The sequence below is a fragment of the Caretta caretta genome, chromosome 23, assembly GCF_965140235.1.
Source record: "Caretta caretta isolate rCarCar2 chromosome 23, rCarCar1.hap1, whole genome shotgun sequence".
Classification (NCBI taxonomy): domain Eukaryota; kingdom Metazoa; phylum Chordata; order Testudines; family Cheloniidae; genus Caretta; species Caretta caretta.
The window spans coordinates 1,938,037-2,071,267 of record NC_134228.1 but is presented as its reverse complement, the minus strand read 5'-3'; the positions used below and the strand labels follow the sequence as shown (position 1 = coordinate 2,071,267).

The 133,231-nt window shown below is 63.8% G+C and overlaps 9 protein-coding genes across 16 annotated transcripts in view; 7 read left to right on the top strand and 2 right to left on the bottom strand.

Moving 5' to 3' along the window:
* The window catches only part of CRX (cone-rod homeobox), a 19,257-nt gene extending 8,979 nt beyond the window's left edge, over positions 1-10,278 (top strand). Inside the window, exons 3-5 of the mRNA XM_048832798.2 lie at positions 2,345-2,541; positions 6,576-6,727; positions 8,512-10,278. Of these exons, the coding sequence (XP_048688755.1) occupies positions 2,445-2,541; positions 6,576-6,727; positions 8,512-9,135 (873 nt within the window). The 5' untranslated portion in view covers positions 2,345-2,444 and the 3' untranslated portion in view covers positions 9,136-10,278. The remainder of the gene's footprint in view (positions 1-2,344; positions 2,542-6,575; positions 6,728-8,511) is intronic.
* A 13,263-nt stretch (positions 10,279-23,541) lies between these two features.
* On the top strand, positions 23,542-32,122 carry PRSS16 (serine protease 16). The gene is made up of 12 exons (XM_048832799.2): positions 23,542-23,847; positions 25,556-25,734; positions 25,971-26,070; positions 26,712-26,841; positions 27,242-27,365; positions 27,941-28,018; positions 28,488-28,535; positions 29,094-29,366; positions 30,162-30,303; positions 30,694-30,873; positions 30,987-31,132; positions 31,701-32,122. The coding sequence occupies exons 1-12, from the start codon at positions 23,784-23,786 to the stop codon at positions 31,761-31,763; spliced, it is 1,527 nt and encodes a 508-aa protein (XP_048688756.2). The 5' UTR covers positions 23,542-23,783; the 3' UTR covers positions 31,764-32,122.
* A 3,367-nt stretch (positions 32,123-35,489) lies between these two features.
* Positions 35,490-50,087, top strand: DMAC2 (distal membrane arm assembly component 2). The gene is made up of 6 exons (XM_048832805.2): positions 35,490-35,561; positions 40,032-40,213; positions 41,717-41,797; positions 41,949-42,088; positions 47,704-47,866; positions 49,653-50,087. The coding sequence occupies exons 1-6, from the start codon at positions 35,544-35,546 to the stop codon at positions 49,849-49,851; spliced, it is 783 nt and encodes a 260-aa protein (XP_048688762.2). The 5' UTR covers positions 35,490-35,543; the 3' UTR covers positions 49,852-50,087.
* Positions 50,088-50,203: 116 nt separating this feature from the next.
* Positions 50,204-62,791, top strand: B3GNT8 (UDP-GlcNAc:betaGal beta-1,3-N-acetylglucosaminyltransferase 8). 4 transcript variants are annotated; one of them, XM_048832803.2, is made up of 4 exons: positions 50,204-52,467; positions 52,921-53,042; positions 56,441-56,730; positions 61,258-62,791. In XM_048832803.2, the coding sequence occupies exon 4, from the start codon at positions 61,279-61,281 to the stop codon at positions 62,488-62,490; it is 1,212 nt and encodes a 403-aa protein (XP_048688760.1). In that variant the 5' UTR covers positions 50,204-52,467; positions 52,921-53,042; positions 56,441-56,730; positions 61,258-61,278; the 3' UTR covers positions 62,491-62,791. The 4 variants fall into 4 exon arrangements, with proteins under 4 accessions (XP_048688760.1, XP_048688761.1, XP_048688757.1 ...); XM_048832804.2 differs by lacking the exon at positions 52,921-53,042; XM_048832800.2 differs by having other exon boundaries at positions 50,204-53,042.
* Positions 62,792-64,221: 1,430 nt separating this feature from the next.
* On the bottom strand, positions 64,222-74,667 carry BCKDHA (branched chain keto acid dehydrogenase E1 subunit alpha). Its single transcript, XM_075122634.1, has 9 exons — positions 74,560-74,667; positions 72,079-72,258; positions 71,015-71,101; positions 70,291-70,399; positions 69,735-69,896; positions 68,665-68,871; positions 67,447-67,588; positions 67,198-67,369; positions 64,222-65,075 (listed from the first exon to the last, which is right to left on the bottom strand). The coding sequence occupies exons 1-9, from the start codon at positions 74,641-74,643 to the stop codon at positions 64,905-64,907; spliced, it is 1,314 nt and encodes a 437-aa protein (XP_074978735.1). The 5' UTR covers positions 74,644-74,667; the 3' UTR covers positions 64,222-64,904.
* Positions 74,668-74,946: 279 nt separating this feature from the next.
* On the top strand, positions 74,947-87,481 carry EXOSC5 (exosome component 5). The gene is made up of 6 exons (XM_048832807.2): positions 74,947-75,093; positions 76,855-76,968; positions 78,789-78,910; positions 81,139-81,279; positions 82,043-82,132; positions 87,186-87,481. The coding sequence occupies exons 1-6, from the start codon at positions 75,000-75,002 to the stop codon at positions 87,276-87,278; spliced, it is 654 nt and encodes a 217-aa protein (XP_048688764.1). The 5' UTR covers positions 74,947-74,999; the 3' UTR covers positions 87,279-87,481.
* Positions 87,482-90,738: 3,257 nt separating this feature from the next.
* On the bottom strand, positions 90,739-101,725 carry TMEM91 (transmembrane protein 91). The gene is given in 6 exon segments (XM_075122657.1): positions 90,739-92,444; positions 92,990-93,127; positions 94,182-94,577; positions 94,579-94,663; positions 97,101-97,344; positions 101,719-101,725. Coding segments are annotated over 6 exon segments (1,029 nt in total). The 3' UTR covers positions 90,739-92,285.
* B9D2 (B9 domain containing 2) lies at positions 100,744-105,640 on the top strand. Of its 5 annotated transcripts, none has more exons than XM_048832811.2 (4): positions 100,744-100,865; positions 103,490-103,581; positions 103,869-103,994; positions 104,536-105,640. In XM_048832811.2, exons 2-4 carry the CDS (start codon positions 103,494-103,496, stop codon positions 104,847-104,849), a joined length of 528 nt encoding a protein of 175 aa, XP_048688768.2. In that variant the 5' UTR covers positions 100,744-100,865; positions 103,490-103,493; the 3' UTR covers positions 104,850-105,640. The 5 variants fall into 5 exon arrangements, with proteins under 5 accessions (XP_048688768.2, XP_048688770.2, XP_048688766.2 ...); XM_048832813.2 differs by lacking the exon at positions 100,744-100,865 and adding an exon at positions 101,860-101,962; XM_048832809.2 differs by lacking the exon at positions 100,744-100,865 and adding an exon at positions 101,991-102,071.
* A 3,964-nt stretch (positions 105,641-109,604) lies between these two features.
* On the top strand, positions 109,605-119,254 carry TGFB1 (transforming growth factor beta 1). Its single transcript, XM_048832808.2, has 7 exons — positions 109,605-110,351; positions 115,990-116,147; positions 116,471-116,588; positions 117,080-117,157; positions 117,528-117,678; positions 118,119-118,272; positions 118,863-119,254. Exons 1-7 carry the CDS (start codon positions 109,994-109,996, stop codon positions 119,019-119,021), a joined length of 1,176 nt encoding a protein of 391 aa, XP_048688765.1. The 5' UTR covers positions 109,605-109,993; the 3' UTR covers positions 119,022-119,254.
* The last annotated feature ends 13,977 nt before the right edge of the window (positions 119,255-133,231 follow it).

Sequence of the window (133,231 nt, the reverse complement as noted above, 5' to 3'; positions counted from 1 at the left end):
AGAAGGGAAAATCTGGGATGTGTTTTGACTTTTCAAGTCCAGCTGAGCTCTGGACCCTGATTGAGCCGAATCCACAAAATGTAGGAAGCTGGAAGGAGAAAGGGGGTGGATCCTGTTAAATGGCTCCCCTCCTATGGAAACTTCCCAGCAGGCAAACTCAAGGGGAACCTCCCCGCCTGGTGAAGGCAGCCTCGCCAGGGCTAATTTTGTTTTATTTCATTTGGTTTTGCCTGTTGAAACCCATTTATCTGGGCTCTAGTTCTAGACCCGGCCAAGAAAAGGTGTTGAATTCGTTCGTGATTTATGAGCGTTTTCTGGGCCGTGCTCGTCACCAGCCCTGTTATTAACCGGAATGAACGCAATACAATGTGGCTTGGCCTGGCACGAATTCTCGTGTTCCCCTGGAGGGAGTTGGAATGGCACAGACAGAGGAGGTGGCAGGGGTGGCACGGTTTTCCTCTCCTTTCCTGAATCCGTCTGGGTATGGAATGGCTCAGACGACAGCAGCTAGTTAAGGCAAAAGGAAACAAGAAAGCAAGTTCTCGTCTACACTAGCAAAACAGCCTCCTCGTTTTCAGCCGCTGGTCAGTGCTCAAACAATCGTGAGCCGTTTGCACTAAGTGCTCGCACCCTCACGCTGTGTCCGTGACAGTGATGGGTAAGGAATTAGACCAAAACCGCCTACACAGCATTGCTGTGATCAGATCTGCTCCGAGCAGATGACTCTAAAATGCTCAGCCCCACGAGGTCTCCCAAAGTTGTTACCTCTTGGGGGGAAATTAACGTGGGGTGGGCCAGGATGGGATATATTGGCTATATTTTCTAAGGGAAGGCCAGCGATAGTGGGGCCTTGTCTATAGCCTGGCAACAGCTGCCTTTCAGGGAGAGCTCTTCTTAGATTGATTGCCCGAGGGTTTTCTGGCATGGAACTGATTTATTTGTATTATGCTGGCCCCTAAAAGGCCCAGACCAAGATCAGGGCCCTGTCGTGCCAGGCGCTGCCCAGACCGCGACCAAGATCAGGGCCCCGTCGTGTCGGGCGCTGCCCAGACCCCAAGCGAAATCAGCGCCCCGTCATGCAGGTTACTGCACAAAGAGTGATAGACAATCCCTGCCCCAAAAAGCTGACAATCGCAATAGACAAGGAGTGGGAGGGGAAACTGAGGCACTAACTGGGGCAGTGACTTACACATCAGTTCACTGGCAGAGCTGGGACTAGAACCAGGTTTTCAGCATCTCCATCCAGGGCCCTGTCCCCTAGAGAACTGGTCCCATCCCACAGGGTCTTGGTCCGGTCAGCTGACCACATTAAATTATTCCGTTAGCAAAACCCTGGTCTTCTGACTTTGTACATTTCTTCACTAGCCTGTGCTCTGGAGGCCCTGATGATCCTGGGTCCAGACACACAGCTGGCATAAATCGGAACAGCTGCATCCCCATTCTAGACCCTCAGCTGGTGTTAACGAGCGAATCTCACACCAGCTGAGGATCCGGCCTGGTACAAATAGCCAAAACCCCAATCTGCCCCCATGCTTCCCCCCACACTTCGTCAGCAGATCTGTGCTTTACACCTCCCAGGAACTGGACTGTACAGAAGTTCCCACCCTACTGTAATGGAAACTGACCGGAGAGCTTCTTTCTTATAGGGGTCGACTTAACTGGTGCGGTATGGACTGATGTTGCAATGGGGCAGGGAGGCCTCTTCCCGCGCCTTTCCGGGGACGCTGCTTTGTATCTCTAGCCCGGGGTAGGCAACCTATGGCACGCGTGCCAAAGGCGTCACTCACACTGCCCGGGTCCTGGCCACCAGTCCGGGGGGCTCTGCATTTTAATATAATTTTAAATGAAGCTTCTTAAACATTTTTAAAAACCTTATTTACTTTACATACAACAATAGTTTAGATCTATATTAAAGACTTATAGAAAGAGACCTTCTAAAAACGTTAAAATGTATGACTGGCACGCAAAACCTTAAATTAGAGTGAATAAATGAAGACTTGGCCCACCGCTTCTGAAAGGTTGCCGACCCCTGCTCTAGCCCGTAGCCAGCCCCTTCTCCTGCCCCATGCCCTGAGCTGGGTGTGTGTCTGCTATCCATGCAGAGGAACAACGCAACAGCGTGGGGGAGGGCAGGGAGGTTTGCTGGGCTTGATTGAGTTAATTGGAAGGGAAGTGTGGATTAAAGGGTTAACCAGTCTCCTTCAACCCTGGTCCCCTGAAGGTGTGAAGTCCCGGTGCTGTCTTCTCACCATTGGAGGAGCCCTTACCTCAGCTCCCCCTGGCCACTTTTAGAGGAGGGTGCCCACAATTTCTGGGTGTGTCTTTTCCTCTCTCCACTCTGCAGCGAGCCTGGGCAGCTGAGCGGATTGGAATAACCTAGCGTCCCAGTCCTCCGGGGTGGGTGAGACGAGAAGGAGCCCCTTCGGGATCGCCAGTTCCTGAGCATGATGTCCTATATGAAGCAGCCTCATTATGCAGTCAATGGGTTAACCCTAGCGGGACCGGGCATGGACCTGCTCCACTCCGCCGTGGGATACCCAAGTAAGTGCCTTTCCGCGATTCCTCCATGGGCGCTCGGAGACTAGGGTCATGGAGGCCACAGAAGAACCTACTGTCAATTTCAGAGCTGTCAATTTCTGTGGAGTGGGTTGTGGGTTAGGGTGAGCAGAGAGCAGTGTGAAAAATTGGTGGGGAGTCATAGAATCCTATACAAGACAAAGTCCCAAATATCGGGACATCCGGTCACCCTGTTGTGGTTGCTGGGGAAAAGAAACTAATTATTGTAGAGAGAGTGAAATAAGTTAAAAGAACGAGGAGTACTTGTGGCACCTTAGAGACTAACAAATTTATTTGATCATAAGCTTTCATGGGCCAAAACCCACTTCATTGCATGCATGCAGTATATAGATATCTATATCTTCCTACTGTATTTTCCACTCCATGCATCCGATGAAGTGGGTTTTAGCCCATGAAAGCTTAGGCTCAAATACATTGGTTAGTCTCTAAGGTCCCACAAGTCCTCCTTTTCTTTTTGCAAATACAGACTAACACGGCTGTTACTCTGAAACCTGAAATAAGTTAGTTACCATTACATAGCGAGCAAGTGACCTTGGTTCTTATCGTACAGAGCTGAAGACACCAGTTTCTGTTCAATTGAGTGAGTGAAATACGCCAGTTACAATTACTTCACACATCAAAGAAATCCATGATCCTCAGTGAGATGTTAGCATTGTCCTGAGCTTTATCCTGAGCGTGTGCAGTAGACTAGTTATTCTCTAGGCACTGGAAAAAGCAAACAGGTGGTGTAATAATTCTAGAGGAAGAAAGCAAAATCAGTTGGTTATTATTGTAAATACAGCTAAATAAACCAGTTACCATGACGCTGAACGAGTCAGCCAGCCCGGTTATTCTACAGCGACTGAGATCAGCCAGCTATTCTAGAGACAGGTTTCAGAGTAGCAGCCGGGTTAGTCTGTATTCGCAAAAAGAACAGGAGTACTTGTGGCACCTTAGAGACTAACCAATTTATTTGAGCATAAGCTTGATTATCACTACAAAAGGTCCCGCCCCCCACTCTCTTGCTGGTAATAGCTCACCTTAAGTGATCACTCTCCTTACAGTGTGTAGGGTAACACCCATTGTTTCATGTTCTCTGTGTATATAAATCTCCCCCCTGTATTTTCCACTGAATGCATCCGATGAAGTGAGCTGTAGCTCACGAAAGCTCATGCTCTAATAAATTGGTTAGTCTCTAAGGTGCCACAAGTCCTCCTGTTCTATTCTAGAGAGTGAGTGAAATAAACCAATTATTATAGAGTGAGCAAAGCAAATGAGTTAGGCTTATTTCACCCACTCTCTGTGATTCATTTATTTTACCTTATCATTATGACTATTAAAGTGAGCGGAATAAACCAGTTGTCAGAGTGAAATAGTCACCTAGAAGAGACTGGGGTTTGAGTCATAGAATATCATTCAGAGATACTTTGAGAGAGGTCACCTAAGAGCCCGAGGGTTGCTTGTGGGAATTTGCAATCAGTGGGTTTCTGCTCTCCCTGCAGTCATGTCCCCCTCATTGAAACTCAGAACGCTGGCCTGCAAAGTAGCACCCCCACCCCTCTCTGTTGCTCCTGGATGCACCACCTTGGTGTTGGTCGCTGGGGCCCCCTGGAGTCATGTGGGGCACAAGGCTGGAAAATCAGGCAGCCAGTGAGTTCCCCACCTTCCCAGGGGCAGTGGGGCTCAGCTTGGGGGCGACAGGCTCTGGCTGCGGGGCTTCGGGCTCCGGCACTGGCTGGCTGTCAGCAGGCCCCGAGGTCCGGCCATATGGCTTCGGGCTCCATTCTCGGGCCCCATTCTCGGGCCCCATCCTCCAGCTACGGGACTTTGGGCTCTGGCCCCAGGCTTCAGGCTCCAGCCCTCGCTGCCTCCTCCCCTGCACTGCACCCCCATCTCCCCTGGCCCTCCCCCAGGGCTTACTTTGTCCCCAGGCCTGGTAGGGCTGAGTAAGTCTGCTGTGACAAGAGGTACTTGTATGTTTGTTAATATCACTTGTCACAGCAGACTCACTAGCTAGCAATAAATAAATTGTAATGATTTGGACGTGTCTATGTGCATAGTTATTTGGTTTCCCTAACGCTATTATAATTTGGCCTGAGAACCCCTTAGAGGCTAAACCGCTGGCGAGAGACAAGCCAGCTTCGCCATTCCCAGGCCCCTTGTCCACAGACCTTTACACTCGTGCGATGTGGGTGCAAATGGCTCTCATTCTAGCTCATTACACTCAGCGGTGCCCAGGTGCAGAGGACGGCACAAGTCGCAAACTGAGAAGCTGACTGCGTTTCTCAGAGATGGAGCTGACGAGAAAGTTGAGATCCAAGCTCAGCCCAACATTGCGGGGGATTTCTGGGTTCCTGGCTTTGAGCCGGACCCCGCTGTAGGATCCCCCAGCTCTAAGCACAGACGCAGGAGAAATGCTGAGCAAACGTGTGACCTAGTGCAGGGTTCCTCTAATCTCGACCACGCGTCCCCAATGCACACGCACCCCGAGCAGTCTGGGTGTGCGTCACGTGCGATGCGTGGCCACACAGTCATGAGTTTCAAAAGTGACTTGGGATTGGACGGCCCATACCTGAGGCTCCTCAAAGAGATCTGATTTTCACACAGTGCTAATCACCCCCACCCCCGTCCGCCCCGAAGGGCAGGTGGAGACTCAAAATGAGGAGGGGTCTAAAGTCACTAGTCATTAAAACCCCATGGTCTCACTCTCCACGGGCTCTGACTCTCCACTGCAACGGGTGTGAATCAGGTGTAGCTGCACTAAAGGGTCTCATTCCCCTGTGCATTGCCCCTTACACACCCACGTGCCCCAGTGCAATGAGGGTGACCCTGTCGTGGTGGCATTTTGCCCTCACTTTGCCCTGGTGCAAACGGCCACATGGCAACTTGTGCAAACGAAAGCCGAATGGCCAATTTAAATCACCTCCCCGGCTGCCAGGGTCCCTCTGGCATCTCCACAGCCCCCTGCTTGCACCCTCTGGCCCCGCTCTCCATGCAGCCAGGCCAACGACTGCACCGGAAAGGGCTGACCTGCAGGCCAGAGCTGCGGGAAAGGCTGCTGGGGCCTTCACACTGACAGACATGGGCAGCTCTGCCCGGCTCCTCTCACCCCCCTCGGAGCATCCGAACCCCTCGCAGTCTGTAATCCAACCCGGCCAAGCCCTAGAGGGCCTGTTCCGTAAATCACACACTGGGTTTTCTGGGGAGGATTTTCGAGACCCACCCACCCCACATAATGCTGAAACAAACGCACCAAAATAACAGCCCGCCCTCCTCCTGCCATGCTATGGGCGGAGCCCTCCTCTCCACTGGGCGGGTGGGAAACCGAGGCACACAGCGACAACGGCCCAGTTCCTCCAAGGTCACTGATCCTGAGCCTGGTGGTCTGACCACTAGACTCTCCTGCCTTCTGAGCTACAAATGCCTTTGCCTTAGCCAAGATCTCTTTCTCTGGTAACAAATTGCTCGGAGCTGTGGAGTGGCCCAGACACCCAGGGCTGAATGATTATGATTATTTGGCTGGTGTATTATGGTAGCGCCTTGGCGCCCCAGTTGTGGGCCAGGCCCCCTGGCGCTAGATGCTGTACGTTATTTATTAGGTGTATTACGGTAATGCAAAAAGAAAAGGAGTACTTGTGGCACCTTAGAGACTAACCAATTTATTTGAGCATGAGCTTTCGTGAGCTACAGCTCACTTCTGATGAAGTGAGCTGTAGCTCACGAAAGCTCATGCTCAAATAAATTGGTTAGTCTCTAAGGTGCCACAAGTACTCCTTTTCTTTTTGCGAATACAGACTAACACGGCTGTTCCTCTGAAACCTACGGTAATGCAGTGGAACAAGCCGCTTGCCCCCCACCGTGCCCTGGAGGGGGGTCACCGAAGGGCAGGGAGAAGCAGATGCCTGGGGGACAGCCCTGATTGCTGCTCCCGCAGCTCCCCACTCCGGGGACAACCCCCCCCCGGCTTGTCCGTCCCACCCTGAGAGCAGCAGCCGTAACCATCTCCTCTCCCCCCACAGCCACCCCACGGAAGCAGCGGCGCGAGCGGACGACCTTCACGCGGGCCCAGCTGGACATTCTGGAGGCGCTCTTCGCTAAGACCCGCTACCCCGACATCTTCATGCGGGAGGAGGTAGCGCTCAAGATCAACCTGCCGGAGTCCCGGGTGCAGGTGAGGATGGGAGCCTGGACTGACCCCTGGCCAGACGGTTGTGTGTGTGTACACATGCGTGTGTGTATGTACTGCTGCCTCCTGCTGGAAAGTGTGTATGTGTGAGCACACATGGCTGGCCGCTGCCCTCTGCTGAGTGGAATTGGAACTGCTCACCTTGGTGTCATAAGCCCTATACTGCTGACAGCCGATGGGGATTCTCCTTTAGCAGCGTGCTGGGGTTTGGGAGCAGGTTTGAGTTCTGTGTGCAGCTCCCAGCAGCCTCTGGGGAAATCCTAGCTTGCAATGGAGGTGGAACAGGATTTTACATCCCCTGTGGGACCCCACAAATGTAACCCAATGCATGTGATATCAAGAGCGGGTGTTTGCCCAGCCCAGAAAGGCGGCCACCTCTGGAGAGGAGCCAGGGGGCTGTGCTGTGAACCTTGCAGGGCTGGGTAGGAGCTAAAGTCCAGGGAAGCTGCCAGGGGCTTTGGGAGGATGAATGTGGTTATCCCAGCTGGGCGCCTGAGTAAACAGCTGGACTCTTTGCAACGTGGCCTCGGGAGGCCGGGCTGCAGCGTTTGTCTCTGCTGGAAGATGGCATTGGGGCCAGACCAGCCTGGGAGGGGAGAGCGCCCCCTCCTGACCCCCCACCCCACTCCCTGCAGCACAGCGCCCCCTAGTGCTGCGCTGGGGCATTGGTGCCAGCACTGACTGCCTGGAAGAGCGACCCCTGTTGTGCCCCCCGCCCACTCCCTGCCAACAGCCCCTGTGGGGTGCAATACGCTTGACTGACAGAAGCTACAAAGTGGGTGACCCCCAGCTTAAGACGCTTTCATCCCAGTGAAACTGCCTCCACACGAGGGGTCGGACTGGTACAACTATATCGGTCAAATAGCGCCCCCGGCAGACTCGGTTGTACTGGAGCGTGCGCCCTGCCTTTGGCGTTGGGTTAAATAAACCGGTTTAGGCTCAGTCGGTTTTGCTTTCCCATGTAGACAGAGCCTAGCTGCCCGGAGCTCAGAGCCAGCTCAACAGCTGCCCAGCACGTCCTACCACATCGCCAACCCTGAGTGTTAACAAATCCCGAGAGTTGGCTTAGAAATCATGCCATTTTTAAAAGTTAGAAATCAGTAAAATTTGGACTCTTTTTAAATTTGCCATGCGAGATCTCCCGATAATTGGCCGCCCTCCGTCTGCGTCCTGCAGGAAACGGTCCGGGTTTCTCGGGAGATGTTCATGGGGCAAGTTCACCCCCCGAAATGACGGCAAAGGGCTAAGAACAGGAGAGAGACATCACCAGGTCGGGGGGAGGACAAATTCGAGGCTGGGTGTAAGGCAGTGAGCTGTGCGCGCACGTGTGTGTGTGTGTGTCTCTTTTGGATGAGGAGCAGCTGAGTTCTACCCTGCTCCTGCCAGGAAATCCCCCGTGCTCGACACTCTCAGAGGTCCCGATATTATGGGATTATTCTAGAGGCTCCCCCTGCAGCCTCAGTTTCCCTATCTGCTCTGGGGATAATACTAACAACAGCTGGCTCTGTTCTGCCCTAGTTCTGGGGCTTTGAGATCCTCCGAGAGAAGGGGCAGGATAATCACCCCCCCCCTCCGAGTACAGTCATCCGGGGGGCTCAATGGCTAGAGACCAGCCCTAGGAGGGGAGGGCGAGACGGGCGCTTTGCGACCCCCCCGATCCAGCGGGAGGGGGCGGAGATGGACGCCAGCGGCTGTTGCAGCCGGGCCACGGCCAGGGGAAACGGACCCCCCTGGGCGCTGTGGCTCATCCCTCCCCCCCCCCCCGGCAGGTTTGGTTCAAGAACCGACGGGCCAAATGCCGCCAGCAACAGCAGCAGAGCAGTGGCCAGGCCAAGGCGCGCCCGGCCAAGAAGAAGAGCTCGCCGGCCCGGGAGACCAGCTCGGAAACCAGCACCAACGGCCAGTACAGCCCCCCACCCGCCGGCGCTTCGGGCACCCCCAGTTCCACGGCCAGCGCCACCGTCTCCATCTGGAGCCCGGCCTCCATCTCCCCCATCCCCGACCCCCTGGCCTCCTCGGCCACCCCATGCATGCAGCGCTCCGCCGCCTACCCCATGACCTACACCCAGGCCACCGGCTACCCCCAGAGCTACGCCGGCTCCTCCGCCTACTTCCCCGGCCTGGACTGCGGCTCCTACCTCTCGCCCATGCACCCGCAGCTCTCCGCCCCCGGCGCTGCCCTGAGCCCCATCGCCGCCCCGGCCATGGGCAGCCACCTCAGCCAGTCTCCGGCCTCCCTGTCCAGCCAGGGCTACGGCACGGCCGGGCTCAGCTTTGGCTCGGTGGATTGCTTAGACTACAAGGATCAGACGGCCTCTTGGAAACTCAATTTCAACGCCGCGGACTGCTTGGATTACAAAGATCAGAGCTCCTGGAAGTTCCAGGTCTTGTGAAGTGGCAGGAGGCAGCCAGGGAGACACTCCCTGTCCATGCTTCCCCCCCCACCCCGAAGGCCCATCTCTCCCCTCCCCGCTGCCACCTTCTCGAGCCGCCTGGCCTCCGACCCACGTCCGTCGCCAGACTGAGATTGCAACCAGCATCGGGGATCTGACTGAGGGGGGACTCCCCCTTGCCCGGCATCACGGGGGGTTTGCCCTTCCTTGGAAACTTGCCCTGCTTGGTTGTTCGGGGGCTGAGGACCCCACCCGGCGTGGCCACATGGGCCCCTCGCGCCGGGCGGTGCCTCGGGTTTTTTTTCCGCCTGAGCCCCGGACACGAAATCTGTCGAGGAATCTCAGCCGGGATCCCGCCCTGCTGATTTCCTTGGGGCGGGGGCTGGCGGGCGTGGCAGCCCCCACAGTCTGTGCCACCCCCACCACGTGGCACCCGGATCTGTAGGGGTGGAGCTGGGAAGTGGCACGGCTGGTTCTGGGTGGGAAGTAGCCCCCCGCCCCTGGCAGGTTTCTCCCTAGCCCTGGCCTGATCCTTCAAAGGGGGCGGGTGGGGGGGTCTGAGCAAAGGAAGTGAAGGGTGGAAAGAAATAGGGTGTGAGGTGGAGGAGTTAGGTCCAGGCATGTGCTGCCAGGACTCCTGGGTTCTTTTTCCGGTGTTGGGAGGGGAGCGAGGTTTAGAGAAGTGGGGACCGGGAGTCAGTTCTCCTCAGCTTTATTTCCAGCTCAGCCAATGATTGGGTGTCAGATGTTCCACCCCGTGCCTCGGTTTCCCCTTCTGTCGTGCCCTCCATTTGCATGGGGCCATGGGATCTGTGGATGGACAGCTCTGTGCTTGGCAAAGCTGAGGGCCAGGGCGAAGGGCGTGTGCCAAGGTCACAGCCCAGCGAGGACGGCTTAGGGAGCGTCGGGATTGAACCGGCTCCAGGTTCAGCTGCCCACAGTCCAGTCATCCGGAACTGAGGTCCCGTCTCCTCTGGGTGGAGACCTCGCCGGCCACATCCTGCCAGAGAGAGGGTCTGCCCAGCTGGGGCGCCCGCAGCTGAGCTCTGGCCCAGAGGTGGCTGCGTTTCAGCGGCGGGTTCGGGATGGGAGCCTTTAATGCTGGAAGCTGAGACGTTGCTGGGTCAAAGGAACAATGCAGAGCACCAGTAAAAATATATGCGGGGGGGGGGGGGGGGAAATGAGGCCTCCTGGCTGTGGGGGGTGGGAATTGAGAATTTAGAGAGCATTTGTCTAGACCCACTCCCTCCATGTAAATCCTGAGTCTTCAGGCTCCCTCTGCTATGTGGAGCCAGGATTGGAGTGGCGTGGCCGTACCGGGGGCTCTCGGTAGAGGCGTCTGGACACAAACTCTCCCTGGGGTCCCCCTCCAGCACCTCAACCCGTGTCGCAGAGCTGCTGGGCTGACCCACCCCGGAATGGGTCCGTGGCCAGGCCACACCCCTGTCTCAAGCAAGCAACCCGGGGCATGAAGCGGGGCAAGGGACCTGGTCGCACTTAGCGAGTTGGAGGGGAGAGATCTATGCTGAGAGGCCAGCGGCGCGAGCCAGGGTCAAGGCCTGCCTGGCTGTTTGCAGGGTGGTGTTTTATTCTAACCTCCATTTCCTCTCCCCCCTGGATATTTTGGGTGCAAAACCCATTATTTGGGGAGGGGGTTAACTTGAAAGTGACGACAAATGCTTATGCTTTGAGGGCTCCCCTGCCTCGCGCTCTCCCAGGAGACTGACCGGTGTATGGCCTGGGCCAAACGCTCAGCAAACTGCCCTGGCTGTTCCGGGCTCCGACCTGGGGGGCATTTTTTCTGTTTATTGTTCATCTGTTCGACCCCCCAAAATCCCCCAGAACATGCTGATTTCGAATGCTGCGGCCTCGGTGCCGCCCGTCGCAAGCGACCAGGCCTTTGGGCTCTTTGCAGGGCTGGAAAAATCGCTCTTCCATGGGAGTTAGGTGCTGAAATACCTTGGGGGGTCTGAGGCAACATCCAGGCACAAAGCACAACTTCCCACCCAATGGGGGCCCCGATCCTGAAAGCCATTCGCACAGGCCCCATGGGCTTGTCGGCTTGGGGCCAGAAAGGGATGCAGTCAAACTGGGTTCGGCTCCTGCTGCTCTCGCACCCCGGTGGCAAAACTCCCCGGGATGGGGACAGGATCGGGTCCTCTGGCTTGTGCAGGGAGGAGAGCTGAGATGGTGACTAGCCAGGAGGTGGGGAAACTCGGCACGGATCCCAGCTGTCGAATGTTCAGCCGCTTTCCCTGAATCATCCTGGTTTCCAGCCCAGTTGTGGGGCAGGGGTCAGAGCCCGGCAGCTCAGAATGGAATTGCAGGGTGGACCACCTGAGGTCCTGACGCCGTTGCATTCACATGGAGCTTCCCCCTGCCCCCCACCTTTGGCTGTGTTTAAAAGTGTGTTGGGGGAGAAGGGAGAATTGGTGATGCTTTGAGGCCCAGTTTCCCCATTGCCTTGCACACGCATTTACACTAGTGTGGAAGAGGCATGAAACCGGATCGGAAGGATTCTCGTCCACACCTGTTCCGCACTAGTGGGTGCAAGACTATGGAGAACCCAGCTTTTTCTTTTCTAACCAGACCCCTTTGACTGCTCCCCTTTTCCAAAGCTGGCTGCATAGAAACTCCCCCAAAGATGTAGCGGATTCGGGTTCAGCTCCGTCTCTGTCTGAGGCAGCGCCACTGAGATCCAGCTGGTGTCGGCTCCTAGAGATCTGAACTGGAGTGGCCGTTTGCTCTGGGGACGGTTCTAACATCAGAAGCCACCTCGCCTTGCACGTCTGCTGCCCCAGATTGATTCTCCTTGCCAGGGGTTTGCATTGAAACCAGCCACCTTACAGCTCACTGTGGGGCCCGAACGTCTCCATGCAATCATTTTCACCCATGCAAAACGCTCCGGCTCTGGTCGCACTTTGCAGCGGGGAATCGGACTAGACAAGAGTCGGGGCGCTGTGGAACTGCACGGCCGCATTTAGAATTTTGGCATGTAAATAAACCCCGACAGGTTGTGAGTTTCGTTTCGGGCAATTCTGTAGTTCTTTGTTTTCCCGCGAGCCGCCACGACGAGCCCCGTTTCCACCTTCACAGACAAAGGCTGTTTTAATTTATTTTTTGGCTGAATACCTCATTTCTGCCACTCTTCCCTTTGCAAAGGAGCAACGAATGGCCTAGCTGCTAACGTTGCCACATCCCTCGGCATTAGGAGGTCACGTCTCCACCGCCTACGACTAGCTGGTTTTATTTTCACGCCTCTATCTGTGGAAATGTTTTATTTTTTGCTTTTTTCTAGCCATAGGTTTGCTCCAGTCGTTTTGTTTTTAAAGAAACGGGGGCAAAAAACATTAAAAAGAAAAGAAAAGCAAAGCAAGCCGAGACAATAAATATCTGCAAAGAGTTTGATTGTTTTTTGTGTGCACTAAAGTACTGGCTTAAAAACAAAAAAGCTATTTTGTAACTTGACGTAGAGGGGGGTTTTAGACTAGTTTTGTTAGGTGTCAAACTCCAGTGTCTGTAGGAGAAACAGAATTTCAATGCGAACTATTTTTGAGGACTTGATATTTATTCTTGATTTAGCGAGAGGCTGGTTCCTGTACCAGCCCCCAGTTTTTGGTGGTTTAAAGATTTAAAAAATAAAAAAAGTGCAAAGAACCCGGAGTTCTGGGCTGGCTTTTTTGGTTCTTGCCGTTGCTAATTTTAGCCCCGAGCCTGCAAAATGCTCACGCAGCTGGGTCACTTCACTCAGGTGAGGGCTCTAATAGAGGTAAGGGGGTAGGGCAGGATTGAGAGGCACCGGCAGAGCTGCTGGGGAGCCCAGGGCCGGGCTGGCAGGGGCCTGCGGTCGGGAGCGAGGGGCACCGACAGAGCTAGGGGCGGGGGGGAGCCCAGGGCTGGGCTGGCAGGGGGCTGCGGGTCGGGAGTGAGGGGCACCGGCAGAGCTGAGGGGGCCCCCCAGGGCTGGGCTAGCAGGGGCTGCGGGTTGGGAGTGAGGGGCACTGGCAGAGCTGAGGGGGCCCCAGGGTTGGGCTGGCAGGGGGCTGTGGGTCGGGAGTGAGGGGCACTGGCAGGGCTGGGGGGTCCCCCAGGGCTGGGCTGGGCTGGCAGGGGGCTGCGGGTTGAGAGTGAGGGGCACCGACAGAGCTGGGGGCGGGAGGGAGCCCAGGGCTGGGCTGGCAGGGGGCTGTGGGTCGGGAGTGAGGGGCACCGGCAGGGCTGGGGGGGCCCAGGGCTGGGGTAGCAGGGGCTGCGGGTCGGGAGTGAGGGGCACCGGCAGGGCTGGGGGGGCCCAGGGCTGGGCTAGCAGGGGCTGCGGGTTGGGAGTGAGGGGCACCGACAGAGCTGGGGGCAGGGGGCTGCGGGTCGGGAGTGAGAGGCACTGGCAGGGCTGGGGGGGCCCAGGGCTGGGGTAGCAGGGGCTGTGGGTTGGGAGTGAGGGGCACCGGCAGGGATGGGGGGGCCCAGGGCTGGGCTAGCAGGGGCTGCGGGTTGGGAGTGAGGGGCACCGACAGAGCTGGGGGCAGGGGGCTGCGGGTCGGGAGTGAGAGGCACTGGCAGGGCTGGGGGGGCCCAGGGCTGGGGTAGCAGGGGCTGCGGGTTGGGAGTGAGGGGCACCGACAGAGCTGGGGGCTGGAGGGAGCCCAGGGCTGGGCTGGCAGGGGGCTGCGGGTCGGGAGTGAGGGGCACCGGCAGGGCTGGGGGGGCCCAGGGCTGGGGTAGCAGGGGCTGTGGGTTGGGAGTGAGGGGCACCGGCAGAGCTGAGGGGGCCCCCCAGGGCTGGGCTAGCAGGGGCTGCGGGTTGGGAGTGAGGGGCACCGACAGGGCTGGGGGGGCCAAGGGCTGGGCTAGCAGGGGCTGCGGGTTGGGAGTGAGGGGCACCGACAGAGCTGGGAGCGGGGGGGAGCCCAGGGCTGGGCTGGTAGGGGGCTGTGGGTCGGGAGTGAGGGGCACCGGCAGAGCTGAGGGGGCCCCCAGGGCTGGGCTGGCAGGGGGCTGCGGGTTGGGAGTGAGGGGCACCGACAGAGCTGGGGGCGGGAGGGAGCCCAGGGCTGGGCTGGCAGGGGGCTGTGGGTCGGGAGTGAGGGGCACCGGCAGAGCTGAGGGGGCCCCCAGGGCTGGGCTGGCAGGGGGCTGCGGGTTGGGAGTGAGGGGCACCGACAGAGCTGGGGGCGGGAGGGAGCCCAGGGCTGGGCTGGCAGGGGCTGTGGGTTGGGAGTGAGGGGCACCGGCAGAGCTGAGGGGGCCCCCAGGGCTGGGCTGGCAGGGGGCTGCGGGTCGGGAGTGAGGGGCACCGGCAGAGCTGAGGGGGCCCCCAGAGCTGGGCTGGTAGGGGGCTGTGGGTCGGGAGTGAGGGGCACCGGCAGAGCTGAGGGGGCCCCCAGGGCTGGGCTAGCAGGGGCTGCGGGTTGGGAGTGAGGGGCACCGACAGAGCTGGGGGCGGGGGGGAGCCCAGGGCTGGGCTGGCAGGGGGCTGTGGGTTGGGAGTGAGGGGCACCGGCAGAGCTGAGGGGGCCCCCAGGGCTGGGCTGGCAGGGGGCTGCGGGTCGGGAGTGAGGGGCACCGGCAGGGCTGGGAAGTGGGGAGCCTGGGCTGGGCTGACAGTGGTGGCTCCTGGTCAGGGCTGAGGGTCTTCGGTCAAATAAGCTCGGGGAACATCTCCTGGTTGCTCCAGGGGCCCGTGGGGACGCCCTGAGGCAGGGGAGCAGATGGGCCGTGGTGGGAACCCGCTGAGGGCTGAGGGGGGCTGGCGGGGACGGGGGGTACCTGCCCTTGGTGAGCGCTCTGCACCAACGCCCATCTCCTCAGCTCTGCCTGGAGCCCCCCGTTCCTGCTGATTTGGGGGGCAGGCACCAGAGGTCTCAGCAACAGGCAGCCGCGTCTGCTCATGAGGTAATCCCGCCCTTAGCCACAGAAACCGCTTGGCCCGGCCCCCAGGGCCCAGCTGTGAGTGAACCTGGAGTCACTCGTGTCACGAAATCACTGGCCTTTGCTCAGGGCGCCCTGCCCCCAATCTCAATGGGGCCACAACATCACCCTCAGTGTCGCCCTCCCCATCGCCCCTCCAGGAGCTTGACCCCCTTGCCCCTCCCCAATTGCCTTCAATGCACTGTGGAAACTGAGGCAGGCCCAGTGGCTGTGGGCATGTGGAAGGAGGAAATGGGAGCTGATTCTGAGCCAATGGCCAAACTCTCATGAGAGCAGGGCCGAGCCCCGAGCTCAGGCTGGGGTTTCCAGGGGACCCACTGGAATTTGGGGGGCTGAAGTTCCTCAGAAAATCCCTGGCCTCTGTTGTGGGCTTTTCCCTCCTTCCCGTTGCTCTCACGGCCTGTCCCTTGTCAGGCCATAACTCTGAGCCCCATGTCCCAGACACGCCCCCCCCAGTGGGGTTCTGTGTTGGGGGGTTCCCCCATTGCAGGGCAGGGCCCAGGCTGCATCCACCCCAGACGGCCCAGGGCCTCCCACAGAACCCAGGAGTCCTGGCTCCCAGCCTCCCCTCCCCCCTCCCCATGCCTCTAACCACTAGACCCCATGCCCATCCCAGAGCTGGGGAGAGAACCCAGGAGTCCTGGCTCCCAGCCCCGCCTCCCCCCCCCGCTCTAACCACTAGACCCCCCTCCCTTCCCAGAACTGGGGAGAGAACCCAAGAATCCCGGCCCCCACTCCCCGCTAGCTGGCTGGCCAGGCCATCGGGCTGGGTTCAGGCCTGTAACGGGGCTGACTGGGGTCGGGGCGGGGGGGGGTCGCTGAGGGTCCATCCTGTCCCTCCTGCTCACTGCCCGGGCTCAGGGGTGGCAGAAGAAGCCAGGCCCGGCAGGGTGGGGGGAGCAGGGGCTAGCTGGCCTGATGGGGGGCTGCAGTGGCTCTCCAGGGCCGGGGCATGAGGCAGGGCTGGAGGGGCCGTACCAGGCAGCGTGGCCTAGCGGCTAAGGCTCCGGGCGGGAGTCACCTTCTCGCCAGGCCTCTGTGAAACGGAGCCAATTGTCCTTCATCCATCTGGGAGCTCAGCAGGGCCGGGAGCGTCTCCCCCGCTGCGCCTGCCATGGCGGGGGGCCTGAGTGTGGGGAGGGCAGGAGGAGAAACTGAGGCACAGAGAGGGGGAAGTGACTTGCCTAAGTCCCCCCAGCTCTGGGTGGGAGGGGCTGGGAGCCAGGCTACCTCGGTCCTATTCCTGGCTCTGAGAAGGGGCTGGGGCTTTAGTGCTTAGAGCAGGGTGGGCTGGGTGCCAGGACTCCTGGGTTCTCTCCCAGCTGTGGGAGGACAGCAGGGTCCTGACCCCCGGTCTAACACTGTACACTTGGGGGATCCACCCAGCGCTGTCTGAGCCTCCCGATCTCACACCCACTGAGGATGGGGCCTAACTTGCTCCTGGAGACTCCGGTCGGGCTGGCCCAGCCGCTCCCCGCTGGGATCGCGTCACCTTTCCCGCCTCGGCCCCCCTCTTCCGTCTCCCCACTGCAGGGCCCTGCGCCCCGCGGGCCTGCTGCACACACACACAATTTGTTATTTTTACTGATCTCATTTAGCAAATGTCCCAATCGGCTTAGGGCCGCTGCCCCCTCCCTGGCTGGGTAACTGAATTAGAGGGGATTAGGGAGCCCGGGAGAGATGACAAATTGGTTCCACGATGTTGGCTGACAGCTGCCACCGGTGGCCGGGCGCAGGGCACCCTGGGGAACCGGCTTTAATTAAAGAGAGACCGGCCCACGGGGGCCAAGGCGGGAAAGGTGACACGATCCCGGCAGGCAGCGGCTGGGCCAGCCCGACTGGAGTCTGCAGGGAGTCAGTGGTGGAACCAGGAACAGAACCCAGGAGTCCGGGGGCTACCAGCCCCCCTGCTCTAAGCACCAGACCCCACTCCCCTCCCAGGCCAGGGACAGAATCCAGGAGTCCGGGCTACCAGCTCCCCTGCTCTAACCACCAGACCCCCATCCCTGGGATAGAACCCAGGAGTCCTGCTCCCAGAGGATTGTGGTTACGGCTGCCCTGGGTCTCAGGAGATCTGGGTTAAATACCCAGCTCTGTAACAGGCTCCTTGGGCAAGTCATTGCCCAGCTCTGGGCCTCAGTTTCCTCATCCATAATATGGGGAGAATGATCCTCTCTTCATCTATTAGAACTGTGAGCTATTTGGAGCAGGGTCAGTCTTCTTCAGTGTCCATGCAGCACCCGGCGCAACGGGGCCCTGATCTTGGTTGGGGTCTGGGCAGCACCCGGCGCGACGGGGCCCTGATCTCAGTTGGGGTCTGGGCAGCGCCCGGCGCGACGGGGCCCTGATCTCGGTCTGGGCCTCCAGGCTCTGCTGGCAAAAAAATTATTCCATGTTTGGCAGCGGCTCTGTAGGTCCCAACGGAGAAAGGCGCATTGCCGGCTAACGTTACAGGAGCCTGAGCTCCTTGACTGAGGGCGGGGTGGTGGTGGAGGGATTCGGTCCTTTGGCTTCTGGGGGGGTGAACACGGACAAGACCTTACAAATCCAGCTGTCTGCATTGATGTGAATTATCCCCTCGGGAGTGGGGCAAAACACCAACTCTCCCTCTCACAAATGCTGTGGGTCCTTAATCAGCTGCGGTGCCCCACCCCAGAGATGGCTGCATCTCAGGGCTGGGCGAGGGGTCCCTGTATGTACAGCCCCCGTGCCGCACCCCAGAGGGCCCGCGTCTCATTGCTGGGCGAGGGGCCCCTGGCTCCTGTGCTCTAACCCAGAACAGGAGAACAGAAGAGCGGCCAGCCCGGGTCAGAGCAAAGGTCCGTCCGGCCCAGTGTCCTGTCTGCCCACAGCGGCCAGGGCCAGGTGCCCCAGAGGGAATGAACAGAACAGGGCAGTTATCGAGTGATCCATCCCCTGTTGGCCATTCCCAGCATTCAGGAGTCCGGACCCCCAGCCCCTGCTCTACCCACTAGACCTCACTCCCCTCCCAGAGCTGCGGAGAGAACCCAGGAGTCCTGGCTCCCAGCCCCACTTCTGTGCTTGTGTAGCAGGAGCAGAAATTGCACACGGCCTCCCCCAAGCCAGGAGCCCCGGCCCCAGTAGCTGCCAGCCCGGGGCCCTGCATTGCAGTTGTCTGGGTGTGAAGGGGGCCGGGCGAGTGGGTGGGTGGCGTCGCCCCCTCACTTCCCCCCCATCCTGAGCTCCCTGCTCCACTCCCAGAGCATCTTTAATTCAGCCCCTGTAATGAATGTTGTGTTTTGAAAAAATCCATTTCCCTTTAACCCCTAAATCCGCCCTCAACCGACATCGCAAATCCACTCGGCTCTAAGCCGGTGATGCCAGCGCCCACGTGACCCACGCCAGGCCTGGGGGCGCTGGGGCAATGTGGGTCACACCTGGCAAATCCCCCGCGGATGTACCACAGCTGCCCTGGCCTGCCTCCTCCGGAGCCGCTCAGCCCCCCTACCCCCGAGAGCTGCACGGAGGGGTGTGAACCCCGGGACAGCTGCACCCCAACCTCCAGGAGACCTGCACATGGGGGTATCCCTCGGAAACCTGCATCCGGGGCATGTCACACTAGTCCCAAGCGGGGCTTGGAGGGAATTAACGGATGATGGGCTCCAGCAGGAAGCAGATTCAGATCCATTGTGCCGGGCGCTGGCCAGACCCCAGCCCAGATTGGGGCCCCGTTGTGCCTGGGGCTGCCCAGACCCCAGCCCAGATTGGGGCCCCATCGCGCCGGGCGCTGCCCAGACCCCAGCCGAGATCGGGGCTTCGTTGTGCCAGGTGCTGCCCAGACCCTGACCGAGATTGCGGCCCCGTCGCACCGGGCACTGCCCAGACCCCGGCCGAGATCGGGGCTGACGGGCAGGGGGTTTCTAGACTGGCAGCGGTTTGGAGCAGGGGCAGCGCTTGGGTTATTCGTACAGCACCTCGAACAAGCTGGGCCTGATCCCGGGTCGGGGCCCTGGATACGCCCCTGCTGCCCGCGAATAACAGCCGGTGGATTTCTGGGGTCTAGGTGGGATCGTGGGGGCCAAGCCCACGCATGTCACCGGAGCTCAGAGCGGGAGGCCGCTTGGCAGCTGTTCCCATGGATGGGGCTGGGTTACGCTGGGGTAGCTGGTCCGTGAATCCGTGAATTGTGAGTTGTGTGAATTGCCTCTGGGCCGTACGGACACTCCAGGGGCAGGCTGGGCCCCACGCAGCCAGGCCTGGCAGACGTCAGGCGGGCACCCCCCTGTGACTGCTATTAACTCCCGTCTTTCAGTTCCCCTGCGTGAAGCGAGTTTGACAGGTCTCAGCCCAGTTCCATGGCCCAGAAATGCCCAGCACCGTCGGCACCGATAGCTCCCCTCAGCGAGGCTGGGGGCTGGACAAGCTGAGCTGCGTTGAAGTGGGGGAGCGGTTGCTGGGGGGTGGAGAGCGAGGGTCAGGGACCCAGGGGCAGGTGTGTGTGTGTGGGTGTGAAGTTACATCCTTTGATGTCACAGGGTTGAACCCAGAGGGCTCACGTGCAAACCCACTAAGGCCAAACTCAGTGGCCAAGGGGGCGAGCGTGCTGTCTGCCCTGACTGGGGAAACTGAGTCAGTGCTGAGGGAGTCTGTAGCCAAAAAGTAAATCCTTCTGGGAGCAGAGATGCCTGGTGGAGCTAGGGGACACCGGGAGCCAGAACTCTGCTGGGAGCAGGGAAACCGAGGCACAGCCTGAACTGTGCTAAGAAAGGGAAACTGAGGCACAGCCAAACGGTGATGTGTGTTGGAGCTGCCTTGGAATGAGGATACACACACACACCCCCGGGGATGGACAGACAGACACATACACAGCGCCCCCCCCCCGGTCCCCTCCCTGCCAGGGCCCCGCACTCCCTGCAGTGGCATGGGTTCCTTAAAGCAACAGGGACCCCAGGGTGACCCAAAAGAAGTCACGTCCCCTCCCCCACCAGGTCCCACGCAGGTTCATCCCGCGACCCCGGGCGGGCGGAGGCCGGGGGTGGGGAGGGGAGGAGCACACAGAGGGGTGAGGGGGGGAGTTTGGTAAATTTAATCTCTGAACCTGTCAGCAGGTTTTAAAGCAGTGAACTAGACAGACAGATTGGATTCTAATCTGCCCTGATCCCCGGGCACAGATGGGAGGAGACGACACCCGAGCTGGAGACCTTGCAAAGGTGAACCAAGGAACGGCGCTCGGTTAATGGGCGGGGGGGGGGGGGGGCGGATGAGGGAAAGAAGGTTAAGCTTGGTTTAAAATTTCTAATGAAGGGGATAAGGCGGGTGAGTGAGCCATGGGTTGCCAGGCCTGGAAACAAAGGGGTCCCCCCTGCCGAGCCTGCGCTATGCGGGGTAGCAGGGGGCTGCGGGTCGGGAGTGAGGGGCATTGGCAGAACTGGGGGGGCGGGGACCAGGGCTGGGCTGGCAGGGGGCTGGGGGTCACTCTCAGCTGGGACCTCGAGGCCGAGCTGGGGACCCCTGGAGCTGGCCCCACTTGGGGCAGCTCTGATCCGGGGCCGGCGTCCGAGTTTGGATGAACGGGCCCCTGGGCATTTGGCGAGTCCATCTGGGTCGTCTGTGCGCTGCCCCTTTAAATCTCTTAAAGAGACAGGCCGCCCGTGTGCGTGCGGTTCGGCCCCGGCTCTGTTTCGGAAGAGACGGAGGGACAGACAGGCACAATCCGGGCTCTCCCTCCGGAAGCGTCGCCTTGCAGCCCTTGGCCCATCTGAGGCTGAGCTGCTTCTCAGCGGCCGCCCAGCTGCCTGCCTGAAGCGAAGAGGCGGTAAAGCAAAAATCCCGACGCACGTCCTGTTACCCAGCATGCTTTGCGCAGGAGCAGCCCTCGGATCCTTGCTGAGCAGAGGCGAAGGTGTATGTCACCCACAATGCTTTGCTGCAAAGCGAAGCCCAAAAGTGTGCAACGAGAGTGTAAATGCACCGTGTCCGCCCCCCGGCAAAGGGATCCCGATCGGCCGAGCTCCAGTCCCAGTCCCCATAACCCAGTGCAGGCCTGAGACCAGCCGCTAGACCAAGCCGGCGCAGGGGGTTGTATGCAGGTTTGTTATTGTAGGGTCTCCTAGGAGTACCGGGGGGGGGGAATTTGGAGACACTTAAAAATTAAATCGACCTAATCCCTGGTGTGGACACGGCCAGGGCAACAGAAGAATTCTTCCCTCCTCCCTGCTCTGAGAGAGACGGCTTAAGTGCATGGACGGAGAATTGCCACTGTTGCCTGGCCGTGGCCTGAGGCCAAGCAAACTCGTTTCACAGAGAGGCCGTCGGCTCGGAGCTGGGTTTTGGGTTTTTTTTGCCGATCTGGGCGGGATCAGCCCTTTGACCCAGCGAGGAAAAGCACCAGGTCCGGTTCTGGACACACACTCACTCCCTCTCGCCCCATAGTTGGGTGGCTGTCCCGAAGAGATCTGGTGACATCTACTGGCCGGCGCTCCCAGCTCCGCTTCCCCCTGGAGTGCCTTTAAAATCAAACCCAGCGCGTGTTTAAAGGACGCCAGGAAGTTTCTCAGGTTTCAGAGTAACAGCCGTGTTAGTCTGTATTCGCAAAAAGAAAAGGAGTACTTGTGGCACCTTAGAGACTAGCCAATTTATTTGAGCATGAGCTTTCGTGAGCTACAGCTCACTGCATCGGATGCATTCAGTGGAAAGTTTCTCAGCCTCCGTGGACACATGTCACCCACCAACGAAATGCAGCCCCCTCTGGGCTGGAAAACAGCTGCTGTTTCAAAGGGAAACTGTCAAGGTGACATTTGACCCCAAAACGTCGGAGGAGGGGGTGTTCCTAAAAAGCCACACTTATAAGCAATTCCAAAGGAGGCAATTTTAACCAAAGGTTGGGTTTGCAGGGGGCCCTCCCGGGGTCCAGTCCCCACCATAACAATGGCTCTTGCAGTGACACTGACTAGAAACCGACCTGAAATTGACGCAACCCAGCAAACAGCTGGATAAACCTGGCACCAGGGACACCCCGGGCGGGCGTGGAGAAGGTCTCCGGGGCTGGCTGCCCGTGCTGCTTCCCGAGGCCTGGCTCTGTCAATGAGGCCTGTGGACCCAAAAGCTGCCGAACCGCTCCTGTGAAATCTGGACATTCAGGCAGGTATTTGAGGTTACGGAGACCCCGCGCCCGTCCCAGCGGCTCCGGGTCTCCCTGGGTTTGTGTAAAACTTGGTGCTAGGGTTGACTGAGCAGTGAAAATATCAAGGAGGTGCCAGCCTCCAGTTCGGTTTTTGCATTTTAATATATTTAAGGGCAGAAGGGTCCCTGAGATCCTCTTGTTTGACCTCCTATCCAGACCAGAGAATTTCACCATCACCTCTGAGCCGAGTCCCAGACCTTGTGTCGGTCAGACGAAAGCGTCTGAAGACATGGCCAGATGGAAAATGCCATGGTAAATTGTTCCGATGGTAATCACCCCGCCCCGGTGAAACCTTGGGCCTTGGTCCTAAGTGAAATATTGTCCAGCTTTAATTTCCAGCCATTGGCACTTCCAGGAGGGATTTGCCCTCTGTGGTGTGTGTGGAAAGCTCAGTGAACCCCCGCCCACCCCCCGGCGGAGCATCCAGCAGTTCCTCTTTGGCTGCCGGCTGGATTATTTGGAGAATTCACAAAGAAATCGGGTCAGCAGTTTGCAGGTTACGACAGAGTCATTTGAAATGGGGCCCCTTACAAAATGTAGCCTCCCTGCCCGTCTTGCCTTGGGCGGAAGGATCTACGGGGCGGACTAATACGCGTTGCTCGAGCTTCCTGTGTGGGTAAAACTCATTAAAATCTCACGCACAGGCTGTGTGTGCTGATCACGAAGGGGAGCTATTAATGACTCAGAGCAAGTGACTGAGTGGTGTGAATATTTCAAGATGATTAATGATGTATCTAATTGTGTGGCTTACTCTGAAATCCCCAGTCACTGCTCCAGGGGCTAAGGGTTGATTTCTGCCTGGAGGTTACAACTTCCATTCAGCCTCTTTGGATGAGAAACGCAGCCCATCGGCCCCAAGAGCGTGCGCTTTCTGGGAATTCGTACCAAACCCATGACTAAGTGTATGAGCCAAGCTCCGTTAGAAGCGGGTGCGTGACGCAATTTAGCCTCTGGGTGCTTTGTCCTGAATGTCCTGTACGACGGGGAAAAAGCAGATTCCACAAACTTCCCATGTCAGTAAAATCCATTGAAATCCTGGGCCTGGGCTAAATCTGAAGAAACTCCTGGCTTTTATGCCCAGCTCAGGGCAGGGAGTAGGGTCTGGTGGTTACATCGGGGCTGGGGGAACGGGAGACAGGACTCCTGGGTTCTCTGCCCTGTTTCGTGAAGGGGAGGGGTCTCATGCCTCGGGCAGGGGGCTGGATTGGGGCAGCCCCTGCCCAGAGGTTGGACGGGTATCTTGGGGCTCTCAGATACAGAAGGGCCAGCCCTTACACCAGAGGGGGGCGGGCGCTGCTTTTCGATCATCTCAGACAGCAAAGTGAAAGTTCACACCCCCTTCCCCGGCCCCACCCCCTGAATGGCTGCAGCTGCAATTGGTCCAAAGAGGGCCAGGCCGGGGGCAAGGGCAGTGGATCATGTGAGGGGCCAGGGGAAGGAGGGAGTTAAGATGCTGTCGGGCTAGTTGGGGAAGGAATTAGGAAGCCAGTCTCTAGGCCAGCTCTGTGTGCGGGCCCCCGGCCTCCTGCAGGAAGTTTTCAGGCAACCAGGAAGCCGTCTGAGAGCTGGGCCGAAGATGGGGCGGCCGGTTCCCTGGGCCCTGGGTTTGCTCCTATCGCTGCTGATCCAAGCCGAGGCAGGTAAGGCGGTTAATGATCTGGATGGACGTAGCCCCCTGTGAGCTGTCAGGCACCACGGTGCTAGGTGCTGTACAGACACTGCAGGGAGAGCTGGCCCCGGCCCCCAGTGGTAGTGTTTATGGTCTGCCGGGTGGGATGGGAAAGCCGGGTCAGGGCTGCTCCGGCATGCAGGGCGGATGTCACCTCAGTGGCCTGCTTAGGGTAATGTTCTGCCTCCCTAAATTCATCCTGTGGGGTTCCTGTTTAACAGCCCCCCTGTACCCCAGCCCAGAGGTGCACCTCCGCACCAGGCAAGGGGTCCCTGTATAAACAACCCCCTCGCCCCACCCCAGAGGTGGCTGCATCCCAGCGCTGGGGGATCCCTGTCTAAGCAGCTGCTGCATCCTGGGCCCCCAGGAGCAGCTGCATGTCTGTGCCGAGTGAGGGGTCCCTGTTTAAACGGGGGGCCATGTTCCATCTCCGAGGGGGCTGATCTCCCTGCTAAGCAAGCGTGATCCCCATGTTAACATCCGCTGGGCCTCACCCCAGAGGTGGCTGCATTTTGGTGCTGAGCTAAGTGAAGTGAGTGCATGCATGATCTGTAAAGTGCCTTGGGATCCTTCGGGGAGAAATGCGTCTCTGCGAAGGGGGAGGGGGGCACAGTTTGGGGGGGACTCACAATGAGGCCAAGCAGACCCTGATGAGATCATCTGTTTAATGGTCCCATTAGTTTGGCTCTGGCATTCACACCCAATTGAGGTGAAGTGGTGCGCGGAGGGGCAGGTCAGATCTTGATTGTTTAGCAGCCTGGAGGCAAGATTTTGGAAACCCTGGATTCCTGTTTGGGCCTGTCCCTCCCTGCTGGGATCACAACCTGCACACGTGTTCCTGCTAGGGAGCGGGGGGCCTTGTGTTTAGAGCCGGGAGAGGCTGGGAGCCAGGACTCCTGGGTTCTATCCCCGGCTCTGGGAGGGGCGTGGGGCCTTGTGTTTAGAGCCGGGGGAGGCTGGGAGCCAGGACTCCTGGGTCCGGTTTCCAGCTCTGAAGGAGAGTGGGGTCTGTAGCCAGCGCGCTGTGGGACGCTTTCGCCTCCCACATTCTGCTGAGCCTGGCTTCTTGGAAGCAGTGGTGGGGGCAGGCTTCTCCCCGGGGCTGCATGTGACCCCCAGGAAGCAGCCCCGGGTGTGACCTGCCCTCCCCCACTTCTGCTGAGCGAAATGGTTTCACTTCTTCAAATGACAGGTTTCAGAGGAGCAGCCGAGTTCGTCTGTATTCGCAAAAAGAACAGGAGGACTTGTGGCACCTTATGCTCGGATACATTTGTTAGTCTCGAAGGTGCCATAAGTCCTCCTGTTCTTTTTACTTCTTCAACTGCAATTTTAGCCTGACAGACAGAGGGACGGAGACCCCTGGAGACTAGATCCCTTCGCCTGTGCCCAAGGAAAGGGGCTGGGCAAAGATCCCCCCTCCCCCAAAACACACATCTGGACCCCCCCCTGCAGTGCGCCTCCCCCCTGCCCTGCATAGACCCCGTTCTAGGGGGCAGCTCAGTGCCCCGGACCCATTCAGGGCTGGTCGAGTTTGCTCCTTTGACCCCCGGGGCCTGAGGCCCAGCGAACTCGTCTCGCCCCGACTCCCTGCCAGCCGGGGAGCGGTGCTGGGTCCACTCGGGGTGCGGGGGCCGGATCAGAACTGGCCCCCCCACCCCTGCCTCCCTTTGCCTCCCCAGGGCGCAACTTCCGGCTGCTGAGGCAGCGGGTGCTGTGGGCGCGCGAGGTGCAGGCCATGCAGGACACCTTCTCCCGGAGGCGGCTGCTGCGCCCGGCGCCCTGGCGTGCCCCCAGCGAGGGCGCCCTGCGCCAGCCCCTCGACCACTTCGATCGGCAGGAGGGGCGGGTCTTTAACCAGGTGAGACAGGCCGGCCGCTGTCACCGGCCTGGCGCGGTGACCCGCACGGATCCCCCCAGCCTTGCCAGGGCGGGACCGCCGGCCGGAGGGGCACAGGGGCACGCACGCCCACGTGAAACCAAGGCACCTGCCCTGGGCGGCTGCCGGGCCCCCTGCCCTCTGGGGCTCCCAGAGCCCCCGAGCTGCCCCGGGCCCCCGCCGCGTCGCACCCACTGGCCCCTCTTCTCCCCCCACAGAGGTTCTGGATCAATGAGGAGTTCTGGCACCGCCCAGCCGGGCCCGTCTTCCTCTACATTGGGGGCGAGAGCTCCCTGTCGCAGTTCGCGGTGCTGTCGGGTAAGCGGGGCCAGGGCGGGGACTGGCTGGCTCAGGGGGGCAGGGAATGGGGCAGGGGCCTGTCCCGTCTAGGGGGCTCTGGCTCCCATCTGGCCCCAGGGCAGGGACTGGCTGGCTCAGGGGGGCAGGGAATGGGGCAGGGGCCTGTCCCCTCTAGTGGGCTCTGGCTCCCATCCGGCCCCAGAGCAGGGACTGGCTGGCTCAGGGGGTCGGGGAATGGGGCAGGGGCCTGTCCCGTCTAGGGGGCTCTGGCTCCCATCTGGCCCCAGGGCAGGGACTGGCTGGCTCAGGGGGGCAGGGAATGGGGCAGGGGCCTGTCCCCTCTAGTGGGCTCTGGCTCCCATCCGGCCCCAGAGCAGGGACTGGCTGGCTCAGGGGGTCGGGGAATGGGGCAGGGGCCTGTCCCGTCTAGGGGGCTCTGGCTCCCATCCGGCCCCAGAGCAGGGACTGGCTGGCTCAGGGGGGCAGGGGCCTGTCCCCTCTAGTGGGCTCTGGCTCCCATCCGGCCCCAGAGCAGGGACTAGCTGCCCCAGGAGGGTGGGGAACGACCTAGGAGAGGTGCCCACAATGGGGTGACCGGGGGCGGGGGGCGGCTCATCATCTGCCAGGCTCCCGACCCCTAACCCCGGTGTTGGGGCCAGGGCACCACATGGAGATGGCTCGGAAATATGGGGCGCTGGCCGTGGCCCTGGAGCACCGCTTCTACGGCGCCAGCATCAACCCCGACGGCCTGTGGGAAGCCAGCCTCCGGTTCCTGTCCAGCCAGCAGGCGTGAGTCCCCGGGCGGGGCGGGGCCAGGACACGCTGCGCTCAGTGTCGGAGGGTGCCCAAGCGTGGGGGGTGGGGGGAAACCAGGATGCCTGGGTTCTATCCCCAGCTCTGGGAGGGGAGTGGGGCCTAGTGGGTTAGAGTGAGGGGGTCGGGGGCTGGGAGCCAGGACGCCTGGGTTCTATCCTGGCTCTGCCAATGGCTTGCTCTGTGACCTCAGGCAAGTCACGTCCCCACTCAGTGCCTCAGTTTCCCCTCTGTGAAATGGGGATGATTACACTGACTCCCTCCCTGGGGTCTGACAGCGAGTCACAGGGGGTGGGGGTACCCCGGCGTTCCAGCTCTGCGCTCAGCTCACCAGTGTGGGTTTTCTCTCGGTACCTCCCCCTCGGTCCCGTCGCAGCCTGGCTGACCTGGCCGCCTTCCACCTCTTCGTCACTCAGAAGTATAACCTGACACGGAACAACACCTGGATCTGCTTCGGAGGCTCCTACCCTGGCAACCTCGCCGCCTGGTTCAGGGTCAAGGTACCGGCCTGGGGGACACCGGGGGGGCTGTTGGTCTGTGGGGCTCTGCTGGGAGCCCCCCACCCTCACCAGCATCGAACCCATGACCTCGCGATCTGACCGGTGCCACTTCGCGGGCGTATAGCTGGGGGCTGGCCCACGAGAGTCGACACACGATCCAGCCACTCAAGGGGGACACAGAGCCAGACGGGGCTAGCCTGCGGTCTAGCGGCCAGAGCAGGGGTCTGGGAGCCAGGACTCCTGGGTTCTATTCCCAGCTCGGGGAGGGGACGGGAGGGGATCTAGTGGGCTAGACCTGGGGGGAGGAAAAGGGGTGGGGGCTGGGAATCCGGACTCCTGGGTTCTATTCCCAGCTGTGGCAGGGATGTGGGGTCTAGTTGGTTTGAGCAGGGAGGACTCAGTGGGGGGGACTGAGCCAGTCCTGGGGTCCACCCCAGAACCCTCTCACCCCGGGGAGCCCAGCCCCCACCCATGCCCCCCTGCTCCTATGGGGTCGTGGGAGGGGGCGGGGATGGATTTCCCGCCAGGCAGGTGGTGCGATGGTGGGGCCGGTTTCTCTCTCTCTCCTCCCCTAGTTCCCCCACCTGGTCTTTGCCGCTGTTGCGTCCTCTGCCCCGGTGCGGGCCCAGCTGGACTTCACCGGCTACAACCAGGTGAGTGGGCTGCGCCCATGGGGGGGGCTCCCAGACCCCCTTTTTCACCTGCGGGAGGGGGATGTCCTCGGAGCAGCTCTTCCTTTGGCCCCTCCTGCCCCAGACAGCTGTACCCGGCTGTGGGGTCCCGACTTTGGATCTGGGCAGGGAAGGGCATGGGGGAGCAGAAGCAGGGAGCGGTGTCTTTGGGGGTCCCCAGCTTGTGCTGCCCCCTGAATCCTGCCCTGAGCTGCGCCGTCATGGAAGGGACTGGGGGCTGCAGGACTAGCCCCTGGCCGCAGGGGGCACCCCCGGGCTCCCGTCACTCTAGGGAAGCCTCTTCCAGAGGGAGCTGGGGGCCGCAGAAGGGCCCCGGCACGGGGGGGCAAGGGTAGGGACCCGGTAACTCCTAGTTAACCTTTTCGGGGCCTTCCCAGCATGCAGCAGGCAGCTGCATTAACCCTACGCGGCGCTTCTGTCTTTCCTCCAGGTAGTGGCGGCGAGTCTGTCGGACCCAGTGGTGGGGGGCTCTGCTCAGGTGGGTGAATGGCTTGGGGCGGGTACCGGGGTCCCGCGGGGGGAAATCCCAGAGATTTGTGTGTCCCGTCCCCTCCCCACCACGGCATTGCATGGGATGCTCCGAGCCGGGCTTCAGAGAGATCTGGGCATGCGGGGGCCACCTCTGATGTCTAGGGCTCTCCGCCCCCCAGCTCTGACAGCTGGCTCCCCTTGGCCCCGTTCTGTGCCCACTCACACCAGTGTCCTTCCGTTGGCATGCAAGGAGCTGCTCCTGACTGGCACCAGTGTCAATGAGAGGAGAATTAGGCCCTGTACCCTCCCACAGCCAGGGAGAGAACCCAGGAGTCCTGACTCCCAGACCCCTCCCCCCCCACTCCCCTTCCAGAGCCAGGGAGAGAACCCAGGAGTCCGGGCTCCCAGCCCCCCGGCTTTAACCACTAGACCCCACTCCCCTCCCAGACCTGGGGATAGAACCCAGGCGTCCTGGCTCCCAGCCCCCACACACCTAACCCACCAGGCAAAATCCCCACAGCCGAGAACGCCTGGGTCTGCGAGTGCCTCTCCTTTCCCCCCGCAGTGTCGCAAGGCCGTGGCCCAGGCCTTCTCCGCCGTGGACCAGAGGCTGCAGGCCGGGCGGCTGGCCGAGCTGGCGAAGGATTTCCGCTCTTGCGGGCCCCTCACGGAGCCCGACGACTGCGGGGAGCTCGCCAGCAACCTGGCCGACATCTTCATGGGCGCCGTGCAGTACAACAACGAGGGATTCCAGGGTGGCAGCGTGGCCAAGCTCTGCGGCATCATGAACGCCGTGGGCCTGGGGTCCCCCTACCAGAGACTCATCGCTGTCAATAACGTAAGGTCGCAGCGGGGTCTGGCTCCAGCCCAGCTGAGACCCAGCGCGCTCGCTGCACACAGGAGCCAGGGAACGGGCCGTAGTTCAGGTGGCCTCCAGCTCCTGTTCTCCTCTGTGGGCTGGGTTTCCTGCTTGGACTACATCTCCCATGATGCACTGCGGCCTTGGGGGCAGAGAGGTGGTGGCTGCAGTGCATCATGGGAGATGAAGTCTGGCTGGTAAGGCTGGTCCATTGAGAAGCGTGGGGGCATGAGGCACTGGAATGACATTTCCCATGATGCACCACAATCTGGGAGAGGTGGTGCCTCATGGCAGTGGTCTTTGTGCATCATGGGAAATGAAGTTCAGCTGCGAAGTCCAGCCAATAGAGAACAAGGCACCAGAATCCCAAGGCACGACATCACCCATGATGCACTGCGGCCTTGGGGGGGAGGGGTGGGCAGGTGGTGGCTGCAGTGCATCATGGGTGATGAAGTCCAGCTGGGAAGCCTCGCCCATAGGGAATGAAGGATTGGAACTACATCTCCCATGATGCACCATGGTGGGGGGAATGGGACAGCCATGCCGAGGGGCTAAAGGAAGGGGGCAGCTCAGTTTCTCCCCTGTCAGCTACAAGCAGAGGGGTCCTGCCCCCTCGCCAGTGTGCTGCGGGCGCCCCTTCTGTCGATCTGTTGTAACAACAAAGGGGGGGCCCCGTCCCACGTGCCCCAGCCGCTGGAGCCGGAGCCAGACGGGCCCCTCCCGGGGCCGAGGGTGGCCCTGGCTGACCCTCCCGTGTGTCTCCTCCCGTGGCAGGGGTTCCTGGAGCGCATGGCGCTGCCCTGCGTGGACAACTCGCGCCAACGTGCCCTGGCCGAGCTGCGCAGCGCCAACCTGACGCTCAGCGGCGTGGGCGAACGGCAGTGGTATTTCCAGACCTGCACCGAGTTCGGATACTGTGAGCTGGCTGCGTGGCGGGGGGGCGAGGGAGGGGTCGGCCCCTGCCGCTGCCCCCCATGCAAACCCCCACCTCCAGACCCCTGCACTGTCCATGCATCCTCTACCCCCACCCCAGGGGGCCAGGGCAGAATATGGGGAGAACAAATGGGGCTTAAAGCCCCCCTCAGTCCCTGCCCCAAGACGGGGTGACTGGAAATGGGGGTGTCATGCTGTGGAGGTCGAGACACAGAGGTCTGGCAGAGAATCCCCTTCCCATTTGCCCCATCTCCCCCCCCCAGCCCTGGGGCACCCTCTCCCCCCGATCGCCCCGTTTCTTCGTCCGTCTCGGTGGGGGGGCACCCCAAAGAACCGCGGTGCTGACGTCTCCCCCCGTCCCGCCCTGCTCCAGACCAGACCTGCGAAGACGCCACCTGCCCCTTCTCCCGTCTCCTGACGCTGTCGGCCCAGCTCGACCTCTGCTCCCAGGTGTTCGGCATCGGGCCCGAGCGCGTGGGGGAGGCAGTGACCTTCACCAACGAGTACTACGGGGCCGACCACCCCAAGGCCAGCAGGATCCTCTTTGTGAATGGTACGGATGGGGGGCAGGCAGCTGGGGAGGGGGTGGTCGGTGAGATTGGACCCGCGGGCTGGGCCTGGCATTGCCTCCCCGTGCCACGCTGGAGCTAAGCGCTCTGTCCCCAGGCAACATCGACCCCTGGCATGCCCTGAGCGTCCTGAAGAACCAGTCGCGCTCAGAGCTGGCCATCCTCATCAATGGGACCTCCCACTGTGCCAACATGAACCCCTCCAAGCCCTCGGACCCCCTGCCCCTCGTCTTGGCCCGCGAGGTAAGAGCCCGGTGGGAAGCCTGGCCCAGTGGGAACAGAATCAGAACCGACCCAGACTCGAACCCGGGAACCTCTTGTTAAGTTCCAGTGACTCCACCCCAGCCCCAGGGCTGCTCAAACTCACGCTCCACCCTGTGAAGGACCCGGGGGGCAGGGAATAGCCATAGCCAGTGGGCTCTGGCCATGCCCCCGATCTGCCTCCTATGGGCCCTGGAGGCAGGGAACAGCCATAGCCAGTGTGCTCCGGCCATGCCCCCGATCTGTCCCCTATGCCAGGTGCTGGGAGCAGGGTGGGTACAGGGCCGTTATGCCAGCTGGGGCAGTCCTTGCGTTGGGGGTAGTGAGTTTCTCAGGGGGCTGGTCCCACACCTGAGCACGACTGAGGATCAGGCCCTTTGGGTGAAATGCCCCCCGATGTGCAGGGCAAGGGCTTACGTGCTGGCCAGGCTTTGGGCTGAATGTCACCTGAAGCCCCTGGGCAGCATGGGGGGCCCAGTGGGGTGGGAGCTCCATATCCTGGCGGGGTCCCTCCAGCTCTCTCCCTGTGTCCCCCTCCCCACTTCCGCAGCGGATCGACTACCAGGTTGGCGACTGGTTGAGATCAGCAAGGAAGGAGTCTTCGGCCCCCTGAGTCTCCGGGCCTGAAGCCATTCGCCCGCTGACGCTGTGTGGACTTCACCCGCAGAGGGATGCGGCAAAATCTTCCTTCTGGGAGGGATTTACTTTGATTGCCAGCTCGTCGGGGCAGGGGCCAGCTTTCTGCTTGGCATTCGTACAGCTCCTAGCATAACGGCTTCATGATGGGGGCTCCCAGCTGCTGCCACGACACACAACAAATCATGATCCGGGGGATGAAGTGCGGGTGCTGAGAAATCTGCTGCACTTGGCCCAGCCAAACCCCTGGGAATTTTCTGGGGACAGCTTTGTCCCCCTGCTGCGTTGGTTTGGATCCTTTAATTGTTTTATCCAATGAAAGATGGGTTTTTTAGATGTTTCTGCGAAGCCGTCGACTCCTTTGCGCCAGAGACCAAGGCGAACGAAGCAGGATCAGCCTGTTGCTGGGTCTGATTGTGTAAATCGTGTTGTCTGACGAGGCTCCAACCACCAGGATCAGGACCAGGTTGTGCAGAGCCCTTAGGGATACCCCGCAGGGCAGGTGCTCCCAATATTCTGGACCCTGCGTCAGTTACAGCAGTTTCTGCCCCGCTACGCTGCAAGAGGGGTGCAGAGGGGCCCAGGCGTGACCGAGAACCACACCCAGTTTCTCCTGGAGACATCCTCTCCCAGTGCTACCCCCCAACGCCCCTCTCTGCACCTACCTCTCTGTGGTGCAACGGCGGAGCTGGGGGCCGGGGGTTCTCCTTCTGAAACAGGTGGCCAGAGCTCACTCCAGAATCAGGTCTCCCCCCAGGAGGAAAGGGCTGTGCCCTCCCACATAGGGAGAGAGCGCATGCCCCTCCCCACTAGAAAATAATCTCTCTCTCCTCTGCCCCCTTTACACGGCAGGGCAACGCCCCGTGACCCACACTGATTTCTCTTCGCTGCGCCTGGCTCGTGAGGAAGACGACGGCAGAAACGCCCTGCGATTCTCTCTCGTCCTCTCAGTTGCCGTGGGGCAGAACGCGGGCGCCAAACTCTCCGAACAGATCGGCGGGGCCCAGTTCAGAGAAGCTGGGGCAAGAAGAAAAGCAGAGGACCAACTCCTTTTATTTTAACATGGCGGGGAGGGAACAAAACCCCCAGCCAGAGAACACGACAGGCTCCTTTGCCGTCTCCTCACAGCCGTCCATTTCCCCATCCAAAGTGGCCCAGATAGCTCATAACAGGCCCAGGATCTTCCACCCTACAGGTCCTCTCCATCCCGGCAATGCCCACTCCCTCGGCGGGCCCAGCCGGGATTATATAAAGGGCTTCCCTACCCAGAACCCTTTGCGGAGAAGGGAAGTCCCTCCCCTGCGTCTAGGCGATCGATGGTTCATCTAGCCAATCAGCTCTTTCACCTGCATGGTTTATAAGGCCTTCCCCTCCACCCCACCGCTCAGTGTCAAGGGGCAGAGATGCCAGTGGGAGGAGGGGGCTGGTCCCAGCAGCTCCCCTTCGGCAAAGAGCTCTTCCAGCTGCAGCTCCCGCAAGGCCTGGATCTCCTGGGCGATGGGGTCCAGTTGCCGGAGAAGCGCCAGGTCGGTCAGCTGCAGGCTGAGCTGGGACAGGGATGGGAGGAGAGGGAGTGAGTTACGACTGGTGGCTTTCAAGGGGCGGTGAGAGTTACCCATGAACCCTGGCCCAGGCCAGCCTGGAACTGACTGCTCTCCGCTGCTCGTCCTTAGCCGTTGGCGACGGGACTCTCCGTCACTTCCTGTCCTAAACGGGCTGCTGGCGTTGAAGGGAAAGGAAGGGTCTGTAATCAGGAGAGGTTGCTCCCCTCCGCGACCAGGAATCGCAGCTGCTCCTGTCGAGCCAGTCACTAGCAGTGAAACCTGCCGGCAAAGCAGGTGTCTCCATCCCCCTCTCGTGGCAGGCCCACAGAGAAGATAACGGCCTTCTACTGCAGCCAGTTACCCCTGCGGAGCCCCGACACCAGGGCCCGCCCGCCAGCACCGAACCCCTTCTGAAAAACCAGGCCGAACTCACCAGCTCCTTCCGCACCCAAGAGATCCTGGCCTGGAGGCTGGAGCCCGGAGCGCTGTCCCTTTGGCTGCTTGTCCCCTGCACTCCTAGGGCCTCCTGGTGCTCCCCTGCTGCCGGAGGGCCATGCATGGGGGGGGCACGGAGCACTTTGGGCAGCTGGGGCAGCCCCTTGAAAAGGGACCCCTCTTCCTCCATCCAGGGGCATTCAGCCATCGGGGTGCCTGGGGTGTCCGGGAAACCTCTGGTGGTGTCTCCCTGAAACAGGGTCATACGCCAAAGGGTCCTATCGCAGATGTGGACGATGGCTGGCACCCCTGGCCTTTCGCACAGAGGGTTGCTCCCCCCTCCCAGACGTTCCCCCCCCTCCGCCCCCCAGTTTTTCTCCTTTAATCCTGCCTGACCACCCCCTCCTTCTGGCCGAGGAGAATTGAGGTTGGTGGACACACGTCTTTCCATGCAGCACGTCTCTCACATGCTGCCGGGAGCTGGAGATGAGACAGGGAGGGAGATCCTGAGAATGGGGGGAGCGTGGCCAGGGCGAGAGGGAGAAACCAGGCGCCTGTTGCGTTTGGTAGGGGATTGCAAAGGAGAAGGCTCTTGCGACACCGATGGTGGGAAGGGCCGGAGAACTCCCCCCGGGAGAGGGAGGAGGGGACGGAAGGACAAGCCGGCGATCGAGCACCGTTCCCCAGCACCGACGGGGCAGTTGAAGGGACCCCCCCTTACCGAGCGAGCGGGAGGGCGCTACCGAGCGGTGCTCCCGCTCCCCCGAGCCAGCCGGAAAGCTGAAGCGCCGATTCCCTTCCCCTCCTGTCCCACGGAGCTGCTGAGCCCAGCCTGGGGCCTGCAGTGCAGGGAGCGGCTCTGGGCGCTGACTGGCAACGGGTCATAAACGCGCCAGGCTCCCAAGCGGGCAGCGGAGCTGGGGGGCTCAAAGTTCGCAGCCGAAGCAGCCCGTCCCCACGCCCCTTGGCACGCGGCCGCCCGGCTTGCCCCTTCCAGCGACTCCCTCAATCACCCGAGCGGAAATTCCCAGGGGAAAGGCCGCACGCCCTGGGCAGGAAACCCCATTGCCCGCTCCTGGGACCCCCGACCTGTACAAAGGGGGCACTCAACCTGCACCGTGCGCGTCTCAGAGAGCGCAGGGGGGGCTGCTGAGCCCGGCTTTGCTGGGGTTCGGGCAGGGGACGGCTGGGCCGCCCCCCCCGGCTCAGAGGAGCGCGACGCAGGCCCCTGCCCGCGCACGGCACCGGCTGGGGAGCTGGAGTCCGGCCGCGGGGGCCCACGCTGGGCCCCGGAGGGGAAACAGAGGCAGGGTTGCCCGGCGCGGCGCTGAGTGTCGCCCACGGCGCCCTACGCACCCTCCCCCCCCCGTGAGGGGGAGGGCTCAGCTGCGGGTCGGCGCGGGGGGGGCTCTCCCTGTTTGAGAGCAGGGCAGCGGGTCTGTTCCCCACCGGCCGGCCCGTGACTCGGCTGGGTGCCGCTGGGCTGCGGGGCAAGAGCCCGGAGCGCGTCCCCCAGGCAGGGGTGGGGGGAAACTGAGGCACGGAGTGGGGAAGCGAGGGGCTCAGGGGCGCACAAGGAGTAAGCGCTGCAAATAGCGCTCAGGATCCCCCCTCCCCCCGGCCAGGGCTGGAACCCAGGAGTCCTGGCCCCCGGACCCCCAGGTCACTGAGGGGGCGGGGCTAAACGGGAGGGCGGGGCTGTTCCGGCGGGGCGGGGCGGGGCGGGAAGGGTCCGGGCGCTCCGCGGGCGGGGCCGGGAGTCACGTGGCCGATCCAAGATGGCGGCGCCCAGGGCGGTAGGTCGGGCGGGGGGGCTCATGTCCGCGCGCCCCGGCCCCGCCCGCGCCAGAGCGTCCCCGGGGGGGGCAGGTTCCCGCCCGCTCCCCTAACGCCCCCCCCGGTCCTCTGCCCCCCTGGAGCCCCTGTAACGCCCCCCCCAGCTCCCGGGTCCCGCCCCTATAATCCCCCCCCCCGTCGGGGTCACCAGCGCCCGGGTCCCGGCCCCCCCCGCCCCCATAACCCCCCCCGCCGCCGGGGTCCCCAGCGCCCGGGTCCCGGCCTCCCCCGCCCCCATAACCCCCCCCCCCCGCTGGGGTCCCCAGCGCCCGGGTCCCGGCCCCCCCCTCCGGGGTCCCTAGCACCCTGGTCCCGGCCTCCCCCCCCTCCGGGGTCCCCAGCGCCCTGGTCCCGGGCCCCCCCCCCTCCGGGGTCCCCAGCGCCCGGGTCCCGGCCCCCCCCCTCCGGGGTCCCTAGCACCCTGGTCCCGGCCTCCCCCGCCCCCATAACCCCCCCCCCCCCCGCTGGGGTCCCCAGCGCCCGGGTCCCGGCCTCCCCCCATGGTGGGCCCCCCCGGGGTCCCCAGCCCTTGGGCCGGCTCCTCGGAGCGAACTGCTCTGTCTGAGCGAGTCCCCGGTCCGAGCATGCCGCAAACCCTGTGCCAGCCGGGCCGGCTCGTCGTCTGGGACCCTCTGGCTCTGCTGGGCCCTGGAAACGTCCTGGGGCTGTTTCCGCGTTGCCCGGGGGCGCGTGCTGCAGGGGGCCCAACCCTGCCTCGCTCATCGGTGGGCGACTGGCTGCGGTAGGGGGCCGCTCGGGCGCGAGGCTGCTCAAAACCATCCCCAGAGTCAGAGGGTGACCCCAGCGTTGGGGTCCGGTGAGCAGCACGAGGTCGTGAAAAGGACCCATGGTAGCATAGCGTAGAGAAGGCCCCAGATGCTGGATCTGGGACGGGACCGTGGTCCCTGCGATCTCAAATACCAGACCCGATGTCCAGGTGGCAGCTTTCGGGTCCACAGGCCTCACTGTCGGAGCCGGGCCTCGGGAAGCAGATCCCAGCGTTGGCAGCCAGCGACCTTCTCCACGCCCGCCTGGCATCAGTGTCATGTCGGTTTCTAGTCCGTGTCCCTGCAAGAGCCATTGTTGTTGGCTGGTCATGTTGCCTTGTTGTGTGGACTGTACCTGGAGGGCCCCCGGCAAACCCAACCTTTGTTTAAAATTGCCTCCTTTGGAATCGCTTATAAAAATGGCTTTTCAGGAGCTCTTCCCCCCCCCAAAATATTTTTGGGGCCAAATATCACCTTGACAGTTTCCCTTTGAAACAGTGGCTGTTTTCCAGTCCAGAGGGGGCTGCATTTTGTTGGTGAGTGACGTGCGTCCACGGAGGCTGAGAAACGTTCTGGCATCCTTTGCTGGGAAGGGTAGGCTCAGGGAGAAGGGTTTTAACGAATTGGATTTGAAATGTGAAATCCCTCCGGGGGAAGAGGGAGCTGAGAGCGCCGGCCAGTAGATGTCACTAGATCTCTTTGGGACAAGCTCAGGAGTGTCCCGGATCGGGACCTGGTGTTTTTCATCGCTGGGTCAAAGAGTTGAATTCAGCCCTGGTCGGTAGTGACCTAAAGCACTGATTTGATGGTCTCGGTGTTAAATTAGTTGTATGTGAAGACTTAATGTATGGGTGAGCTGTGTCTCCTTGCACTGATGGTAGCAAACAAGCCTTGATTGTGCTGTGAAGGACGTATCAGCCTTGACAAACCTCCTCATGACTTCAGGACCAAGCCCCTGTTCTTGTGACATTAACTTCCTCAGGTGAAGAAGTGGATTCTTGGCCAAAGTCTTTGCAGCCTGATTAATTTTTGCAGTTACTTATAAAACCTTAGCCTGCCAGGTGAAAAAGGCAAAGAATAAAGGAAAGGAGTTCTGTATTTGAGAACCACGTGGGATTCTCAGCAGTGCTAACCTCAAGCATTTAAAAAAAATCACAAGGCAAGCCCCCCAAAGATTGGGAGATTGGCTTAAGAAACATGGCATTTCAAATCATGAGTTTGGAGTTCCTCTGATTAGCCTGCTGGGTTTTTTTGAGTCTCTAGGGTATGCTCAGGCCAGAGGGGTTTCTTTTGAAAATGAAAGCCGAGATTTTCATGACTTCAGGAGTTGGGACATTAAGACAAACAGCACATATCGCAAATCGTCATAAAACCATGAGAGTTGGCCACACGGGGGGGTGGGTGTGCAAGGCTGGTGGCGGGGCAAAGGTGGAGCGTGTGGGGCCAGCTGCTCCTGCTGCTGGTCTGTCACCGCAGCCCCCGCTGCGTGCCGGCTCTTGGCCTGCAGGGCCCCCGGCCCGTTTCCGGCCGGCACGCTACGCGCTATGAACTGCAGTGGCTGGTGTGTCATCTCTGCTGCCCACCCATCGACCCTCCCCCCTTGCTGTCCTCTCCCTCCTTCGCCCCCCGCTGCTCGTCCATCTCCCTCCCCCAGCGGGCGCATCCCGCTCCCAGCGCTGTGGGGAGAACCAGCCCCTGGTCCGAGCGCTCAGCTCACCAACAGCCTGGCTGTCAGGCTCCTTCCTTCCCCCACTGCCTCTGGCTGGGCCGGTGCCCCGGGAAAGCCAAGACCCTCCGGCCTGGGGTGCTGGCCAGGAGGAGCCGAGCCCGGCATGTACCAGAGCCATGCACAGTGCTGGCACAGGGAAGCCTCCCTGCCCCTCAGCTGAGCTCTGGAGTTGGAGGGGGGAAGCGATTTCCAGCCTGTTCATGCCCCCCCATGCAGGCTCCACAGCTTCTCCCAAGGCAGGGGCTTAGCCCCTTCTTCACCCGCCTCCTCCCGCTGTGGGCCCTGTCCCAGGGAGCGCAGGGCTGCTCTGTTCCCTCAGCCCCCTCCCCTGCTGAGCCACCTCTCTGGCCCCCCTGCAGTCGGGTTCCCTGGCCCCAGGTGCACAATGCAGCCTTAGGGCTTAACCCCTTCCTGCCCACGCTGTCGCCAGGGGGCAGGAGGCGGCTGGGTTATGTCAGTGGCCAGCAGTTGTCTGGAGGTGTTAGCTGCCTTTCTGACACTGCGGGCAGGAAGGGACAAGCTGCTTCCAGTGGGGGGAGGGGGAGGGGGAGAAGAGATGGGTTCTGCAAAGACAGGGGCCAGGTGATGTGTGTGTGACACCCCTCCCCATGTGAACCCTAAAGCCTTAAGGTAAATAAAGACTCCAGCTACGCAGTATTTCTTTTTAACAGGGGTTCAGTCAACTTGGTGGTAGTTTGAACGTTTGTCCTGCGTAGTTCTGATTGCCACTGACCTCGCTTGAATACGAGTGATTTTACCAGGTGTCCCGTGTTCAGCACAGGGAAATATGGTCACCCCGCCCGTCAGACCCAATTTCCCAGCTGCCTGGGTGTATTTAAGCTCTTGGCTTTCCTTTTTTCCCCTCCACCCCTTCTTGCTAATCACGTTGCAAAACCGACCCCATGAGACCTTCCATTTGTGGTTCCAGCACAGGAGAGTCGCTCTGCTGGGGTGTGGTTAGGTGTTTCTCGGCAAGGGCCGGAACAAAGATCTCTTCGTGGTCACTTGCTTCCTCAACTCAGGCCAGCTGCTCAGATCTCACCCGAAGCATCTCCAGCGGGAGAGTTTAAGCTATTAAGCTATTAAGAGTTTATAGCTTTTGCTGTAGCTAGCACTGCTGTAATTGCTTCTCTCCTGTAGACAGATGCTTCAAGCTTAAGAAAACCTGTAAATGTAGCTTCTGGTTCTGCAGCTAATGAGTGAAGCTGTGAGGTGGATAAGTCTCCTTGTAGACACAGCCTGGGGAAGGGATTTGCTCCAGATTTGGCAGCAGTTGGCAATCCGCCTAGGGATAGGACTGAGCTCTCTTGACCCCCAGACTCATGATTATCCTCTTTATGCACAAGGGAAACTGAGGCACAGAGAGGGCAAAGTGGGAGAACTGGGAAAGCAACCCAGGAGTCCTCAATCCTAATCCCCCCTGGCTCTAACCGCTAGACAAACTCCTCTCCCAGAGTGGGGGCTAGAACCCAGGAGTCCTGGCTCCCACTCCCCCGGTAAAAAGCATTGTAAATGAGAAGCAGGTATAAAGCGGCTCCCCTGGACTGGGGAATCCAGCTGTTTCTGCCGGTGTGATACTGTGAGCAGCAATCCGAGGTGTGAAATCCAGTGTCCTGCCAGTGATCATACCGGATGTAGCCAGCAGACGGAGTCTCTTGTGTGGCTAGAGCGAAATCACCCTGGGAGAGGCTCCTGTGTGGCCTCCACCTGTCAGCGCGCGTGAGGCTCTGACCCCTTGGGAGCAGAGAGGCTACATTTAACCTCTAACCAGCAGAGCCCTCTCGGAGGCGGGGGTCGGGGAGGAATTGGGTTGCTTCCATTAGCAGAGGGTTCTCTCCGTCTTATGGCATTTGCATTGACAGCCCCCAACCCCCTGGCCTTAGAAATCTGATGGACTCTCTGGGAGTTCACCTGGTTAACCGTGTGTCTTGCAGCTCCAGGAATGCAGGGCTTTCCCCCGCCTTCTGGGCGCCCGTCGTCCGTACAGCAGTGCCCCCTGCCCAGACCCTCTAAAGGGTGGCATCCTTCGGTACCTCTGTAACCGGTTCTATGACATCGAATACCTCGTCGGCTGGTGCGCGAAGCTTCGCTACAGAAACCTGCGGAGGAAGAACGCGTACGTACAGCCCGCGTCTCCGGTGTTCCCCAGCTGAGAAAGGGGGGGCGGGGGGGCTGGAGAGGGATGGCTGGAACTTGACTTCCTGGAAAAGAGAAACCTCTGAGACTTTCCCTTCTGAGCAGCTGATGACTGTAAATGTGGTGGTTATGGAACTGCCGGGTACCTGCAGGGAGACCTGCACAACCAACCGCTCATGGGAAATCTAAAGCGGAGCTAGGCGGGAATTTTTAAATTTTTTGGGGGGTGAAAAATGCTGATTTTTCAAAACCGAAGCTGTGGACGGGAAAGGATCAGTTTTGATGAATTTCCCAGCAGGACAAAAATGCTGGAAAACCCTTTTGAAATCGCAAGTTTCATTTTTTTTCTTTTGTAAGCAATGTTTTGGTCTAGAAATGTAACTTAATTGCTACTAAAAGAAAAGTTAAAAGGGTCAAAATTGAAGCAAATGTCTCCGAAGTAAGAGAACGTTTCCACCAAGTCACAGTGCATTTTCTTGTTCAGTTTGCCTGCTCGCGAAAGTACAGGCGATTTTGCCCTTTTGTCGCGATTCTGTATGAGAAAATTTTTCCAGATCTTGAACTTCTCACCGGACCTGAAAACCGTTCCTGCCCGGCTCTACTGTAAAGAAGAGCACTTAGCCCTTCTGTGGCACCTCTCCTCAGGAGAGCTCCAACCTCAAAGGCGCAGCTGTCACGACCGGGTTGTGGGCAGTCAGACCTAGTAGTCGGAGCCAGCATCTGCAGTCACGAGTCAGGAACCAGGGTCAGAGGCAGGAGACAAACTGGAGGTTGGGAACTACAAGTCAGGCGCCAGGCGCTGAGCTGGGTCGGGACGCCAGGCAGGGGGAGGGTTGGAGTCTGGCTGCTTCCGTGAACCTTGTGGGCCTGGGTTCAAGACCCATGACGCAGGGGACTTGCATCGGAGCTGCAGAGCCTTTAAAATCTGGCTTCGCCTGCGCCCAAGGACTAGAAGCTGTTATCAGCTGATGGCGTGGTCAGTGGGTTTTCTGGGTCTCCGTCCGGTTCCTAGCAGCTCACAAGAGTCATTAAGTCTCAAGGTTGCTCTGGTCCTGGCATAGCGTGCGGGAGAGAAGCTGCCCTGGGTGTTGGGACTTTGTTCTCCAGTGGTTTTTAATTTCAGGATGGTTATTTGAGTCCAAACCGTATTGTTTGTTGTTACGGTAACACTGGGAGCCCAGTCGCGGATCAGGGCCCCACTGTGCCAGGCGCTGCACAAAAACAGAGCAAAAAAAGTGTCCATGCTCCTCTTATCCAATTTACACGCTCTAGCCCCGCACGGATGGAAACAAACAGGCTCCGGGTGTATATTTCTGGGCAAAATTTCTAGTAGATCGTAACCTCTTTGGAGCAGGGTCTGCGTGTGTACAGCTCCGAGCAGTCCAGGTCCAGGTCCGAGGTTAAATAATAATAATTAATAGTCCTTGACATGCACCGTTTTCATGTTGAAAAATGTTATGATCCTCCCCCCTCCTTTTGCCAGGTACTACGGTTACACCAAGGAGATCTACGGAGACAATGTCGCGGCAGCCTACTTCGTCCTGTCCAACAGGGGAAGAGTGAGGTATTGATGCTCTTGGCCAAGCCCTAGGGACGTGGGTCTGGCCGGGGAATCCCCTCGGCTACGTCCCAGTTCCCCGTGTGGGGTCTCCGTGGTGACTCGCCCTGACTCACCCCTGGCTCAGTTCTCCTAACGCTGGCGTTTCTCCTTCCAGGTTTCAAGGCCAGGAGACCTGGTTCTGTGTGGACTGGCGAGGGAAGTACAGCTCCGATTTCCTACAGCTCCGAGACGTGCCTGTGGTGGCCATCGACCTCTCTGGCTCCGTGTTGAACTACAACGGGCTGGATAACCTAGGTGAGAAATGGATGGATTTCTGCGGAGGACATTTGTCTGCGGGATCTTTGGCGCAGCTGGGGGCACTATGAAGCACAGAAACACTTGGGCTCACGAGTGGCTTTTCTTATGGAGGAGGCAGTGCAGCCTAGTGGATAGAGCCCCGGACTGGGACTCAGGAGAGTTCCCAGCTCTGCTGCTGTGCAGGCCCCACCTCTGTGCCTCCATTTCCCCATCTGTAAAATGGGAATCGTGATCCCAACCTCCTCTGTAAGGAGCTTTGAGATCGAAGGATGAAGCTAGGGGTGATAAATTTTGCTGATTTCCCTCATTCCTGAGCTCTTGAACATCCCCAGGAGTCCTCCAAGGAGTGAACGCTTCTCAGGCCACATACGCTTAACCTGTGGAACTCACTGCTGCAGGATATCATTGGAAGAACTAGATTAGTACATTTGAGAAAAGATAAGACATTTACTGTAACAGCAGTGGCCATGGTTTTCTCCTACGAGAAACCCAGGGCGCTATCATTATTAATTTGACAGTAGTGCCTGGGCACCCCTGCCGTGGCCCAGGGCCCCATGGTGCTAGGCGCTGTACAAATACAAAGATGGTCTCTGCCCCATAGAGCATACGGTCTAATTTGTAGAGTGCTTCGGGAGACGTGAATTGATAGGTGGAGGCAGAGATTGTCCCTTCTTGTCTTTACGGCTGGTGCTGTAAGGGGCACACAGCGCTGCTCAGACGGCTGCCGTGTGTCAGGGAAGCGATGGTACAAATACAAAGCAAGACAGGCCCGTTTCATACTAACTAATCCCAGGGGGCTGTGCTGACGCTGGGTGATTCGGGGATGTACCAATCTACTTATCTGCTGACGTGATGCCCAGCGTGACGCCGAGGCCACAAGGGCTAACGCAATCCTGGGCTGCATAAACTGGGGAATCTCCCGTCGGAGCAGAGAGGGTATTTCCCCTCTGTGTCTGGCCCTGGCGCGACCGCGGCTGGGATCTGGTGTCCAGTTCTGGTGCCCACCAGTCAGGAAGGAGGTAGATCGATGGGAGAGGGGTCAGCGAAGAGGCCAGGGATGGATTTTTCACAGGGAGGGTAATTTACTAAAGCAGTTTCCCAAGGGGGGGGGTGGATTCTGTAGCCCTGGTCATTTTGAAATCAAGGGGGTGTGTTTGTCTAACAGCTCTGCCGTTCTCTGGCTTGTGGCACACAGTCAGTCAGACCAGCTGATCACACGCTCTCCTACAATCTATTCGTCCATTTCAGCACGGCAATTTTTGAGCTGTTGAAATACACTTTGGCCTTTACCTTCCTGCTTCCTGTGCCTTTTAATATGTGATATCCTGCCCTGGCTGGGAGCCAGTCAGAGGCAGTAATGTAGCAGGCTCCTCTCCAGGCTCACAATGGAGAGATCGTGTTCTTAATGAACAAGATGAAGCCAAGGAAGGTGGAGGCCGAGGATCTGGGTAAAATCTCCTGCTGAGGGTTTATTAGGCTGAGAAATCGTCTCCCACGGGAAGTGGCTGTGACCTTCCAGCCGGAGTCGCTGGCCAAAATCCTGGAGAGCAAAGATGGGGGAGATGGGGAGAAAAACCCTTTTCTTGTCTCTAATTTCTGTAAAGCCACTCCTGCGTCTGGCTTGGAAATCTCCTGCTCTTACTGTTATACCAATAAAATAAAAACCAGCAGGATCTTATGAAAGAGGAAAAGGCAAAATACCACATTTATTGTGAATACAGAAAGAATCCTAGTAAGCAGTTAGTTATAGCTATAACATTCCATTCAATCTCATATTTAGTCACACATTCATTCATACAAACACACACACAGGTTCTGCAAGGTTGTTATCATAGTTACCAGCCTTAGAGTTGCTCATGCCAAGCCACTGGCCAGGTGGCCTGGACATGAGGAGGGAGCAGGGCCTTGTCAGATGCTCATCTGATGCTCCTGGAAGTTGGTTTGCAGAATCAGACCCCAAAGATCTCACTTTCTAGAGTCCATTTTTATAGGAATTTCTTCCTATGCCAGTCTATGGGAATTGCTTCATCATGCTGTTGCTGAATCAATCAGCAGATGGCACATTCCTGACGGCTCCGTGCTGCCAGATGTTATCTTGTTCTTTGGTTCTCCCATTCTTGAGGCTGTTGGGTGGATTCCAGTCTGCCCTCCGGGGGTCCTCTGGTTATTTCCACTTGACGCCTTCTTCAGCTGATGGACACTGGATTCTTAGGCTGGCACCTCCCTGATCATTCAGTTATTATCCACACCAAGCATCCATCCACATACATCCTCTATCTCTATTTTAATCACAATTGTTCATACAACAAAATGAATACAACAGAAGGGCGGGGAGTCTCTGGGTGCTGTTTCTGTTGTTAGAGTATTGCTCTGAGTCTCTCTCTCTGTGAATTGCTTTGAGAACAGACTCTGTCTTAGAATGTACTAACGCAATTAGCAGCTTGCAAGTTTCACACCTAGAGGGAGAGAAACAGTGCCAAAAACCAAGAGACCTCTTAATTAGTAATACCCTGGAATTTAAACTATGGGGAATCAAACTCATTTGTGATTTTAATACAGAACTTCTTTAATATGATCCAATATTACAGCTTGTGTGCTGTTCATTGTAATAGCTCCCCAAAGACCCGTTTTGTGGGCCAGCAATCTCTGTCCTGACTCATTTGTCTTATAATCTGGGTCCCCTGGTGTTTGCCTCCTACCACTCTTTTCCGTGAGTTGCTGGTGCCCTGAGCCCGTGGCTGGGTGCGCGTTGGTCCCGGCGTCTGCCTTGGTGGATCCAAACGCAGGGCTGGAGCCTTGGCAAGCGGCTGGGTGGCCCATTGCCCCATGCTTGGGCTAGCTTTAGTATAGATTGCAGGTGCTTTGGCCTCGCGGGCAGTTCCCGGTGGCTCTGCTGGAGGGTTGTGTACCTTGCTGTGAGATCCTTTGTAATGCCATCCTGGCTGCTTCTAATGCACGGCTGGAGGGATGGCGTGTCCATTTCCTAGCCGTCGGAAGCAGCTGCTATCTCAGGCAATGATTTGATGAACCTAATCCATATGTCTGCCTCAGTCTGAAATAATCAGATGTGTCCAAAGACCCACAGCTGCCATCTGTTGAGACCAGATCTCGGGTTACACAGAGATCTGTTGTCCAGTGTTTAGCTGTCACTTTGGGTCTGATCTTGTTGAGGACTCATTATTGCCAGCTCAGGATTTTAGTGCGAGTCTGGCCAGATTTGGTGTTGTCCTTAAAGCCCCAGCACCTGGAGTCCTGTGATTACATGAGCCCCTCAGGGTATGTCCACACTGCAAAGGAGAACCCGTGGTGCTGAATCTCAGAGCCTGGGCCGACTGACTCGGGCTCTCGCTGCGGGGCTAAAAACAGCACAGCAAACCTAGAAAACATGCCGTAGATCTGGGCTCCCGGCAACATGTCGGGTATTAAGCCAGACTGCCCTCTTTTTGAGAGGTTTGCCCCCTTGCCCACCCGGTATTGGGACAAAACCCAAAGTGGTTTTGGCCAGCATTGGCCGGGGGACTTGGTGTTAAAAGCATCCAGAGGGCAGGGTGAGTGGCTGTTCTGGACGCAGGGCAGAATGGCTGCGGGCCATAACTAGGGCCTCTCCTGGTTGCAATGGTGCTAAGCTGCCTGGTAACCAGCAGTTCGTCGTGTAGAGTAAAGGTCAGTGGCTCTTTGTTTCCCCGTCTGGAGTTAGACGAGCTGGTTCCCCTTGTAACGGAAAGCACAGCATGCTGGGCCGAAGTCAGCCCTGCGGTGACTTGCCAAGGCTTGAACCGGGGAGCAGTGTGACCCTTTGTCTGCAGTTATTTTCCTCGTTTTCTCCACCGTTAGGCAAAGGGGAGGCAGGATGAGGAGAGTGCCCCTTCTCCTTAGGCCGACGCAGCCCCTAATTTCTGGGGGTCGGTTCCTGACCTGGCTGCGAGTCTTTGATTATCAGAGCCAGGTTTGGGTGGTCTCTGGTTGCGGGAGGTTTGGGTCTTTTCTGGGGTTGGATTTTCTCCGCCCCTTGGCTCGCTTCTCATTCTCGCACGCGGCCGCCCGGCCTGATTCCCAGTCGCCCCGCGCCATGTGTAGCCGCAGGAGAATGGCGCCGAGGGGCGGCCTGTCACCCCGCTTTGTCCTGATGGCAGGTGATGGGGAACTTAGGTACATCACTGGCACCGTCTCTTAGCGTCCCTCAGCTGAGCTCAGGAATAGGCCAGTCCTTGCAGCCGTTGGCTCGTCTCATAGTCTTTGCATCACCGTTGCTGCGCGGTTCCACGCGTCTCACGTGACTAGACTCTGGGGAACTTGGGTTTTATTTTGTCATTTTGATGGAGAAGGTTGATCATTATTTTTAAGCATTTTTAATTTTTTTTAAATGGATGTAAATATTCCCTGTTGTGGGAAACTCTGGGGAGGTCAGACAAAGTGGGGCTCAGACGATGGTTACTGAATGGCAGGAGATGCTGAGATTCAAGTTAAAGCTTTATAACCATGAAGTCACAAATTGGCAGCATCACGTGTCAAAACAGACGAAGTAACTAGCCTTAAATCAAACGCTCGAGCAGCATTTTTCGTACTTAGTCTAGCTCTACATGTTGATCACCATTGCTGGAAATCAGCATTCACCGCCATGTACTAATCAAATCCAAGTTCCTCCGACACTAGATAGAACCCAGTCCCCCGGCTCACACCTCTCTGTGCCACTCCTAAAAACGAGGGTTTGGTATTTATTGCCCTGGAGCTTGTATTTCATCCGCCAGGTGAGGAGACCCTGCCTCTGACCGGAGTTGGGGGAGGAGAGAGAACGAGTCGGGGCTCTCCTCGTGGATGTTGAATCTCTGGCTACGTTGTAGCTGGCAGAGATTATTTTTCAGGTTGCCAGTAGCAGGCAGACGGATCTTTGAGCCTGTGTTGCTCGCGTGTGTCACGTCAAGTTACGATTCCCCACCTCCTCTGCCACCCTTGGCCAGCGTTTCTTCGCCTGGGTGCGTAGTAGGCGCATAGATACCAAGGCCAGAAGGGAGCATCCAGTCCAACCTTCTGCACATTGCAGGCCACAGACCTTCACCCACTCCTGCAACAGACCTGTAATCTCTGGCTGAGGAAGGGAAACCTGCCAGGGTCTCTGCCAAGCCAACCTGGTGGTGGTGGTGATTCCTTCCTGACCCCAAATGTGGAGATCAGTTAGACCTGGAGCATGTGGATGAGACCCACCAGCCAGACACCTGGGGAAGAATTCCCTGTAGTAGCTCAGAGCCCTCCCTGTCTAGTGCCCCGTCTCTGGCCGACGGAGATATTTGCAGCTAGGCACCAGAGCACACGTTCAGGCGACAGATAAAAGGGCCGGGTTTCCAGAGGGGCTGAGCACCTGCCGTTGCCGGAGATGTCATGTAGGTGTGGAAACAGCCTGGCACCCTCCTGAAGATGGGTGCCGGGCAAGAGGTAGCTTGGTAAGTGCCACCTCCTATGGGAGGAGGCAAAATTCAAGTTCCAGGGGGTCATCTCGGAAGCTGTCCCTCTGGGCAGGTAACGAGATTGGGGCCAACGGAGCGGGGAGGGCTGGCTGGCTGCCACCAGGTTTGGGGCCCACAGCTCCACCCTCCTTTCCCTTTCCGCACCTGCAGTGAAGCTGACAGCACTGAGGTCCCTGGACCTGAGCCGCTGCCCCCATGTTGACGACTGGACCCTAAGCCGGCTGCATGTCTTCAAGGACAGCCTGGAGGAGCTCTCGCTGGCTGGGTGCCCCCAGGTCACAGAGCGGGGGCTGGCTTGCCTCCACCAACTCGAGTGAGTGGAAACGCTGGGAAGCGCGGTGCAGTGGTCAGAGCGCGGGGTGGGGAATCGGGACACCTGGGTTCGGAAGCTGGCTTTAGGACGGAGTGGAGGTTTAGGGTTTAGAGCAGAGGGAATGGGAATCGGGTGGGGTCTATTTCCGTCTCCTGAAGGAGAGTGATGCCTAGTGGTTAGATTATTTTCTGACCTCTAGGAGGGGAGTGGGGTCTAGCGGTTAGTGCAGCAGGCTGAGACTCAGGACACCTGGGTTCTCTCCCCAGCTTTGGAAGGGAAGTGGGGCCTAGTGATTAAAGCGCGGGGAGGGAGGGTAGGGTGGCTGGGAGTCAGGACTCCTGGGTTCTCTCCCCAACTCTGGAAAGGGAGTGGAGCCTACTGGTTAGAGCGGGGGGGGAGGGGCTTGGTCTCCCTCAGCTCTAGGAAGGGAGTAGGATCTAGTGGTTAGAGGAGCCAGGACTCCTGGGTTCTGTTCTGGGCTCCAGGTCTAATGGTTAGAGCAGGGGAGAGTCAGAACTCCTGGGCGCTATCCCTCACTTTCACTATCGCTCTGTGCCTCAGTTTCTCCCTCTGTGAGTGAGGGCGTGTTAACATCTGCCTCCGGGGGCAGCTGTGCGGCCTGGCTAATCAGCCATACAGGGCTTTGAGCTGCTCGGGTGAGCGTGCTCGGGAAGAGCCCAGGAGCATGAGGGTTCATCTTGCTCCACCCCTCAGGCAGCGCCGCTGCGCCAGCCAGGGGATCCGCCCTGAGTCGCACTCATGGAAAAGCCCCTGGCGGCTCTCAACCACGAGCGTCACCAGGAACGCTGCCACGCAGGCCCATGCGGGAGAGACAAGGCCTCCGCTGGGGTGGATGAGTCACCGCAGGGCGTGGTGCGGGCAGATCCTTTCCTTCCTCCTTGGCAGGGCGGCAGGGGCCCCCTCTCGGGTGGGTGCTGCGAAGGTGGGTGGCTGCTCCCCGGGTGCCCCTGGCTGGGGAGAACGGTGTGTTCTGCCCACGTGGGCGCTAACGCGAGGTGCTGTTCCAGCGAGGGCCAGGCCGCGTTAATGGGGCTCGGGGAAACCTGCTCGGTCTTCACCAACGGGTGTGAAAACGCCGCGTGCCCCGGCTCCCCGTGGATTGTACCGGTGCCCACCCAAGACACCCTGTGCACGGGGTTCACTTCCACAGCGCCTCTCCTGCTGGGAGCGGCGCTTGTGCGGACACCGACCTTCGCCCCAAGAGATCAAAGCACTTTCCAAACCCCCGTCGGTCTCCCCGTCCCCCCAGCGGAGAAATTGAGGCACGGGCAGGGAGTAGCAAGTTGCTTGAGTCTGTGCTACCTGGGAGTAGAACCCAAGTGTCCGGGCCACATTTCTCCCTGCTCTAACCACTAGACCCAGCTCCTTTCCCTGCGGCCAAAGGACCAGGGCCAGGCTTTTAAAGGTGCACTGGTGCCTGTCTCCCAGGGGAGCGGATTCCCGTTGCATTTCCAGTGGGAGTGAGGAGCCGAAAGACTTTAAAAATCCAGCCCTGGACACTCTCTCTTCTATTGTTCTTTGAGGGGAGGCTGTGGGTTTATGGGCCGGTTGGAAGAGGGCCAGCGGGGCTTGCTGAAGGGATAGGGGGCGTCAGGGGCTGGGTGGGAGAAGGATCTGTCTCTGGTCCCAGCTCCGGGGGGGAACCTTTCTATATGAGTCACTTTCCAGTGGTCCGGGGGCCGTCAGTCCGTGGCAGCGTTACCCTAGCCACAAGACAGCTAATTGCTCTGTGTTTCGTTATCCCTTTTCCCCATCACCTCCCCAGGCACCTGCGACGCCTCGACCTCTCGCATCTGCCCTCGGTGCCGACCCCGGGGCTGATCCAGATCTTGGTGGAGGAGATGCTGCCGCAGTGCGAGGTGGTGGGGCTTGCCCCGGATTCTGGCGCCCAGACGAGCAGGGACGGAAGGGAGGAGCCTGGTGTCCCCAGCGGAGCCAGGAGAGCTGGTGAAATCCCTGCCTGACACCTGGCTGCTCTGCCCCCAGCTTTTCCTGACACTGATGGAAGAGGGCGGGAAGCCGCGCTCCCTTCAGCACCTTCCGATCACGGACAGCGAAGGACCCCAGCGTCGCGTCGCGGTACCTTTGCGGGTGTGCCTGGGCCATCCTGGGCTATCCGTGCCCCCCAGCTTTGGTCTCACGGAGGACAGGGCTCGCAACCGGCTGAACCGTGCTGTGAGCATTAAAGGCCTCTCCCTGAGCCACTCTCGCATCCTTGTTTGCGGGAGAGGCCCGAGCGAAGGGAGAACTTGGGGATTCCCAAGAGACGGAGATGCAAGCGGCCGGGAGGCAAGGGGCCTTTCCAGCGCAGCGGGCTAGTTTGGTTTGGGTGGTGCCGGGCCCAACCGGGAGCCTGGAACGGCTCAAAGGGACCTGGGAGAAGGGAAGATTTTTTCGCTTTGGGCCGAGAAAGTTCTCGGAGCACAACTGTGCGGCATGTTCCCAACACCGCACTAGGCGGGAAACGGCAGGAAAGAAACGGTCCCTGTCCCCAACCCCGCCCTTTTCAGGCCATCTTCATCCTGGGAAGAAGCGACAGGCGCCACAACCCCCTTTCCCCCTCCCATTTCAGGTCGGTTTGCGGGCGTGCGGGCAAGGTGGGAGGGCGGAGAGCTGGACGTGCCTCAGTATTTCTAGTCGGAGCCGGTCACGCCCGCGTCGTCTCCTCTCCCACCCACAGGCCTGGCTCAACGCTCCCTCCCGGCCTGCCTCCCGTTCCTCCTCCAGCCGCTCTGCCGCCAGCGGGACTTGCGGTGGCCCGGGGGGGGTCCCAGGATGTGGGACAAGTCAGAGCTTTTATTGGACCCACTTCCGCCGGGGGGAGAGACGCGCTTCGGAGCCTCCTGGCGCCCTGGAAGGGACCCAAAGAAGAGCTCCGTGTTTGCTCCAAAGCATGTCCAACACAGGATCTCCCCTCCCCTCCATGTCCCTCCAGCTCAGATCCCCGGTGCCCGTCGCACGGGCGTTTCATGCCGCCGGCAGGATGGCACCTGGGTAGAAGCCATCCCGCCTGCCCCTGCCCTCTCAGGGAGGCCATTAGCCACGGGGAAGCTTCCCTTCCCTGCTAGCCTTTGTCTCGGGCGTCAGCTGCCCAGTGGAGCCGCTGCCCGAGAAGTCTGCTGTGCGTGGGGATATGTCAGGGGCCTGGCGCCCGCGGGCTGAGCCTGGCACAGGAGCCGAGCCCGTTGCAGGCTGGGTTTGTGTTTTGAAAGCCCTTGGGCGTTTTTGCATCTGGTGGTTTGGGGTCTGAGTGGAGGAGCCTGGCCAGCAGCTCGCCCCCGGGGGAAAGGGGCTGGCACGTCCTGCCCCTCGCGTGAGGCCATGAGACCGTGCGTCTCGTTGTGTGGTGGTGCCTGGGGGCGCCCGACACCAGCGCTTCTGAGCCTCACCACTACGACTGACCCACAACCCCCTCGTGAGCCTGGCGAGGGGCAGCCCTGGGCCCAGCAAGGAGTGATTTGTTCAGAGTAGAGTTCAGAACCCAGGAGTCCTGGCTCCCAGCCCCCCCGCTCTAACCACTAACCCCACTCCCCTCCCAGAGCTGGGGATGGAACCCAGGAGTCCTGGCCCCTCGCCCCTTCCCCCCTGCTCTAACCACTAGACCCCATTTCCCCCTCCCCCGAGCCAGGAATAGAACCCAGGAGTTCTGCTGCCCCAGCCCCCCTGCCCTAACCAGCAAAGCCAGAAATGGACCTCGCTGGCTCCGGCAGAGTGGAAATGCTGACGGGCTGTTTATTTTTAGCAGCAGGTTCATGGTTCAAACCCCGTTATCAGCTCCGCGTGCCTGTCTGGCTGTGACCCAGACCCTCGTTTTCTTGGCAGGAGGTCGGGGCGAGGCAGGTGATTTCGGGACTGATCCTGCCTCAGTTTGGCTGCTGGGGGCAGGACGGGGAAGCTTGGGCTTCTCTGCATTAGCAAGAAGGGGCGTTTTTCCTGCGGGGTGTCGGCTGTGTTGCAGTGACCAGGCCGGGAGGCCCCAGGGTAGCCGGTCTCGCCTCGCCGCCACAGGGGGAAATGGGCCGCCAGGTTGTCCCCCCCGGACCGTAGAACCAGTTGGACCTGCTGTGTCATGCGGGTCGCTGCATTCCCCCAGGGGCCCCTCCAGCAGGATGTGTGTGTGGCTGAGGCGTGTCTCTCTTCTCCGCCGTGTTGGTCCCAAGGCTCTGGATTTGAAGCCCTCAAGGGATGGAGAAAGGCTGGCTCAGACCCATGGTCCTGCTGGCTCAGGGTCCTGTCTCTGACCGTGGCCGGCGCTGGCTGCTTCAGAGGGAATGAACAGAACAGGACAATTATTGCGTGAGCCATCCCCTGCCGTCCAGTCCCAGCTTGGGGCAGTCAGAGGTTTAGGGACACCCAGAGCATGGGGTTGCGTCCCTGACCATCTTGGCTAATAGCCATTCATGGACCTGTCCTCCAGGGGCTGAACTCATTCCGTTTTGAACCCAGTTCTCCTTCACAACATCCCCTGGCAAGGAGTTCCGCAGGTTGTCTGTGCGTCGGGTGAAGTCCTTCCGTTTGCTTTCATCCTGCCACCTGTTCGTTTCCCCGGGTGACCCCTGGTGGGGGTGTTAGGCGAAGGGGTAAGTAACACTTCCCTACTCGCTTCTCTGCGCCCTCTGTGATTTCTCAGCCCTTTCCCCCACCCCCCCTCAAGGCTACTTAACACACTTCGGTGGCACGGCTGCCGTGTAGCCGCTCGCTGCGGCAGGAGCCGGGCTCTCCCAGCCCTGGCGTTAAGCTGTCTGCCTGGCTGCACAAGGTCTCTCGGGGTGTGAGCGATGGGCCTGGCTCGGCTGGGCTGCTGTTTGCCCGTCCCCATGATTCTCCCCGCGGTGGGAACCTCGCGCCGGCTGACACGGGGGGGGGGTTGAGACACCAGCTTTTGCACCACAAGCTGCGCAAGCCGGAAACCGTCTTGAGTGTTGTAAACGCCTGGATCCCCCCGATGGCTGGGGGGTCCCTGTGGGCAGCTGGGCCGGCTCAAGAAGTCCCTGTACGTGATGTAACCGTCCCCCTCTTCCCCTTTCTCACAGCCGCTGCGTCTGCCTGTTTTCCTCCACCGCCGCCCCGTGAGAAACAAAGGTCGTTGTGCGGCTGTCGTCAGGCCTCCGCCACGATCTGGCTTCCCAGGATCCCCCGGACCTGCTCCTTGGGGGTGGGTCGGTCCCACCGGCTGCCTTGGGGGGGTGCCGATTGCACGTGGCCGTGGGGTGCTGGGCAGCGCTGGCAGGGGGCAGGAGCCGCTTTGTAGCGTGGGCCGAGGGTGACCAGACAGCGAATGTGACAAATCAGGACGGGGGTGGGGGGTAATAGGAGCCTATATAAGAAAAAGACCCAAAAACTGTCCCTATAAAATGGGGGGCTCAGCGGCATCCGATTGGATCAACTCCACTGTTGCTCCGAGCCCCGGATGTGCACAGGCCGGGGCCTGGTTTCCCCCGTTCTGCGCTCCCCCCCCCCCAGCCTTTCATCCCAGTAAGGACGTGCCCGGGCTCTGTCATCCTCTGCTCGAGTCCTGGGCAAGTCCTCCTCTCGCTCCTGCCTCAGTTTCCCCACAGGGCAATGATCCTCCTCCTGTGCTACGAGCTCCCAGCTGGGCCAAACACCAGGGCCGGCTCTGTCCTGCTGCTCCCCTTTGGTAGGACGGGTGGCAGGGCCCCAGGCTGGGTTTTGACCCCGAGAAGGGAGCGGGGCTGGAGGCAGGAAACCATCAGGAACTTGGCCGTTGCTTTGACATGGGAGGGCCCTGCCACCAGGCAGATGGAGGCTGGGGAAGAACCCGCAGGCGCCAGGGGAAGGAGCCGGGAGCTGCCCCGCCCCGTCCTGGGGGAGAGTCTCCCAGCTCCCTGGGTGGCCAAACCTGAATCTCTCCCCACCCCCACGCGGTGCGAACGCTCCCTGCCCGGCGCTGGGGAAACATGTCCAGACAAAGGGGTGGCAGGTGATGGCCACGGACCTGCCCGGGCGGGGCGGGCTGAGAGCCGTAGAACCAAACAGCAAACCCTGGATGTGATGGAAACCAGGCCGGGGGGTGGGGGTCAGCCCCCCGTACTCCCAGCTAGGGTGACCAGACAGCAAGTGTGAAAAATCAGGATGGGGGTGGAGGGTAATAGGAGTCTATATAAGACAAAGCCCCAAATATCGGGCCTGTCCCTATAAAATCGGGACATCTGGTCACCAGAGACCCAGCCCCCCCTGGGCTGGGTTTTCGGACGCTCTGCGGAGCCGGCTGGGGACGGGGCGTTTCCTGCAGAGCCCGGAGCCGATTCAGCTTTATGAATATTTGATGGCAGATGAAAGCGTGCCAGGAGCTTGGCTGAAAGGCCCCACCCTTCCCACTGCCTTGTGCGTGGGCAGGGCCGCCCGGGTATTTCAGGACTGGTGCTTTGCTTTGCCTTTTCCTTCCCACCGGCGGAGGGGGGCCAGGGGGTGGTTTGTACGCTCCGGGTTTAGGACGTGACTCAGAGGCGGGTGAGCGTCGCGCAGAACCAGCAAGAGGAGCCGAATCGCCTGGAGGTGAGAGCGGGGTGGGGAGCGGGGGCTGAAGCAATCTGCCAAGGGGCGGGGGGTGGCCCAGGACGCTGGCTTGGAGCTCCTCGGGGCGGAGCCCCCCGGCCCCTGGTGGGCGATTGCAGGGTGGGACGAGGTCGGACCGGCCGGGAGTTCAGACACATCTTCCTGGGAAGCCAGGATGGATTTTTCGGGCCGGATCCTGGGCCGGGGCTGCCTGGCTGGGAAGGAGAGAGACGCCATCAATAAATCCAGAGGGAAACTGAGGCCAGGCCTTGGCCCCTGTCCCTGGGCTCCCGGTGGCCTTTGGGGTGGGCAGAAATAAACCCCTCCCCCCCCAGGTCTGGCACTGGCATGGTGCTGGGGATGTGTCCTGTCCTGTCCTGGGCTCGGGAGAGTGGGCTGGTGGCTGGTTGTGCTTTGAGAGGCAGGGGGAGGAGCTACCCCCCCCCACCGGCTGCACCCCAAAGCTTTCCTTTGAATTCCCCCCACCCCGGAGCTGAGCAGGCCGGCTTGGGTTAGCCCTGCTCCCGCGGGGCGCTGAGACCTGGACCCCTGACACCCCCAGGGCTGCTCTCCCAGTGCCCCTCACTCCTGACCCGCAGCCCAGGGGTGCTATTTGGGGGGGCGGGCGGGTTCCTCCCCCCAGTTTCAGACAGCAGCTCAGCTGCTGCATGTCCTAGCCCCAGCCCCCCCGCAGAGCTCTCACCTGCCCTGGGTGTGGCCTGGGGCTTCCCAGGGGAGAGGGGCTGGCCCCAGGCCTGCCCCGGGGCAGGGAGTCAGGAGCTTGTTTCCGGAGCCAGGAGGATTGAGAGAAGGAAGGCTGGGGACTAAATTCAGGTTCTGGAAGCCTGTAAAACAGGAGTCCCTGGCGGCGGGGGTCGTGGACGGGAGAGAAGAAGTCCAGCCAAGTCCCCTGAGCCAAGGTTACGTTTGGAAAAGGGGGGATTGGGGGGCGCCGGTGAAAAGAAGGGGCCGAACCCCAGGGCAGGGCGAGCCGGGTGTCGGGCGGTTCCCACCCTACCTGTGGTCCTGACGTGGCCTGAGCTCCTCACAAGGTCTGACCCGTTTCCCCGCCCGGCCCCCCGGGGAGGTCGGACGGGCTGTCGGGCCCATGGTACAGATGGGGCACTGGGGTGCACACAGCACAGGTCAGATTTTTCTAAGGTGAGAGTTTCAAAAGCTCCCGGGTTAGCTGCTTTGTAACCCCCGCGAGCCGGCCAGTTCATCTTTGGGCGCTTGCAAACCTTGCAGCCTCTGTCCCTGTCGGCGGGCCGGAGGTCAGAGGGGAAGGCCAGGGCGGGGGGAGAACCCGGGTCCCTCCGGGCCCGCAGACCAGCTGCGCGCTCTGCCGCAGGCTGCAAAAACCAGAGGCCTCTGATGGGAGCAGCAAACCCCAGGCGGCCAGTTCTCTGAGCCTCCAGCGAACGGTCCCAGGCCGTGGGGAGGAGGGTTGGTCAACAGCCTGAAAAGCAGCCCGGAGGTTAGGGAGGCTGGAGACTCGGCCGAGAGGAGATCACTTAACCCCCCGCAGGGTGGCAGGTTCTGCCCCGGGCTGGACTGCTGCACAAGTTCAGATTTTACCGGAAAACCGTTTGGTTTGGTCCTTTTCTGCTCCGAGTGTGAGACAAAGGAGGAGGGAGAAAGTGGCGTGTTGAGCATCCGAGGGGTTGATGGGTTCTTAGGGGGTCAGCTGTAACCAGGCCAACTCCGGGACAAAGCCCAGAACCTGCCTCCGCAGCGCCCACGACCCTGTGGTGTTGTGTCCTCTGCCAGGCGCTGGGAGTGGGTGAGCGGAGATGGGTCACTTGGTGATTCCCTGTCCTGTTCGTCCCCTCGGGGGCACCTGGCCCTGCCCGCTGTCAGCAGACAGGACGCTGGGCGGGACGCACTGTTGCTTTGACCCAGGCTGGGTCTCTCATTCCCTGGCACCATCTGTGTGCTCAGCACCGGTCAGCATATGCCAGAAAAGAGAGCCCAGAGCCAATGCCTATAAAACGTGTAGCCCCCTGCACTCCCGACCTGAGTCTCTCTGCCCTGCAGGTCCCACCAGCTTGGCTTGACCATGCTCCGCCGGGGAACAAGCTGATCCCAAAGCCACCCGGATTTCTGACGTGGGTGATGATGTGGCCCTGGCTCGCTGGGGATGAGGCCAAGGGACCCCCATCCCCCCAGGGGCTGTGACGCTGACCGGGAGCTCCCAGACAGGCCGCTGCGGCCGGCTGCCGATCTCGGATCGTCTCTTCGCAGAGACCAGACTCGGGCCGTCGCTAGCCCAGCGAGGGGAATGGCTGCTCCAGGCGTGGGGGAAACCCTGTGTTGAGTCATGCAAGGTACCGTGGAGCCAACGAATTGTCCCGGTTCAGGGCCATTGCACCTGCATCTCCTCTCCGCAATGGCTCCCACCCGCAGGCTGCCGGTCCTGGCTGGGGTGGAGACCCGTCTCTGTCTGTCCCGGGCTGCCCGGCCCCTTCCCGTGCCATTATTCCCGGCTCCCCCAGAGCCACTGGTGACCACCCGGTTCCTCCTAAGCAAGCGTATTTTATCTGTAAGGTAAAAACACGAGAGAGAAAACCAAACAGAGACCCCCCGGCCCCTGCCCCCACCTCCACAAAGGCTCTGGTCAGTGTCCTTCCCTAAGGCCTGCCCCCCGTCCAGTTGTTTGCTGGATCAGAACAAAGCCCAGAGCCTGGTTCACACCCACCCATCCCCGGTCCCTGGAGACTCCAGTGGGAATCAGAGCTGCCAGTCGCTCCGGGGGGGGGTCCATAGGGCTGATAGGAGGAGGAATCCCTCTGCCCTCCCCCCCATCTCAGCCTAGCCCAGCCACCGCTGCATTGCAATGCGCCGGCCCTCCAGGGGTTACGCATCATCCAGGAAGCTCTGGGGTGGTTCTGTCGGTCCCAGGAGTAGCCGGAAGAAACGCTCGCACGAGGCAAATCGCTCACCAGAGCCGGGGAAACGAGCCAGGGTAGAGGGCGCAGGAGGAGAGGGGCCGGGGCCGGGGCCAGGGCCGGGGCCGGGGCCAGGGCCAGGGCCGGGGCCGCCTTGACGAAGCTGCTAATTGCCCCGAGGTGCCCGCCGTGGGGAAAGCAAAGGGGTGGCCAATGTGGCGCAAACCTCCCCTCCCGGCGGAGACGCAGGTGCTGGGCCAGGGGCCTGCAGGCTGGCAGCCGGCCGGCGCTCTGGTCACACAGGGACGGCACGGCCGGGGCTGCTGACTCAGGGGCTCGCCAGGGCCGTGCAGCTGGAGTCCAGGCTCTGGGACCCCCCCCAGCCGGAGTCAGTGGCACTGGTTGTGTAGACAGACCCCCCCGCAGGCCCGCGCGCGCTCCCCCCGAGAAGCCCTGCTGTCGGCTCCCAGGCAGGCTGGGGGCTGGCTGCCCGGCCCGCTGAGAAGGCAGGAAAAGCCCAGGGAGGAGAAGGTGAGCAGGGCTCCGGCCGGGGAAGCTCGCGGCTCCATGGGAAGGGTGGGGGGCTGATGGCCACTCACTCGAACTGCTGCCCGGGGACTTGCTCCTGTCCTCTAAGCAGGATCTGGAGGATGCTGGAAGCCGCCCATGGGCGCTGCCCGTGGGTTGCTGAGTGCGCCGGGCGCGGCCAGGTGGCAGCATCTGCCCGTGGGGCCAGCACATTAGGTCTGTGGTAATAACAACCTGTGGCTAACTAATCACTGGTAACTATGTGATGAGATTACTGGTTCTGTGGATGAAGGGAAAGCAGTGGATGTATTGTTTCTTGACTTTAGCAAAGCTTTTGACACGGTCTCCCACAGTATTCTTGTCAGCAAGTTAAGGAAGTATGGGCTGGATGAATGCACTATAAGGTGGGTAGAAAGCTGGCTAGATCGTCGGGCTCAACGGGTAGTGATCAACGGCTCCATGTCTAGTTGGCAGCCGGTACCAAGTGGAGTACCCCAAGGGTCGGTCCTGGGGCCGGTTTTGTTCAATATCTTCATAAATGATCTGGAGGATGGTGTGGATTGCACTCTCAGCAAATTTGCGGATGATACTAAACTGGGAGGAGTGGTAGATACGCTGGAGGGGAGGGATAGGATACAGAAGGACCTAGACAAATTGGAGGATTGGGCCAAAAGAAATCTGATGAGGTTCAATAAGGATAAGTGCAGGGTCCTGCACTTAGGACGGAAGAACCCAATGCACAGCTACAGACTAGGGACCGAATGGCTAGGCAGCAGTTCTGCGGAAAAGGACCTAGGGGTGACAGTGGACGAGAAGCTGGATATGAGTCAGCAGTGTGCCCTTGTTGCCAAGAAGGCCAATGGCATTTTGGGATGTATAAGTAGGGGCATAGCGAGCAGATCGAGGGACGTGATCGTTCCCCTCTATTCGACATTGGTGAGGCCTCATCTGGAGTACTGTGTCCAGTTTTGGGCCCCACACTTCAAGAAGGATGTGGATAAATTGGAGAGAGTCCAGCGAAGGGCAACAAAAATGATTAGGGGTCTGGAACACATGACTTATGAGGAGAGGCTGAGGGAGCTGGGATTGTTTAGCCTGCAGAAGAGAAGAATGAGGGGGGATTTGATAGCTGCTTTCAACTACCTGAAAGGGGGTTCCAAAGAGGATGGCTCTAGACTGTTCTCAATGGTAGCAGATGACAGAACGAGGAGTAATGGTCTCAAGTTGCAGTGGGGGAGGTTTAGGTTGGATAGTAGGAAAAACTTTTTCACTAAGAGGGTGGTGAAACACTGGAATGCGTTACCTAGGGAGGTGGTAGAATCTCCTTCCTGAGAGGTTTTTAAGGCCCGGCTTGACAAAGCCCTGGCTGGGATGATTTAACTGGGAATTGGTCCTGCTTCGAGCAGGGGGTTGGACTAGATGACCTTCTGGGGTCCCTTCCAACCCTGATATTCTATGATTCTATGAACTAGTTTGCTGATAACCAATTAATCTGAAGTCAATGGGTGACAATGTTCCCGGTGATGCTCTGGCACTAAACCGTGGTCGAGTCAGCGGCAAGTGGCCCGGCTCAGCCCCGGGTGCCACCAGGTGCCCGTCCCCACAGGGCTGGGCCACCCTGCAGCTGCTCTGACCTTCCAGGGGTCTGGGCCGGTTACACTCTTAGGCCCCTGATCGTGTGTCATTCGGGCCTGGGGCTTGTTCCTCTGTGGTGCCCACGTCGGCTATTCCTGGGGTCCCGCTTCCCCGGCAGCTTTGCATGGGCTCAGCCCCGGGTTCGTCAGTTCGCTCTCGGCCTGGGTGTATTTGTCATTCTTGCAGGTGCTCTGTGGCTAAGAGCGCTTGGCCTCTCCGCCACCAGCCGTGCAGGTGAGCTGGGGTGACGCTCGGTGAAAGCCCCCCTCAGGAACCTTAATGGGATGGGAGTCTTGCCCTCAGCCCAGCCTGGAACCCTTCCCTGGGCTCTCGCCGGGGTGAGCAATCCCGGCTCGTCTCCAGCGCTGCTCAGCAGCATTGGTCCCATTGTACAGATGGGAAAACTGAGGCCCTTAATATACCATAAGAACATAAGACTGGCCCTGCTGGATCAGACCAAAGGTCCGTCTAGCCCAGTGTCCTGTCCTCCGACAGTGGCCAGGGCCAGGTGCCCCAGAGGGAATGAACAGAACAGGGAATCATCCAGTGATCCATCCCGTGTTGTCCATTCCCAGCTTCTGGCAAACAGAGGCTACGGACACCATCCCTGCCCATAGTCTTGGCCTTCACAACATCCTCTGGCAAGGAGTTCCACAGGTCGACTGTGCATTGTGTGAAGAAATACTTCCTTTGGTTTGTTTTAAACCTGCTGCCTATTAATTTCACTGAGTGTCCCCTAGTTCTTGAGTTATGAGGACGAGTAAACAAAACATCCTTATCTACTTTCTCCCCACCCATCATGATTTTATAGACCTTGAGCATATCCCCCCCCGGAGTCGTCTCTTTTCCAGGCTGACAAGTCCCCGTCTTCTTAATTTCTCCTTAGTCAGCAGCTGTTCCAGACCTCCAGTCATTCTTGTTGCCCTTTTCTGAACCTTTTCCAATTCCAATTGATCTTTTTTGAGATGGGGCGACCACAGCCGCATGCAGGATTCAAGCTGTGGGTGTCCCATGGATTGATACAGAGGCAATGTGATATTTTCTGTCCCATTATCTGTCCCTTTCTTCGACTATTCCCAGCATCCTGTTGGCTTTTTTGGCTGCCGCTGCCTGTTGAGTGGATGTTTTCAGAGAACTCTCCACAATGACTCCAAGATCTCTCTGGAGTGGCAACAGCTAATTCAGACCCCATCATTGTATATGTACAGTTGGGATTATGCTTTCCAATGTGCATTACTTTGCACTTATCAACGCTGAATTTCATCTGCCATGTTGTTGCCCAGTCCCCCAGTTTTGTGAGATCCTTTTGTAGCTCTTCGCAGCCTGCCTGGGACTTAACTAGCTTAAGTAATTTAGTATCGTCTGCAAATTTTGCCACCTCACTGTTACCCCTTTTTCATTTATGATTAAGTTGCGTAGGGCTGGTCCCAGTACGGACCCCTGGGGGACACCGCTATTTACCTCTCTCCGTTCTGAAAACTGACCCTTTCTTTCTTTTAACCAGTTACCGATCCATGAGAGCACCTTCCCTCTTATCCCATGGCAGCTCACTTTGCGTCAGAGCCTTTGGTGAGGGACCTTGTCAAAGGCTTTCTGGAAATCTAAGTACATTATCTCCACTGGATCCCCTTGGTCCACATGCTTGTTGATCCCCCAAAGAATTCTAGTAGATGGGTGAGGCATGATTTCCCGTTACTAAAACCATGTTGACTCTTCCTCAACCAATTATGTTCACCTCTGTGTCTGACAATATGGCCCGTTATTATAAAGAACAATCCATTAACCACCCCCTCTGTGTCGCAGGCTCCGTGATGGCAGAGGACCATGAAGGGGACCAAGCTGCTGACGGCGACCTTGGCCCTGCTGACGCTGCTGGCCCTGAAGGCCTATATGGACTGGAGCTTGGAGCAGCCCGAGCACCTGCCCGCCCCTGAGCCCGCCTGGCACCCCAGCCCCCTCCCGCTCACCCAGCCGCTGGGGGACGACCCGGCGGGGCTGCTGCTCCGTCTCAACGCCTCTCTCCAGCGGCTCCGCCACAGCGTCCCCGAGGCGGACGCCTACTGGAACCGCCAGCTGCGCGGGCTCTTCCAGGCGCTGGAGGGGGGGCCGGCCAACGGCACGTGGGGCTGCGGGGACGGGCCGGCCGCGGCGGCCGCCATCAGGGACTTCGCCTCGTACCCGGACCAGCACCGGCGTTTCGTGCTGCATGCCGGGTGCCGCAGCTTCCCGCTGCTGGTGAACCAGCCCCACAAGTGCGCCGGCAACGGGACCTTCCTGCTGCTGGCCATCAAGTCGGTGCCGGGCAACTTCGCCGCCCGCCAGGCCGTGCGGGAGACCTGGGGCCGGGAGGGGGCACACGGGGGGCAGCCGGTGCGCACCATCTTCCTGATGGGCGCGGCCCACGGCCCGCACCAGCCCGACCTGCGGCGCCTCATCGCCGCCGAGAGCCAGGCCTACGGCGACGTCCTGGTGTGGGACTTCGAGGACACGTTCTTCAACCTGACCCTCAAGGACTTCCTCTTCCTGGGCTGGGCGTTGGCGCACTGCCCCGACGCCCGCTTCGTGCTCAAGGGCGACGACGACGTTTTCATCAACACGCCGCGGGTGCTGGCCTACCTGGGGGCGCTGGACACGCGCCGGGCCCGGACGCTCTACACTGGGCAGGTCATGGCCAACGCCTCCCCCTTCCGCCAGGCCTCCAGCAAGTACTACATCCCCGAGTCCTTCTACGCGGGGCCGTACCCGGCCTACGCCGGCGGGGGCGGCTACATCTTCTCGGGCCGCCTGGCCCCGGCCCTCTTCCTGCTGGCTCAGCACGTGGCCTTCTACCCCATCGACGACGTCTACACCGGGCTCTGCTTCCAGGCGCTGGGGGTGCGGGCCGAGGCCCACCCCGAATTCCAGACCTTCGACATCGCCGAGAAAGACCGGGCCGACCCCTGCGCGCACCGGCAGCTGCTCCTGGTGCATCGGCGCAGCCCGCCGCAGACCATGCAGCTCTGGCTGCAGCTTCGCGACCCCCAGCTCAAATGCTGATGGGGGGCTGAGCGCTGGCTGCAGGGGCCCCAGCCTTGAGCGGAGAGGGCCCTGGGACATGGGGCTCCGGCAGGGCTGGAGGGGGGCTGCCCGTGCTGGGGGCCAGGACAAGAGAACGGGCCAAGCGGAAACGTGGTCCTGGCTCTCTGCCGCCAGACCGGCAAATTCCCTCCTGCTGCCTTTAACTGGCCCCCCAGCTGTGAGCTGGGCCATGGACCTGGGCGCGCCTGGGGGCGGGGGGCACTGCTCTGGGCAGCTGGCTGTCGTTCCCGGATGGGCCATTAAACAGTGTCTGGCAGGACCGTGGCTCGGCATGGGTGCGAATCGAGTGGCGCTTCCCCGACCCAGCCCCGCTCTGTGCAATTCCGTCTTCTGAGTGCAGCGGACCTGGGTGTGGAGGGAACCCAGGGCTGCAGGTCGGGAGCGGGGGGCACCGGCAGAGCCGGGGGGGGGGGCAGGGCTGGTGGGGGCTGCGGGTCGGGAGGAGGGGGGGGGGTGGAACCTGTGGCTGCAGGGGCAGGTCTGGCTGCTGGCCCCTGGTGTGAACTAGTCTCACGGGGCCCCAGCCCGGCGCTTGGGCACAGGGCAAACCTTCCCCTCGCGCCCTGGCTGCGTCAGCCTCACCCCAATGCTAGCGCCCCCTGGAGGCTGCCACTGGTGGTTACACTCTGTCCCCTGCAAGGTGAGAGCTGAAGGGCTGGAGAACAAAGGAATCCGGTGACCTCCTGGCCTGGGACAGGGACAAAGCCCAGAGGAGGAGGGGGTGGAGGGGGGTCAGTTTGGGGCTGGCTGGGACATGGAGTGAAGGGCAGACGTGGTTGTCTGGCTCCCTGCCCCCAAAATGGACCCGGCTGAGGGGTCCTGTTCTCTGCACCTACAAGTTCTGCGTTAGACCATGTTCCTGTCGTCTAACAGAAGTTTATTAGATGACAGGGAAGGCGGGAGGGGCGGATGGACGGAGGGGTCGGGGGGGGTCTGGGGGGCGGATGGACGGAGGTGGGGGGGGGGGAAGGCGGGTGATGCTCTGGAACAGCTCCCTATGAAGCCCCAAACTGACTCTCTCCAGCCCCTCCTCCTCTGGGCTTTGCCCCTTTCCCGGGCCAGGAGGCCACCGGATCCCTTTGTTCTCCAGCCCTTCAGCTCTCACCTTGCAGGGGGGAAGGGCCCAGGCCATCAGTGTCCAGGAAACAGGGTGTCGGCCATTCTCTGTGTCCAGACCCCTGCACACACCTGCCCTCTAGGGCTCTGCAAGGATCATACACCCTCATCCCACCCCCTAGATACTTAAGATCTGCCTAGGGGAAACTGAGGCACCCCCACACTATTCAGAGGAAACATTAAGAACAGTCCCGCTTCGTCACAGCAGTGCAGCCTCTATCCAGCCGGCAGGGGGGGCCCTGTGCTGGCCCTTTAACCCCTGCTGCTGCCTGGGGGGCTGGTACCCTCGGCCTGGGGCACCCCTGTGGGCAGGCAGCCGGGCTCAGATACACTCCCTCCTCCCTGGTGCCGGCAGCAGAGACTCCCCCTCTGGGAGGCACAGCCCCGGGCTCCTGCTACCTGTAACCCCAGCCACCTGCCCCCACGTGTCCCACCACAAACCGCCTGCTAACCCCAGCCAGGAGACTCGACTTCCCTGGGCCGGCTGGTGGGTCGGGAACTCCCCTCACACCAGCCCAGCGGCTGAGGCCAGCGAGGGACCCGGCTGCCCAGGTACGAGGGGACGCGGAGACGTTAGTGCACAGAGAGTTTATTGACCCCCCCACCGGTACAGCCAGGCCCCAGGGGCCTGTGGCTCCACGGCAGAGCCAGATTTCCCGGCCCGCCAGTGTAACAGCAACTGCCTAGCCTACATTTAACAGAGCCAGGCACCTGGGGGCTGACCGGCGAGGGACCGGCTCCGCCTGGCTGACTCCCGGGGAACCATGGTTCAACCCCGCACCGTTCTCCCGAGCCTAGAAAGCAGAACCAGAGGCTGATTTATGAGATTGCACTAAAATACCCTGCCCCCTCACCCCACAGCAAAGCCCCCCGGAGCCCAGGGACCCCAGGGGGGGCACAGTGAGTCCCTGCGGCTGGTGGGCAGGCAGACGCTGGCCCCTGGGGCGGGGTAGATGGTGCCGCTCTCCCGGCATCAGCCGGCCGCAGCCGAGATCCGTGCCCACCCCCTCCAGCGAAGCGGCTCCCTGCCCCAGCCTGATGCTAGGGGCCCGGGGGCAGCTGCCCGCTGGCCCCAGGGACAAGCTCTCCCTAAGCAGCCAGGGCGAGGCCAGGCGCTAATCTAAGCCGGGGGGCGGCGCTGTCTGAGCTAGGACTTCCCCTGGCGCCAGGCCCGCTGCCCCAGTGGCCGTGTGCCTGCCCCTGGCACAGCGCAGCCAGGGGAAACCGAGGCAGGAGGGGCGGGGTCAGCGACGGCCTCACTTCTCGAAGTGCTCCAGGGGGTAGTGGTCGCCATACAGCTGGAGGTGCCGCAGCAGCGCCTCCTGCTGCTTCTGCAGGTGCGGGGGCATCTCATGGTACACGTCCGAGAACAGGTGCTGGGGGCCGGGCTTCAGCTTCCGCTCCGCCTGCTCAAAGGCCTCCATGACCTGGCCGGGGGGCGGGGCAGTGTTAGCCAGCCCCTGCTCCGCCCGCTGGGCCCCGCCCCCTCCCCAAGCCGGGCAGGACCCGGTGTCCTGGCTCCCAGCCCCCTGCTCCGCCCGCTGGGCCCCGCCCCCTCCCCGAGCCGGGCAGGACCCGGTGTCCTGGCTCCCAGCCCCCTGCTCCGCCCACTAGGCCCCTCCTGCTCCCTCCCCTAGCCGGGCAGGACCCGGTGTCCTGGCTCCCAGCCCCCTGCTCCGCCCACTGGGCCCCGCCCCCTCCCCGAGCCGGGCAGGACCCGGTGTCCTGGCTCCCAGCCCCCTGCTCCGCCCACTGGGCCCCGCCCCCTCCCCGAGCCGGGCAGGACCCGGTGTCCTGGCTCCCAGCCCCCTGCTCCGCCCACTAGGCCCCTCCTGCTCCCTCCCCTAGCCGGGCAGGACCCGGTGTCCTGGCTCCCAGCCCCCTGCTCCGCCCACTGGGCCCCGCCCCCTCCCCGAGCCGGGCAGGACCCGGTGTCCTGGCTCCCAGCCCCCTGCTCCGCCCACTGGGCCCCTCCTGCTCCCTCCCCGAGCTGGGCAGGACCCGGTGTCCTGGCTCCCAGCCCCCTGCTCCACCCACTGGGCCCCGCCCCCTCCCCGAGCCGGGCAGGACCCGGTGTCCTGGCTCCCAGCCCCCTGCTCCGCCCGCTGGGCCCCACCCCCTCCCCGAGCCGGGCAGGACCCGGTGTCCTGGCTCCCAGCCCCCTGCTCCGCCCACTAGGCCCCTCCTGCTCCCTCCCCTAGCCGGGCAGGACCCGGTGTCCTGGCTCCCAGCCCCCTGCTCCGCCCACTGGGCCCCGCCCCCTCCCCGAGCCAGGCAGGACCCGGTGTCCTGGCTCCCAGCCCCCTGCTCCGCCCACTGGGCCCCGCCCCCTCCCCGAGCCGGGCAGGACCCGGTGTCCTGGCTCCCAGCCCCCTGCTCCGCCCACTGGGCCCCGCCCCCTCCCCGAGCCGGGCAGGACCCGGTGTCCTGGCTCCCAGCCCCCTGCTCCGCCCACTGGGCCCCGCCCCCTCCCCGAGCCGGGCAGGACCCGGTGTCCTGGCTCCCAGCCCCCTGCTCCGCCCACTGGGCCCCGCCCCCTCCCCGAGCCGGGCAGGACCTGGTGTCCTGGCTCCCAGCCCCCTGCTCCGCCCACTAGGCCCCTCCTGCTCCCTCCCCGAGCCGGGCAGGACCCGGTGTCCTGGCTCCCAGCCCCCTGCTCCGCCCACTGGGCCCCGCCCCCTCCCCGAGCTGGGCAGGACCCGGTGTCCTGGCTCCCAGCCCCCTGCTCCGCCCACTAGGCCCCTCCTGCTCCCTCCCCTAGCCGGGCAGGACCCGGTGTCCTGGCTCCCAGCCCCCTGCTCCGCCCACTAGGCCCCTCCTGCTCCCTCCCCGAGCCGGGCAGGACCCGGTGTCCTGGCTCCCAGCCCCCTGCTCCGCCCACTGGGCCCCGCCCCCTCCCCGAGCCGGGCAGGACCCGGTGTCCTGGCTCCCAGCCCCCTGCTCCGCCCACTGGGCCCCGCCCCCTCCCCGAGCCGGGCAGGACCTGGTGTCCTGGCTCCCAGCCCCCTGCTCCGCCCACTAGGCCCCTCCTGCTCCCTCCCCGAGCCGGGCAGGACCCGGTGTCCTGGCTCCCAGCCCCCTGCTCCGCCCACTGGGCCCCGCCCCCTCCCCGAGCTGGGCAGGACCCGGTGTCCTGGCTCCCAGCCCCCTGCTCCGCCCACTAGGCCCCTCCTGCTCCCTCCCCGAGCCGGGCAGGACCCGGTGTCATGGCTCCCAGCCCCCTGCTCCGCCCACTGGGCCCCTCCTGCTCCCTCCCCGAGCCAGGCAGGACCCAGGAGTCCCGCCTCCTCCCCCCCCACTCTACTCACTAGACCCCACTCCCCTCCCAGAGCCAGGGAGAGAACCCAGGAGTCCTGGCTCCCAACCTACCCCTCCTTCCCCTGCCCTTAACCTCCAGGGTGCTGGCTCGGGCCCAGCAAGGAGTGGAGTCGCTCTCCCCTGCCATCTCTTCCCAGCCCTGGTGGGCTCCCAGTTGGTGGGGCAGCCCCCCCCCACTGGGTGCTGGCCAAGCCCCATGGGTCCTGGGTGGGGGGGGGACCCCTCACTCACCCTCTTGCGGGATTTCTTCCTCCAGCTCTTCTCCTGCTCCTCGTCCCACCAGCCCCGGCCCCGCAGGTAGTGATGCAGGCGGGAGATGGGGTGGTCCTGCTTGTCCCAGTAGTTCACCTCGTCCACCGAGCGATAGGCCGAGCTGTCGTCACTCGTGCTGTGGTGCCCAATCCTGGGGGAGGGGGAGGATCAAGGCGTGAGCCCTGCCGCCCTGCCCCCCCACCCCCCGCACTCTGCCCCCTGCCCCACCTGTAGGTCATGGCCTCGATGAGGAAGGGCTGGTTCTCGGCGATGGCCCGGCGCCGGGCCTCCCGCGTGGCGTTGTACACGGCGAAGACGTCGTTCCCGTCCACGCGGATGGACATGATCCCGTAGCCGGGGCCACGGGCCGCTGGGGGAGGAGAGACGCCGCCGGTCACGCTCTGAGCCCTGGGGCCAGCCCCCTGCCCGATCTCACGCCCTGCCCCTAACAGCCCCCTGCCCATCATCAACCCCCAGCCCCTTCCTAGGATTCCCCACCCGCCCCCAGAGGTCCCTCCAGCCAACCCCGAGCCCCACGCCCTGCCACCAAACCCCCCCTGCCCATCATCAACCCCCAGCCCTTCCTCGGATTCCCCACCCGTCCGCCCCCAGTGCTCCTCCAGCCAACCCTGAGCCCACCCCCTGCCCCGAACAGCCCATCATCAACCCCCAGCCCCTCCCTCGGATTCCCCGCCCGTCTGCCCCCAGTGCTCCCTCCTGCCAACCCTGAGCCCACCCCCTGCCCCGAACAGCCCATCATCAACCCCCAGCCCCTCCCTCGGATTCCCCGCCCACCCCCAGTGCTCCCTCCTGCCAACCCTGAGCCCCGCGGCAGCCATGCGGAACGGGGGGGCTCTGCGCCCTGCAGGGGTGCTGGGGGAGATCCCGGGCCCTCTGGCTGCAAACCCCACCCAGGAGCTGGGCCGACGTTCCACAGGCTGGTGGCAAAGCAATCGCCCAGGCGGGTCGTTGACTCAAAGTGCCCAGCTGTTCCCTAGCATCGCCTGACACACGGGGCCGCCCTCCCCCGCAGGAGAACGGAGCACGGGGGTCGCCCTGGTAAGGAGCTGAGCCATCTGGCGCAGGAGACCAGGAAGTCAGAAGGGGGGTGCTGCCGCTGGGGAGGCCAGGACCCCCCCGAAGGGTGAGTGAGCGAGGGGCATCGCAGGGGTGTGTCACAGGGCAACAGGTGTCCCAACGGCCACGTGTCTCCGGAGGGGGGCGGCCAGAGGAGTCGGAAGGGGTCGTGCCCCGGGGCTGGGCAGCTGGACAGCAGGTTCCGGCTCTCACGGGAGGGTGGGCGACTGGTCTGCTCCCCAAGTGTGTGCCTGGGGACCCCCGGAGACTGGGCTGAGACTGAGCAATCTGGCGGGTGGTTGGATCTCTGACCCCCCTCTTGCCCCAGTGCCGCCCCCCAGCCAGCTCCCCCCAGGCCTGGGCCCGCACCAATGCCGTCGCCGCGGTACTGCTCCGAGGTGGGCGTGGAGATGGCGTAGCCGTTGTTGCGGCAGAAGAAGAGGATGGGGCACTCCAGGGTGGCGGCGAAGTTGAAGCCGGCGTGGGCGTCGCCCTCGCTGGCCGCGCCCTCCCCGAAGTAGCAGATCACGGCCCGGCTGGCATTGTCCCGCTTGAAGGTGTAGGCGACCCCCACGGCTGTGGGCACAGAGCGCGGGGAAGGGGTTAGGGCAGGGTCCCTAGCAGGGCGCCGGGGAGACGAGTTGGCAGCCTTGGCCCAGAGCCTCCCTCGCCCCCGGCCAGCCAGCAGGGCAGGGCTCTGCCCCCGGGCCCTGTCGAGGCTCAGGCCTCAAGTAGGAGGGGCTGTGGATTGGGATCAACAGGCACCAAGGAGGTGGGGGCTGAGGGGGGAGCCCGGGGAGTGGGCTGCGGGGTCAGGCTGAGGAGTGTCCGTCATGCAGAACTGGTTGGCAGACAGCTGGCTCTGTGTCTGCCAGGGCTGGGCTAGCAGGGCTGCGGGTCGGGAGTGAGGGGCACCGGCAAAGCGGGGGCGGGAGCCCAGGACTGGGGTAGCAGGGGGCTGCGGGTTGGGAGTGAGGGGCACCGGCAGAGCCGGGGGGGGGGGGGGCAGGGGGCTGCGGGTTGGGAGTGAGGGGCACCGGCAGAGCCGGGGGGGGGGCAGGGGGCTGCGGGTTGGGAGTGAGGGGCACCGGCAGAGCTGGGGGGGGGGGCAGGGGGCTGCGGGTTGGGAGTGAGGGGCACCGGCAGAGCTGGGGGGGGGGGGCAGGGGGCTGCGGGTTGGGAGTGAGGGGCACCGGCAGAGCTGGGGGGGCGCAGGAGGCTGCGGGTTGGGAGTGAGGGGCACCGGCAGAGCTGGGGGGGGGCAGGGGGCTGCGGGTTGGGAGTGAGGGGCACCGGCAGAGCTGGGGGGGAGTCCAGGGCTGGGCTGGCAGGGGGCTGTGGGTCAGGATTTTCCCACAGCCCCTTTGGGAGGTGGCTGCTGTCCCACAGCCTCTGGGGCACCCGAGGGTTTCAAGGCCCCAGCACCCCGAGGGCCTCACCTTGGGGGATCTGCGTGGCCAGCGGGGACGAGATGGTGACGAAGTGCCGGTCTCTGCAGCCGTAGTGCACCGGCATCTGGCGCCCTTTGCCGGTGTCGCTGGCGTTGCCGTAGCACTGGGCCATGAACAGGTCCAGGGGGTAACCCCGGTACATCAGCACACCTGGGGCCGACAGAACCGCCGCCGGGTTACAGCAGGGAGGCGGGGTCGGGGGTAGCCCCGGTCCCCCACCCCGGCGCTGCCCTGCCCTGGATCTCCACCCACGGCACCGCTGCCCCTGGGATCAGGCCCACTGCACAACATGGGAGGGGCTGGAAATCAGCCACAGACCTGCCCTGCTGGGCTTTAGCCTGGCGTCCCCGGGAGCCCAGGTGGGACATGTCCGGGTGCTCCCCTGCGGGCAGGTTGCCTGTCCCAGCATGGCCGTGAGGCTGCTTTACGCTGCCCCCTAGTGACCACTCCATGGAACAGCCCCGCCCCGCAGGCCGGGCGCAGGGGCAGGGAGGAGTGACGGGGTGGAGGGGGGCGCATTAAACCCAGACTGATTCGCCCTCACCTGCTTCCCGGTACTGCCCGAACACCACGTCTGTGTCATCCAGTGCCGCGGCGCTGCCCACGTGCGTCCCCTCCTCCCCGTAGTTGGTCATGTAGAAGGAGATCCTGCCCTGGAAAAGGAACATGGCATTAGTAACCGTGGGGATGCAGTGTGAGCGGTGCGCACAGGCCACTGTCCTCATCATTGTGGGGAAACAGAGGCACGGAGCAGGGAACTGCCTTGAGGGGGGACACAGAGTCAGCAGCAGAGACAGGAATAGAACCCAGGAGTCCTGGCTCCCAGCCCCCCTTCTCTAACCACTAGACCCTGCTCCCCTCCCGGAGCTGAGGATAGAACCCAGGAGTCCTGGCTCCCAGCTCTGTGCTGTGGTAAATTAAAGTTGCCGCGAGCTAATCACCCTAAAAGACATTAAAAATCCTACGACGGACGGAGAACCTCGATGAAGACAAGTGCAGAGTACCTCAGGTCAGAAGGCGAAATCAAAGGCAAAACTCCAGACTGGGGCCTGGCTGGGTGGGGCCTGCCGACAAGGAGTGGGGGCCTACAGGGGTCACACCCTGGAGGAGTCGGCAACGTGACGCAGCTGTGAGCAAGGTGACTCTGGGGTGTGTTACCAGGAGCGTCGGACGGGAGACTGGGTCAGAGCTGCCGGGGTCCTCCCCCCCGCCTCCTCCGCCATCCCAGGGCCCCCCGGCACGCGCCGCGCAGCCCCCGGCCGACTCACCTGCCTCTGTGACTCATACAGGATCCGGTCCATCGTGTTGAGCAGCGTCATGGTCTTGTAGAACTTCAGCACCTGCTCCTGCGAGAGCTGCGGCGGAAGAGGGTGAGGAGCCGGGTCAGCACGGGGCCTGCCGCACCGGGCAACGGGGACGGCTCGGGGCTGCGGCTCCCAGCGCCGGGATCGTTACTGGCGATCCCGACTCAGCGATGGAGCCTGGGGGCTAGGCGAGCCCATGCCTGGGAGAAGCCGCAATGGTTCGGGCCCGTGTGTCAGGTGCTCGGTTACTGTGGCCGCACCAGCCAGGTCGATTGGGGGTGGGAGGGGGTGTTCGCCCCAGGCTGGCAGGGAAGGGGTTAAAACAGCCTAGGGAGGCCACGTAGGGCGCAGCCAATCAGAGACAGGCTTCACGGAGCAGCCAGTCAGGGCCCAGCGGGCTGACATAAAAGGGAGGGGCAGGGCAGCAGGGGCAGTCGCTGCTGAAAGCCGGCGGCTGCAGGGAGGTAGCTCCTCGGACAGAGCAGCTGCTGGCAGGGACCAGGGGAAGGAGAGGGAGCTCCTGGCTGCTGGGACGTGGGGGCTGGGGGCCCGGGGCCGCGGAGAACTGAAACAGCGAGAAGTTAAGGAGAGGCAGCAGGAGGCTGCTAGCTACAGGGGCCAGGACCTGGAGTAGTGGGTGGAGCCTGGTGACCCCTCCCCCTGGTGGCACGGCCAGAGGATGAGAGAGAGCTAATCCCTGAAATGGCCAGCAGGAGGCGCTGCTCTGGTGCGTGGATCCGTCACAAGGGGACACGACAACAGCCAGCAGACTTTCCAGAGTCCAGCCCCACATAGGGAGGTAGCGAGGGGTGGGAAGCAACGGGGTGAAATGCAGGGGAACAGGGATAGGAGAGCAGTGTTTTGACACGACACCAGGCAGAGCCCCGGGGGACAGACTAGGTGCATCCTGCCCCTGCCATGTGTCCAGCTGTGGGGGACAGCCCAGAGGACGATCCTGCACGGGCGGGGTGGAGGAGATGAGACCTGGGCTCCACCCCCCGCAGATCCTGCCAGCGTCTCGCGCTCACATGAGGATCTTCGTCCGGGTTAATGATCTGTCCCTGCCGGTCCATGACCCGGTAGATGGGGATCCCAGAGATCGCGTTGGGCTGGATAAAATCCAGCTTGTCCACGAAGTCGGCCGAGGCTCCGGGAAACTGCGGCTTCTCCTCCAGGGAGGTGAACTCCTGCTGCTGCCGGAGTACATGCTGGGGGGAGGACAGGGTGCAGGTGAGGCGGGAGAGCAGCACTCTGACATGTCTCCCCCACGTGTCCATGGAGCACCATGGGAGTGACACGTAGCCAGCGGGGCCCCGCGCTTGTAGGGACGTGTTGCCGGGTTGGGTGCGCTCAGGGCTTTGCCAGCGAAGTTGATTAAATGATTATGATTTATTCTTTGTATTGCAGCAGCACTGGGTAGCCCCAGCCGTGGGCCAGCCCCACAGGCGCCAGGCGCTGCACAAACACAGAACAAAGAGACAGTCCCTGCCCCTGGGTTTATAAGCTTAGCAAATCTTGAACTGCTGCATACACAGCTGGGTGGACTCACAGCAGGGGTGTAATCAAGCAGATATTAACGACACGGATGCCCCTTTCCCAGCTAGCTACAGCCGAAGGAAGCCAAGGAGAGGCTGGCAGCTGGCCCATCTACGAATCCTGCAGCTTTTTAAAGTTTCCTCCATGAATCAATTTGGGGCGCCCTTCACTTTGGCCACACACGACTCTCCAAGGCAGGTGCGTGGCAGGCGGGGAGCCCGGCAAGGTTATGTTAGGAGGCCTGGGGATTTTCGTTCTCTTCGCCAGGCCCCCGAGCCCTGTTTTAACAGCTGATTAAATTTGTTTGCGCTTAGATCCAGGGCTGGGAGCAGGTTAGACTGAACAAACACCATGCCCTTGTTTATGTTAGTTCAAGGCCACGCGAAGCAGGGACTGACATTGAAAGCCGGCCCAGTCGGGCCAGCTGTCAACACCCGTCTATGCGAGAGCATGACCAGAGCGCGCCCGGTGAGAAAACCGGCCCAAAGGAAAGAGCGGTTAGCGGACCAGCTGCGGGGGGTGAGAGCGCCCAGTGGGGAGCCACACTGAGCCCCTCTGCAGGGCTGGGCCCCGGGGAGCCCGGAAAACGCCCCTCTCAGCACCAGACGCTGGGCCCGTAAGAGGTATCACCGCACCCCCCTTGTCTCCCTGATCTCAACACGCCCTTGCCAACGTAAAGATGGCGTTTGACACGGGCTCCGGGCCCACTTCCCTTACACCCCCCAGAATGGACCATTCACGGCCGAGCGAACCGTCAGGAAACTATAACCTGGCCCGTCAACATCCCCACCCCAGGCCCAGCCGCGAAGACCCCCCCAGACCCAGCCGCGAGTCTCTTCCCGGGATTACAACGGGGGGTGAACTCCCCATGTCCCCCTCCCCGTATGAGCTGCCCCACGGATTGGGGGGGGGGCACCCGGTGCTTTAATAGATTAACCCTAATGGGCTCGTCCTGCCCCTCCAGGCCAGCACGAGCCTCCCTGTTTGAAATGGGGAAACTGAGGCACTGGGCACGGCGGCACGTGGGGAACAAGGGACGGGGCTGGGAGCGGGCCCCGGGAACCCAGTTTAGACCCCTCTGCTCCAGGCACCGGCCCAGGCGCCCCGGCCAGGCCGGCCCAGGGAAACCAGGCGTCCTGAGCCCCCCCCCCCGCCGCCAGGGACTCCACGGACACTAACCCCCCGGCCCAGGGGTAGGGGCCGATCCCGCCCTCGGAGCTGTGTGCAGGGCCCGGGGTCCCCCCTCCCCCAAGGGCAGGATCAGGGCCCAGCCACCCCGCTCCCCACCTCTGCCCCCCAATTCCCTCTGCCCCCGCTCCCCACCTCTGTCCCCCTGCTCCCTTCTGCCCCCTCCGCTCCCCACCTCTGCCCCGCAATTCCCTCTGCCCCCCGACCCCCACCTCGACCCCCCTGCTCCCCACCTCTGCCCCCCAATTCCCTCTGCACCCCCACTCCCCACCTCTGCCCCCCGCTCCCTTCTGCCCCCCAATTCCCTCTGCCCCCGCTCTCCACCTCTGCCCCCCAATTCCCTCTGCCCCCTGCTCCCTTCTGCCCCCTCCGCTCCCCACCTCTGCCCCCCAATTCCCTCTGCCCCCGACCCCCACCTCTACCCCCCTGCTCCCCACCTCTACCCCCCAATTCCCTCTGCCCCCGCTCCCCACCTCTGTCCCCCTGCTCCCTTCTGCCCCCTCCGCTCCCCACCTCTGCCCCCCAATTCCCTCTCCCCTGCTCCCCACCTCTGCCCCCCAATTCCCTCTCCCCTGCTCCCCACCTCTGCCCCCCAATTCCCTCTGCCCCCCAATTCCCTCTGCCCCCGCTCCCCACCTCTGCCCCCCGCTCCCTTCTGCCCCCCAATTCCCTCTGCCCCCCAATTCCCTCTGCCCCCCGACCCCCACCTCTACCCCCCTGCTCCCCACCTCTGCCCCCCAATTCCCTCTGCCCCCCGCTCCCCACCTCTGCCCCCCCGCACTCACGGCGGTGCCGAGGCCCCGGGCCCCCCGCGGGCCCCGCAGCAGCACCAGCCCCAGGCCCCGCCGCAGCCCCCAGCCCGCCGCCATCTTGCTGCGGGAGGCGGGGCCGCCCCGGAGCCCGGCCCCCTTGCCCCGAGGTGCCCGCCCCCTCCCGGTCCCCATGGCAACAGCGACCCCGCCCCCTCCCGGTCCCCATGGCAACAGCGACCCCGCCCCCTCCCGGTCCCCATGGCAACAGCGACCCCGCCCCCTCCCGGTCCCCATGGCAACAGCGACCGCTCTCCATCACCATGGTAACGGGGTGACCCCTCCCCCGCACGTGGCCCGAGGCGGCGCTGATGGGCGGGGCTCCGGCCGGTTCCCCGCGCCCCGGAAGCGGAAGTGGGGTCGCGCCGCGGGGGTCAGGGGGCGGGGCCGGTCTCCGCGCGGGGCTCCGGGGCGCGATGGGCTCCGAGCCGGGGGGCTGCGGCCTGCGCCGCTTCTCCTGCGAGCTGGGCCCGCTCGGCCGCCCCGACGGCTCCGCCGCCCTCCTGCAGGGTGAGCCCGGGGCCCCCCCGGGACCCCCCCGGGACCCCCCGTCACCCCTAGAGCCCCCCGGGACACCCCCGGGACCCCTAGACCCCCCCCGGAAATCCCCGTCACCCCTAGAGCCCCCCGGGACCCCTCGTCACCCCTAGAGCCCCCCGGAAATCCCCGTCACCCCTAGAGCCCCCCGGAAATCCCCGTCACCCCTAGAGCTACCCCGGGACCCCCCGGGACCCCCCGTCACCCCTAGAGCCCCCCGGGACCCCCCGTCACCCCTAGACCCCCCCCGGAAATCCCCGTCACCCCTAGAGCCCCCCGGGACCCCCCGTCACCCCTAGAGCCCCCCCGGAAATCCCCGTTACCCCTAGAGCCCCCCGGAAATCCGTCACCCCTAGAGCTCCCCCAGGAATCCCCCCGGGACTCCCCGTCACCCCTGGGCCCCCCAGGAATCCCCCCGGGACCCCCGTCACCCCTAGAGCCCCCCCAGGACCCCCTCGGGACCCCCCGTCACCCTGGGACCCCCCCAGGGCCCCCCGTCACCCCCAGACCCCCCCGGGACCCCCCGTCACCCCCAGACCCCCCCGGGACCCCCCGTCACCCCCAGACCCCCCCGGGACCCCCGTCACCCCTAGACCCTCCCAGGAGCCCCCCGGGACCCCCCATCACCCCTAGACCCCCCGGGACCTCTAGACCTCCCATGGGACCCCCCCCGGCCCGGGACCCGACCCCCCCCCCAGGCCTCCCGGGACCAGGCCCCCCCCGGGACCCCTCACGTCACCTCTAGAACCCCCCCGGGACCCCTAGACCCCCCCAGGACCACCCCCGGGACCTCCCCATCAACCCTAGACCCTCCCAGGACCCCCCTTGGCCCGGGACCTCCCCGTTCATCCCTATTCCCCCCCGAGACTCCCCCGTCAACCCTAGACCCCCCCCCCGGGACCTTCATCACCCCTATTCCCCCCCTGGAACCCCCCCGGCACCCCCCCGTCAACCCTAGACCCCCCCCCGGGACCCGAACCCCCCCGGGACCCGAACCCCCCGTTCACCCCATTCCCCCCCCCAGGACCCTCCCGGGATCCCCCCTCACCCCTGGACCTCCCCCGGGATCCCCCTCACCTCTATTCCCCCCCGCGGGATCCTCCCCTCCCCCAAAACTTCCTCCTGGGCCCCCCCATGACCCCTATTCTCCCATGTCACCCCTACACCCCTGGCCCCCTACACGGGCTGCCCCTTATTCCCGTCTCCCTCCCCCCACACCCCACTGGTCCTCTCATCCGACCATTCCCTGGGGCTCCCCAGGGACCCCAACCTCCCTGCCCTCCTCCACCCCAAGGGCTCTTTCTCCACCCACTTGTTCTCCCCTCGGCCCAGGGACCCGCTTATCCCCCTGCCCTGTGGGTAGTGGGTTTGTCTCCCCCAAAGGGAGCGGCTAGTCTCCCCTTCCCACCCCGTCCGCAGGTAGAGGGAGGGCTCCCCAATTCCCCCGTCTGGGGGGTGTCTCCTCTGGAAGTCCCTCCGTGGTCCCAATTTGGCCCTCTCTCATTGCCTGGCCAGCAGGGGCTGTTGGAGACACCTCCCCCATCCCAGACAGAGCTCAGGGGGGCGTTTGCCATCAGCTGAGTTCGGGGACCCCCTTCTTGGGAGCCTGGGGCCTGCCTCTGGGGCCTGCCCCCTGCCGTGGGCTTGCGATTCCTGTCCTGGCTCCGCTCCCGGGGCAGAAGCTGGGGGAAGCCCAGGGGCTGTGTCTGACCTGGCTCTCGCCTCTCCTCTCAGGGGACACCTCGGTCCTCGCTGGCTTGTACGGCCCGGCGGAGGTGAAAGTCAGCAAGGAGCTGTACGACAAGGCCACAGTGGAAGTGCTGCTCAAACCCAAAGTGGGGCTCCCGGGTAAGTGACGGGGGGACAGAGAGCGCCCCCCATGGGCCTTGTCAGCGGTAAAGGGGGGCGTTGGCTGGGGTTGGGGGGCCTCACAGGCGGTGGCCAGGATTACGCCTCGAACAAAAGCTTGGAGGCTATTTAAAAACCAAACAAATCGCTATATCCTTCAAACCCCCCGCTGTTTACGCAATGTTTAAAATGAACCCTACGATAACAAGAGAATTTTATTAGCGTACTGAGTAGGGGGCTCGCCAGCAGCCCCACCATAACAATCTGTGCCCCCCTGCCATCACAAAGCAGCGTGCAGCTCTTAGGTCTCGTGGAGCAATTCTGCCACGATCCGATACCCCCCCCCGCACGTCCAGCTCCAGCTTCCGTGAGCTCCGATGATACGGGGCGTCTGAGCGGCCCCGAGCGGTCCCCGTTGAGACCCCGTGAGGGGAAGTGGCTGCGCGTGGCCTCATCCCTGAGCCCAGCGGGGATTTACAAGGTGGGGGCGGGGTTGTGCCGTCTTTTTGGAGCCCGTCGCCCTCTAGCGAAACGGGACGCGTGTCCCGTTGGGATACAGATCACGGTGCTGCAGCTTGGGTCGCGCCGTCTCCCCGGCGGGCGGAGGGTTGGACGGACCTTGGGTCGAGTCTCTGCTCTGCCACGGGTTTGGTCAAGTCACTGCAGGTCGGTGCCTCGTGTGTGCAATGGGGTAACAGCATTGCCCTGCCAGGGATATGTGTGTGTGTAAATCCACTGAGGATTGTGAGGTGCTGACCTGCTACGGGAATGGTGGCCAGATAAGACTCATGGGTGGATGGGGGAGCCCTGTGCAGTGGGGGGAGTGAACGGAGGGATCCGTGCAGGGGGGTGTGGCGGGACAGACAGACAATAGCTTGACATAAGGCCATGTAGCCTCCTAAACGCTCCCCTCTGTCTGGATTGTGCCACAATGGCGGTGTTAACCCCTGGTGGGCTCTCCCCTGCCCCTGGGGCTCATCGGGTCGGTTCCCTGCAGCTGGGCCCCCTGGAGCCCTGCCCCACAAACTGTTAGCATCTCTCCCGCTTTCTGGATCTCGGCAGGCTGCTTTTTTTAAACTGTCAGATTCCCAGGGGCGCTTCCACAGCAAATAATTAAATTAAGAAACAACGGGAGGATTTTCCTCTGCAGAACTGTTGACATTTCTCAGCTTTGTCGCACTGACTCTTGCTGGAGAAACAGCCTTGTGTAGCCAGAGCCGCCCGGCGAGCGTGGGCTCGGGCGTAATGTCGCCGGGGCAGGACTCTCTCTCCGTAGACGAGATAAAGGGGGGAGAATTCTCCCCCACTTTTCAGATGGGGAAACTGAAGCAAGCTGTTTGCATGCGTGGAAGGGACTGGCCTTGTGGGTAAGGCTCTAGACTGGAAGTCAGGACCCTGCCCTGCTCCAGGGTCCCTGTCTGACTCATCCAAGTCCCTTCTCCTTCCATTTGTCCTGTGTATTTAGGGCTTAAGCTGTCTGCAGCACCCGGAAGGACGGGGGCCTCCCCAATCTTGGGCGGGGGATGGGGCAGTTGTGGGGCAGCACCCGGCATGGCGAGGGACCCAGATCTCAGCTGGGGGGCTTTGGGGCACTGCCTGGCACGTCGGGGGTGCAGTCTGCGTTGGGACGTCTGTGCGCTGGCGTCATACAGGCTAATCAGGCAGATGGCTCATGGGGGAGAGCACAGAGCTGGCGGGGGGAGAGCACGGAGCTGAAGAGGAGCTGGTTTTGTAGGGATGGAGGGTTGCTGGGGGGTTTTGTCCAGCTCCCGGTGTGCCCTCCCCTGGCTCAGCCTGGCCCCCCTCTCTCCTTCCCCCAGGTGTCTTTGAGAAGAACCGGGAGCAGCTGATCAGGAAGACATGTGAGGCGGCTCTCCTGGGCGCCCTGCACCCCCGGACCTCCATCACCATTGTGCTGCAGGTGATCAGCGACGCGGGCTCCGTATCCTTCACAGGCAGCCCAGCCAGGGGCGCTCTCCCGCGGGTGCCCTCCTGCTCTTCCTGCCCGAGCCCTCCGGGAACTACTGGCTGTCGCCTCTAGGTGGCAGCAGCGCTGTGGCAGTGGCCATCCTGGGGGTATGCCCCAGTGCGCCAGGGAAGGTTGGTCTCCCATCGGGCCCGGGGCTGCAGCCTTCCCGTTACACTGAAACCAGCCTGGAGATTCGAAGGGGGAATGGCAGCCTGGGGTCCCCACACACGGCTCTGCTGGTGCCCATCAGTCCCGACCCGCAGCCCCCTGCTCGCCCAACCCTGGGCCCACCCCAACTCTGCCGGTGCCCCTCACTCCCGATCCACAGCCCCTGCTCGCCCAGTCCTCTGTCAGTGAGAGCAGAGGAACCAGGTGTCAACCTGGGCTCCTGGGACAGGCTTGGCTGCAGAGCGGGCGGGGCAGCAGAGCCTTCCCAGGGCACTGGAGGAATTTAATTATGGCGTGAGATGCGGGTGGGAAGTGACAAGGTCTCCGGCTCTGGGGTGTGAGCCAGGCGTGGGGATTAGCGGCAGCCAGGGGTGTCGGATTCCATCTGAACAGAGGCAGGAGTGATGACTTAATTCGGCCTTGCCGGGAAGGGCTCTCGCTTTTCACTGAGCCAAATCCCCGGGGGAGGATTAGCGCTGGCAGGAAGGGCGTGGGACCCAGCCGGAGCCTTTCCACCTGCAGCAACCGCCCGGCGGGGTCCTGCTCCGGGCGGGGGGCCCCTACGTGCTACCCCAAGACCCCTAGTACACATACAGCCCCCGGGGGGTTCTGGTCCATTCGGGACTGCTAGGCACAGCCGTAATGCACCTAATACGTGAGGACCAGTGCCCAGCACAAAGGAGTTATGGGCCGGGCCTCCCAGTTATGGAGCAGGACTCCATTGTGCTAGGTGCTGTGTGTGTTAGGTGTATTATGGTAAGACCTAGGCACCCCAGTTATGAACCATAGCTAGGCACTGTACATTTCTTCGGTGTGGTAACGTGGTAGGAGCCCGAAATGGACCAGTCCAGAACTCCAACTTTTTGGGTGCTGTACATCTATTAGGTGTATTATGGTAGTACCTTAGGGTCCTGGCCCTACTGTAATGCACCTAATAAATAACTGGAGCTCCAGCTTGGTACTGCTCTCTTATTAGGTGTATTATGGTAGTGCCTAGCAAAGCCAGGTCTGGGTCAGGACCCCAGGATACTACCGTAATACACCTAGTAAGTGAACAGTAGCTAGCGCCATGGGGGGCTGGCCCATGGCGCGCCCCCAGATGCTCCTGCAGCTGCCACACAGGCTGGGCCCCTGGAGGGGGGGGCTGGGCCCCTGGAGAGGGAGCCAGACCCCAGGGAGGCTGGGGGTGGGTTACTTATGGGCAGGAGCTGGTTGGTTACGGGCTTGGTGGGCTCCACATGTCCAGTGAAATGTTAGAGCCCTCAGGCCCCATTCAGAGAGTCAGGACTACTGGGTTCTCTTCCCAGCTCCGGCGAGGGGTGGGGTCTTGAGGTTGGGGCAGGCAGAGACTGGGGGGCAGGACTCCTGGGTTCTGTTGTGCTCCAGGAGGGAGGCCGATTGTGGAGTGTTTGAAGCCATGCGGTGCCCCAGGGAAGCCAAGCGTTACTAGGCTGCCCTCTTTAAAGGGGAATTGAATTGCTGTTGAAAACGCCTGCAGCATGCCCGGTTCAGCTGGAGGCGGTGCTTAGCTCTGGTGACAGGCGCTAGCCTGATGGCCCTGGAGCCGGGCTCCTCCAAGTGACCACCCGCCATAGGCAGCACCCCCTGCACAGCCACTCAGGTGTGGAAACTGAGGCACGGAGAGAGCAAGTAGCTTGCTCAGGGTCACACAAATCTGTGGCAGAGCCAGGGATAGAACCCAGGAGTCCAGACTCCCAGCCCCCACTGCTCTAACCACGAGACTCCCCTCCCCGAGCTGGGGATAGAACCCAAGAGTCCTGGCTCCCAGCCCCCTGCGGCCCCCACATCCTCCAGACCCTGCAGATCCAGGTGCGCTTTCCAGCTGAGGCGACCTCTGCATGTGCTGAAATAGGGACTTATGGCCCCTCTGAAGAAACAAGTGGTGGTTTCCCTCCGTGTAGCACGCAGCGGCCAAGAGCTGGGGTCAGCGCTGCTGGGGCTGTTAGCGAGGACGGCCTGCGGCACCCCTCCCTGTTAATTAGCTGCCAGCTTTTCCTTGACCCGGTACCCAGCTGCTGGCCTGCTGCCTGAACGCGGCCTGCATGGGGCTGATGGACGCTGGCCTGCCCATGAAGTCTCTCTTCTGTGGGGTGACGTGCACCCTGGACGCCACTGGGGCCATCGGCCTCGACCCCACGGCCAAGCAGGAGAAGGTGGGTGTGGGACCGCCCAGGGCCAGGCGGCTGTGCCCCAGGGGTGTCTGGGTTTAGCGCCATGGTGTCCCCACGGGACTAGAAGCAGCACCCAGCACAAGGGGGGCCCCTGATTGGGGGGGGGGGGGCAGGGTCTGTGCCGTGCCTTGCACAATCTGGGGCGGGGGGGGGGTGTTCCTTCCTGACCCTGTGCTGACGGGTGCCCTGGAGCATGGAGCTGAGCTACCTCCGCTCCTCCGAGCCTGAATGCTCTTAATGGTTCGTAAACGTTGCCAGCCCCTGACCCTCCTGCCTGGCGGCGGGAATCAATGCTCCCCCACTCTCCCCACAGGCCTCATCTGCTCCGTGTGTACCGAGAGCGGGGTCTAGCAGTGAGAATGGGAGCCAGGATTCTTCTCTGGCTTTGGGAGTGGAGAGGGGGTCTAGTGGTTAGAGCAGCCAGGCGACTGGGAGTCAGAAATAGGTGAAACTGAGGCAAAATGCGAGGTGGTGACCTCTGGGAGCAGAAATAGTGAAGTCGAAATAATCCCACTTCATGGGGGCAGTCGGTGTGACCTGTGGAATTCTCCGCCACTGGATGCTGGCACGAGCAGGCTGCCTGGCTAACGGGTCTGATGCGAGGGGAGTTGTGTGTTCTGCATCGGGCTGGGGTCCGTTAGCGAAGGGACCACAGAGGCTGGAGCCTGGCCTGCGAGGGTCCTAGGATGAACGGGAAAGGCTCCGACGTGGGCGGGCAGCTCACGCTCTCCCCCTTCCCTTGCAGGAGGCTCGGGCTGTGGTGACCTTCGCCATCAGCAGCGTGGAGCGGCAGGTGCTCATGTCCACCACCAAGGGGACCTGCTCGGTGGAGGAGGTGAGCAGGGCGTGGCCGGGCGGCTGGGCCGCCAGGCGCGGGGGCAAACCCGGCTTTAAGACCCACGGGAGCAGGGGGCGGAGGGGTTGGATCAGGCTCGGAGATCTCATGTGGGGGGGGTGCCGGGAGCTCTGTGTGACCCCTGCCGGGTGGAGACGGATCTGCTGGCAGCAGGGCTGGGTTTGGGGTGCGGTGCCGTGGCCGGGAACTGGGGCTCCGGGGTGTCGCTGAACTCAGCAGGGTGCGGAGCAGCTGGGATTATGGGGGGGCCAAGCCCCGTACAGGCCCGGCGTGAGACAAGAAAGGGGGGGTGCCGCTGAGGCAGGGGAGGGGAATCCCCGGGGGGTGGGAGGAAGGACCCCGGTCCGCTAGGGCAGGCTGTTAGTATTCCCGACCCGGCGCGTTGCTGGGGAGCAGGCGGGACCATGGATGTGTTCTTGGCTGTCCCAGACAAACGGTTCTGCCAGGCCGAGCAGCCGGCCTGGGCTGAATCCCAGTTAGGTTTGGCTGCTTGAAAACCCTTTTCCTCCTCCTGGGTCTATTGAACGGGGCAGGGCACGGATCCCCCCTCGGGGCGAGGGGCCGCCGAGCGGTCCTGCTGGTTCGGTCGGGGTGGGGGTCCCGAGCGCCTCGGCTCCCCTCTGTGCCCGCGAGGGGTCACTTCAGCACCCCGGCACGTCCGGCCACAGCAGCTGCTCAGTGTCAGCTGGTGGGTCTCCGGCGGGGCCCTGCCTTCGCCCCACGGCGCAGCAGCGTGCAGGATCTGAGGGGGGTGGGAAGCCCCCCCGGAGAATCCCCCGTGCATGGAGCCTGCGCTGCATCCCCTGTGCTGGCATAGCGGGTGTGGCCAGAGCGCACTGCTGGGGCTGGTCTCTGCCCCCCGGGGGGGGGTGTGCACATTGCTTTCCAGTGCACGGCTGTGTCTGTGTGCGTCGCTCTGGGGGGGGGGTGTGCGTTGCTCGGGGGTGTGTGCGTTGCTCTGGGGGGGGGGGTGCACGCACATTGCTTTCCGGTGTGTGGTTGTGATTCTGCGCACTCGTTGCCGTGTTTTGTGGCCGTTGCTTTGCAGCGCACGGCTCTGGCTGTGTGCGTCGCTGTGGGGGTGGGGGGGGCGGGGGGGCGTTGCTCGGGGGGGGTGCGTTGCTCTGGGGGGGGTGCGCGCACATTGCTTTCCGGTGTGTGGTTGTGATTCTGCGCACTCGTTGCCGTGTTTTGTGGCCGTTGCTTTGCAGCGCACGGCTCTGGCTGTGTGCGTCGCTGTGGGGGTGGGGGGGGCGGGGGGGCGTTGCTCGGGGGGGTGCATTGCTCTGGGGGGGGGGTGCGCGCACATTGCTTTCCGGTGTGTGGTTGTGATTCTGCGCACTCGTTGCCGTGTTGTGTGGCCGTTGCTTTGCAGCGCACGGCTCTGGCTGTGTGCGTCGCTCTGGGGGTGGGGGGGGGCGGGTGTGCGTCGCTCTGGGGGGGTGTGCGTTGCTCTGGGGGTGGGGGGGAGGGGGTGCGTTGCTCGGGGGGGGTGCGTCGCTCTGGGGGGGGGTGCGTTGCTCTGGGGGTGGGGGGGGTGCACGCACATTGCTTTCCGGTGTGTGGTTGTGATTCTGCGCACTCGTTGCCGTGTTGTGTGGCCGTTGCTTTGCAGCGCACGGCTCTGGCTGTGTGCGTTGCTCTGGGGGTGGGGGGGGCGGGTGTGCGTCGCTCTGGGGGGGTGTGCGTTGCTCTGGGGGGGTGCGTCGCTCTGGGGCGGTGTGCGTTGCTCTGGGGGTGGGGGGGCGGGGGTGCGTCGCTCTGGGGGTGGGGGGGGTGCGTTGCTCTGGGGGGGGGGTGCGCGCACATTGCTTTCCGGTGTGTGGTTGTGATTCTGCGCACTCGTTGCCGTGTTGTGTGGCCGTTGCTTTGCAGCGCACGGCTCTGGCTGTGTGCGTCGCTGTGGGGGTGGGGGGGGCGGGGGGGCGTTGCTCGGGGGGGGTGCGTTGCTCTGGGGGGGGGGTGCGCGCACATTGCTTTCCGGTGTGTGGTTGTGATTCTGCGCACTCGTTGCCGTGTTGTGTGGCCGTTGCTTTGCAGCGCACGGCTCTGGCTGTGTGCGTCGCTGTGGCGTGGATGGTTGTGGTTCTGTGCGCACGCATTGCCGTCCTGTGCCCCCACGGCTGCCAGCGTGTGGCTGTGTCTGTGTGCGTCGCTGTGGTGTGGGCTTGCGTCGGCCCCGTGGACGCACATCACAGCCTGCGGCTGTGGCTCCGTGCGCCTGTTGCCCCCGGGCTGCATGTGCGCGTCCCCCCCGGTCTCTGGCTGTCCCAGCCGGCTGCCGCTCGATCCGTTCCCTGCCCAGCCTGGGGGCTGCGGCGAGCTAATTGCCTTGACGTTCAGAGCCTCGCTGCTGGGGGGCCCGGATCTCAGCCCTGCCTGCGTGGGGGACTGACCACCGGGGAGCGGGGGGCCATTCGCTGGCTGGCTCTTAACCCTTCAGTGCCCTGGCAGGGGATCGGACGGGCGAGAGCGCTGATGCTGGGCCATGCTGCGTTTGCAGCTCAGCTCTGCGCTCCTGTTTCCCTCCAGGCCCTGTGAAATCTTCTTCCTGGGGTCAGGAGTGAGGGGCACCGGCAGGGCTGGTGGGGAGCCCAGGGCTGGGCTAGCAGGGGCTGTGGGTCGGGAGTGAGGGGTACCGGCAGAGCTGGTGGGAGCCCAGGGCTGGGCTAGCAGGGGCTGTGGGTCGGGAGTGAGGGGCACCGGCAGAGCTGGTGGGAGCCCAGGGCTGGGCTAGCAGGGGCTGTGGGTCGGGAGTGAGGGGCACCGGCAGAGCTGGTGGGAGCCCAGGGCTGGGCTAGCAGGGGCTGTGGGTCGGGAGTGAGGGGTACCGGCAGAGCTGGAGGGAGCCCAGGGCTGGGCTAGCAGGGGCTGTGGGTCGGGAGTGAGGGGTACCGGCAGAGCTGGAGGGAGCCCAGGGCTGGGCTAGCAGGGGCTGTGGGTCGGGAGTGAGGGGCACCGGCAGAGCTGGTGGGAGCCCAGGGCTGGGCTAGCAGGGGCTGTGGGTCGGGAGTGAGGGGCACCGGCAGAGCTGGTGGGAGCCCAGGGCTGGGCTAGCAGGGGCTGTGGGTCGGGAGTGAGGGGCACCGGCAGAGCTGGTGGGAGCCCAGGGCTGGGCTAGCAGGGGCTGTGGGTCGGGAGTGAGGGGCACCGGCAGAGCTGGTGGGAGCCCAGGGCTGGGCTAGCAGGGGCTGTGGGTCGGGAGTGAGGGGTACCGGCAGAGCTGGAGGGAGCCCAGGGCTGGGCTAGCAGGGGCTGTGGGTCGGGAGTGAGGGGTACCGGCAGAGCTGGAGGGAGCCCAGGGCTGGGCTAGCAGGGGCTGTGGGTCGGGAGTGAGGGGCACCGGCAGAGCTGGTGGGGAGCCCAGGGCTGGGCTAGCAGGGGCTGTGGGTCGGGAGTGAGGGGCACCGGCAGAGCTGGTGGGGAGCCCAGGGCTGGGCTAGCAGGGGCTGTGGGTCGGGAGTGAGGGGCACCGGCAGAGCTGGTGGGAGCCCAGGGCTGGGCTAGCAGGGGCTGTGGGTCGGGAGTGAGGGGCACCGGCAGAGCTGGTGGGAGCCCAGGGCTGGGCTAGCAGGGGCTGTGGGTCGGGAGTGAGGGGCACCGGCAGAGCTGGTGGGAGCCCAGGGCTGGGCTAGCAGGGGCTGTGGGTCGGGAGTGAGGGGCACCGGCAGAGCTGGTGGGAGCCCAGGGCTGGGCTAGCAGGGGCTGTGGGTCGGGAGTGAGGGGCACCGGCAGGGCTGGTGGGAGCCCAGGGCTGGGCTAGCAGGGGCTGTGGGTCGGGAGTGAGGGGCACCGGCAGAGCTGGTGGGAGCCCAGGGCTGGGCTAGCAGGGGCTGTGGGTCGGGAGTGAGGGGCACCGGCAGGGCTGGTGGGAGCCCAGGGCTGGGCTAGCAGGGGCTGTGGGTCGGGAGTGAGGGGCACCGGCAGAGCTGGTGGGAGCCCAGGGCTGGGCTAGCAGGGGCTGTGGGTCGGGAGTGAGGGGCACCGGCAGAGCTGGTGGGAGCCCAGGGCTGGGCTAGCAGGGGCTGTGGGTCGGGAGTGAGGGGCACCGGCAGGGCTGGTGGGAGCCCAGGGCTGGGCTAGCAGGGGCTGTGGGTCGGGAGTGAGGGGCACCGGCAGAGCTGGTGGGAGCCCAGGGCTGGGCTAGCAGGGGCTGTGGGTCGGGAGTGAGGGGCATCGGCAGAGCGGGGCGGGGAGTCACTGTGGCACTTTGCTTGGGGCTGGCATGTGCCCAGCTGTTGCCCAGGGGCAGAATTTCAGGCCCTTTCAGCCGCGTCTGGTTTCCCAATCACTCCCGGGCGGCTGGCGCTGGGGGCAGAGCCGCTGAGGGCGGGGTGGGTGGGTAGGTGGCCTGTCGGATCCTCTCAACTCCCATGTGGGGCCGGGGGGGTGGCTCTGAGCCCCAGTTGAGGGCTTGCCTTCCATTGCCCTCTGAGGGGCCAGTGGGGAGCGACCCCTGGGATCCCCTGGGCTGTTTTCTCCCCTCCTGTGCGCTGCGGGGCGAGGGTGGGCTGCCTGCAGGAAAAGGGTGCCAGGGGGCTGGGAGCGAAGGGTTCCCCTCCTGGGTGTGGGGCAACTTTGAATGATTGATGGGGAATCACAGCCCCAACCTGGTTGCTACGGTGACGGGAGGTAGGGTGCTGGGATGGCAGCTCTCCTCCCATTCCCCCCCTCACACTTCTGGGCTGGCCATGGGGCTGGGTGGGGAGTGTGGAGGTCCTGGCCCAGAGGGAGGACCTGGGGGGTGTTCCCCTCATGAATTACAGGGAGGGTGAAGGGGATCAGGCCCCCCCTTCCTGGGGATGGGGAATCAGGGCCCCCCCTCCCCCCGAGGCCTCTCGGGGCAGGTTGGTTGGCGGAACTGTCCCATGATGCCCCGGCAAAGTGAAGAGCCTTCTCCTCTGCAGCCCGAGCCTGGGTGGGGGGCAGGTGTTGGGAGCCCCTGGGGACAGAGCCAGCCCAGCACCTGCCGTGAGGGCCTGTCTCTGGGGGTCTCCCCGCTCTAACCACCCGTCTCCCCACTCCTCCCCAGCTGCAGCAGTGCATCGCAGCCGCCCAGCGAGCCAGCGGTGCCATCTTCCAGTTCTACCGGGACTCCGTCCGCAGGAAATACTCCAAGACGTGAGGCTTGGCCCCCAGCCAGGTCCCGGATCCCTGCCGAGCGGGGACCCCTGTCGGTGCGTCCAGCCTGTGAAACTGCTCTCCCGGCTCCTGCCCGTCACGCACAGGCTACGCCCAGATCACCCCAAACCCGGCGTTTGCCGCGATGAACTCTGTGCATCGGGGCCCATTAAAAAGGGGGCATCCCCCCGTCTGTCTGTGTATCCAGCCAGCCGTCTGCGCCGTGTGTGGGATGGGAGCGTGTCCTTTGGCCGTGCGATTGCCCCCCAGGCCCACTGCTGTTCTGCAGGGCTCTCCCTGCCTCCTGGCTTTTCCTTTTCCCTCCAGCAGGGCCGGAGCTGGCAGCCAGATTCTGAGCACTTCGTCCTGGCGCACCTCGAGCTGCCCGGTCCACGGAGCCCCGGCTGCCACATTGTGGATGCGACAGGAGGGAAACTGAGGCCTGGCGGGGGTGCTGGTCTCCCCTCCCAGCGCCAATCTCCACCTGGCCCTGCTGCAGGGAAGCTCTCACCTGGCAGGGCCCGGTGGGCAGACATCTGGACCCCTCCACACCCAGGTGTTTCAGTCCATCTGTCACCAAGCTGGGTCAGGGCCAGCCCCGGTCCACAGTGCTCCCCCCACGGTTAACCCCTTGTGTACTGGGACAAGGATTTGGGGAGGGCAGGGGGTTGTTGGCCAAAGCCCCTGCCCAATGTGTGCTGCGGGGTGGTGACGAGAGTTAAACTGTCAGGGGATTCGGGTCAGGGGCAGATTTGCAGGGGAAATCCAGTGTAAACCCAGGCAGGAAATGTCAGTGACCCATGGGCTGATTTCTCTCTCTCTCCTTTCATTGGCTCGTTCCCCCGTTTTATTTACCCTTCTCGGCCCCGGCCCCCGCCCCTTCTCGCACCCCGGATCAGGGCCGAACCCACCTGCCTGAGCCCAGCTCGACGGCTGCAGCCGGGCACTGCTGTGCCCCGGGGTGAAAGTAGGTGACACGTTCATTCCTTCCCTGTGTCCTCCTTTCTCCCCTCCTTCGTTTCCCCCTTCCCGCTCCGTGGCTTTTCCCCTCTGCCCTACCCGCAGCCTGCTCCGAATCCCCTTGGCCGGAGTCCCTTTTCTGTGCTCTGATCTCTCCCCCACCGGGAGCGGGGCCCAGGCCAGCCGGGGTGGGGTGATCCTGTCTGCCCTGGGGTGGCCCCCAAGGAACTCTTGTTCGAAGGAGAAAAACCAGCCCCTGCTGGCGAGTGGTTCCCTGGTTCCTTCCCCTCCCCATTAAACGTTTCCACCTATTTCCAGCTCCCAGCCGGCTCCTGGCCGTGGACTGCAGCCCCCTCACTTTCCCGACTCGTTCCCCCCATGGGATCAGGTCGCCTGCTCGGCCGGTCTGCGGCTCGCGCTCAGGCAGGTTTTCCGATCCCAGGGTCATTCCACTGGCTCTTCTCTGACCCCTCTCCGGTTTGTCAGCGTCCTCCCCCCTAGAGCCCACTCCCCTCCTCGAAGTGGGCCCAGGAGTCTGGATTCCCCCGTTCTAACCCCAGACCCCACTGCGAGTCCTAGCCCAGCGTGCTCTCTGCCGTTTCCACCAAGGAGGCTATTAATGAGCATGTTCCGCCCGCTCTTGGAGCGGGAACAAAACCCCAGGGTAGCGTGGCCAGGTTTGCTGCAACCTGGAGGATCTGGCTGCTCAGCTTGGTTTTGGGGTCCCAGCATGAGCTGCGACCCCCCCCCCCCGCCTCAGCCTCCCTCCTCCCCAGGGTCCTTTGTGGACCTGGCACCCCCCCCGGCCTGGTCTGCTGATGGCCATGAAGCGCCCCCCTGGAGCCCTCTCCTTCAGCTGCAGTCCCCGTGTTGCACCCTCGCTGTGCTCCACCCCAGAGCAGCCGCGGCCTGTGTTCACGGGTCCCCTGCAGTTACAGCCTGCGGGGAGGTAGCCAGCAAGACCCCCTGGCCGTGCCCCCTCTGGATTCTGGGGGGGGGGGATTCTCCTCCCCCCTGAAATCATGGGGCTCCCCCCCTTCACCGTCAGCAGCCTCCTTGGCGGAGCCAGGCCGCTGCTTTGGTTAAGGAGCCTAATCGCTTTGATGAAATGATTGTATTTGCCTGTCGGCTCCGTGTGCATCTCCTGCCCTAACCCGTCTGCCTGCCCCCTTTCCAACCTCCTCCCACTTTCACACCACGCCCCCTGACCCTCCCAGCCCGGGCGCGGCCCCTCGGTGCAGGCTGGGGGGACCCTGCTGAACACCCCCGTTCCTCAGGCCCTGTAGCGAAAAATGAAGTTGCACCCCAATGGCCCATTCCTCACGCTCCCCAAGCCCAGCCAGTGACGTGACTGGCTGCGGGGAACGGGATTTATTCTTTTATGCTCGCACCTTGTGGCAAACCCCCCCACCCCGAAAACCCCCAGCAGGCAGTGGAGAGAGATCTGCATGACTTAATAACTCGTGGGGGTGTTGGGCTCAGGCTAGACCCCAGCCGCTGTCCCGCCAGGCTGAGAGCAGCACCCCCAGCTCGACTCCCCGCAGCCCTGCCCCATCTTTCCCAGCCACGGTGGGGGTGTCGGACCCATGAGCCACAAGTGGTCCAGGCCTCCCAGCCACGGTGGGGGTGTCGGACCCATGAGCCACAAGTGGTCCAGGCCCAGCCCAGCAGGACTCAGCCTGGGCTGGCCGAAAAGCAAAGCCGGCCCCCGGCCCCCACCCTGGGGCTCTGCACTGAAACAACCCAGCCAGCTGGGCCGTGACATTTCACATCTGCCCAGTGGATTTAGCCGCGTGACTCCAGTTAATTTCTGCGGTGGGGGGGCAGGCTCAATCTGCTGCCTGGGTTTGAAAAATCTGTCTGGAGCAGTTCTCCGCTCGCAATCCCCCCTGCCGTTTTCAGGGGTGCTGCGAAGGTTAATGCTCTTCCAGTTGCTACAGCATTGTAGATACAGGGACCTGTCTCCGGGACCTGAGATGCAGCCACCTCTGGGGTGGGGCACGGGGACTTTGTGCAGGGACCCCTCACCCAATGCTTAGATGCAGCTGCCTCTGGGGTGGAGTGGGGCACGGGCTGTTCATACATGGATCCCTCACTCTGCACTGAGATGCAGCCATCTCGAGTGGGGCACGTGTATTTCAAGTTCTGCTTGTTTCATGTGTGTTTAGCTGGGTTCTTTGTCTAATCTTGGCTGTTTACGCACTCGTGCGTGACCTAAACTGCTGTAAACGTGACCACCAAGCGCTAAGGAATCGGCTGTGAGTAGATTGTGTTGAAGCCGGCCCAGGGGCCTCCCGAAATGCGCTGGGGTCCGTGCGCGGCCCAGGGGCCTCCTGAAATGCGCTGGGGGGCCGGGTGCGCCCTGCAGGCCGGGCACCCCGCTCTGGCCCAGGGCTGGGCTGTCGCAGTGGGAAGGGAAGGGTTGGCTCAAATGCAGCAGACAGGTTTTTAACCCCAAGCTTTCTGTGGGGTGCGGGGTTTAGAAAACCTGGCCTGAGAGGGGCGGGGCGGGGTGGGGGGGCTGCTATCCTGGGAGTGGCACCAGCCTGAACCAATTTAGGGCCAAATTCTCCTGCTGACACTAGTGTGAACCTAGACTAGCTTCTGAGCGCAGTTCAGCTGCTCTAATTTGCTTTCTGTTGCTGACTCACAGCCGCTGGGGGCCTGGCCCCATTGACTCCAACGGGAGCGACGCTGATTCCCAGCCGCTGGGGGCCTGGCCCCGTTTGCTCAAGCTCAGCGCTGCTGTACCGTGCGAGCAGACCCGTTAAACCCACCCAGCCGTGCCTCTTGAAAGCACCAGCCGGCACCAAGCCACTATTTCCCCTGGCTGAGCAGGGGCTTCGCTGTCTCTCTCCCGATCTCCGGTGAGCGGGGAGGGAGGAGTGGGATGGGGGAGCACCGGGGTGGGGTGGATCTTCGCGGTTTCCCCGCTGTCAGAGCAGAGCTGGTGAGCCAGCCAGCCACGCCGTCTCCTGGGGAAGTTTTCCGCGTGAGCGGGGATCAAGGGAACATTTAAGGCTTTCACTGAAAAAGCCAGAGCAGGGCTGGTGAGGGCCCACCAAGCTGGGGTGGAGCTGCAGGGCCGCTCAGACGCTCTGGGCCCGACGGGAGAGCCTGCAGCCAGTGGGGCAGGACCACGGCTGCATCCCCCCACAGCGGAGAGCGCGGGGGACTTACTTGGCTGCCGCAGGATGGAAGCGGCTGCATCCTGCTTCGTTTGAGGATGAATTGTCTCAACCGTGAGATTGGAGGGTTGGAGGGAGAAACTGAGGCACCAAGAGGGGGAGGGATTTGCTGAGGTCAGACAGGGAGTCGGGTAGAGAACACAGGAGTCCTGGCTCCTCAACCCCCCCTGCTCTAACCACAGGACCCCATGCCCCTTCCACAGCCAGGGATAGAACCCAGGTGTCCTGGCTTCCAGCTCTTCCCCCTCCTGTAACCCACTAGCCCTAACCCCCCAGCTGTGGATTGAACCCAGGTGTCCTGGCTTCCAGCCTCCACCCTGTAACCCACTAGACCTCTCTCCCCTGAAGCTAGGGATTGAATCCAGGAGTCCTGCTCCCAGCCCCCTGGCTCCAGGAGATAACCCACGGCCTCTCTATGGGCCTACACCCCCTGGGGGCAGTGGGAAAGCAGCACCCCCGCCTGGGGCATTAACCCTTCCCCTCCCCGCTGGGGCTGACCCCTTGCTGCCCAGCAGATGCGGGCAAAGTGGATGGGGCCTTTACTGGGTAGGGCGCCCCCGTTGGACTGATCGCAACCCTGAGTGGAAGGCTGGGGGGCGGGGGACATACAAAATGGGGATACAGTTTGGGGGTGCAGTGAAGGAGGAAGGAAGGAAGTGGGTCTGGTCGGTCACCACGAACCAAGCTCCCAAACCCTGCTCCTGGTGAACCCAGGCGTCCGGGCCCATGTCTCTGGTGGCGGGGGAGGGAACTGCTAGTCCAATTCTCTCTGCTGGCCTCCATCCCCGCGGCGCTGGGCTCGGGCGTGTGCAGGGAGCCCGCGGCAGCTGGGCCGGCCCCCGTCTGTCCGTCCCCCGGGGGCGCTAGGGGGGGCCCTTGTCGGACAGGTAAGCGATGAGCACCACCACGGCCCCAATGTAGGTGCAGACACCGAGCAGGATGGAGAGCACGGCCAGCGCGAAGGTCCGACGCGAGGCCGCCCGCGCCCCCGGGAAATCGCCCTCCGCCGAGGCCTTGTTGGTCTGGGGGAGGGGAGAGCCGGTTAGAGGGGGGAGGAGGAATCCCCTGAGACCTCCCCCCCTCGAGACACCCCCCCATGGATAACCCCACCCCTGGCTAGATACCCCATGACGCCCCACACACACCTCCCGTATGCTTCAGATCCCCCCGCCATCTGCCCCCTGCCCCGCCGGGTACCCTGATCCAGCCCCAGCCTGGGCTCCAGTCCACAGCTGGGTACCCTGAGACACCCCCCGCCCCATTCCCAGGCCAGATCCTCTCACCCCATCGGCCCTATGTGCCACGCAGTGCCCCTTCTGCCCTGACCCCCCCAAGCTCTGGGGATGGGGGGGCCGGGGGTGGGCACTGTGACAGTGCCCTGTGTGGGGTTGGGGGCCCCCTGAGGGACTGGACCAGTTTTGGGGGGGCAGAGGAAGTTATGCAAATATCTCCCATAATGTATGCAAATTGTCCAGATTTTACTGCAGGGGGGGGGAGGGGAGGGGCTAGGTGGAGGCCCAGCAAACTCGTCTCCCGGGTGGGCCGCTCCTGTCCCTGCCCCGCTCACCTTCTGGGACAGGTGGAAGGCGGCGATGCCCAGGGGCCAGAAGCAGCAGAGCATGGAGAACACGGCCAGGCCCAGGTGATCCTGCGGCAGCATCAGGCCGAAGTCGCTGTCGCTCTCACTCTCGCTCGCCGAGTCGTTCTGGGGGGGGGATGTGGGGGGGGGGGGGGAATCCAGATCAGGGGGTGGGGGGAGTGCGCTCCCCTGGCCGCCAGGGTTGACCCCAGGAGTCCTGGCTCCCAGCCCCCTGCTCTGGCTACTAGCCCCCACTCCACTCCCAGAGCTGGGGAGAGAACCCAGGAGTCCTGGCTCCCAGCCCCCTGCTCTGACTACTAGCCCCCACTCCACTCCCAGAGCTGGGGAGAGAACCCAGGAGTCCTGGCTCCCAGCTACACCTCTGCATCAGTGGAGCAGAGCTCTGAACCCTGAGTCTAGGGCCCCTCGGCTGCAGGGCAGGGTCCCCGGGTTACGGAGCTCAGCCCTGTGGTGAGGGCCTGGTTGGACGCTCCTGGGCAGGGCCAGATTAGCCATTTGTGGGCCCCCATGTGGGCAATGGTGCATGGCGCGGTGGGGGGCGGGGTTGGTCCCCAGAGCGAGGGGCCAGCCAGGGGCAATGGGGCATGGAAGGGGTCGCCCCGCTCCGCCCAGCCCAGCGCCGGGGCACTATTTACAAACTGGCAGTTGCCAGACGCACAGTGGCCTGCCCAGCCCCGTGCTGCCAGCCTGCCCCTTCCCCTCAGGGGCGGGCCCAGGCCGCGTCACGCAGCCCCGGCCCCCCCACCCAACACCCACCAACTCCGGAGTGGCGCGATCAGCCAGGCCAGGGCCTGCCCCGGCCCGGGTCCCTCAAGACCCACTTGCCTGGAGGGGCCCAGCCAAGCCCCCCACACTGTCCCCCCCACAACTGACTGAGACTGGCCAGGCTTCTGCACCAGTCCCAGGGGCCCCACTCGTGCCATTGTAAACCCGGTACTGCTCCCCAGACCCGGCGAGCAGGGAACCCCAAAGACCCTCCGGGATAGTGTGGACTGTGACCAGCCCCACTGCAGGCCATTGATTTACTGACCGGGCTCGTGAGCCAGTCCCTGGAGCTCACGGAGCGATAGCAGGTGGCTAGTGATTCGTCCCCCAGGCCAGTGCCCTCCAGCTGCTGGCAGGGCACAGCCGGACGCCTGGGTTCCCAGCCCCCCCTCACCTCGAACTCAGGCAGCAGCTCTCCGTCCCCCACTTCGCAGCAGACCGTGTGAATGTCCTTCTCCAGGCAGAGCTTCTTGGGGCGCTCGGCCGGCTCCCCAAAAGCTGTCTCGCAGTACCCCTGCTTCCTCCAGCTGGGGGGCTCCCCGGTCTTCCATGTGGAGCCTGGGGGGGGGGCCGGCTCGGGGCTGCCCAGCGGCTCCACTGTCCTCTGCAGGGTCCCTGCGTCCAGCAGCTGCTGGGCCAGCTCGGGGGGTGGCGGGGGCAGGCGCCTCCAGCCGGGCCGAGAGAAGAAGCCGGGGTGTTCCCGCTGCGCCACCCCAGCCAGGGCGCCCCCGGAGGGTTTGGCCAGCAGCGGGCGCTGTAGTTCGTGGCTGTTCTCCATGAGGCGGGGGGGGGATCCCTGCTGCGGCAGGGCGTCCGGCGGGGTCTTGGGCTCCCAGGTCACCTGGTGGGGGGAAGTAAGGGATAAACACGATGAATCTGTAGGGGCACAAAAAAAGGAGACTCCCAGGCTGGAGCAGGAGGAGCGGCTCCCTCCGCTGGCAGCGGTGCCAGGCTGTTCTCCCCTGCGCGCGAGGAAGGGAGGAGCGTTGTCCCTATGACACACAAGGGGCAGAGCTGGCCAAGGGACCCAGGAGTCCTGGCTGCCAGCCTCCTGCACTAACCACTAGACCCCACTTCCCTCCCAGAGACCCCGGGGGCCTGGACAAAGTCCAGCTGCTCCAGGAGAGGAAGAGACATTTGGGGCGTTATTCTGCCACCTGGGGAACCCCCGCCTGGCCGAAGCAAAGAGCCCTGGGTCTTGATGCTGGGAGCCCAGGTGCCGATTAGACCATTCGTTGCAACAGTGGGTCCCTGCCTCGCCCAGCGCCTTTCGCTGGCGGCTGCCTGGAGGGGGCTGGAGCTGCTTTCGCGCAGAGTTAGACCGGCTGCTTGCAGGGGCCCCCCCAGGGAAGGGAAGCAGCGCAGAGTTGCCCATGATCTCCGGCAACCAGCCCCTGCCCCGGAGCGCACATTTCACGGGGGCCCTTCGCGCCCCCTGCAAACCAAACCTTCGGTCCAACCCTGCCGAGATGCCGCCCCCCCCTCCGCCCCCCCCCCCGGCTGCCTGCCGAGAGCCTGGATCCGCCACGTGGGCCGGGCTCTGGGTGGACGCAGAAACCTCCCCGTCCCCTAGCCGGGATACCAGGGTGGATGGGTCCCTGGGCGAGCAAGTCCTAGCCGCCCTGCCAGCCCCCCCGTCCCATGCCCCCTTCAGCCGAGGTCCTGCCCCTCTCCCGCCGCTGTTCCCGGCTGGGGCTTCTCCTCCCCGCCCGGCTGCCGGTTTTGTGCCAATCTTCTCGCTCCTGCAGCCGGCTGCCGATTTGCTCCGCCGCTTCTGGGGGGCAGGAGGGCGGGCGGGGCCCTAAGGAGCAGCCGGGCGGTGGGGTCGGGACGGCAGGAGGCGGAGGGCTCGGGGGAGGTGCGGGGAAGGACGCGCTGAGTCCTGGGGGGGGCCGGTATCTGGCGCCCGGGGGGAGCGGCACAGGGCGCTGGGATGAATTTGGCCTCCAGTCCCCGCCCGCCCAGAAGCAAACTGGTGCCGCCGCTGCGGGCTGAGGGGGAAAACTGAGTCACGGAGAGGGGAAAGGGAGGGGCCGGAGCCCCTGGTGTAAGTCAGTGGTAAACCTGCGAATGGAACCCAGGAGTCCTGCTCTAACCACTACACCCCACTCCTCTCCCCGTCCACATCTACCCAGCCCAGCTGCCCGGGTCCATGAGCTCCCATCGCTCCCCGGGGCTTTGGTGAGGGACTCGGAGCTGGGCCGGGCGGCGCTGGGGAGCCCCGGGAATCTGCGCCACCCCCTGGGGCGTGGGAAGCCGGCCGGGGGGGTGCGGGGGGGCAGGTTTCTCTCCCGCTCCCTAGGCCAGCTCCGCTGCAGACTGGCCACCGGCTCCCAGCCCCGCTTCTGTGCCCGGCGCTGCCCCCAAGCAGAGGTCGCACCCCCCTGCCCCGCACCCGCCTGTCCCCTGCCTGGCGCCCGTGGGCCGGGGCTGGTCAATCCGCGTCCCAGCCCGGCGGGGCCCCGCCAGACCCAGCTCCTTCCCGCGGGCAGAGCCCCCGGCTCCGGCCACCGGGGCAGGGGGGCCGCAGCGTCGGCCCTGGGTCTGCAAGGTGCGCTGGGTACATGGGCCGAGCTCCAGCGTGTGGCGACCCCGACGGACCCCAGCTGGGGGGCTGCCCCACGGACCCCAACGGAGCGACGGCCGACGGACCCCAGCTGGGGGGCTGCCCCAGGGACCCCAATGGAGCGACGGCCGACGGACCCCAGCTGGGGGGCTGGCCCCAGGGACCCCAACGGAGCGACGGCCGACGGACCCCAGCTGGGGGGCTGCCCCACGGACCGCACTCACAAAACAAAGGAACCCACCCGAAGCTCTGGGATCGCGGCCCCACGCCCAGCCTTGGCCCTGGGGGAGCCCAGACTTTACCTGGGGGGGCAGCCCCATTACCCCCCCCGAGTTAGTCGCTCCTATGGCAATAGGTGAGGTCGTGAATGGGGGGGCAGAGCCCCCTGTGGAGGGGCAGGAAGGAGATTTGGCTTCTCACCCCCCCGCCCCCCACGCAATCAGCTGGGAAAGACACTGACTCGTTCCCCCCCCCCGCACCGGAACCTGTGTCCCCCCCGCTAGGGACAGGGGGTGCGGCTCTGCCCCGGACCCCTTCGGATTCGGGGAGAGGTTGCGGGGGGGGCGCTGTGCTGAGCTTAGCAGCCCCCTCCCGCCTCAGTTCTGGGCCAGATCCGCAGCTGGTGTAACGAGCGTCTCCAGCGACTGACCCCAGCCATGGGTCCGGCCCCATTGACACCCGCCGGGGCCCTGCCCCCCTGCCCGGCTCCAGGGACCCCCCCTGGCCGGCTCTGCCCCCAGCACTTACCGGCACCTCAGCGCCCGCCTCCGCCCGCCGGGCCCCCGCCAGCCGCTCTGCAGCCCCCCCAAGCCTCCATCCCGGGGGGCTGCTCCGGGCCCCCGGCCCCCCCGCGGCAGGAGAGGCGAAAATCCCCCGGCCCCGCACGTCCCGCGCCCCCCGCACGGAGCCCGCAGCAGCTCCGCGATGCAGCCGCAGCCCGGCTCCGCCCCCCGCCCCCCGCAAGGGGCAGGCTCGGGGGGGCTGGGAGGGGCTGGGGGACAGGCTCGCAGAGGGGGTGGGGGGCTGGGGGTCCCCAGAAGCGCTGCCTGCTCCGGGCTCGCTCCCACGCGCCTGGGCCGGGGGCGGCGGGGGGTGGGGGGGCTGGAAAGCGGGGGGAGGCGCTGGGGGGGGGGTTGTATCACTGCTTTGTTACCAGCATTAGGGGACCTGGCGTGGCAGTGAGACCTGCCCCCACCCCCCCAATGTAGAGATGTGAGGGGTATGGGAACCAGGACTCCTGGGTTCTCTCCCCGGCTGGGGGGGCAGATGCAGGGAGCGAATTAACCGGGCTGAAGAATCGCCCTGACCGCTGACGGGGTCTCCCCGCTGAGCACCTGGGGACGGGGGGGCAGAGCCCGGGCGGTGTCATCCCATGGACCCAGCCAATGCCAGGGGGCAGGGAATCCTGCCAGCCCGGCCCTGGGCTCCCCCCTGCCCCCCAGCTCTGCCGGTGCCCCTCACTCCCGACCCGCAGCCCCCTGCTAGCCTGGCCCTGGCCCTGGCCCCCCAGCTCTGCCTGTGCCCCTCACTCCCGACCCGCAGCCCCTGCCAGCCCGGCCCTGGCCCCCCAGCTCTGCCGGTGCCCCTCACTCCCGACCCGCAGCCCCCTGTTAGCCCGGCCCTGGCCCCCCAGCTCTGCCTGTGCCCCTCACTCCCGACCCGCAGCCCCCTGTTAGCCCGGCCCTGGCCCCCCAGCTCTGCCTGTGCCCCTCACTCCCGACCCGCAGCCCCTGCCAGCCCAGCCCTGGGCTCCCCCTTCCACAGGTCGGGGGGCCCATTGCTTCCCAGTGGCCAGGGCCTTCCCTCTGGGAGGCCGCCGGCCCCAGCTGACCCAGCCAGCTCCTTGCACAAGGGCTGGCCCCGGCTTCGCGTCCCCGGCCGGCCTGTGAGCCGAGGGGCCCATGGAAGATTGAGGGGGCTGGAGAAGCAGAGCCCAGCCGGGGGCTGTAGCAGCCGGGCTCCTTCAAGAGTAACGCTCCGGGGCCTGATGAATCATTCATAGTGGGCTCCGTGCGTGGGGGGGAGGTGGGGGAGGGAAGGGAACTGGCACATGGGTGGGCTGCGGGTCGGGAGTGAGGGGCACCGGCAGAGCTGGGGGGCAGGGGGGGAGCCCAGGGCCGGGCTGGCAGGGGTTGTGGGTCGGGAGTGAGGGGCACCGGCAGAGCTGGGGGGGCCCAGGGCCGGGCTGCCAGGGGCTGCGGGTCGGGAGTGAGGGGCACCGGCAGAGCTGGGGGGCAGGGGGGAGCCCAGGGGTGGGCTGGCAGGGGCTGCGGGTCGAGAGTGAGGGGCACCGCTGGCTTGCGAGGGCAGCTTTGATGGGTCTATGTTTGGTGGCCCCTGAGGTCGCCAGGCTCTGTGGGGCAGGGCCCGTCTCCCAGAGCGTCTGAAGGCGCCACCGGGCCGAGAGCTGGAGGCCCCCCCCCTCGGTGCCAGGCGCTGCACAGACCCTGCAGAGACCCTGCAGGGGATGGGCCCTGCCCTGGGGAGTCCCTCCCCCACCTCGGGGGCATTATCGCCCTTTGCTGGGGATGCTGGGCCCAGGCCTGGCGGCGGGGGGCAGGCTGGGGGTCAGGTGGGGAGTCGCAGCCTCTGTCCAGCCCTGTGGACTCAGCAACCCCCCCCCTCCCGCGTTCTCCGTTTACCTCCCCCCAGCTCCCCTCCCCCCCTTTGCCATCTGCTGGAACTGTCACCCTCCCCCGCCCCCCCACAGCGCTGGGCAGCCACCAGCCAGCTGCTCACAGACAGGCGGGGGAGGGGGAGGGGTGGCACAAGCAATTCCCCCCCCCCCGCGTTTCCCCCCCCCCCGAGCTGCAGGTTCTGCCCCCAGGGCCCCCAGCCGAGCTGCTGGGGGTGGGGGGGTCTGGGGTAGGCTGCCCACTGCACAGCCTGCCCCCCCCCAGTTGGGCCCCCGCCCCCACCCCCCATTGCAGGGGGTGCATGGAGAGGGGAGGCAGACGGATGGTGTCTGGGGGGCTCAGCGTGACGGACGGCTGGTCTGATCCATTCTGGGGGCCCGTAACCCCCTGCCAGGCCCTCCCGGGGGGGCTTCAGCCGGCCACGGTGGCGGGAGGGGGAAGACTGGCAGCGTGGCCTAGTGGACAGGGCCCTAGACTGGCCCCCAGTCCCTGCTCTGGGTCGCGGTCTCCACAGCTGGAAAGGGGGGCTGGTGACCCCCCCGCTCCGTGAAGTGCCCGGGGAGCAGGGGAGGGAACGTGCTGGGTGGGGGGGAGAATCCATGAGCGGAAAGTAAAAGGGGCCAAGCAGCGCCGGGGGGGCCAAGGAACCGTCTCCCTCCCGCCAATGGGGTGCTGAGTTACCGAAAGGCCCCGATCTGGGTGCGAACAGCCCCCCTCCCCCAACGCCGCCTCCTCCCCACGCACGCGGAGGCGGGAGCAGCCACCAGGGACCCAGGAGTCCTGCTGCCAAACCAGCATCGCGGCAGTTATTAATAGACCTCGCTACCCAGCCCTGCCGGTGCCCCTCGCTCCCGACCCGCAGCCCCCTCCCAGCCCGGCTCTGGGCCCCCCCAGCCCTGCCGGTGCCCCTCACTCCCGACCCGCAGCCCCTGCCAGCCCGGCCCTGGGCCCCCCCAGCCTGCCGGTGCCCCTCACTCCCGACCCGCAGCCCCTGCCAGCCCGGCCCTGGGCCCCCCCAGCCTGCCGGTGCCCCTCACTCCCGACCCGCAGCCCCCTGCCAGCCCGGCCCTGGGCCCCCCCAGCCTGCCGGTGCCCCTCACTCCCGACCCGCAGCCCCCTGCCAGCCCGGCCCTGGGCCCCCCCAGCCTGCCGGTGCCCCTCACTCCCGACCCGCAGCCCCCTGCCAGCCCGGCTCTGGGCTCCCCCTGCCCCCCAGCACATGCTGGTGCCCCTCACTCCTGACCCGCAGCCCCTGCCAGCCCGGCCCTGGGCTCCCCCCGAGCCCTGCTGGTCCCTGAGCCTTTCTCCGGAGAAAAGCCCAGCCAGCGCTCCCTGCTCCGAGGCTGGCCCCGGTGTCTCTGAGCCCCAGCAATCCCACGCCCTCTGACAAGCCACCCCCTGACGCCAGGACGCAGGCCCTGGGCTGGGTTGGAACTGGCGGCCGTCCTGCCTTGGGCATCACCCCAGGGTGCGGCTGGCCAGGACTCCAGACCAGGAAGGGAACGGGGCTAACTGGGATTCATGCAGAGCGGGAATGGGCCAGGGCTCAGCCGGCTGCCCCCTCCCCCTCGCTAGCCCCCCGCCCCCTCCCAAGGCAGCTCGCAGGCTCTCTGCGCAGGGAAGCAGACGGAGGTGGGGGTAGGCGGGCGGGGGCATTAGGTGCCTCTGTTGTCTTCGCTGCACTCTGGCGTTTCAGTTTAATTGCGAGAGGCAGGAAATAATCCCAGCTCGGAGTTGGCGGGGTGGGGGCGGGCTGGCCACGGGCAGCTGGAAAGAGCCCGGCAGCCGCGCGGTGCTGGCAAGAAGGGTCAACCCGCGGGGCCAGGAGAGCGAAGCGCCCCAGGGAAGCCGGGCTGAGCGGCAGGGAGGAGCAGTGGTTAGAGCAGGGGGGCTGGGAGCCAGGACTCCTGGGTTCTCTCCCTGGCTATGGGAGGGGAGCGGGGTCTAGCGGTTAGAGCGGGGGGGGGGGGGGCTGGGAGCCAGGACTCCTGGGTTCTCTCCTCAGCTATGGGAGGGGAGCGGGGTCTAGCGGTTAGAGCGGGGGGGGGGGCTAGGAGCCAGGACTCCTGGGTTCTCTCCCTGGCTATGGGAGGGGAGCGGGGTCTAGCGGTTAGAGCAAGGGGGCAGGGAACCTGGACTCCTGGGTTCTCTCCCTGGTTCTGCCACTTATTTCCACTGTGACCTCGGGCAGGTGCCATCTCTCTCTGTGCCTCAGTTTCCCTCTCGCTCAAGGCGGTTGACCCCCTAGCACTTTCAGGTGCGAGGCAGGCTGCTGGAAGAGGTGTTTCCAGCCCCTGTCCTAGGGCCCCATGCAGGGAGCAGGTCTCCCTCCAGCTGCGTGAGTCCGAGGCCCTGCAGGGCAGGGAGGCAGGTGGGGGGCAGGGGGTCGGATATCGCCTCTGGCTGCGGCCGAGGGGGGGGTTTGTTGGTCCCACGTTGGGGGGGGCACATCGGGGGGCCTGGGATTGGTCGAGGGTTCGGCCTCCTGGGGCGAAGCGCTTTGCCTGTGGGGCCAGGGCGATGGGGAGGGGGAGCAGCCGGGGGGCGGGTTCCCCTCCCCCCCACTCTAGCTCGCCCATCAGCTATGGGCTGGCTGGGGCAGGGTCTCCCTGTCACTCCCACGATGCCCAGCCCCGCCCCCCAGCTGTCAATCTCTCTGCCCTTCCCAAGATGGCTGCCGCAGGGCTTCACCCCGCCCAGTGGAGGCGCCCCTTCCTCCCATGACCCACCCAACATGGCGCCGCCCTCACGATGGCTGTCATTTGCCGCGCTCAAGATGGCCGCGACCCTCGCCCGCTTTCCGCCTTCCTGGGCGGGGCTTCCGCCCAAACGCCGTCACGTGCCTCATCCGCCCGCCAATCCGGCTTCGGCGCTGGGCTGGGGCCCCCGCCCTCCCCGGTTGCCGTGGCAGCGGCGGGCGGGGCGCGGGAGCGGCGGCTGGAGACGAGGCCGGGGCCGGGGGGTCGCTCGCGGGTCCGTAGCGCCCGGGCAGCGAGGGGCGGGGCACGGCGGGCGTCGCGCGGTGCGCATGCGCGGGGTGGCCCCTCTTCCACCCCCCACCCCGGTGCGAGCTGAGGCGGGGGTACGCGCCGCCTCCCCGTGCGCGCCCCCGGCACGCCCCGAGCACGCGCCGCCCCAGCCCCGGGCGGGGTGTGTCCGGCGATGCAGCCACCTCTGGGGCGGGCCGGGCGGCAGCGCACAGGAACACGGAGCCGCGCGCTGGGCAGGGCCGGGAGCAGGACTCCTGGGTTCTCCCCGGCTCTGGGAGGGGGGTGATGGTTAGAGCAGGGGGGGCTGGGAGCCCGGACTCCTGGGTTCTCCCCGGCTCTGGGAGGGGGGTGATGGTTCGCGCAGGGGGGCTGGGAGCCCGGACTCCTGGGTTCTCCCCGGCTCTGGGAGGGGGGTGATGGTTCGCGCAGGGGGGGCTGGGAGCCCGGACTCCTGGGTTCTCCCCGGCTCTGGGAGGGGGGTGATGGTTCGCGCAGGGGGGCTGGGAGCCCGGACTCCTGGGTTCTCCCCGGCTTTGGGAGGGGGCTGATGGTTCGCGCAGGGGGGGCTGGGAGCCCGGACTCCTGGGTTCTCTCCCTGGCTCTGGGAGGGGGCTGATGGTTCGCGCAGGGGGGGCTGGGAGCCCGGACTCCTGGGTTCTCTCCCTGGCTCTGGGAGGGGGCTGATGGTTCGAGTAGGCGGGGCTGGGAGCCCGGACTCCTGGGTTCTCTCCCCGGCTTTGGGAGGGGGCTGATGGTTCGCGCAGGGGGGGCTGGGAGCCCGGACTCCTGGGTTCTCTCCCCGGCTTTGGGAGGGGGCTGATGGTTCGCGCAGGGGGGGCTGGGAGCCCAGACTCCTGGGTTCTCTCCCCGGCTCTGGGAGGGGGCTGATGGTTCGCGCAGGGGGGGCTGGGAGCCCGGACTCCTGGGTTCTCTCCCCGGCTCTGGGAGGGGGCTGATGGTTCGCGCAGGGGGGCTGGGAGCCCGGACTCCTGGGTTCTCTCCCCGGCTCTGGGAGGGGGCTGATGGTTCGAGCAGGGGGGGCTGGGAGCCCGGACTCCTGGGTTCTCTCCCTGGCTCTGGGAGGGGGCTGATGGTTCGAGTAGGGGGGGCTGGGAGCCCGGACTCCTGGGTTCTCTCCCTGGCTCTGGGAGGGGGCTGATGGTTCGCGCAGGGGGGGCTGGGAGCCCGGACTCCTGGGTTCTCTCCCTGGCTCTGGGAGGGGGCTGATGGTTCGAGTAGGGGGGGCTGGGAGCCCGGACTCCTGGGTTCTCTCCCTGGCTCTGGGAGGGGGCTGATGGTTCGCGCAGGGGGGGCTGGGAGCCCGGACTCCTGGGTTCTCTCCCTGGCTCTGGGAGGGGGGTGATAGTTCGAGCACGGGGGGGCTGGGAGCCCGGACTCCTGGGTTCTCCCCGGCTCTGGGTGGTGGCTGGTGGTTAGAGCAGGGGGGGCTGGGAGCCCGGACTCCTGGGATCTATTTCTAACCGCGCCCCTTGTCCTCCCCCTGCTGCAGGATCATGGCCGAAGTGCACCTCATCGGGCAGATCGTGGGAGCCAGCGGCTTCCCCCGCAGCAGCCTCTTCTGCAAGTGGGGAATCCACACAGGTCAGCCGGGGCCCCGGGCTGCCTGGGGGAAAAAGGGGCTCCGCTCGTGGGCTGGGGCAACAGGGCTGCAGAGGCCCAGAGCCTGAGCTAGTGGGCTAGAGCAGGGGGGCTGGGAGCCAGGACTCCTGGGTTCTCTCCCTGGCTCGGGGAGGGGAGTGGGGTCTGGTGGTTACAGCTGGGGGGTGGGGGAGGGCTAGGAGCCAGGACTCCTGGGTTCTCTCCTCAGCTCTCATGTGCTCCCTTCCTGAAGCCTCTGCCCCCCTCACTGACTGCGCTTCCCCCCCCAGGTGGCGCCTGGAAGCTGCTGTCCGGCCTGCGGGAGGGGCAGACGCAGGTGGATCACCCCCAGCTGGACGATGTGGCCTACTGGTCCCACCCCATCGACTTGCACTTTGCCACCAAGGGGCTGCAGGGTAAGTTTCTCCCTCCGCTGGTTCCAGCCCCGGTGTTCCCTGGACTGATGGCCCAGGAGATCCGGGGAAGGCTGCGGGTTCCAGACGGGAGCTTTGGGGGTGGGGGACAGGAAGCCCTGGCTCAGAGTGGGGCAGGGACGGGGAAGGCAGCCCTGGCTCGGGCGGGCGGGGGGTGCGTGGCAGCCCTGGCCAGGCGTGAGTTAGTTTCTCTCAGTGAAGGGAATTTGGCTCCAGTTGTGTGAGACACCAGAGGCCGTTTGTTTTCCAGTCCGTCTCCCCCGGGGCTTTTCTTCCCCTCCCTTCGGCCCCGCCGGAGCTGGGGATGGCTCTGGGGTGGGGGGCAGAGCCCGGGTGGGGCAGGTGCAGCCATACATCCCCCTGCTTCCGGAAGCGCCTTGTGTCCTCGGCTGCAGAAGTGTCCCCAGGATGGATAAACGCTCCCATCCGGCCCCAGGGCAGGACTGGCTGGCTTGGGGGGCAGGGGGCACCTGGCTTGCAGAGGGGGCTGGGCACTGACGGGTCCCCTCTCTCTTGCCGTCAGGCTGGCCCAAGCTGCACGTGCAGGTCTGGCACCAGGACCCCTTCGGGCGCCGGGAGCTGTACGGCTACGGCGTCTGCCACGTGCCCTGCAGCCCGGGCTGGCACGCGCTGGCCTGCGTCACCTGGCAGCCCCTGGGCTCGTGGCAGGAGCGGCTCTCTCAGCTCTTCGTGGGCGGGGGGCCCCAGCTGCTGAACAGCGACCTGATCTACACGGGGGCTGACCGGTACCGCCTGCAGACCACCGCCGCGGGCACCGTGCACCTGGAGCTGGGCGTGGTGCTGCGCCACTTTGCCCGCTACGGGGTGGAGTGCTAGGGAGCGGGCAGGCCCCCCGCTGCGGGGCGGGGCTCTAGGGAGCGGGCAGGCCCCCCTCCGTGGGCTGGGTGCTGTATGGACCCCCTGCCATGGGGCTGGGCTCTAGGGAGCAGGCAGGCCCCCCTCCGTGGGCTGGGTGCTATACGGACCCCCTGCCATGGGGCGGGGCTCTAGGGAGCGGGCAGGCTCCCCATCGCGGGCTGGGTGCTGTATGGACCCCCTGCCACGGGGTGGGGTGTGAGGGGTCTGCACGGATCCTGCCCCTGCTGCAGGGTCCGGGGGGGGGGCTCTGGGGAAGCCCTTGAATCCAGGGGGGTCACCGCAAAGCCTTCCCCCCTTTAACAGTGTGGACATTTCAGCTGCTTGATGGGGCTCTTTTGTAAGAACGGGGCTGGGGGGGAGTTGGGCTGGCCCAGGGGGTGGGGAAGGGGCCACGAGCTCTTTCCCCTCTGGTGGGCTGGCTTCAGTCTGTTTATGTTTCATGGGGGGGGCAGGACTTCTGGGTTCTTTCCCCCGCTCTGCCATTGACCCTGGTGACCTGGGGCTGGCCCCTGTGCCCCCTGCCCTCTGTAACATGGGGCAGCGCTGTCCGGGCAGGGTGCAGAGCCGCCGGGGGCCGGTGGGAATTGGACCCATCGCTGGCTCCATGGGGAGCGCTGGGGGCTGGCGGGGGGGAGGGAGGCCCCTCTGCCTCCTGCTCCCCAAAGCGCTCCCCCGCCCGTCTTCCCCCGTCTCTCTCCCCTGCCCCCCATTGAACAACCCCCCCTTATATAAAGATCCTTTTGCACTAACGGCTTTTCCGAGAGTTTCTCTTCTCCCCCCGCCCACCGATCGCCATGGTGACCCCTACAGCAAAAGATTATGGGGGTGTAGCTGCAGAACGGTGGGGGGGCCCGTTGATTGGGGGGGGTAGAAACAAAATCAGCGATTGCCCCCAGACGCCTGCACCGCGTTCGTTCCCGCCCCAGCCTGCCGCCCCCCAGAAGTGCCATAGCCCGTGGAACTCATTGCCACAAGGGCCGAGCGGGGTGGGCGCGCTCCGTGGGCCGAGAACAGCCAGCGGGAGGGCGACGATATCCCCGGGAGCTCGGGGAGGGGATGAGTGTCTCCTGCTCCCCCCTAGCTCGGGGGGGCAGGTGGCTCTCGGCCCGTTGGGGGGGCCCTAGCTCGCGCTTTGCCCCCTGTCCGTGTCCCCAAGGGGTCAGTGGCTGGTGCTGTTCCAGGGGCGCCCCAGCAGAGGGCGCCCCTGGCCCATGCCAGCCACGTGTGTCCCTGGATTGAGCCTGGCCGGGATGGGGCCCACGTCTGCTCCAGTTAATACCCCCCCAGCCGCCCTCCGGCTCCCTCCAGTGTGACGGACGGGCCCGGGCCCCCCCATCCGGCTGCTTGGCGTCCTCCCTTCGGAGCCTGAGTTCATCGGGGCTGAGAGACCACGAGGCCAGGCCGGGCTGGACCAGCAGGGGCTGCGGGTCGGGAGTGAGGGGCACCGGCAGAGCTGGGGTCGGGGGGAGCCCAGGGCTAGTCTAGTGGGGGGGCTGGGGGTCAGGAGTGAGGGTGGGGAGGAGCCCAGGGCTGGGCTAGCAGGGGGCTGCGGGCTGGGAGTGAGGGGCACCAGCTGAGCTGAGGGGGGCCCAGGGCTGGGCTAGCAGGGGCTGCAGGTCAGGAGTGAGGGGCACCAGCTCAGGTAGGGAACCCAGGAGTCCTGACTCCCGCCCCGCTGTTCCTAGCCCTGGCCGCGGGCTCCCTGGCTGACTGGTGCAGGTTGTGGCCTGTTGGAGCCAGTGTCTGATGCCAACTTGGCCCCAGGCCGGTGCCCACCTGCAGCCAGCTGCTGCTCCGCTGCCCGCTGACCTTCACGACCCCCCCGGCTCTTACCTCCGCCCGGCCTAATTGGGGGTGAAATTCCGGGAAGGGCTGGCGGGAGCCGTCCCGGAAGTCTCGTTGCCAGCACCAGCTCTTCCTGGCAGGTGGGTCCAGCTTTCACCCCGGCCCTGGGCACTGGGCCCATGCGGGGGCTGGGCTGCCAAGGCCCCCCACTGAGCCAGGGCTCATTAACCCTCCGGCTCTGCGGCGAATCCCGTTAACGGGGCAGCGTCCCTCGGAAGAGCTGTGCTCACCCTCCAGATGGGACGCAGCTCATCCACTGCCCAGCAGACAGGAGGCCGGACTCCTGGGTTCTCTGGGAGGGGAGGGAAGGGGGGGGGCTAGCGGTAAGATCAGGGGAGCTGGCAGTCAGGACTCCTGGGTTCTCTCTCCATCTCTGGGGGGGAACGTGACTGTTTAAAACAAGGGGCTGAGCTGAGGCCTGTCGCATTCATTCCGCATCCTGCCTGTGTCTCTCCCTGGAGTCCCAAGGCCCTTTGAGAGCTGCATCCCATCGGTTGCCCTCTCCTCCCGCTTTTGGGAGATGGGTGGAGGGGAAATCGAGGCACCAAGCAGGGCAGGAACTCGCCGGAGGCCGTGCTGCAAATCGGAGCTGGGATTAAAACCGGGGGCCCCAGGGCCCCCCGTCCGGCTGACCCAGGTTGGCAGGCCCAGGGCTCGGGCTCCCCCGAGCTCAGAGAAGCCACAATTCAGGCGCTTGCCAGCAGAGGGCGCCCGAGCAGCAGTTTTGGGGTGTCCCCGTTTGCCTGCTGGGAGTTGCTGGCTAGACACCGAGGGAGCATTGGGGTGACCTGGAGCCCCCCGGCCCACGAATGTGGAGGTGCGGGGGGGGGGAGCCCTCCGGGGCTGGAAAATGCTGCTGGAGAGGGCTGTACCCCAGGGGGCCAGGCCCATTGCTCCATGACTTTGGTAGGTCAATGTACACAGAGAGGGGCCAGGACTCCTGGGTTCTCTCTCCAGCTCTGGGAAGGGAGTGGAGTCTAGTGGTTGGGGTGGGGCGGGGCTGGGAGCCAGGACTCCTGGGTTCTATCCCAAGCTCTGGGAGGGGTGCGAGGTCTAGTGGTTAGAGCTGGGGAGGATTGGAGCTGAAAGTCCAGACTCCTGGGTTCCTTTCCCAGTTCTGCCACGGGTTCACTCTGTGACCTTAGGGAAGTCCCTGCCCTGCTGAAAGCCTCAGTTTCCCAATTTGGCTCTTGCTTTGTGATGGCCTAGTGGAGGCTTGTGAGGATGAGTTTGATAATGTCTGGGGGCTTGGGATTGAAAGGCAGAGGGATGCTTGCTCCCTGAGCTAACAGAAAATCCTCATCACTGCCTGCAGTACAGGGCATCTGACACGCAGCCACGCAATACCCATTCCATCCTGCTGAGGGCAGCAGAGCTGGGGCTATACGGCACAAACACGTCTGGGTCTGGGTTTGAATGGAAAGTAACTTCCCCACCCCAGCGGAGAACCGCTAGGCTGCTCCCCCTGCCCCGAGGGAAACTGATGCGGTCTTTGCTCCTGGCTGTATGGCATGTGCTCTATAGTGGCTACAGCTATTGGGGATTCTCCTTGTGTGGGGAGGGGGCTGGAAGTTTGGAGCAGGTGGATTTAAATTCCTCTCCTTTTCCCCATCTGGCTTTAGGCCTTCCGCAGCTCAGATCCGGCCAGCACACGATACCAGCGCCGAGCCTGGGTGCTGGGGTCCGCCCCCCTGTCCTGTCGCAGAGCCCCTAGCCAGAGTCGGTCCCCAGGAATCGGGGCCGATGGGCCCGGCTTGGGGTCCACATTCCAACTGTCACCCCCTGAGGCCCTGTCTGCTCCCTGCAAAGACCCCAGTTCCTGATGCCCCCACACCTTTCTGCAGTGGGGCGGTGGTAAAAAAAAGAAGTGGGTGAACTCAGTTTTCTGGTGTTCGTGGTTGGGCGGCGCCGTGGGGGGCAGGACCTGGGTGTAGGCTGAGCAGCTCCGAAGAGACAGCGGCTGGTTTGAGCGGCGGGCAAAAAGGCAGCACCGGAGTGGGGGGGGGGGGGGGGCGGCTCGGGGCAGGGAGGTGAGTGAATGCCATAGGCCCCAGACGAGACAGGGGTAAATTCTGTTTGCCCCAATCCCCCCTCGGCCATGCTGCCCGCATCCAGCATCTCCAGCCCCAAACATTCAAACATCGCGAGTCAGGCTTGCCAAAATCACGAGATTCTGTAACACTCCCCGAGGAGGGGGGGTCTTTTTGTTTGTCGTCTGCATTTTGAGGGTGCCCTGGGGTCACATTTTGCAGCTTTCTCCACAGCCGTGAGGGCTAGAAACATACTTTTCCTTTAAGAACAAAGGCTGAAATCCTCACATCGCCCCTTGACTCCGGGAGCTGGGGCTTTAAGGAAAAGGATAACGATCCTGAGACCCGTGACAAAGTCGGGGGAGTCGGCGACACGGGGCGGGGGTGCTCGCAGTGCCCCCGGGCAGTCACTGCCCAAGCAGAGGGGCTGGGGACTGATCTGACCCTGAGGGGGGCCGGCTCAGCTCCCCTCGGGAGACGACAGGCCCCCAGAGCAGGGGGCGGAGGTTGAAGAGACAGCAAGGGGGGAGGAGAGTGAAGAAGGGATGGAGAAGGAGACAGCTGGGGAAGAAGAGAAGGGGAAGTGCTGGAATGTAGAAGCCAGCCAAGAAGGGGAAGTTGACAGGCCGAAAGAAGGAAGGAAGGAGAGACGGAGGGAAGAGAGGAGGGAGAGAAGTCGGGGGGAGGGAGCTGGAGGAGGCGGAAGGGGGGAGTGTGGAAGCGGGGGGCGGAGGGCAAGGAACAGAAAGGGGGCGGGAGGGGGAGGGGAAGGCGAGGGGAGCTCCCTCGAACTGGCCATGCCCCGCCAGGCGTGGGAGTGAAACACGGAGCCGGGCTCCGGGTCCCCCCGCCCGTGCTCGTTTCCTGGGTGGAGCTGGGGCTGGGCAGAGGCAAAAGCCTTTAAAAGCCTCCAGCCCCAGCTCGCGGGAGCCAGCAGGTCCCAGCAAGCGCCGAGGAGCCAAGCGGGGAGCGGGTGGAATCCGTCCGGCTGGCCTGGCCCCCGGCCAGCCCTACGTTTCCATGCGCCCTCCGGGCCGGATGCCAGGCTGAGCCCCGGAGCGGCTCCGTCTCGCCCGAGGAGCGTGGCCCATGGACCTGGCCGGCGGCCGGCGTCGTCGCTGGGGTTCCCTCCAGCTGCTGCGGGCCGGGATCCCCGGGGGCAGGCGCTAGGCCGACTTCCCAGCCTCGGGCCGGAAGCTGCTTGTCGCCGCAGGGGCCCCCCCCGCCATGGGGCAGGCCATGGGGCCGCTCTTCCTCTTCCTGCTGGCCCTGGTGCGGCTCTGGGCGAGCCAGGCCCTGTCCACCTGCAAGACCATCAACATGGAGCTGGTGAAGAGGAAGCGGATCGAGGCCATCCGCGGGCAGATCCTCAGCAAGCTGCGGCTGGACAGCCCGCCCCAGGTGGAGGGGGGGGACGCCGCCCTGCTCCGCCTGCCCGAGGAGGTGATGTCCCTCTACAACAGCACCCGCGACATGGTGCGGGACATGGCCCGCCAGCAGGAGGCGGCGAAGCTGCGCGAGAGCCCCCAGGACGAGTACTACGCGAAGGAGGTGCACAAGTTCTCCATGCTGTCGGTGAAAGACGGTGAGAGTCCGGGGTGGGGGGGAGCCAGGACCGGTGGGTTCTGTCCCCAGCTCTGGGAGGGGAGTGGGGTGGGGTCTAGTGTGTGTGTGGTTATGGGGGGGGGGTCTAGTGGTTAGGCCTGGGAGCCAGGACTCCTGGGTTCTGTCCCCAGCCCTGTGTGCCCTAGGGGGCGGGGGGAGCTGGAAGCCAGGACTCCTGGGTCCTATTTCTGGTTCTGCCACTGATCGCCTGCGTGACTCGAGGCAAGTCCCTTGACTTCACGGGGCCAAGGTGACACCTGGTGTCAGTCCATCGGTGCCGAAGGGGCTCCCGGGGGGGCGTGGACTGAGGTGTCTGGGTTTCGGGTTCTCTCTCTGCATGGTGGGAGAACCGCAAACGCTCCCAGGGCGGGCGAAGCATCCGCTGAGGGCCCTGAGATCTGCGCCCGGCACGCGCTGGATGTGGCCTCTGAGTCCTTACCAGGCAGAGTTAGCAACACAGGGAAGTGCCAGTCTGAGTCAGAGCAGGGGCCCATCTACCCCGGTATCCTGCCTCTACTAGATACCGATGGGTAACCTTTCCCCAGGGAACGTCCCTTCCTGACCCTGCTGGTTAGAGGTCAGTGGATGCCCTGAAGCATGAGTGTCCATAGCTGTGCTGGGTTCAGCTTGACCCGCAGCACTCCCCATCTGGATCTGCTCGTTCTCCACATAAATGTGCCACCCTGTCTGGATCCTGCTGAGCCCTCGGCCTCACTGGGATCCAGTGACAGTGAGTTCCACAGGCTAAAGCCGTGGGGTGGATAAACAATGTCCTTTTAATCTGTTGTGAATGTTTCCATCCTTTCAGCTTCATAGAATTACTCTATGATGTGTGTGATGGGAGCGCTTAGAGCCCCTGACTGAGATCAGGGCCCCGTCATGCCAGGCGCTGCCCAGACCCCAACTGAGATCTGGGGCCTGGTTCTCAATCACGCTCAGGTTCCTCTGGGGTGGGATCAGCCCCTGAGAGTCCCCACCACGCAGGGGCCTCCCGAGGTGGTGTGGAGCGGGCGTACGGGCTCTGCTCCCAGCCGCAGCATAGGGGGTGGATCGGGGTATGGCCGGAGCCCACTGCGAAGTGGGTATTCCCCGCCCCCCCAGGGCCCATGGGCAGAGCATGAATTATAGCGGCCCTGAGGTTGCTGTAACTGGGTCTGGGCGGGTTCCCACAATGCAGAGTGCAAAAGGTTAAAGCGACCTCAACCCCTCCCCCTGCAGAGTGGGGGAGCTGAGACCCCATGGGCCTCTCTGGTGCCAAGTTCCCTCCCCCAAAGCAGGATTAGCTGGTGGAACTCACTGCCGCTAGGTCTCTTTGGGGCCGGGAGTTGTGCCCAGCTGGGCTTTGCGGCAGAGAATGAGACCATCCCGAGAGGGAACAGCAAGGGTTAAAACGGAGCGGAGAATCTGGGCTGGGCGAGAGGCCCCCACGCGCCAGGGCCTGAACCAGCCAGTCACCCCCAGTCCCTTGTGGGCAGGTTATCCCGTCTGCGTCCAGCCGGGGAAGTCCCTTGCGCCTTCCCCTGAAGCGGCTGCAGCAGACGGGATACCGGGGTAGACGGGCCCCCGCTCTGACTATTGCTACGTCCCGAATTCTTTTCTTGCCCTAGTCCCGCGGCCCAGCCACTCGGCTGCCTCCGAATCAGCAGTTCCCAGCTGCCGCCCTGCCCCAAATCCCATTTCTGGCCCCGGGAGCGGCTTGCTCAGGGGAAGGCGTCTGGTTCCTCTGCTGGAGCTTGTCATGGCCCGGAGCGTCTTGTCTCCCCGCGCCGCGGTGGTGAAATGGCCCAGCCCAGCCCTGGGGCCGTGGCTCAGAGGGGAACTTCCCGCCCGTCATTACAGCCTGGGCCTGCCCCAGTCGGCTGCTGGCTGCACGGGCCCTGGGGGGGGGGAGAGGAGGGGGCTCAGCCATGGGAGGGGCGGCTTTCCACAGACGCAAAGGGGATCCCCCCCCCCCTCCCCCGGCTCCACCATCCAGCCCTGGCAGACGGGTGCTTTTTGGCTTTCAATAACAGGGATGTGTCTGCCAAGTCAGAGCCGGATGCCAGCGTCTGTGCTCCCAAGGAAGGGCCTAGGGATATTGTTGATATGGGAGGTGAGCACCCAGAAGCCTCAACCCCATCCAGGGCACCACTGCGCCGGGTGCTGCCCAGACCCCGAGCGAGATCCAGGCCCCGCTGCCCCGGGCGCTGCCCAGACCCCGACCAAGATCCAGGCCCCGCCACGCCAGGCGCTGCCCAGACCCCGACCAAGATCTGGGTCCCGCCGCGCCGGGCGCTGCCCAGACCCCGACCGAGATCCGGGCCCCGCCGCGCCAGGCACTGCCCAGACCCCGACCGAGATCCGGGCCCCGCTGCGCCGGGCGCTGCCCAGACCCCAACCGAGATCTGGGTCCCACCGCACCGGGAACTGCCCAGACCCCGACCGAGATCTGGGCCCCCTCGCACCGGGGGGGGGGTCAGAGGAGGGGTCAGCCTGGCCCGTACACACTCCACAGTGACCCGGAGGCCCACTGGGGGTGAGCTGGGGCAGGGGGCAGAGGAGGGGTCCGCCTGGCTTGTGTGCGCTGCAGATTGGCCAGAAGGGCCACGGGGGGTGAGGGGCAGAGAAGGGGTCGGTGTGTCCAGAGCTGAAACCGCCAATAACTGCAACAGCAGTATCTCCGGGCGAGGCAGCGGGTCCGGGGGCCCGGACTCCTGGGTTCTGCCTCTGGCCGGGCTGGGACTCTGCACTGAGTCCTGGGAAGGCAGAGGATTCCTTAGGATGAGGATCCCTGAGAGGGGAGTGGGGTCTAGGGGTTAGAGCAGGGGACCTGGAAGCCAGGACTCCTGGGACCGATCCCTGGCTCTGCCACTGATTTGCTGGGGGATCTTGGGCAGGTCACTTCACTTGGTCTGTGCCTCAGTTTCCCACCAGTGCCTGTGAAATTGGGGCTCAGATACTTACCCTGAAGTAGGTGGGGATCTCATGGGCACAGGCAAGCTGTTCTCAGTGGGCCCTGGGGCTTGTGGCAAAGGCAGGGGTCCGACCTCAAATCCGCCCCGCACAGGACAGGTGGGATTAGACACCTTCCAGCCAGGCCCTGTCGGGTCTGTCTGGCGCTGAGCGTGGCCTGACCCTCTGCCCCTCCAGCACATGCTGGGAAAGTGACGGTCAGAGCGGGGAAGGCGCTCACCTAGCCAGCCACCCAGGCATCCTGGCTCCCAGCCTCCCAGCTGTAACTCCTGGGTTCTCTCCCTGGCTCTGGGAGGGGAGGGGGGTCCAGTGGTTAGAGCAGGGGGGGCTGGGAGCCAGGACTCCTGGGTTCTTTTCCTGGCTCTGGGAGAGGAGGGGGGGTCCCGTGCTTAGAGCGGTGCCAGGTGCTGGCGAGCTCAGGGACAGGCAGGGGTTTGAGCCCCAGCTGGGAGCTGGGCCCAGGGACTCACCCATGGACACTTGGGGCAGAGCTGGGGATTAAATGCAGCTCTCCTGGGTTCCAGCCCAGTGCCCCCACCCCCCAGCCGTGGCCCCCGTCCGCCTTGCCAGCCCCTCTGTGCCAGCCCCACCCCACCCCTAGCTGGAGGGGGGAACATTTCAAATGGCTCCAGGACTAAGACCCCCCAGCCCCCCTGCAGCTTCGTCATTCCCTGGCTCCTCGCTCTTTCCTGCCCTCCCTCCCTCCCTCCCTCCTTCCTTCCTTCCTTCCTTCTTCCCTTCCGGCTTTGCATTCGTTCTGGCCGTCGGTTCCCCCGTCGGTTCCCCCTTTTTCATTCCTCTTCATTTGCTCCGACTTTTCATTCTTTCTTTCCTTTCCTTTTCTCCATCACTTTCTTTTCGCTTCGCTTTCCTCTTTCCCGCTCCATCAACCCCCCAATCCCATTAATCCCTTATAGCCCCCCCAGTGCGCGGGAACCCCCCCCACCCCGAGTGCTGTTTGTTTGGGCCTCGGAGGTCGCCGGGATCGGCCTGGCCAGACCTGGGGGCGGGGGGGAGTGGACGGAGTCAAAAGCCCCTTGGAGCCAAAGGGAAAATGGCTTAAAATAACCTCTTCCCGCTGTAAAAACACCAGCTGGGCCACTGGCGGGAGGGGGGGGGAAGACGTTGGGGGGGCAGGAAACGGCACAAATCCCGGGGGTGTCTGGGGGGGGGCAGAGCGTGGCAGGGTGTGGCGGGGGGGGGCATGGGGAGAGGGAGAGGCAAAGGGCCGGGGAGGGGAGGACGTGCTGGGGGCGTAGGGGGGCCGGGCAGAGTGAGGCCTGGAGTGGACATGGCAGGGGGCTGTGTATGGGGGGGGCATGAGGCCAAGAGGTGAGGGGAACGTGGCGGGTGCATATGCGGGGGCACGGAGCAGAGCACATGGCTGGGGGGGATCATGGCCAGGTGCTTAAAATAGCCCCCCCACGTTACATTCCCTCTGCCATCCCTGCAAGGCCCTGACCCGGGGGGGGGAGGGTGTGTTCACCCCGATGTCCCGTGGCCCCGTTTCTCGCTGTCGGGGGGGTTCCCCTCCCAGCTGTATTTTGATTTCATCGATTGGCTGAAAACTCGCCGTCCGGGCCAAAAAGGGGAAAACAAGAAACCACCTGAGAGTTGCTAGCCGGTGCCCGGCGTGTCCGATCAGCTGCGGGCCACTGTTGAGCACGGGGGGTTCGTGCCACGTAGCGCTGGGGTGATTAGTGCTCCTTGGTAACGAGGCGTCAGGTGCTGAGTCCCATGTGGGCGGTTCTCCCCACCACTCCGCTCCAGAGTTAACACTTCCCATGAGCACGTGGCTGGGGCAGAGTGGGGGGCATGGCCAGAATGGGCAGTTAACCCCGCCTCCTCCCATGAGACTCAAATCCGATTGGTCGGGTGGCTCCAGCCCCTCCCAGCTTCCTCGTCGCAAAGGGGACAGGAGCCGGGCGGGGGGCAGCTGGGAGCTGTGGCATGAGTCCTGGGGGGGCTGCAAAGAGCCGAGGTCACGGGCCTCTGAATAATGCGGCCAGAGCCACAGGGCTGAGACTGGCGCTGGAATGATCTGGGAACCGGGGGCCCCTGAGACCTGCCCCCCACAGGCACCGTGCCTCGACACACAGGGCCCCCCATCCCAGTGCGGGGACGCAGCCACCTCTGGGGTGGGGTGCGGGAGCAGTTTATCCGGGGACCGCTCACCCGGTGCAGAGATGCGGCCACCTCTGGGGTGGGGTGCGGGAGCAGTTTATCCGGGGACCCCTCGCCCGGTGCAGAGATGCGGCCACCTCTGGGGTGGGGTGCGGGAGCAGTTTATCCGGGGACCCCTCGCCCGGTGCAGAGATGCGGCCACCTCTGGGGTGGGCCTGGCTCCACTGGACGGGGGGTCGGGATCGGGCCCAAGCTTGCAGCCGGCTGGGGATAGGTCAGTTTCAGGCTGGGACCACCCCCGACCTTTCTTGGCGTTTCCCCCCCCGGGCACGCGTCTGACTGACGCTGAGCTGCTCGAAGCTGCCCCCGGGGTTCGGCCCCTTCGCTTGGCTCCTCCGAGCCCTTCGGGCGGCCTCGTGACAACCCGGCCCCCGCTGCAGGATCTGGCCGGGCTATTTCGGGTTACAGGAGGCGCCCAAGGGGGCTGCGGCTCGGGAGCGAGGGGCACCGCGCTGCGTGCTCACGCCCTGTCTCCCCCGCAGGCAGCTACAAGGGCTGGGGCAAGACCGAGCACCGCACCTTCTTCCTCTTCAACGCCTCGCAGGTGCGGGCGCAGATCAGCAGCGAGGCCCTGCTGCACCGGGCTGAGCTGCGCATGCTGCAGAAGCCGGGCACGGAGCAGCGGGTGGAGCTGTACCAGGTGCACGGGGCCCCCGGGGCCGGGGAGGCAGCGTGGGTTGTGGGCGGGGCTAGAGCAGAGAGGGCGGGGCTACATGATACGGGCGGGGCCAGGCCACAGAGGGCGGGGTTAGAAGAGTGGGGCGGGGCAGTGGGGATGGTTGGTGGGGTTAAACCAGGGAGGGTGGGGCTACAGGAGGTGAAGTGGGTTGTGGATGGAGGGTGGAGAACAGGTGGGTGGGGCCTGTGGGGCAGGCGGGGGGTAGGCGGGGCTCCATGGGGCAGACTGTGGCCAGGGAGGGCGTCTCTCCCCTGGTGCGCTGGCTCACACCCGTCTCCCCCCAGCACTACGGGAACAGGTCCTGGCGCTACCTGGACAGTCGCGCCGTGGGGCGGGCGCCCGAGGAGGAGTGGCTGGCCTTCGATGTCACCGAGGTGGTCCGCCAGTGGCTGAATGGCCAAGGTGAGGGGGGGCCCCGATCCGGGGCACACCATGTCCCCCGCTGCTTCCTGGGCACCCAGCTCCCCCCGGGGCCCCTGCAGCCTGCACCCGGCACAGTGTCCTGTCCTTCCCCATCCCCTCGAGGTCCCCCGTCCCTGCACTGGGGGGTTACCCTGCCCCCGTTGTTTCCCAGTGTCACTTAGAGCTGCCTCTGGGCTGCTCTAACTTGTGCTGTGCCTCCTGTGGGCTCTGGGGGCAGAGAACAGCCACAGCGCAGGGGGTCTGGTGGGTTAGAGCTGAGGCGTCGGGGAGCCAGGACTCCTGGGTTCTATCCCAGCTCTGGGAGGGGAGTGGGGTCTAGTGGTGAGAGCAGGGGGGGTCTGGGAGCCAGGACTCCTGGGTTCTCTCCCCCGCCTTGGGAGGGGGGTGGGGATTTCCTGGTTTGTGCATGGAGGCGAAACATTGAGGACTGGTTGTGCTGCCGGGAATCTCACCCCGTTGGTCTGTTTCAGAGCCTCTGGAGATCTTTAAACTCAGCGTTCACTGCTCCTGCGAGGACACCTGTGAGGACCTGAAAGTGACCATAGACGGTAGGACGCCTGGGTTCTATCCCGGCTCTGGAAGGGGAGTGGGGTCTAGTGGATAAAGCAGGGCGTGGTAGCCAGGCAATTCCCTGTGTGCCTCAGTTTCCTCCTGCACAGGGAGATGCCCCCTCCCCTGCCCCTGCTGCCCTTGGTCCCTGGGTATCGGCCTGAGGCCCTGGGCTGGTGTGTTCCAGTCTCAGGCCAGGACTCGCCTGCCAGCTGCCAGGCTCCCTGGCTGGGCCGGCGGGTCCATCCTCCAGTTCCCCCCAGGTGTGTGCCCCAGCCCTCCTCCCCCAGCCAGTGTGCCCTCGCCCTGGGGCAGAGCTTGGGGAACCCCCCATATGCACGCCGCTAACGGGGTGTCTGCTCTCTGAAGGCTTTGACCAGAAGCGGGGGGACCTGGGCACCGTCTCCTCCACGGCCCAGAAGGTGCCCTACGTGCTGGTGATGTCCACACCCCTGGAGCACGCCAGCCACCTACACAGCTCGCGCCACCGCCGGGCGCTGGACACCGACTACTGCTTCGGGTGAGCTGCGGCCTGGATGGGGGCCACCCAGGCTCCTGGGGAGGGGATGCTGCCGGGGGGTATTGTTGTGGGGGGGGGGCGCGGCTCTGGGAGGGCAGTGGGGTCTAGGGGTGAGAGCGGTGGGGCTGGGAGCCAGGACTCCTGGGTTCTCTCCCGGCTCTGGGAGGGCAGTGGGGTCTAGGGGTGAGAGCGGTGGGGCTGGGAGCCAGGACTCCTGGGTTCTCTCCCGGCTCTGGGAGGGCAGTGGGGTCTAGGGGTGAGAGCGGTGGGGCTGGGAGCCAGGACTCCTGGGTTCTCTCCCGGCTCTGGGAGGGCAGTGGGGTCTAGGGGTGAGAGCGGTGGGGCTGGGAGCCAGGACTCCTGGGTTCTCTCCGGGCTCTGGCTGCCTCCCCTGGGTTGGCTGTGTTGTAGCGGTGCCCTGACGGCTCTGCCCCCGGCAGGACGGAGGAGAAGAATTGCTGCGTGCGGCCCCTCTACATCGACTTCCGCAAGGACCTGCAGTGGAAGTGGATCCACGAGCCTAAGGGCTACATGGCCAACTTCTGCATGGGCCCCTGCCCCTACATCTGGAGCTCCGACACCCAGTACAGCAAGGTGGGGGTGCCGGGGGAGGGGCTGGGAGCCCGGACGCCTGGGTTCTGTCCCCAGTTCTGGGAGAGGGGGCTAGTGGTTAGAGCAGTGGGGATGGGAGCCAGGATGCCTGGGTTCTCTCCCTGGCTCTGGGAGGGGAGGGGAGGGGGGGCTAGTGATTAGAGCAGGGGGGCTGGGAGCCAGGACGCCTGGGTTCTATCCCTGGCTCTAGGAGGGGAGTGGGGTCTAGTGGTTAGAGCCGGGCGGGGGCTGGGAGCCAGGGTGCCTGGGTAGGCAGACAGGGAAGCCCAGTCGGGAGCTGATTAGCCCAGTGTGGACCTTGGTGGGGGTTCTGGGGCCCGACGGCCCCTCCCAGCTCACCTCAAGCTGCCGGCTGCTCCCAACCTACTGCTGCCCCGTCCCCCCAGCCCGGCGTGGCATCGGCCTCCCCAGGATCCAGGCGCCCCGGCACCCTCCAGCCCCTCCAGGCTGGCATGAGCCCAGCACCAAGCACCCGGCCCCCTCCCTCGGGGGGACAGGCCCCCTCTCCCGCTCCCACCCCCGGGGCCAGCTTGTCCCCGGACAGATACAGAACCGGGGCTGTTTCTCCGCAGGTCCTGGCATTGTACAACCAGCACAACCCGGGCGCCTCGGCCGCGCCCTGCTGCGTCCCCCAGGCCCTGGCGCCCCTGCCCATCGTCTACTACGTGGGTCGCAAGCCCAAGGTGGAGCAGCTCTCCAACATGATCGTCAGCTCCTGCAAGTGCAGCTGATCGCCCGGGCGCCGGCGGGGCGAGGCCGAGACCCACGGACTCACTGCCCCCCCGCGCCGCAGAGGACGGGGCAGGGGGGTCATGGGGGGGGAACTAGGGGGTTTTGGACTTGGAGTTTCTCTTATTATTATTATTATTATTAATAATTTTTTTTGTAAATTCCCTCAGTGTGTTTGGGTGAAAATCTTGAATTTTTTGTAATTTAAAAAAGAAAAAGAGAATTATTTAACGAGGTTTCGTTTTGCTGTTGGTTCGATCGAAAATCCTCGGGGGGGGGTTGGGGGGTGGGCATTGAGTTAAAAATGATGAGATGCCCCCCGCTGGATTAACGGGTCGCGCCGTCGCTTTAATTCAAACCGAGGGGCGGGGCCAGGGGGCGCCATGGCAGCCTGAGTCGAAGGCCAGTGGAGGACATGTCGAAGGGCGGAGACTGTGTGAACTGAGTACCGTGGGAATGGGCGTGGCTAGAAGTGTGGCCCCGCCCCCTCGTGCAACATGGCTCCGCCTCCTCACTAGCAGGTCCTGCTTTCTCTTCCACCATTGATTGGGTATTGGCTTGGCAGCCCCAGGGGGCGGAGCCTGTGTGTACTGTGACCCCGCCCATTTGATCTGACTCCTCCCACCCACCACATGGCTCCGCCTCCTGACCCCTAACCCCACCTCCTCAAGAGGGGAGCCCACCTTGGGCTCTACCACCTTGGCTGGGCGGGGGCGCCGACTGCATAGCTCCGCCCACTGGGTGTGACTCTGCCTCCAGACATCTCCTCCCCCACTGCCCCTCAGAGCTGGATTCTGCCCCCCCCCCGTTGCTGGGCTCTGCTCAGGGCTGCTGAGCCCCACCCCAGAGGTGGCTGCATCTGGACGCCTGGGCGAGGGAGTCCTGCGTGCACAGCCCCTGGGGGGCGTCCTGAGCAGCCGCGTACCTCACGTCCCCAGCGTCAGCCCAGGCTGAGCCGAGCCCCCCAGCCGGGAGCCTGACGCCACGGGGAATGTTTACGACTTGCCCAGGAAACGGTCCCGGTCCCGGCCAGGCCCGCGGCTGCTGGTGACGCAGGGGGGGCCCCTCGGAGCGTCCTGTTTGTTAATCCTGGTGCACTCGCCCGCCGCTGAGATGCAGCCACCTCTGGGGGCGGGGGGGTCTGGTTATCCAGGGACCCCCTTGCAGCTTTCCGGGCACAAAGGGGTTCGCTCAGGGCTGCCCCCCCGCCCCGACCGCCTGCCAGTCAAGGGCTAAGGTGGGCACTGGGGAGGCCTTGGGACATCAGCCGAGCTTAGGGGTAGGGGTGGGGGGGGCTCAGGGCTGGGCTAGCAGGGGCTGGGGGGCAGGCGTGAGGGGCACTGGCAAAGCCGGGGGGGCAGCATACCCAGCACAGCACCCCGCAGGCTGTGTCCACCCCCCACGCTGGGGGACCCCCGGCCCCATACAGGGCGTGCAGCGGGATGGGGGGGCTAGGTGGGTACTGGAGGGGTATGGGATCGATGACTGGCCAGGGGCTGGGGGGCCTGGCTGTCGCCAGGGGGTGTCTGGGCCTCGCTCGGGTCACGTCTCTCTGGGCCCAACACTGGGGTCCGAGGACTGGAAACGCCTGCGGCCCTGGCCCTGGCAGCGGCTGGCGGGACGTGCCAGAGACACACAAGGGCTTGATTCTCCTGCGGCTGCGGGTGGCTGCCAGGCTCGGCCCAGCCCCCCTGCCCCCCCCAGCCCGCCACAGGAGCCTGGGAACGGGAGGGAGGGTCCTGGCCTGGGGGCCGGGCCCGAGGAGGGGGCATGGGAGTGTGCCCCTCCCCCACTCTGCCGGTGCCCCTCACTCCCGACCCGCAGCCCCTGCCAGCACAGCCCTGGGCCCCCCAGCCCTGCCGGTGCCCCTCACTCCCAACCCACAGCCCCTGCCAGCCCAGCCCTGGGCCCCCCAGCCCTGCCGGTGCCCCTCACTCCTGACCCGCAGCCCCTGCCCCCAGCTCTGTCGGTGCCCCTCACTCCCGACCCGCAGCCCCTGCCAGCCCAGGCCTGGGCCCCCCAGCCCTGCCGGTGCCCCTCACTCCCGACCCGCAGCCCCTGCCAGCCCAGCCCTGGGCCCCCCAGCCCTGCCGATGCCCCTCACTCCTGACCCGCAGCCCCCTGCTAGCCCAGTCCTGCCCCCCCCCAGCCCTGCCGGTGCCCCTCACTGCTGACCCGCAGCCCCCTGCTAGCCCAGCCCTGCCCCCCGCCAGCGCTGCCGGTGCCCCTCACTCCTGACCCACAGCCCCCTGCTAGCCCAGCCCTGCCCCCCCCCCAGCGCTGCCGGTGCCCCTCACTCCCGACCCGCGGCCCCGGCTGGCAGCAGGGCCATGTTGAAAAGGTCACAAGCAGTTTCCCCTTTTCCATGTCAAGTGTGGGGGAGGGAAGTGAAACTGACAAGCTCAGCAGCTCCCCTGATCGGAGGGGGGATGGGGGGGTAAATTGCTTCAGTCAGGTCTGCCCCCACCCCACAGCCACCATCCCATGTGGGGGGACTGGGCCTCCTTGTCCTGAACCCCAGAGTCCCCCAGATATCAGGCCTTGGGCTCTCTGCTCAGGTGACCTGTGGGTCTCACTCCCCCTGGAGCTGGGCTGAGACCTACCAAACTCACCTCACACATGGCACCAGCTAGGCAGGCAGGGGATGCCTGCCTGCCCCACCCCCACCCCAGGTGCCCCCCCGCTGGCATCCCGGGCTGCAGGGGGGGCTGAGCAGGGTCTGGCAAAAGGGGGGGGGAAACCAGAGCAGCACCCCCACCCCAAACAAGGGATGTGATGCAGCTCACGCCCTCCGCTGATGTCACCACTGCAGTCTATCCCCAGAACCCAGGAGTCCTGACTCCTAGCCCCTCCCCTGCCCAGAGCCAGGGTTAGAACCCAGGAGTCCTGACTCCCGCCCCACTCCCCTCCTGGAGCCAGGTGTAGAATATGGAGACTGGGGAAGGCGATAGCTTGCCCCAGGGGTTGGGGGGTGTATGGGAGGGGCAGACACATGAATGTGGGGGGAGGGGAACTCCCGGATGACACCCCCCCCTTTCCCTAGAGCCCCCATGTGCCTTCTGTGCCAGGATGCCCCTGCCCCGGGGTCAGGCGGTCAAGGCTGGGGGGGTGGTGGTGTGGTGGGGGGGTGGCTGATCCAGTGGGGGAAAAGCCGGGGATCTCCCTCCTCCCATGGGAAAGGCCTCTAGGGCCCATAAACACAAAAACAGGGTGTGGGGGGGTTTGGAGCCTGGCTCCTGTGTAAACAGCAGCTTGTCCAGGGGCCTCCGGCCGGGGGGGGAGGGGGGGGGCGCTGGGGTGAAGAGCAGCCAGGCTCCTTCACATGGCCGGGGGGGGTCAAGCCGGCGTCACCCCACTGGGCGCAGAGTCTGGTGGCCTGCGCTGCTCAGACCCGGCCTGAGCCCCCACAAACTCGGCCCACTAACAGCTGGGACAGGCGCCTGCTCTCGTTGGACTCGGCCCGGCGTTGAACCGCCGACCGGGAGGCGAACAAGCCTTTGGTTAACGAGCTCTAAACCCCCCTCTCCCCCCCCCGCCGAAAGGCATTGAAATTAAAACTAACAAAGGTGCTTTTCCGCTGTCTGTCACGGCCTCTCCCGGTCCCAGCCTGCGCCGGGAGCCAGCCGGCTCCGCTCCCCGGGACAGCGGGGGGCCAGGCTGCGCTCCAGACCGTCACCAAGTGTGTGAGCAGCAACCGCTGGTGGGCGGCGTGTGGTGTCCTGCACGGCAGGGAAGCTAAAATCGCCCTAGGAAAATAAACAGCCGCCACAATAACCCCACAGCTCAAAATAGGCCTTCCTCCTGCTTCCGCTGCGGCCAGGCAGCTACCGGCCCTCAGCCCCTCCTCAGCCTCGCCGGCCAGACACAGCCAGGCCCGCCCTCGGCAGCCCCACAGCCCCTGCCCCAAGCGGGCTGGCCCCAGGCTCGGGGGCTGTCTCCCGCCCCACCGGCCTCGCGGCTCGGGCTCTGGGTAGTTGAAATCATGAAGCGCTTGGAGATCGGCCGGCGAAAAGGCCCCCCCCCCCCCAAGAGTGAGGCGCTGACCTCAGTAAAAACTAAGGAAATGCCAAGGCAAAAAACTTCGTGCCGGTGCCGTGATGCCCACAGGGGTTTGCGAGGAGGTTCCCGTTCAGGGCTGGCGCTCAGAGCTGAGACTGGGCCCGCAAGCGCCCGACGCAGCAGGGCCAGCTGAGCAAAGCTTTCCCGTGCCCAGCCCGAGCCAGCTCTCCGGACAGCCCTGAGCCTTCGCTCCCTGCGGATCCGGCCACTTGGGAAAGTCTTGGCCTGGGGGAATTTTGGTGGTGTCCGGGCTCAGCTCCCCCCTGTCCTGCTGCTGGCTTGGAGCAAAATGGGAGTGAAAAAAGCTACCAGGGCAGGCCCGAGGGGGCTGCTGTGGTGGGGAGCTGGAGCACTGGGCCCGAGTTTGCCCCCAGTTCGCCAGCCGCCCAGCCCCAGGAGCGGAGCCATCGGCCCGGTGGCGGGGGGGGTTTGCCGGCGCAGCTCTGACGTGACTGGGGGAGGTCAAACCGCAGCTGCAGAGCCGGGAGCTGGGGCGGAAGGGGGAGGGGGGCAACCCGGTGCCAGATAAAAATATATTTCCGGCAAGAGTCAAAAAGCAGAAGTCGCTGCATCACGGGGAGAGGAAATGAGGCTTCCTCTGCCCCCCACCGCAGCCCCCCCCACCGGCCTGTTGACCCCCACCAGGGCAGGAAGTGACACTGACAAGGGGCTGGCATGTGGATTGGGGAATTCTTGCCTGCTGGTGTCACAGGCCAGTCACCCGCGCGAACAACCCCCCGCGCCCCACACACCCGCACGTGCGCACACCGCTGCAAACCCCCCCCCGCACGTGCGCACTCCCAGACACACCCAGACACACACACGCCCCGATGGACACCCCCCCCCCATTTTGTTTCTTTCCCGCATTTCTCTCAGCTGCAATGAAACAAATGAACTTGTCAGTTTCACCTTTGTTTCTAGTCAATTTCATTTTGGGGAAGCTGGGCCACGAACTTGGCAGTTTGCTGGACTCCTTAGTCACCTGATTAGATAGACAGCTAGAGGGGGGTGTATGGGGATAGATAGACAGATAGAGGGGGGTGTATGGGGATAGATAGACAGCTAGAGGGGGGTGTATGGGGATAGATAGACAGATAGATAGAGGGGGTGGATGGGGATAGATAGATAGATAGATAGATAGATAGATAGATAGATAGATGGGGTGTATGGGGTTGGTTAGATAGATGGATAGATAGAGGGGGTGGATGGGGATAGATAGACAGACAGAGGGGGTGGATGGGGTTGGTTAGATAGATGGATAGATAGAGGGGGTGGATGGGGATAGATAGATAGATAGATAGATAGATAGATAGATAGATAGATAGATAGATAGATGGGGTGTATGGGGTTGGTTAGATAGATGGATAGATAGAGGGGGTGGATGGGGATAGACAGACAGACAGATAGAGGGGGTATGGGGATAGATAGATGGATAGACAGAGGGGGTGTATGGGGTTGGTTAGATAGATGGATAGACAGAGGGGGTGGATGGGGATAGATAGACAGACAGAGGGGGTGGATGGGGTTGGTTAGATAGATGGATAGACAGAGGGGGTGGATGGGGATAGATAGATAGATAGATAGATAGATAGATAGATGGGGTGTATGGGGTTGGTTAGATAGATGGATAGACAGAGGGGGTGGATGGGGATAGATAGACAGACAGAGGGGGTGGATGGGGTTGGTTAGATAGATGGATAGACAGAGGGGGTGGATGGGGATAGATAGATAGATAGATAGATAGATAGATAGATAGATAGATAGATAGATAGATGGGGTGTATGGGGTTGGTTAGATAGATGGATAGACAGAGGGGGTGGATGGGGATAGATAGACAGACAGAGGGGGTGGATGGGGTTGGTTAGATAGATGGATAGACAGAGGGGGTGGATGGGGATAGATAGATAGATAGATGGGGTGTATGGGGTTGGTTAGATAGATGGATAGACAGAGGGGGTGGATGGGGATAGATAGACAGACAGAGGGGGTGTATGGGGTTGGTTAGATAGATGGATAGACAGAGGGGGTGGATGGGGATAGATAGACAGACAGAGGGGGTGGATGGGGTTGGTTAGATAGATGGATAGATAGAGGGGGTGGATGGGGATAGATAGATAGATAAGGTGTATGGGGATAGAGAGACAGACAGACAGACAGTGGCGTATGGGGATGGAAGCATAGTGGAGTCTCTATGGGGAGAGACAGGCCCCGGCATGTGGGGCACTGGCTGATCAGCTCCAGGCTGGGTGGGGGTTGGAAAGCGGGATCCCCTCTCACCTCGGGGGGGTGGGGGCTGAGTCACACCCATGGGGGCCGTCTCTATTCAGGGAGACCCACACTCCTGCCAGCCCCCCCTCCCGAGGGATTCCCAGTAGGGTCCCTTCGCCCTGCCCGGGCATGTCAGGGTCGGACAGGCTGGCGCACGTCCCTTGAGTCACGGACAGGGACCATCCGGCGCCCACCCCCGCGCCTGCGTCACGCCGGGGAATTTGGCCTCGGGGTGGGGCAACCAGGGCTGAGCCAACACAGCCCAGGATCAGGCCCTGGATAAGGGGGTATCTGGGGGCAGATGGCCGGACAGAAGGTGTCCGGGGACGGATGGACGGATGAGGGGGTGACTGGGGACGGACGGAGGGATTGAGGGATAAATGGTGACTGGGGACAGATGACCAGACACTCGGATGGCAGAGGGTGGGAGGGGCAGGACAGACAGACAGCTGAGGCCTGCCTGCGGTGCCCGGACGCCTGGGTCCCAGGCTCTGACTCAGCCTGGGCTCTGCGTCAGTGGCGTGGTTCCCCCCGCTGTCAATCAGCCGGGCTGAGTGGCGGGTGCCGCCTGCCTGTTATTCTTTCCCTGACTCATCGGCCCGGGGGCCGTCTCTGGGGCGACTCCCTCACTCCCCCCCCCCCGCAGGGACAGTGACGGGTCTGTTCGGGGAGAGCAGCTGCTGGGTGGCCTGGCGGGGCCCGTGCCAGGCGGGCGGGCAGGGTCCCTGCTGCTGGGGCTGATGCCAGCGGGGCGGAGATGGGCTCTGGGAACCTCCCCCGCCCCCAGGGGCTCCCGGCACCCTTCGCCCACATGGCAAGTGAGCAAAGGACCCAGCCGGCCCGAGCCAAGCCGTGCAGGCGGCTTCTGGGGCCAGGATTTGAACCCAGGACATGGGGCTGACACACTCGCCCTTCAGCGCCGTGTGAGGGGTCCCTGCCCCGCCCCAGAGACGGCCGCATCTCAGTGCTGGGTATGGGATTCCTGTATAAACACCCCCTAAGTCCTCATCTGGAGCTGGAGCCTCGGGGGTGGGGCACATGGGCGGTTTATCCGGGGACCCCTTGCCTGGCACTGAGCTGCAGCCACCTCTGGGGAAGGGTGCAGGGGCTGGTTTTACAGGGAGTGGTTTTTAAAGGCCCCCCACAGCAGAAGAGGGGTGAAGGCCTGTCTGGACCCTGCTCGGGTCAGGCCCTGCAGACCCACAGACCCTGGGGGGCTGGGACGGCGGGGGAGGAATCGGTTTCTGCTCAGTTCCCTGGCCGCCCAGTATTGTCACCGGCTAACGACTCCTCAGTAATCAAGAAGCCAAATGCACCAGGGTCTTCCAAGCCCTAACAAGTTTTGCCCTCTTTCCGAGGGGCTGACCCAGCCCCGGGCTGAGCAGGAGCCCGACCCATTGCACTGCCAATGGCTTGGCAATAACCCGGCGAGTGCAGGGCCCACGCCGGGCAGACGGATCAGTACAGAAATACCCGGGGCTCGATCCGAGCCGGCGCCCCTAGAGGGGAAAGGCCCCGGGCCCCATTCCCCGCCCCCCTGAGCCAGCCAGTCCCTGCCCTGTTGCTGGCTCCCCCTAGAGGGAAAAGGCCCCATGCCCCACTCCCCGCCCAGCACGGTTCACGTCTACCCCGCAAGGCTGGGGCGAGGCCGGCCCAAATGAAAGGCAGCTGCTTGTCTCGCCGGACGGAGGGCGGGGGGGGAAGTCGAGGGTGGGAAGCCGCCTGCCCCGCTGGTCTGATTGGCCTGGTGCCTTGTCTGAGCCCAGGGTCGGGGGCGGCGGGGGGAGGGGGGGCGCACCGGTGACCAGACAGACCCTGGGCGGGCGGGGGGCAGGGGCGGGGGGGGCTGGCCAGCCCGTCGGGGTCGCTGCCACCCTGGGGGCTACAGGCTGGAGCCCTGAGGCTACGGCTCTGGAATCTGCCCCCCACAGGGTGGAAAAGGCACCGGGGTGGGGCTGAGCCGAGCCACGGGGCCGGTCGGCAGCCCCTGGCCCCGGGGCTCTCAGCTCTGCTCCAGCCCGGCCTGTGCCCCAGGGATACCTGCCCCCAGGGGCCCGGCTGAGCAGAAGTGGGGCTGCGGGAGAGCCCCAGAGCATCCCCGGCTGCAGAGAGGAAGAGGGGGCAGGGTGGGGTGTGAAGTATGAGATCATGGCAGGTAGCAGAAGTGGGGTCCAGTGGTTAGAGCCAGAGGGAGCGGGGGGCTGGGAGCCAGGACTCCTGGGTTCTCTCCCCAGCTCTCAGAGGGGAGTGGGGCCCAATGGTTAGAGCAGTGGGGGCTGGGAGCCAGGATTGCTGGGTCCTATTCCCACCCCTCCCTGAATCACAACATAGCAGCTGGCCGTGTGGGGTTGCAGGATCCGGCACTGGGCTCCTGGCCCGGGGCCAGCGTGTTCCTAATGAGCCGCGGAGCTGCCAGCCCCAAGCGGGGTGGGGGCCATCGATGCGAGCCAGGCCCTGGCCGGGGGGCGGGAGAGCCAGGAGCTGGCTTTCCTCGCCCAGGGCTAGGGGGTGGGGAGAGCACACGAGGCAGGCTGGTACGGCTTGCACCAAGCCCCCGGTACACGCCAGGGGACCGGCAGCCACTAGCCACCTCAGTGGCGCTTTTCACCACAAAGCACCTGGAGCTGATGCAGCCAGCTCTGGGGGGTAACACGGCTGCTGCTAACACCACGAGGTCGAACCAGGAGCCCCGAATCCTGCGCGTGACTGAGGGCTGCAGGACGGACTCACCTGACTGGGCAGGACGCCTGGGTTCACCCCCAGCTCCTGGGGAACTGGCCAGGAGCTTTCAATGACCAGAGCGTGTACGATGGAAAACGGGGCACAGTGCCCCCTAGCGCTGTGCTGGGGCATTGGGGGGCAGCGCAGCCCACCAGGGGAGGGTGTCCCCCACCCCACAGCACCGTGCCCAGGGGCTTTGTAGGTCACCGTCTGTGGGGCAGGCTGAGCCGGGAGCAGGTTCCTGCGGCCGGGGTGGGATGCGATCAGGGCTTGCAATGGGCCACAGAGACTGAGGCCCCCCCCGCCTGCCCGCCTCTGAGGGGGCACCCTGGGGTGGGCCCTTTGGGATGCCCTGTGACCCTGGGTGTCCCCTTCCCTCCCCTGCTCCCCACTCTGTGTCCCAGCCCTGGGACCCGCTGCCACGTTGGCACACAATCGCCCCATGCCTGGCTGCAGGGCTCCGACAGGCTGACTCCCTGCCAAGCTGGCTCCATCCCTCCCTCCCGGCCTGTAATTATCCCGCACCGCCCTCGCCAGCCTGCCCAACGTGCCGCCCCCGGGGCGAGGCACTAGGGGGGTGAGGGGGGCCTCATGGGGCTGGCAGCTCTAATCACGGGTCCTTCTCCCCCGTCTCCTGTCCTGGTGGTGACCAGCGGCTTCAGAGGAAGGGGCTTCCCGCGTGACCCCAGTCAAGTCACTGCCTGGCCCCGTGACTCAGTTTCCCCATTTGTAAACGGGGACACTCACCCTGCCACACTTGTCTGTTTAGACTGGGAGGGTTTAGGGGCAGGGCGTGTCTCACACTCGGTCTGGGCAGCGCCTGGGTTGGGGCCTGTAGCTGCTATTGTCACACACCTAACAGGTGAATACAGATGAGCCCGTGATCGTTCCCTCTGTCATGGCGGGTGGGCTCAGCCATGGACCCTTTTAATCCCTTTTCGCTGCTCCTGACCCAGGCCAGATCCCAATCAGCCCTGTGTCCATCACCGGGATATCTGAGCTCCTCGGGCCGGTGGGGAGGAAGTGCTACCCTCTGCCAGATGGGGAAACTGAGGCACAGAGAGACTAAGTGACTTGCTCATGGTCACACAACGTCTGTGGTGGAGCGAGGGATAGAACCCAGGAGTCCTGGCTCCCAGCTCCCCCGCTCTACTCACTAGGCCCCAGTCAGAGCCAGAGCACTAGGGCTGAGGCTGGCTGGGGGGGGCCAAAGCTGTCAGGGTCCCTGGACCGGGGAGCCCCCTGCGGAGCCCAGGTCTCTCCTACTGCCCCGGCCTGCGCTCCCAGGCTGCTGACCCATGCTGCAGGCATTTCCTGCCGGCTCTCGCCATGGGAGGCCGGGGGGAAGGCGGGGGGCGAAGGCAGGAGAAGTTCAAAGCCGGCCCCAACCGCAAGGCAGCTTTCCCAGGGCCGAGGGAGGCCAGGGAGCCTGCCCAGCTGTGGACGAGCCAGGTCCAGTCCTAGCAGCAGGGTCCCACACCATGGGGGGAGGGGCGGCAGAGAGGGGCCCCCAGGGCAGGACCCTGCTGCCCCCCAGGCTCTGGGGCTAAATGCAAAGCCAAATTCAGGGGGCCTGGGAGTCCTTCAAAGGCTGCAAATAGAACCCAGGAATCCTGGCTTCCAGCCCCTCCTCTTCCCCGCTCTAACCACTAGATCCCACTCCCCTCCCAGAGCCAGGGATAGAACCTGGGAGTCCTGGCTCCCAGCCCCCCCTGCTCTAACCATTAGACCCCACTCCCCTCCCAGAGCTGGGAGAGAACCCAGGAGTCCTGGCTCCCAGCCCCCTTGCTCTAACCACTAGCTCTGACTGCCTCTCACCCCACGAATGCTTGGGGGATGAGACTCCCCAAGGTGAAGTCCCACAGCCTGGCAGGGTGTCGGCGGCTGAGCCGTACCTGCCCCCAGGGCTGCGTGCGGGTCCCGCGGACGCCTGTGGTCAGCCCTGGCGCGTAGCTATGGTCTCTCGACCTCCTCCCTGGAGCCCGGCCAGGAGCCCTGTCCCGAGCTGCACGCTTCTTGGGTGGCTGCTGGCCGGGGAGCCAGGCCCAAGGTGGGCCCCGCGCTCCTTCGAACCATGCCGGGGTGGCTCCGGGCAGGGCAGGAGGGGGGGCTGGGATCCAGGACTCCTGGGTTCTCTCCCTGGCTCTGGGAGGGGAGTGGTGTCTAGGAGTTAGAGCAGGGGGGCTGGGAGCCAGGACTCCTGGGTTCTCTCCCCAGCTCTGGGAGGGGAGTGGGGTCTAGGAGTTAGAGCGGGGGGGGCTGGGAGCCAGGGCTCCTGGGTTCTCTCCCCAGCTCTGGGAGGGGAGTGGGGTCTAGTGGTTAGAGCAAGGGGGGCTGGGAGCCCGGGCCCCTGGGTTCTCTCCCCAGCTCTGGGAGGGGAGTGGTGTCTAGGAGTTAGAGCAGGGGGGGCTGGGAGCCAGGACTCCTGGGTTCTCTCCCCAGCTCTGGGAGGGGAGTGGGGTCTAGTGGTTAGAGCAGGGGGAGGGCTGGGAGCCAGGGCTCCTGGGCTCTCTCCCAGCTCTGGGAGCAGAGTGTGGGGGTCTCACTTCAATCTCCCCGCAGTGGCCCAGGCCCAGTCCTGCTTACTAGGCAGGCTGAGCGATGGGCCGTGGGGAGGAACCTCACCAGAGCCTGACTCGTCCCCCCAGGACGCGAGTAACCCCGGCGGGAAGTGACTGGGCTGGATGCTGCTCATCTCCCAGGGGTGGCAGGACCCCGCCGAGACGTGTGTGGCCAGCCCCAGGGCCCCCGCCCTGGGCTGTGAGATGCACCCAGAGCACTGGGGGCGGGGGACAGGGCTGGGTGCCCAAGCAGGATGGCCAGGAGTCTGCCCTGGGGGTGCAGACGGGGGGGACACGCAGGCTGGGGGCTGTGGGAATCGCAGTGACGCCAGACCAGCTGCTCCAGATGTTTTGGTATTTGTGGAGTCCACAGTCCCCCCCTCCCCTGGGTGGGCCCCTGTGCCAGGCGGGCGGGTGTTCCCCCTGGGCACTGCAGCGAACGGGCCAGACAGACCCGCCTGGGGTGGGCGGGAGCCGCAGAGGAGGGGCCTGGGAACGGTTCCTCGGGGGTGGGCTGGGGGGTTGTCCCTGGACCTGCCACAGTCCCAGGATTTCACTGCTCAGGAGCTGTCCCCTCAACACGGCCCAGCTGTGAGGTTGGAACTGCCCTCCCAGAGCTGGGAGAGAACCCAGGAGTCCGGGCTCCCAGCCGCCCCTGCTCCAACCCCTAGACCCCACTCCCCTTCCAGAGTTGGGAGAGAACCCAGGAGTCTTGGCTCCTAGCTCCCTTGCTATAACCACTAGACCCCACTCCCCTTCCAGAGCTGGGAGAGAACCCAGGAGTCCTGGCTCCTAGCTCCCTTGCTATAACCCCTAGACCCCACTCCCCTTCCAGAGCCAGGGAGAGAACCCAGGAGTCCTGGCTCCTAGCTCCCTTGCTATAACCACTAGACCCCACTCCCCTTCCAGAGCTGGGAGAGAACCCAGGAGTCCTGCCTCCCAGCCCCCTCCCCTGTCACTGGCAATTCCTGCACCACTCCCCGTTTCACCCACTTTTGCAGGACTCGAACGGGGGCATGGGCGGTACCTTGGGGGAGCTCCTGGGACCCACCCAGGGAGGCCCGTGGCTGGAAGGCAAAGAGGGGAGTGTTGGGCTCACATGGGCCAGGCTAACTGGGCTTGAACCCAGGCCCTGCAGCATCGCAGCCCAGCTGAGCTAGGGGAGTCTCTCCACCAGGTGGTAGCAGTAGCAGATCGTTATCCTCCCTGTGCACCAACCACTAGGGGGCAGGAGAGGGCTCAACTTTTACAGACGGATCAGGGCCGCCCCCCCCCCGAGGGGAATGGCCCCATGCCCTATTCGCTGCCCCCCTCAAGCCAGCCAGTCCCTGCCATGGGGCCGGATCAGGCCCAGCGCCCCCCAGAGGGGAAAGGCCCCTTTCCCCCAGCCAGCCAGTCACCCCCCAGTGCATGGGGGGCAGAGTGGGGCATTATGTTCCCCTCCCCCTGAGCAGCCTGCGATGAGAAAGGCCCTGCCCCCACCCGCAGCGAGGGGCCCCGGGGGAGACCCCCCCGGCAGCGCCAGGCCGCGTGTGCGGGGGCCGGGGCCTGGGAACGGCCTGGTTTCCATCAGCCTGCGGCCGGGGAAAGTGGAGGCAGCAGGAGCCTCAGACACTGACCAAGTGGGAAGGAATGTGCCAGGCGGGGGGGGGGGGCTGCGCTCCTCAGCCCCTCCTCTCCCCTTGCCCTCCTCCGCCCCCCGGCCCGTGCTGCCCCCCCGGCTGAATTCCCCTCCTCCATCACACCCCCCGGCCCCCCTCAGCTGACCCAAGGTCACAGCAAGTCAGGGGAAAGCCAGGGAGAGAACCCAGGAGTCCTGGCTCCCAGCCCCCCCCCCCGCTCTAATCACGAGACCCCACTCCCCATCCAGAGCTGGGGAGAGAACACAGGAGTCCTGGCTCCCAGCCCCACCCGCTCTAACCATGAGACCCCCACTCTCCACCCAGAGCTGGGGAGAGAACCCAGGTGTCCTGGCTTCCAGACCCCCCGCTCTAACCAGGAGACCCCCACTCTCCACCCAGAGCCGGGGAGAGAACCCAGGAATCCTGGCTTCCAGCCCCCCCCTCCCGCTCTAACCATGAGACCCCCACTCTCCACCCAGAGCCGGGGAGAGAACCCAGGAGTCCTGGCTTCCAGCCCCCCCCCCCCCGCTCTAACCATGAGACCCCCACTCTCCACCCAGAGCCGGGGAGAGAACCCAGGAGTCCTGGGTCATTGTTAGACTTTGAACTTGTCAGGGGAGGGACCAGGTCTGTCTGTGCAGCACCGGGAGCACTGGGGCCCCACACCTGGCTGGGAGCCCCTGGGGCAAGTGAGCGGAGGGCACGAGACGCAGGTGTGCAAGGAGCAGGGGTGTGTGTTTCTATGTGCGTGTTTGTGCACACTCGCACGTCTGTGTCTATGACATCTATGTGTATCTATAGCTAGCTTTGCACACCACTCACTGCCCTCTAGAGCATGGGTACGGCACTGTATGTTGTGTGTCGTATCCCCGACACTGCTCACCCAGGGGGGTGATTCTCCTCTCACGCAGAGGGCTAGGCTGTTGGAGCAGGGGTCCCTGGGTCGTACCCCTGAGGCTGCTGCCCACTTGGCGTTAGCGG

What these genes read in the sequence shown, in the direction of transcription:
- PRSS16 (XM_048832799.2), top strand. Translation starts at nt 23,784, where the DNA reads ATGGGGCGGCCGGTTCCCTGGGCCCTGGGTTTGCTCCTATCGCTGCTG. An exon ending in GCTGATCCAAGCCGAGGCAG is followed by an intron (nt 23,848 to 25,555) that starts GTAAGGCGGTTA and finishes TTGCCTCCCCAG; the next exon opens with GGCGCAACTTCCGGCTGCTG. An exon ending in CCCTCGTCTTGGCCCGCGAG is followed by an intron (nt 31,133 to 31,700) that starts GTAAGAGCCCGG and finishes CCACTTCCGCAG; the next exon opens with CGGATCGACTACCAGGTTGG.
- DMAC2 (XM_048832805.2), top strand. An exon ending in AACCTGCGGAGGAAGAACGC is followed by an intron (nt 40,214 to 41,716) that starts GTACGTACAGCC and finishes TCCTTTTGCCAG; the next exon opens with GTACTACGGTTACACCAAGG. An exon ending in TCCAACAGGGGAAGAGTGAG is followed by an intron (nt 41,798 to 41,948) that starts GTATTGATGCTC and finishes TTCTCCTTCCAG; the next exon opens with GTTTCAAGGCCAGGAGACCT.
- B3GNT8 (XM_048832804.2), top strand. Translation starts at nt 61,279, where the DNA reads ATGAAGGGGACCAAGCTGCTGACGGCGACCTTGGCCCTGCTGACGCTG.
- BCKDHA (XM_075122634.1), bottom strand. Translation starts at nt 74,643, where the DNA reads ATGGCGGCGGGCTGGGGGCTGCGGCGGGGCCTGGGGCTGGTGCTGCTG. An exon ending in ACCCGGACGAAGATCCTCAT is followed by an intron (nt 71,102 to 72,078) that starts GTGAGCGCGAGA and finishes CTTCCGCCGCAG; the next exon opens with CTCTCGCAGGAGCAGGTGCT. An exon ending in GGAAGAAATCCCGCAAGAGG is followed by an intron (nt 65,076 to 67,197) that starts GTGAGTGAGGGG and finishes CCCCCCGGCCAG; the next exon opens with GTCATGGAGGCCTTTGAGCA.
- EXOSC5 (XM_048832807.2), top strand. Translation starts at nt 75,000, where the DNA reads ATGGGCTCCGAGCCGGGGGGCTGCGGCCTGCGCCGCTTCTCCTGCGAG. An exon ending in TGATCAGCGACGCGGGCTCC is followed by an intron (nt 78,911 to 81,138) that starts GTATCCTTCACA and finishes CCCGGTACCCAG; the next exon opens with CTGCTGGCCTGCTGCCTGAA. An exon ending in GGACCTGCTCGGTGGAGGAG is followed by an intron (nt 82,133 to 87,185) that starts GTGAGCAGGGCG and finishes ACTCCTCCCCAG; the next exon opens with CTGCAGCAGTGCATCGCAGC.
- B9D2 (XM_048832811.2), top strand. Translation starts at nt 103,494, where the DNA reads ATGGCCGAAGTGCACCTCATCGGGCAGATCGTGGGAGCCAGCGGCTTC. An exon ending in CAAGTGGGGAATCCACACAG is followed by an intron (nt 103,582 to 103,868) that starts GTCAGCCGGGGC and finishes TTCCCCCCCCAG; the next exon opens with GTGGCGCCTGGAAGCTGCTG. An exon ending in TGCCACCAAGGGGCTGCAGG is followed by an intron (nt 103,995 to 104,535) that starts GTAAGTTTCTCC and finishes TCTTGCCGTCAG; the next exon opens with GCTGGCCCAAGCTGCACGTG.
- TGFB1 (XM_048832808.2), top strand. Translation starts at nt 109,994, where the DNA reads ATGGGGCAGGCCATGGGGCCGCTCTTCCTCTTCCTGCTGGCCCTGGTG. An exon ending in AGCGGGTGGAGCTGTACCAG is followed by an intron (nt 116,148 to 116,470) that starts GTGCACGGGGCC and finishes GTCTCCCCCCAG; the next exon opens with CACTACGGGAACAGGTCCTG. An exon ending in CCTGAAAGTGACCATAGACG is followed by an intron (nt 117,158 to 117,527) that starts GTAGGACGCCTG and finishes TGCTCTCTGAAG; the next exon opens with GCTTTGACCAGAAGCGGGGG.